General features: G+C 38.6%; 1 protein-coding gene across 1 annotated transcript; it reads right to left on the reverse strand.

The window, feature by feature from the left end:
* Positions 1–18,061: 18,061 nt before the first annotated feature.
* Positions 18,062–98,146, reverse strand: VEGFC (vascular endothelial growth factor C). Its single transcript, XM_060001378.1, has 7 exons — positions 97,571–98,146; positions 49,317–49,530; positions 47,693–47,883; positions 37,799–37,950; positions 22,374–22,480; positions 21,737–22,070; positions 18,062–18,524 (listed from the first exon to the last, which is right to left on the reverse strand). The coding sequence occupies exons 1-7, from the start codon at positions 97,721–97,723 to the stop codon at positions 18,410–18,412; spliced, it is 1,266 nt and encodes a 421-aa protein (XP_059857361.1). The 5' UTR covers positions 97,724–98,146; the 3' UTR covers positions 18,062–18,409.
* Between the last annotated feature and the right edge of the window lie 46,033 nt (positions 98,147–144,179).

The following is a 144,179-nucleotide window of genomic DNA, read 5'->3' on the forward strand; positions in this document are numbered from 1 at the left end:
TATCAATCAGGTGGGCAGGAACGAGGCGGCTCTCCCCAAACAGGAAAGGTAGTGGTGGGAAGAGTGAAGGGTCCAGTCCGAAGTTATCAAAATCTGGATAGTAGGGGGAAAATCCTCTGGGGGTTTTTGTGGCGCACTCTGAATGCTAAGGAAAGGATTCTGCTTCTGATTAGTAAGGCAGTATTGTAAATTCTTAGGCAGGTAATAGATTCAGAGTGGTGTTTCAGGAATATTAGTGTATTTGTGGTGCTTAATTTGAAATACAGTGAAAAATGGGGGAGAGGAGACTGGATAAAATAATGCTAAGTTATTTGTCCTTTACTCATAAGGATAAAAGAAATATTTAATTATGTACACAAACTAATTTGAGAGTCAAACCGGCTTTACTGAGGGTAAGGAAGAAAAATAATACAATATGTAACGTCTGATCATACTGTATTTTTCCTGAATTAAAAACCTACCTGTTTCTCTGTAGATCTTGTGAAACAGCCTTACTTACAAAAGAGTTTCTACATTCTAGGTTTTCCTTACTAAAGTCTTTGTTATAATAGTCTTTGCTAGTTCATAAGAACTAGTAAAACTTCCATCTTAACTTTTTAATTGACAAAGTATTTCTGTGACTGGTACTTTGGATTACTAGTGATTTGGCAATTGAAATACAGCTCTCAGCCCAGCAGGAGTCTTATGTAGCTTGAGTTATTTTGTTGGAAGCACACCGGCCAAATGGAAAGGAACGAGCAAAGAATCAAAGAGAATTTAGACAAATTATCCAAATAGGAAAACAATTTGCATTTACCTCTTGAAAGCTAATTTAAAATTTTATCTTAATATGTGTGACTCCTCAATCATTTATTTATTAATAATCATAACTCTAATTTTTGAATTCACCTACATTTCCAAAAGTTAGAAAATTTCCAAAAATTTAAAAAACTTTAATGGGGAAATAAAATTTTAGAGTTCTCCCCAGTAATCCATTTCCAAAATCCTTTTAGCTTTTTTTTTTTTTCCTTTTGCAACTCCAATGATAGAAACCAGCTCTGTGCTTCCAGATTTCTGGAATAGTTGCAGATGAGTCACTATAAATGCCAGCCTTCCGCTCTGGTCTAGTATGATGATTTTGGTGGTAGTTTTTCATAGTTGGTGCTTTTGAATTCATTTACAGGAGAATTGCAGCTCTTTTCACTTTTGTCTTCTGGAGAAAATTACACTCAAGCAAGACATGTTTTTCTAAGCCTTTTTTTTTTTTTTTTCAGTATTGGTGAAAAAAAAACAACCAGAAACATCTGTTTTCCTTCACATCTCTGTGACTTTCCATGTCCATACCTCAGTTATTACCAACAACTGATTGTAAAGTGGATGATTTTTCTATAATGCTCTGTACAGAAAAATAGGAATAAATAGACTTACGAAGGTAATATTTCTGAACCCATAAGATATGCACTTTGGATTGGCAAGCAGTTCTCAGTTCTTCAACCAAACTGTGAACCTGGGTTAACTTGTTATTTGAATTTGGTTTGTTTTCATCTCATTTCAGCAAGCTGCCTCCATGAAGTTGAGGGTAGAAACCTTTGGAAGGGGTGAGAATGACGCTGAAGGTAGCATTATGGCGCATGGGTGTGTGTAAGACCTGGGGCTTGCTCTGCAGTAAGAGATGACTGTCCAGATCCCGCCATTAACTTATTCAATGATCCTGGAGGAGCTACTCAAATCTCGATTTTCATCCGCAACATGGAAGTAAGTACACTGACCTACATCATTGGAATTTTCTGAACAATGACAAATATAGGTATTAGTAACTTACTTTATAAATTAATAGAGAAAGATATGATTAATATAGGATCTACTCTCAAAAAAATAAGCTTGTTCTGAAATTAATAGAACATTTCCAGGGCTTATTGGCATCATCCTGAAATCAAATTTACCAGATGTTTATTAGTTTTTCATTTTACACTTGTCAAATGCTCCCACTAAATATACATTGATAGTAACTGGTGTAGCCCAACTCCATAAATAACTGGAATTATATTTAAATTTATTTTAATATTTAAAATTAAGTTTAAATATTCATTTGCCGGTGATTTACTGCTCTGCCTTCATTTGAGTGTTACACGCAGCAAAAGATGGACACATGATGGACGCTCATAAAAGAATACTGATAAAAGATGCTGAATACCTGAGGTGATGGGGGTGGACAGTATATTTATAGCTCACCTGTAAGGGCAGACAGAGCTTGGGGATTTCTTCTGAGTTCTCTCACCAGGTATCAATAAAAAGCTAAGGACGAGATACATTTTACACTTATTAGCTCACTTAATTCTCACACGAACCCGGTGGAATGTGTAGTGTTTCCTCCTTTTTTCCCCCAAATGCAGTGTGATAAAGGTATATATCTGACATGACAGAGTTGGTCAGAGTCAGAAGGGGAACTCAAAGTATGCTTTGTGACTCTGAAACTCAGACCCCGTTGACAGGCCACAGTGCTGAAGAGCTGCAACTGGCCATCTATACAGGGAGGGCTGAAAGTAAATTAGAGGATTTCTTTTTCCTCTTTTCAACAATGTGGTTCCACTGATGTTAGGATGACGAACCAGTTCACCTTAAAACAGGGAGGTGGTGAAGGTGGGCCTAATCTAGTCACACGAGCCTTTTGAAACCTTCTCCAGCTGGTTGCAGACTGAGTCAGAGCGAGTCTAAGCATGAGAGGGTCCTATGTGAGGCAGGGAGCCCTTGGAGGGACTGGCCTCTGCCAGCAGCGTGAGTGGGCTTAGAAGCAGGTCCTTCCCCTGGCCCGCACGGGGGTCCAGCCCAGCCCAGCATCGGGCATCCAGCCTTGTGAGATTCGGAGCAGAGGGCTCAGCGCCTCTGGACTTCCGGTCTGTGGAACGTAAGTTCATAAATGGGTCGTTTGAAGCTGCTCAGGCTCTGGTCACTTGCCCTGCGAAGACAGAGACCCACTGCGTTGAGCGAACGGTCCAGTTCCCATTGTTTACACTTGGTGATGCCTGCCCGTATTCCTCTTGACACAGTTCTCAACCATGAACCTGTTGCCTCCTTGGATAATTGCATCCATTTGTGATTGTTTAGGGTAAAGAGACTTGCTCGCCTGGAAGTCTTGTTCTCCCTTATTTGAGCAGGTTGTCGTGTGCCAAATCAGGATAATACATGGATTCTGTCACCTTTGAAAACGTTGTTTATGGGCTTCCCTGGTGGCGCAGTGGTTAAGAATCTGCCTGCCGATGCAGGGGACACGGGTTCGAGCCCTGTTCCGGGAAGACCCCACATGCCGCGGAGCAACTAAGCCCGTGCGCCACAACTACTGAGACTGCGTCCTGCAACTACTGAAGCTCAGGTGCCTAGAGCCCGTGCTCCACAACAAGAGAAGCCACCGCAATGAGAAGCCCGCGCACCGCAACGAAGAGTAGCCCCCGCGCGCAGCAACGAAGAGTAGTCCCCGCTCTCGCAGCAACGAAGACCCAATGCAGCCAAATATAAATAAAAACAAAAGAAAGAAAAAAACACGTTGTTTATAAAGAGGATATAATTTGATCTAAAACCGAGTATTTCTCATATGCACGAATACTGAGCCACGTTTTCAACAAAGGATGCAAAGACCTACCCGGTGATAGCATGCTGCCTGCAAAAGGCATCCGTGTGTTTGTGAAGGAAGCAAGATATCACAGAAGAAGCGTCTGTGTGCTGTTAAGAATTAAGAATGCTTTGAATCCACTGGAATATCTGGCAACTTTGCTATAAAGTCTTGTTTTCATTAAAATGGTTTGGGCTGAAACTTTCTTTGATAATTTAAAATTCCTTTCCACTCTCCCTCCTCCCACCTCCAACCCCCTTGCTTAAAACATCACTGGTATTTTGGCAAATCAGGCAGACTTGAAAACAAACGACTTGCTTAACATTTTGTCAAGCATCTCTCTAATAACGACACAAAAACGTATTGATGGGCATGCTTCCCCCGTGCCGCTCTTGTGCATGTATTTGATTTTCCCGTATTAATCATGAGCTGTGTGTGGTGCACGGAGCACTAATGGCCCCATTATCCACGTCCAGGGCCTTTATATCCCACGAAAAGCCCAGCTGCTGACCTTGTTCAGCACGTAAACGAGATCAGTTGTAGTATTAATGTTTGTTTACCTCTCCAGAGTTTCCTTAGTGACTTCTTCTTTTAATTGGTACACTTTGATCATCCTTGTTTTGGTTACTATGTAACAAACTATCCATATTAATTACCGTAAAACTGCGTAATTGCATTACGTTCACTGATTCTACTGGTCAGGAATTCAGATAGGGCCCAACAGGGATGACTTGGGACTGCCAGAGAACTTCTGGGGCCTCTGCTGAGGCATTTTCAGATATCTGAGGGCTGGAGTCATCTGGAGAGTTCTTCACTCACATGTCTGGTATCTGGCCTGGGGTAACTCAAAGGCTGGACTCAGCTGGGACTGTTGTCGGGGACTTCTAACCATGGCCCCTCCATGTGGGTTAGGAGACCCATGGCACAGTGAGGAGTTTCTGTGGGAGAACACCCCAGAGGCAGTGTCCAAAGAATGAGAGTCTCAAATGACTGGGACCACAGAAGCAGCACGGGATTACTGACCCAGCCTAGAGGTCATACACCAGCACCTGCACTGTACGCAATTGACTGAACCTGCACAAGCTCACCCAGATTGAAGGGAAGAAGAATAGACTGCATTTCTTGATGGGAGAGTCGCAAAGCACGTTTCAGAAAAGTATTCTGTGTGGGATGCATTTGGTGGCCACCTTCAGGAAACAGAGTATGCCAAATTCACCCTTGGGCCACAAGAGTTCAAATCTCACAGGCTGCAAAATACAGTCACTCTCTTTTGAGATTCTAGAAGTCTCATTCTATTTTGGTTTCCAACTCAGGCTCAAGGTCCAGACTCTTGTCATCTAAATCAGGAGACATGTAGATAAGACACTTTGGATGCAATTCCTCAAGTATGGTTTCTTTCAATCGGATCTGAGAACAAAAGAGCCAGGTTATCTGTCCCCAAAATAGCAAATATGTGATGGTCAGACTTAGGATAACCAAAATAGACTCTCCTATTCAAAAACAGAATCACTGTTCCATAGCAGTTCTGAAATCCAGCAGGACCATGTTACTGGTTCCCTGATGAAGGCTTAGACCTACAACCTGAGAGATGCTCTCTGAGGCTTTTGGATCCATCCTGGGCTCTTCGTTCCTCTCCCAAAGACATTCTTCTTTTTCATAAGCTGTAGCTTATGTTTACAGCCGAGCAGATTTTTGTTTGTTTCTTTCTTTATTTTTGTTTTTATCCTGTATTTTGCCTACAGAAGTTCAGGGATTCAAAGACTCTTCATTTTGTACTATCTCTGTTCCTTTTAGTTTCAGTGAATACACTTCTTTAAGACATTTGTGGGTTTGTTATATTTCAACTTATGAACCTAATGCTTTAGAGGAAATCCATACTCACAAATCTCTTAGCGATAAGCCCATTTCTACATTGGCCACTTGTGCAACTTCTTTGGAATAACATCATTAAGATTTTTAAAACTCCTAATTTTTTCTTAGCAGAGGTAGACCCTGAAGAGCCTTAGAAAGCTGTTTGTCCATCTAAATGTGTCTGCAGGTCATGAATGTAAATCTCTCTGAGGTCTTCATGGTCAGACATAAGGTTTCATCTTTACTGTGACGATGTTTTCCTGCTAGCACTCTGGGTTCAATATTTGAACCAAAGATCCTTTCTTATTTAAGATTTTTCTGTCTTGAATTGCTTTCCTAAGCCCTCTGTAGTTTTTCCTGAAAACAGAATGTAGTTTGTTTTCCAGTTCATCTGTCTGCTCTAACCTTCTACCATAACCAGTTAGAGAAGCCACACGTACCCAGCTCCTCTCCTGAAACCCCCTTACCCAGCTTATTGAGTTCATTGGTGTTTTTTCTGATTTTCCCCAGGACTGAGGGCTTCCTTTCCTCTACTTTCCAATAACAATCTCCTTAGTCTCTCTCAGCCTTCATGGACTGTCTTTCTGTGGGCTACTGCTTTCCTAGGACTGCTAACGAATTACCACAAGCTGAGTGGTTTAAAACAACAGAGATTCATCTCTCACGGTTCTGGAGAACCAGTCTAAAATTAGTTTTACTGGACAAAATCAAGGTGTCGGTAGGGCAGAGTTCCCTCTGAAAACTCCAGTGGAGAATCCATTCTTTGCCTCTTCTAGCTTCTGTGGCTTGTGGCTGCATCACTCCAATCTCTGCCTCTGTTTTCACATGACCTTCTTCTCTATCTGTGTGTCACACCTCCCTCTGCCTCTCTCTAATAAGACACTGTGATGGCATTTAAGGCCCACCTGGATAAGTTATAATTGCCCCATCACAAGATCTTTCATCAAGTCTGCAAAGAACTTTAAATAAGGTTATATTCACAGGTTCCAGGAATGAGGATGTGGGTGTCTTTCAGTGGCAATATTTCACTTTACCACAGGCTTTTCAGACTTCTACATCACACATAGTCTAAAGACAAATTCTGCCTGGTTTAGGGTTTGTTTTGGCAGTTCTTCATTTCATGGCATCCAGTTCTATTTAATTTACTATTATTGCCTAAACATAGCACCTAGGACTTGGCACAAAAGAAATCTCAGGGCTTCCCTGGTGGCGCAATGGTTGAGAGTCCGCCTGCCGATGCAGGGGACACGGGTTCGTGCCCCGGTCCGGGAAGATCCCACATACCGCGGAGCGGCTGGGCCCGTGAGCCATGGCCGCTGAGCCTGCGCATCCGGAGCCTGTGCTCCGCAACGGGAGAGGCCACAACGGTGAGAGGCCCGCATACCGCAAAAAAAAAAAAAAAAAAAGATCATCATTCATAACACCAGGTGAAGAAAAACATGTGGAAGGCTGCCAGGTATAATGTTTTAAATTTACTGTTAAATACACTTGACTTCTGTTTGGAAAAGGGAAATGCATTGTAACTGGAAAAACCACTTCATGGTTCAAAGAGGTCAGAGGTTACATTCCTGTTCCTTTATTATTTTTTATCCCGAGTAGCATAAGCTTTTCACACACATCACTCAGCTTGTAAGCAGACACATTATTTTGAAGTCTCCTAGGTCTGATAAGCTTCGAGCTGCCACTTAGGGGTTGATGTAAGAGAGTGCAGGTGCAAGAAATAGAAGACTTGGGAATTAAAAGTTTCAGAGAAAGTAAGCACGTTCATCTAGAGCATGCCCTGGGCACTACTAAAATCACTGGAAAGATACAAAATGAGAAAATACAGAAAGACCACTAGCACTTTCAAATTTAAAATGTTAGTTTTAGATTCTCTATTTGCAAGTGTTTGGCTCGATGTTTTTGTTTTTATTTACTTAGGGGCAATCTTCTTTAAAAGTGAAAAAGTAATTATTTGAAACATCACAGTCCATAGTTTGAAATCTTTCAATCATACAAGTGTCTATCTTAGTTACAAAAAGAATGGCTTTTCTCAAGTTTATGGAATTATGTGATCCAAACTTGGTCATCTCTACATTGTAACTTATGCCATGAAATGAATGAATGCGTATTTATTCAATGTTTCCAATTGAAAATAACCATAATATAGAGAAAAATTGATACAAACTCTAAGAAAACTGAATGCTTTGGAAAGGCTCAGTCAAGGAGAGTCAGTAAAAAAAAGAAAAAAAAAATGTGTCCAATTAGGTCTGGGAAAGCCAACTATCAATGTTTAGGGCAAATGTAACATAAGAATTTTTTTCAGATTGCTTTGCAAGTGACTTTAATTTCTCAATCCCTTTTAATGAAATAAGAACTGCTAAACAAACAAAGCATTGCAGTATTTGTATATAAAGTGAATATCCAACTCCAAAGACAAGGTCTTGTTTCTACAGCAAAGCCTAGTGAATCAGTATACATGCATATAAAAAATAAAATTATACTTAAATCATGATTATATTATACTTAATGATCCTTTTTAGATTAGATCCAACTTTTTAGATTAACCAACCACCAACTATGAGTTAAGGTTATCTATGGTAAGACACTTCCATTCCAATAGATTTCAATCTTGAGGCACAAATTATACCACAAGCAGAGTCTAAAGACCCTTATTACTTTAATGTCTTTAATCTGAACAATAAAAACTATGCACCTCATGCGTTCCATACCTACTGCCAAAGTTAACGCCGAAGAGTGTGTATAATTTGACAAAAACATTTCCGTTGAGGTTCTGTTAACATTTTCATTCAGAGGGTGTCATTTCCCCCATTCCGTCTAACTTTCCTCCCACCCAAATTATTTTTTACTTTAACGGAGAGGTTTTATATTTATGTCTAAAGGCCAATAACCCAAAATGCCATTAGAGAGGAAGAAGTAGTCTTATATATTTCTTAGGAGAAAAGGTGTTCACAAGGTTTCCTTGAGCTTTACCTGGTGGGTGGTGACAAGCTCTGGTATCAGTCCTGTAACCACCTGCGAGCGTCCCTCCCGTACAGAAGCGGTTAAGGCCGTCTCCAAGTTCAGGCATGCTCATCCTCGGCATGTCAAGAAGACACATTGTAAGATGTGACTTCTTCCAATAATTGTGTTCCATGAACATTAAGGTCTTAAGAGGCAGTGGGACTCGGGGATAAAATACCACCTGCCCTCTAGGAGTTCATCATTCCCCTCAACTTTGTAATAAAATTCTTATGAAGACCCTAAAGAATGACACATGATAGGTAGTGTCTGGGAAGAATTTACCCAAACTAGAGGGTTGAATAGTTAGATATTTTTTTAAAAAAAGCTGTCTTTTGCCTTCTGAAATAATGCAGTCAGGTGGAACTGAATAAAATAGAAAGTCATGCTGTAATTATCCCATAGTGTGACAGTTGGTTTGAGAGATCACCAAGGCCCTAGGCAGCTCTCCTCTTACGTCTTGATGGTAATTTCGAGGTGACTAGGCTAATATCCTCCCCTTTCTCCATCTTTATACATCTTTCTGAGATTATAATTTCCAGAATACTAGTCAGGGAAGTTGTGGGGTGATTGATAGTATGTCTTAGGAGATAGAATCCCTGTCATTTTCAGGAGCTAAGAAAATTAGGCAAAGGAAGAGAAAGGAGAGACACCTGTTGTATCTAAACTCTCAGAGCACTGATGAAAGAATCAAAAACAGGTGGATAAAAAAAGTCAGTGGCCTTAGAAGCAACCAAGAGTGCATAAGAAAAGAATATATAACAGATACATAGAATAAGAACACACATGCACACACACACACACACACACACACTTACTCACTCACTCCTCCCGAGGAAATAATTATTCAAAAATATCAGTAGGGCAATTGACTAAATAATTGGGGCAAAAGTTAAATTAAGCCACACACTAAAATAAGTTTCTGACGGTTTAAAAAGTTAACTTTTGTAAATGCTACCATTAAGGAACCATTTAGTTTTTTATAATAAGATTTTTTTCTAAGATGAAATAATTAACATTTATGTCATAGATTCTCTGCAATCTTACTTGTAAGTTTGTTTCCTCCTCTAGATAGTTTTACTTCCTTCTACCAGGTATTCTACTACCCTAGGAATTTTATATCCTAGGAACAAAGAATGTCCAGTGACATTAGCACTGAAGTTACAATTCTAAGGAGCATCTGAACGCGCTGACCAGGACAATCAAATGCCATTCTTGTAGAACCTCGGAAAGAAAAGAGGCTTGAAATCAGACTTGTCTGTAGTGAATTTCCTCTCTGAGAAGAAGCACAGATTTAGCTCCTATCCCAGCTCGTCTTATGGTGCCTTGTAGATATTCCTCTGTGTGACTAACAATACCATTTTCTCCATCATTTTCATAATCCTGAAATATCTTCTGACAACAGCAAAGGGAAGGAGGCTTAACATAAATGAAATGAAAAGAGCAGATAGAAAAAAATGGTTTGACTCCATAAAATTTTTGTACAGAGAGACAACATAAACTACATGACCAGGCCAACAGCAAACAAGGAAAAAAAAAAAATGTGAACAAGCAGAAAAGTCAAAATTTAAATAGGGGACTTCCCTGGTGGTCCAGTGGTAAAGAATCCGCCTTCCAATGCAGTGGACGCAGGTTCGATCCCTGGTTGGGGAAATAAGATCCCACATGCCGCGGGGTAACTAAGCCTGTGAGCCACAACTACTGAGCTCGCATGCCTCAATGAGAGAGCCCGCTTGCCACAAACTACAGAGCCCCCGTGCTCTGGAGCCCATGTGCCACAACTACAGAGCCCATGTGCCACAACTAGAGAGAGAAAGCACGCACGCCACCAATAGAGAGAAGGCCTTGCACGGCAATGACGACCTGACGCAGCCAAAAAAATAAAGAAAATTTAAAAAAAATTTAAATAGTATTACTGTTTTAAAAGTTCATACAATTTGATGAGTAGAGCAACCTGATACAAACTGACAAAGACTGAAGAGGACAGTCTTCACTGTCCTTCACTGTCACAGAGAAATGATTTGTTAACATAGGGAAGTATATTCTACCTCGCTATTGATCAAAAGAATTACAAATTAAAATAAGTTATCCTTTTAACCTAAAAATGAGCTGAGATTCTTTTAAAGATAATACTAGTTGAGTTGTGATGGAAATTTATTAAAGCTCTCAAAATGGTAGCGAGAGTTCCTAAGGCAATTTCCAGAAGGCAATATTGGGACTATGTATCAAGATCCCTAAAAGATTAATGCCTTTGACCCATAGGTTCTACAAATAGGAGGCAGCCTAAGGAAATAGAGCTATGACAAAAAATGCATAAAGAATTGCAGATAATGATTGTAATGGTAAGAATGAAAATTATAAGGAAATTAATGTTCAAATGTAATAGAATCATGAAAGAAATTTTTGTTCAGCTGTGCTGTTATGCAGTCATACAAATTTGAAATATTGTAAAAGAAAAAAGTATACACAAAAATTAAGCACTAAATCCATGAAACAAATGTTTAAATCTTATGATCCCAGTTTTGTATATTCATGAAAATAGTCCTAAAAATATACACAGTGTACCATAATAATTATGTTTGGACAGTATAACAGGCCACCTAAATTGTGTTATAGATAGACATAATAGCTTATAATAGATATTTTTACGTGAATTTTTATTTCATATTATCTGTAGTCTTGTGTCTTCCATCCTGCAACATAAAATTTGCTCCTCAAAATCCAGAATTGTGATTTTTTTTCTCTGATCCTTCCTCACCCACCTTGCACCTACCTAAAGCAAGCGCAGATTCTAAAAGGAAAGATCTTGTGGAATCTGACTAATGGAATTGACCTTTCTGCAAAGGAGTAAACAAATATTGGGAAAATGAAGTAGATTATCACCTTATGATATGCCTAACTCCAAAACATATACACACACAATGAATGATATTGAATAAATGTTTACTGAGCACACGTTATATGCAAAATCTATGGTCTTCACATACACTGTTGCATTGAATCTGAACAGCAACACTGATATCAATGTGGATTAAGGAACTGCGGCTTAGTGAGGTCAAGTGGTCTTACAGCTTTTGAGGACAGTAAAGATGCAAACTACTAGACCAAATGAACTTCCATTAGGATGGTTGATTTTGATCAATCTATTATTTTTTGTATTTTATGTTGATAAAATGAGATATGTACAACTTTACTTGGTAATTACTTAAATATAGTTTTGAAATACTGTTATCCCTACATGTAGGAATTTTTCCAAAATGATAAGATTTCTTAGAATTTTGGGTATCCAGCCACTTCGAACTTGGAAATATAATCTGCAAGGTTTTGTGGCTGCCGGATTGAAATTCACATGGATGAGTGTTTTATTTCAGGACCAGCTGAGTTCCCTGATGTGTGCAGAGTGAGTCATTAGAGAAGAGCTTCATATGGCTACAGTAAAATAAAAGTATCACCTGAAAGTTGAATCTTCTTTCTTTAAACGGCTTTATTGGAGTATAATTGCTTTACAAAGGTGTGTTAGTTTCAGCTTTATAACAAAGTGAATCAGCTATACGTATACCTATATCCCCATATCTCCTCCCTCTTGCATCTCCCTCCCACCCTCCCTATCCCAACCCTCTAGGTGGTCACAAAGCACCGAGCTGATCCCCCGCTGCTATGCGTCTGCTTCCCACTAGCTATCTGTTTTACATTTGGTAGTGTATATACGTCCATGCCACTCTCTCACTTCGTCCCAGCTTACCCTTCCTCCTCCCCATATCCTCAAGTCCATTCTCTACATCTGTGTCTTTATTCCTGTCCTGCCTCTAGGTTCTTCAGAACCATTTTTTAACATTCCATATATATCTGTTAGCATACGGTGTTTGTTTTTCTCTTTCTGACTTACTTTACTCTGTATGACAGACTCTAGGTCCATCCACCTCACTACAAATAACTCAATTTCGTTTCTTTTTTTCTCAGCTTTATTGAGATATAATTGACATATAACTTTGTGTAAGTTTCAGATGTACAACATTTGATTTGATATCCTTATGTATTTTTTTGAACATCTTTATTGGAATTTAATTGCTTTACAATGGTATGTTAGTTTCTGTTTTAAAACAAAGTGAACAATCTATACATATACATACATCCCCATATCTCCTCCCTCTTGTGTCTCCCTCCCACCCTCCCTATCCCACTCTTCTAGGTGGTCACAAAGCACCGAGCTGATCTCCCTGTGCTATGTGGCTGCTTCCCACTAGCTATCTATTTTACATTTGGTAGTGTATATATGTCCATGCCACTCTCTCACTTTGTCCCAGCTTACCCTTCCCGCTCCCCGTGTCCTCAAGTGCATTCTCTATATCTATGTCTTTATTCCTGTCCTGCCCAAAGGTTCTTCAGAACCTTTTTTTTTTTTTTTAGATACCATATATATGCGTTAGCATACAGTACTTATTTTTCTCTTTCTGACTTACTTAACTCTGTATGACAGTCTCTAGATCCATCCATTTCACTACAAATAACTCAATTTCTTTTTATGGCTGAGTAATATTCCATTGTATATATGTGCCACATCTTCTTTATCCATTCATCTGTCAATGGACACTTAGGTTGCTGCCATGTCCTGGCTATTGTAAATAGAGCTGCAGTGAACATTGTGGTACATGACTCTTTTTGAATGATGGTTTTCTCTGGGTATATGCCCAGTAGTGGGATTGCTGGGTCGTATGGTAGTTCTATTTGTAGTTTTTTAAGGAACCTGCATCCTGTCCTCCATAGTGGCTGTATCAATTTACATTCCCACCAACAGTGCAAGAGGGTTCCCTTTTCTCCACACCCTCTCCAGCATTTATTGTTTATAGATTTTTTGATGATGGCCATTTTGACTGGTGTGAGGTGATACCTCATTGCAGTTTTGATTTGCATTTCTCTAATGATTAGTGATGTTGAGCATCCTTTCATGTGTTTGTTGGCAATCTGTATGTCTTCTTTGGAGAAATGTCTATTTAGTTCTTATGCTCATTTTTGGATTGGGTTGTTTGTTTTGTTGATATTGAGCTGCATAAGCTGCTTGTAAATTTTGGAGGTTAATCCTTTGTCAGTTGCTTTGTTTGCAAATATTTTCTCCCATTCTGAGGGCTGTCTTTTCGTCTTGTTGATGGTTCCTTTGCTGTGCAAAAGCGTTTAAGTTTCATTAGGTCCCATTTGTTTATTTTTGTTTTTATTTCCATTTCTTTAGGAGGCGGGTCAAAAAGGATCTTTCTGTGATTTATGTCATAGAGTGTTATGCTTATGTTTTCCTCTAAGAGTTTTATAGTTTCTGGCCTTACATTTAGGTCTTTAATCCATTTTGAGTTTTTTTTTGTGTATGGTGTTATGGAGTGTTCTAATTTCATTCTTTGACATGTAGCTGACCAGTTTTCCCAGCACCACTTATTGAAGGGCTGTCTTTTCTCCATTGTATACTCTTGCCTCCTTTATCAAAGATAAGGTGACCATATGTGTGTGGGTTTATCTCTGGGTTTTCTATCCTGTTCCATTGATCTGTATTTCTGGTTTTGTGTCAGTACCATACCGTCGTGATTACTGTAGCTTTGTAGTATAGTCTGAAGTCCAGGAGCCTGATTCCTCCAATTCCGTGTTTCTTTCTCAAGACTGCTTTGACTAATCAGGGTCTTTTGTGTTTCCATACAAATTGTGCAGTTTTTTGTTACAGTTCTGTGAAAAATGCCATTGGTAGTTTGATAGGGATTGCATTGAATCTATAGATTGCTTTGGGTAGTATAGTCATTTTTACAATGCTGATTCTTGCAATCCAAGAACATGGTATATCTCTCCATCTGTTTGTATCATCTTTAATTTCTTTCATCAGTGTCTTATGGTTTCTGCATAAGGGCTTTTGTCTCCTTAAGTAGGTTTATTCCTAGGTATTTTATTCTTTTTTTTTTTTCCTTGTGGTATGCGGGCCTCTCACTGTAGTGGCCTCTCCCATTGCGGAGCACAGGCTCTGGACGTGCATGCTAGCGGCTGTGGCTCACGGGCCCAGCCGCTCCGCAGCATGTGGGATCTTCCCGGAACAGGGCACGAACCCGTGTCCCCTGCATCAGCAGGCGGACTCTCAACCACTGCGCCACCAGGGAAGCCCTATGAAACACTTTTAAAAGATTAGTATTTCCTCTTAATGGGGTCACTAATCACAGGAGTGGGGCTTCCCTGAAGTTCTCGAAAACGTTCTTTTTTTTTCTTTGCCCCACTCTGTATGTAGTTTAGTACAAAGTTTGTAACTTCAGAGTTGGACATCCTGCACAATTTAATTCAACTCCTTCTTTTCACAGATTAAGAAGCTGAGACTCAGACGATTTTGGTGACTTGCTCAAGGACAAAGCAGAAAAGTCAGGATTAAAAACCTGGGTTTCGGTTCCCAGTCCAGTGATCCTTTTCTTACAGAATGCTTTTTTTTTTAAAGCAATTACTTGTTGGCTAAGGAATGAAGATAAAAGAGCATGTGAAACTTTGGTTTAAATTTTTTTTTCAAACCATCAAACCCCATTTACACTTCAACAAGTTAACAGATAGCTATTCTCCACTTAAAAAAATAGCCAATATATTAAAAATTCAAACACGAACATATAAACCAGTACTTACTTTATAATGTATGTGTCATGGACTTCCTTAGACAGTTCTCTGGGTGGACTCTATGCTTCTTTAGGATACAATCATTGGATTTATTCAGAACTTTCTACAATTCCTCTAGATAAAAAATCAGACACGTCAACACACTCTCTTCTGTTGCAGTGGTGGGCAATACTATTTTTTATGTTATTCTCATTTTCAGTTCAAAAGGTAAAGTCCCTAAAAAGCATCCTTTGAAAACTCTGCTATTGGGAGCTCATATCTTGGGAAACGGTGTAGAAATGTAGACAAAGTGGATTCATAGGACCTTGGTTCAGCTCTTTGCCACAGCACTTCCTGGGGAGGTTAATATAGAAACTTGAGCACATAAGGAGGTGCATAAACTTTGGCAAAATGCCAAAACAAGGGCTTCAATGTGATCTCTGTCACCTGTTGGGTCTGTTTCTCTCTCACACTCATTGAATAAAATTCCCACAGAGCAGGGTACCCCTGGAGGAAGCCTGGACTGTGTGGAGGTAAGTGAGTGACCTTTATCCCTCCTCTTAAAGAAGTGTACCCGGGGTATGCCACTGGTGGTCACCCCTCAGATTTCTGCTTTGAGCAGTATGGGTACGGAGGACAAAATTTATTTTTAGAAATTCTAATAATGGAGTCTGTTTCACTCAAGCAGTTAGCAAATGTCAAAACCCACTTCCAAAAAAGAAAGAAAGGAAAAAAGATATGGAAGCTAAATCTTATAACCGCTTACCAAAATATTTTGTTCTGTGAGTCTTTTAAACAGAGTATACAGTGTTAGGTTTCTAGACATAAAATTCTATTTATAAACTTTTCAAGATCTGGATATAGTAACTGTTGCTGCAAGCTTCCAGTGTTTTCTCATCTTTATCCTTGAGATTTGACCAGTTTGTAGTTGGAGACTCTTGCAGAGTTTATGAAAATGCTGTCTATTTTAGCTTCTTGCTGAATCCTATTTGCTAATATTTTAAATCACCGTTTAGCTTGATCTCTAGTCCACTTTCTTAACCAGTACCACAGAATTTCAATTATTATAATGTAGTGAAGTGAGATTTTTATGGTCCATATAAAATTGTTTGCAAGATTCTCTGGCAAAGTATTGTCTTTGTTGATGTTACTTTCGCCTTTCATCAAAATTATTACATCTCCAGGGACAAATTAAATGTTATTTTTTCTGGTATGCCTCACGCTTTATATTTTGGTCTAGTGATTTCTTTGGCTTACCCATGTATTCTGAGAAACAAATTGTCAACACATAGTTTAGATTTTTTTAAGCTGATAACTTGTAACGGTCATTATATCAGATCCTAATATTCTCTACATGGCCTCAGGGGGCTCACTGGAAACTTAGAATAGACTTTTTCTGCATTATCTAAAAAAAATTAATATATTTAAAATGTATCAAGACTAAAAATGATTGATGCTAGATCAGCATAACAGATTATATAATGTTTGTTTGCTTACATTCTTGGCTGAAATGTGGTGAAAATTTATTAAATTGGATCTCAGTTGAATTGTATAGCTGGTGACCATTTTATGCACCAAGGGACTGTGCCTCCCCAGCAGGTGGAGAGATATTGTTTATGATGATTCCATTCTTCCTTTTGTAATGACTCCCTAATTTGTTCTGTTGGGGAGATTTTGATAAAACTATAGCTGTTGTCAAATATACTTCTTTTGCTTTTGTTTCATTATTATTGTTGTTGCTACTGCTGTTGTGTTTTTGTGTTCGTTTGTTTGTTTTTGCTGTTCTCAAGTTTGAAAATTACCCAGACCGTAGCTGGTTCATAGATTGTACAATGCATATTTTCATATATTTTCTGCCTACAGGCTTCAGGTTCATCTTTACTTAAAAAATACAAAGATGGTCCATAAATGTATAATGAGAGAATTTCAAAAGACTACTTCGTTTTCCCAGTACGTAAAAAAAAATCTGACTTTATGAACGAGATGTTAAAGTTGTGCAGAGTACGTACCTGTAATTCAGTAAACCTTGCATGTAACACTGTTTTAAAAGTCAGCATTGAAAATAGTGTTTCAACATTTTTAGGGCATCGACCTTCTAATCAAATATTATAAAAAATAAATTATTTTGTAGCAAAACATATAGATACTAATATTTTGTACTGTACTGAGTAGTCACCTATACCATTTAAAATGTTTTTGTTATATTAAATTTGCAAGTTTTAAAAGCCATTTTTACATAACTTTATAGATTCTTTTTTTTCCTTTCAGGACTACTTATTTTCATGTATTTGCTAGTAGCTATGTATTTTTATTTGCTAGTAGCCATGTCCTACGAGCAAATAATCAATGCTCTGTCAACCAGCCAACCACTTATGTGGTTGCATTTATGTAGGCAAAATATTTGTTCCCAGAAAAAGAAATTTTAGTGTGCTGCCTTTTTAAAAAAAACAAAACAAGTGCTTTAATTGTGTGACTGAAAGGTTTCCTTTTTTGCACATATGAGCATTTAAATGTCATTTCCAATTTATTTTATATGTACTGGGTAGGAGCGCTTCAGCTTATAAAAAGTATTTAGCTGGTCAGAAGAAATTAAATATATGGAAAGATTCTTTTTAAGATTAAAATTCTTTTTAAGAAAAATATTTTAAATGTTTGATGAGAGCTATTATATCAGGTTAAGAGTCTGAATGCTCCAAGGGCACTGAATAACTTTCAACTGCATAACCATGCTAAGCAGACTATCTTAGAAGATGATATGTTTTCTATTGATTCATTTGGCTATAAATTCAAAAGTGTCATGGGCTAAAACATTTCTACTCATTAAATATATTAAGAGATGAATTTAAATAAAATTAATAGCAACCGCTGTCCCTCTGAAACTTTCTTTTACAGGATCATACAGCAATCAAAATCTGACATCCAATTAGAGAAAAGGGGAAAGGGCAGGGGGAGATGACAGTTTTCATAATATCGAGTTTTGCTGATGGCGTAAGATGGTAATGGACTCAACTTACCAGCTTATAATACAATTTTCATTTTATTTTAAACATATTTTGCATGATATAAAAATATTGATCACAGTGAGCTTTACCAATTGTTATTGCTATAAAAATGGATGCAGAAACAATATTTTTAGTGGAAATAAATTATATAGTCATTATTCTTTTTTAAAATCACAAGAGAAAAACCTCAGCTGTTTGGTCATTGGCAGAAAACCAGTCTTTTAAAGAGGTCTTTTGCAGATGCGCTCCAGTCCATTTCTGTAACATTATCCACATGGTTCAGTCCCACAAAGTCTCTGTGCTCATAGTCCTAACATGGCAACACCATTTTCCCATGATAGAAAAATGACGAACTAGAAAAGATACAATCTTAGTTCATATGTGGTCTTTTCCAATATGAAGGGACACAGCGACATACTTCTTCACTAAATGAAAGTCCCTGCTCACAATGCTTCACTCGATTTGTACACGGTCGTCTGTAACAACTAGGGGAACAAAGAAGGACAGACTTTCGTTAAAGACCAAGGAGATGAATTTGTTAAGCTACAAATGCACTTTTGTGTTTTTTTAAGTTCCAAACTAGTACAGAGTTACTCATTTTATCATAAAATTGTTCTCCAGTTTATACATTGCTAAAGTTTGTGCCTGGCGTTACCAAATTTAAGAGGAATGGAAAAACCTAAAAAAAAAAAGAAAGAGTCTTGCTTGCAGAAATAACGAATGGAAGAATGAGGTATTGTGAGCATTAGTTCTTTTGAGGTGCTCTGTGCTTCGTAGATGAAAGTAACATAAAACAGAAATTTTGGAAGTGAATATCTAAGGTCTGCCGATTCAGTGTGATCACGTAAGCATGGTAGCATTCACAAGACTCTGGGACTCGTTTGGAACCCAGACTTTGGAGTTTGGAGCGATTAAACCCAGCCATTCTGGCAGGACCGTGGTCCACGGTGAGGGCCCCATCCTCACTCTTGACTTGACTAGACTGGCAGCTGGCTGGCTGCACGAGAGTGGCTCAGCCTCCCTCCTCCACCTGGGCTCCATGTGAAAACAGTGCGGTCTGGGGGAAGGCACTGGGAGGGACAGTATTCACTGTGAGGGTCCCTTTCCTCCTACCCCAGATGTCCAGTTTCTAGTAGTGGCAAAAGGACAAACGACCCAGCAGCCAGTCACATCAGCAGCCCTGTTGCTCCAGTGAATGGGAGCTATCTTTGAAGGATTTTTCTGGAGGATGAGTATACGTAACATGTGGCAGTGGGGATGGATATAATGCAAGAAAAATGCAAGGTGACCTGGAGATCAAACATGCACCACAGAAATACTACAGATGTGATTTTGAAACAGCATTTCTTTTACTCCAGAAAAGAAAGCATGTCTAGTTAGAATGTTATTTATTTATTTTCAGTTCTAAATACAATGACATTATTATAAGGCCACTGGTATTCCTTTACTAAAGAGATACAATTCTCAATGATCAATGTAAGTTGCTGACTAAGGCAGTGAACCACAGAATATATACTCTGCCTGCCACAATTTTGGAATAAATATGAAGAGAAAATGAGTATATATATGTTCAAAATATTAAACTATCTTTTTTTTCGCTTCAGTATATGCATAAAACCTGGAATTATACACTTAGAAAAATGAACATGGGGAGAGAGTTAGTAAATAGAAAGCCATTAAGGAACAGTGTATGCGATGAGGAGAAACACAATGACAGAAATCTTTTCTACTAAGTTAATATAAGAATTCTGTAGACAAGTATGGATGGTTAGTTTTTTTGCTTTTTTTTTTTGCGGTACGCAGGCCTCTCACTGTTGTGGCCTCTCCCGTTGCGCAGCACAGGCTCCGGACGTGCAGGCTCAGCGGCCATGGCTCACGGGCCCAGCCGCTCCGCGGCATGTGGGATCTTCCCGGACTGGGGCACGAACCCATGTCCCCTGCATTGGCAGGCGGACTCTCAACAACTGTGCCACCAGGGAAGCCCAGCTGGTTAGTTTTATGTAAACAAAAATTTCAGGTTTTTCAATGTATACTGGGTTCACTCAGATTCAATATGAAAAAATGGTTTCATGATCTTTAATAAAATTTAGTATCTATATTCTGCATTTTTGAAATATCCTTTTGGTGATTAGAGTAGGATATGCAAGTAAAATTGGAATATCATTGCCCAGAATATTCTAAAGAGGAAAAACAAGGATTCCTATCAGGTCTTCTGAAATGACAAAGGAAGAAAATAAAAGTCATTAATGAGATACCTAGATTCATGGAAGTCTCCTCATGCACTAGCTAACATGTTAGTGTGGACAAATCATCAGAAAGATAAACTGAAGTGGGAATACAAACTCTTGAGAATCAAAAAGAAGGATACTTTATTTACTGAAGATAAAGGTAATGATGAACATTCATGCAGATACTAAACTGTAGATAAATGGAAGTATTCATGCAGATACTAAATTGTAAATAAATGTAAATAAATTGTAGTTATTTACAATTATAAATAATTGTAAATAAATAAATGTAAATAAAGTTTTAAGTTGTGTGAATAATCATCTGTTGAAAGGGTGTTATCACCATCTGTAAAGAGTGGGTGGAAAAAGAGAACCCAGTGAGAACTCCAGTGATGGACAGCAAGTGGTCAGAAAACCTAAAGGACAACCAGGAAAGAGCAATGTTGTCTCACTCAAAACAGAGGAGAGCCTAAAGAGAAACTACGGAAAGGACAGTTTTACAGAAAGACCAAATTGTCCATCGGATTTGACAATGCAGGGTCTACTGAACTTGATCGTGGAATATTAGGGCATAAACCAGGTTCCAGTTGGTTGAATAAATGAGAGATGAAAGAGGTGAACAGACAAATGCCAAATGCCTGGTCTTGGTGCAACTCAGAAGACAAGGACAGAGCTTGGTTGCTACAGAATGCTCAAAATCGCAGTGAGATGCCAATAAAATAGAAAAAATGGAGGGGGATGAACACTAGAGTTGAGGACATTGAAGGTACGGAAGGGAGAGGGCGTGACTGGTGGAGCGAGATGCTGAAGGAGAGTGGGAGCAAATGTCAAAAGCACAGGTCTGGCTTATTCTCAGATCAAAGAGGAAGAGGTTCAGGGCTTAACACTGAAAGTGTTTGAGTCCAAGAGACTCATTTTTTTCTGGTGAAGAAGGGAGCAGAATCAGGTTTAAGGAATGTCTTGAGTAACCTTGAACAACGTATTAATTTATTTCTCTGATTCCATTAAATATTATACTTATATTTTCATTTCTAGATACAATTCCACAGTAAACGGTATCATCCTATCCTTTGTAAAGCTTGCACATTTTCTGCACTTAGAACAGCTGTACAAAATTACATCTGATGGCATCATCATTTTGTTGGGGGCAGGTGAAAATGCTCCACAAGTGACTGTCCTTTGCATCTGTTCTCTAACTCACGTGGAGAGCTACTACCTTAGTCTCTGGAACAAGGATTTAGTGCATTCTGAGCTTGGATCTGGTTTTGGTTCCCAGGACTCCCACCTTATTTTTGGGGGGCAAAGTCTCACAAAAATTTAGCATTGGTTACAAATATCAGAATTCATCTTCCAGAACTTAACTAGTTCCATTCTAACAAAGAACCAATATCTTGGTTGAGAAAACTGCTTTGCATTGAGAAAACTATTTCCAGTAAGAGAAATGAATACTGTTTATGAAGATTTCTTACCTGCATGTTTGATGCTGAAACTTCTTTCCTTTCAAGAAGCATTTCTGTGGAGTTTCTGTACATTCACAGGCACATTTTCCAGGGTTTAGGGGTTGATTTCTTGGGCAGGTTCTTTTACATACGCACTGGCATGTGTTTTCGTCAAATTCTCTGTTGGCCGCACACGAGTTGGGGAAGAGTTTGTTTTTACAGACACACTGGCATGAGTTTCTGTCCAGTTCCTTGTGGGGTCCACAGCTGGAAGGCCAAAGCCCCCCTCTGCAGACGCACTGACAGGTCTCTTCATCCAGCTCCTTGTTGGGCCCACAGATGTCATGGAATCCGTCTGCAGAGTCTAGATAAACACAGTCAGGACATCTTTACTATCCCTTACTTGGTGCTGGGTGCGGTGGGAAACAATAAAAAGCCTTTAAAAGTGTTTTCATTTCCATGTTGTTCATTAAAGGGTTGTGCACACACACAGGTAGGTTCCTTCACAAAGAATTTCAAAATAATACCAATACAAAGCAGAAAGTGTCCTATTTTGTAGTGAGTGATTTCAAAGCATGAAAATGAATATTGTACATGTGATTTTAATATTACAATATTTGTTCATCAAAACAGAGACATTTAGTCTTTAATACAGCATTCGGCTTACCGTCTCCAGCATTAGAGGAAAAAATGAAATCTTGCTGAGCCAGGCATCTGCAGATGTGATTATTCCATATGTAATCTGTGGGGCAGGTCTTGTTTGCAGCCTGGCATCTGTGGGAGAGATGGGTTAAGCAAGAGAATAATTGTTACATGGAAGGGATCATCTCTTTTCTTACCTACGTGTTACAAAATCAACAATGCTTGTAAAAAAAGCACCAAGATGACGTAAGAATATATAAAATGAAATGCAAACATTCCCTCTCAAACTGCTCCCACCCACAGGTGCTGTCAAATTCTAATCCCAGAGGTGACCACTGTTAGTGGAATGGTCTTATATCATTCATTCCAGATTTCTATCTTTTTAAGGCAAATGCATTTATTTGTATAATCACATACTGTTTTACTTCATGAAAAAATGGGATAAAGCCTTTTATACTATTCTGAAATTTCCTTTTTCCATTAAACGATATATTATGGACCTCTTTATATGTCACTTTATGAAGTTTGCTACATCGTTTTTACTGGCTGCATCGTAGTCCATAAATGGATGTACTATTATTTATTTTATTAATCTCCTATTGGTAGTCATTGGAGTTTCTTCCAATTTACGGCTTTTTCAAACAGTTCTACAGGAAACATCCTTATACATGCACCTTTACGGCCTTATTTCTGAAGCACAGATGCCCATAGCTGTAAAGCGTCCATTAATACAGATTTCCCACTCCTCGCTCCACAGAAAGGAATCAAAGACCATGTTCTTTGTTGTTATTCTAGTTTTTCCTTCCCTTCCTCCTTCTGTCTTCCTTATTTATTTAACTAAAAATCTGAACATATGGGCTTCAAATGCTCCTTTGATGTGCCAATTGTCTCACTGTTGCCTAACTGGGACCCCTTCGTGTTGGTGCCTGTATGGCATGACCCCTTTATTTTTCCAGCTTCTCTGCTTTCTGGGATGAACAGATGCCATACACTCATGTTGCCCGATTTCTCCCCCATGCCTGGATCAGCCATCCCTTCAGGGAGCCCTAATTCTCTTTTTTGGAGAAGAGCATTATTATATTTGGGGGAATAGATTATTGATCTTAAGCAAGAAATACCTGTACATATTTTTAGGGAAAAAAGTTCATAGTGCTATTTCCAAATCCAGTTGAACATTACTGGGGTTTTAAATTTAGTCCTTTGACTTCAACTAATAACTTCCATTAAAATCTTGGTTTCTAACCATCTTTGCTTAAATATAAGTATATATTGAGATATTTGCTTTATCCAGCAAATACTATATGTTTTTTCTTTTCAACTCATTATTTTGAAAGTGGAAAACATTTATGTGATCATCAGAGTTAAAATTATGAGAAAAAGTATATTCAGAGGTCTTTTGGATTCATATCTCCAGCATGCTGTTTTCGTAGCTTTTGGTTTATATCATCAGTGTTTCTTTTTGCAAAGAAAAGATGTAAGTCTATATGTATGTATTTTTTTCTTATTTTTTTACACAGAAGATAGCATCCCTTATACACTGTTCCAGACCTTGCTTTTTCACTGAATAATATTTCCTAGAGAACATTATACTTTCCTAATAATTTGAGGTATCCCTGAGAGCAAATCTCTACTCATTACATATTTTTGTCATTATTTTCTTGGGAAGTCATGAACATGTTTCTGTTCCACATAAAATCTAGACAGTATTTATCAGTTTGCCAAAATAGTATCGTGTTTTTAAATTTACATCCTACCCAAAACTTTAGCAGCCTTCCATCAAATAAGAAGCAGTTATATGTAAGTATATAACAGCAATGCAATTAATCCTGGCTCACGAAACTCAAGTCACTCTTCTATCAATGATGATGAAACCATTCTGGCTACGCTGTCCCAACATTGACGTATATGTCGTTTAAGTAATACATTCCTGATACATGTTGGTATCAGGTGGGTACAGTGCTGTTGTGGTCGCAGTAGAAAAGCATCTTTAATTTTGCCAATATGTGATTTATACTGCCGTTACTTAAGCCAGTGTTTTTCCAGCTGTTAGCAGCAACCCATTAGTGGATCTTGAGCTCAATTATATGGGCTGGGAAATGCATTTTTAAAATATAAAAGAATAGCATATAATAAAATATGAACTACTGGAGTGCACGTGGTAAAGAATGTTTTCTGCAACTTTATTTCAATTATATATATATATGCATATAAATATTTTTGAAATGTATGTAATGTGCATGGACAGATACGTGTGTATAAATATGCATATACAACCCCCCACACACAACCTCCCTGTCTCCCACATGTGTGGTGTATGTGTGTTTGTGTATAGATGGTTGCAATGCCAGATGTATTTGTTTTAGTTACAGTCATTAAAGTAGACAAAACACATCTAAGCTATTTAAATGGGAAGTGTCAAGAATAATCTCCATCACTAGCCTAAGGGAGGTTGGTGAAAGATAAAATCTTCAACTGCAGGAGTATGTGTTAATGTGTCTGTGCTTAAGTATAAATATGTACGCAAAATTGCTTATCCCAAACAGGTATGAAGCAAAAACAATTTCCTCTCTCTTATGTAGTGAGGAAAAATATAGTTTTCTCTCTAATATTTCGCATCTTCAGAAGTATGAATTCAAAAGTATGGACTGTGTGTAGAAATGAATGTAGGAAATGACATTTCTGGAAGTGTCATAAAAAACAAGAAGGTGCCTTGCCTAGTTTTATAGAATTAAATAGTGATTTCATAGTTCTTTTGCTTTTGAATGTTCATGATAAAAATACGGCCTTCAGAATAACACTTGCAATTATGTTATACCTGAAATGTTTTGCCAACATAAACTTTTATTGCCAACTAATTATGGTTTGCTCAAAGTGAATTAAATATTTTAATTTCTAATATTCTTAAAACTTAAATTTCTAGAAAACTATAGCTTCAGAAGCTTTGCCAAGAATAAAAAAAACTTCTACTCATCAGTGTTAACACACAATTCAGTGCTGAAATTTGGAATCCTGGTAAGATACGACTTAATTAAAGAAACATATATTTGACTATACTTCAATAAAAAAAGCATATTTGGATAGAATATATTTTTATAATTACTTCAAGTTCCCTGCTCTAAAAGTGAATAGCATCTTCTAAGTGTTTAAAGCTTCTCATGTGAAAAGATGGGAGACACAATTTCCAAAATATTGTTATGTTAGAATGAAAGGAAATGTTTTCATGGTGGATAGAAGATTTAGTACAATTTACTTACCTTCTACACATCTTAATTTCCAAAGCATTTTTATCCTACTGAAATTTCTCTTTGAGTTCTGAATATTAATGTGTGTAAACATATTTTAAAATTTTATAAATCAGTTATCTTATATACTGTATTTATAAAACCTATTGATTCAAAGGCACATTTTGTTTGCATAGAAAAGCAGAACATTGTGCAATTATTTGTGAAGTAATTTATGTTGAGAATCATATGTAAATAGGTTAACTTTCCTACTTTTCCTTTCCCATCCCTACACACACTAACACATCCACAATCCTGCTTATCATTTGTACGGAGGATAAAGATGCTTTTCTAAGAATTATTTCATTAATTGTTTCAAAACTTCACTTGGCTGGTTTGGTAGCTATTGCTTTTTGCTAATGAAAACCGAGGAACAGGGCTTCCCTGGTGGTGCAGTGGTTGAGAATCTGCCTGCCAATGCAGGGGACACGGGTTCGAGCCCTGGTCTGGGAAGATCTCACATGCTGCGGAGCAACTAGGCCCGTGAGCCACAACTACTAAGCCTGCGCGTCTGGAGCCTGTGCTCCACAACAAGAGAGGCAGCGATAGTGAGAGGCCCGCGCACCGCGATGAAGAGTGGCCCCCGCTCGCCGCAACTAGAGAAAGCCCGCACGCAGCAACGATGATTCAACACAGCCAAAAAATAAATAAATAATTAAATAAATAAATAGCGTTACCAAAAAAAAAAAAAAACCAAAAAACAAAAAACCGGGGAACAAAAATTTAACGGTTTGTGTGTTAGAGAACAACAAATTTAATGATCAAATCAATCTTATTTTGCCATTGACCTTCCTTTGAAAATGCTAAAAGATTAATCTGCTCCAACATGTGTTAAGTTCTACACATTGGGTAATAATTACTAGCTCTTGTGCACTGAACATTGTAGTAGGCTACTTCGTGCATCCTATGTTTTGGACTCTCATCTCTACTTTTCGTCACTCGGGTTTTTATATACTTGAAATTCCCTGACTCTCCAAATCAATATTTAAGGAATGAAGACATACTACCACCTTTATTTGGCATTAGTTAGAGCTGAGCTGAAATGTTATTCTTTTTCAAATAACTATCATCTTGGTAATATATTTCTAAGAGGAAAAAATGAACTGCATCTTGATTTATATTAAAATGCTTATTGATATAATTTACTAAGTATCTCTTTAAAAATATTTCATAGGTTGCTCAAAATGAATGTTGACATTAATTGAATACTAATTCAACTTGTAGCACTCAATGACTTCTTTAAAAAGCAAATTCTTTCTATGGAGATGAACTGTGCTGTTAATCGATTAATCTCATTGGAAGCCCTTTTAATAAGGTATCTTTACAACATCCCAGCAGATTAAAATTCTGCTGATCATGTGGCATCTATAGTCCACAGGTGTGTTCTTCAAATAGCTATTCTTTGCTAAATCTTGTTAAAAGTGGTGTATGATCCAGTAATATTAGTTTGAAAGCATGTACTACGAGCTCCAAGGAGCTTTACGTCATTCAGTTGGACATTCAATAAGATGTTCTTGTACTCCATTGCGAAAACCGTAAGGGAACTCTGACTACATAATTAATTTTGAAAAAAATCAAAATAGGGTTTTGATTTCCTAATGGCCAACTGCTGATGTCGTTTGAACTTCGCCCACTATGATTAACATCACTCAGACCTGTAATACATTACGGCTTAATATCAATCTAGACCCTTTTTGCTCAAGATTGCTCTCAGCATAGGAGGTGGGGGGGCAAATATATTCTTTCATTATCAGAGCCACAGAGCCCTGAGTAAAACCAGCGCCCTGGTTTCAACAATTTTATTCCAAAAGTCTTTGAATTGTTGTGTTCATCTTGAGTTCATCATGCGTGGCCCTTGAATACACTCAGCAATCTACACAGATGTTGATTTGCTTATATTTTTGCAAGAGTGGTAAATATCAAATGAAAAGTGGTTAAGTAAAAATGGCCTTGATAGTGAATGTTATTAAGTAGCTTCTTCAGTACTATGGGTAGAAATCAGAATTATATTCATTTTAAAGGCTCTATATAAATTGTCTTAAAAAAGGAACATGTTTAACAGAAATATATCTAAATAAAACGCATATATTTATCATACCTGGTATTGATTTTTATTGATTTCATGCTCATTTGTGCTTACGTCTGCTTATGTTACTATTTTGCTTGTGACTGGAAGAACAGTGGATGGAGTTGGGTTTGTTAAGATATAAAAAAATTAGTAATTATGTCTGATTAATGAAAATCCATAGTTTTACTAATTTTTCTAGACTTAGTAAGTGAAAGGCTAATACAATTGTTGCATTAGTATAAAAAGTGGGCTTAGAAATCTAATCTTTCACTTTTTATGCGAATATAAATGATTGTTTTAAAGCAGTAACCTGCTATATACAACAACCCAGCTACCATCTAAGACTTGGGTATAAAGCATGGCTTATGCCATGTAGTCATTGCTTGGCTAGCTGCGTACAGGAGTGCTTGTTTTTGAGTTGGATGGTCACTAGAACTAGAGCACAGCAGCACAGGATGCTAGGATAAGTCTAGAAGCTTAGGTGGTTTCCTTTTTTAAATTTTTAAACTTTTTGGATTTGGTTGGATATACAAGGTTGAGAGAGGTATGGTAGGTTGAAACAATGGAAATCTAGCAGTTACTCTATTGGTCAGTTTGTCAGTTTTTATTGCTATATTTAACTCAAACTAACAGAATCAGAACAGAGAAATGATAAAATAGTAACCAGGAATTCAGTAAAAATGTCCTTCAATAGCCACTGGTCTCATTATCTCATCACAGTCACATCTCAACAAAAAAGCAAAACGAAAACAATGACAACATGTGTTGAGGGCATGAGAGGGTCGCTACGACATCAAAATGACTGGTTGAGGGCAGTGTTTCGGGGAAGGGAAGTAGGGCTGAACAGGGGTTATGAGGGCAGTGAAACATTCTGTAAGACAATATAATGGTGGATACCTGTCATTATGCATTTGTCAAAATCCATATAATGTGCAACAAAAAGATACTAAAGTAAACTATGGATTTTAGCTGATAATGTATCAGTATTGGCTCATCAATGGTATCAGATTTACCACACTAATTATACTCCAATAAAGACCTATTTTTTTTAAAAAAAGATGCTAATAATAGGAGAACTAGTTGGGGGAGAGCAATGGCTTCCTGCTCAGTGTTTCTAAAAACCTAAAATTTCTAAAAAAGTCTATAGATTTTTTAGAAGATGATTGGTAGATGTGGTCTAATAATATGGACATTTATTAAAAATAATCATCAATGTGATCTGGGTAAACTTGACATTAAATGTCACAAAATCTTTGATCTAATAGCCCCTACCTATGGGTAACATTACAGAAACAGCCTAGCGCAGAGGATGTACTGATGAAATCTTCTCGGTCATATACATTTTGCTGTCATTTCTACCAGTCAATCAGCAAGCCACAGGGATGCTGTGCTCTCCATTATTAACTTTTAGAAAGCAGAAACAGACAGCCCAAAGACAGGCACACTCTACAGCATGGTTGGCTTCCTTTTGGAAAAAAATACGCTTCAGGGTCTGGAATCTCTTACCTGAGTTCATATCATAGGTGCTCATTTGAAGGTGTTTGACAATATTTAGATGATGAGCTTTGTAGGAAAGAGGATGAATAGACATGAATTAAGATTTCAAAAATAATTGCATATGAACCTAGGGCTTGACCTGCAAAGAGGATATTTTCAGGGAAGAATAAAAATTCATGTTTTAAAATGCTGAAAAAAAGGGTGGTTTCTGATCAACTGGTGCTAGACTATGTCACAGTTTAATTGGCAGGTAAATTATCTTCACATTTCTGCTCTGAAATAGTTTATTAAAATCAACATGCTATTCTGTTTATCTCTATCTTGTGTAAAGCGACAATGTACAATCTTGAAATCAAAAGGGAAATAATGAAAAATTAAAAGGGGAAAAAGAAAAACTCATGGATATTCAAGTTTCTAAGCATTAGGACTAAGGATCCATTGTAATAGATGAACAGTCCAAAGACACTCAGATTCTAAATCAAAGGTTTTCGTGGCTGTAAATCTACTCTGTTTGTTGAACAGATGAACTGTCACAAGAATGAAGTTTCCCTAATAAACCTGAATAACTGTAACTTCTTAGAAGCAGGTATGCTTTACTGGGTATCTTAGTAAACATTGTTAACACTTTTGTAAAAGAAATAAAGGCAGTAAACAAACTCACAAATTAGCCTTCAGGCTAGATTTGTCAATTTTTGCACCTTTCTTCACCCTTCCTTTTTGTCTTTCTCACCATAACATGACTCTCCCCCATGATACAGCCTCTTTATCAGGCTGAAATAATACATATCCTCTATCTTTATTAACCATTAAAACAACTCAAGGTACCTTGGCCATGGTGAGCAATGTCTTGTCATTTCTCTACTCACAGAACTCCCTATGCTTCCCCAATACCTGTACAGAGGCAAAACACCGCAGGCTGTGCTCAAAGGTCCAGAAGCATAGTCTCAGCATTGCCTTTGTAATTTATCTCTACTGCTTTTACAGATTTAAATCCAGTTAAATTATTCGATTCTATTCATTGGTCCCAGAACGTGTTATTTTCTTTAGGATAACTTTAGGAACATTGTTAATGATAACCAATTGACTAACCAATACATTTACCAGTGGGTAAAATTAACTGCAAGGCACTTGTCTCTCAAATGTGACATCTCTCTCCTTTGATTTTATTCTTTTCCTAATGCTTGAATATTGCCTTCCCTATAGTATAATGTCATAGAATAATCATGAAAAAACTATCTATCTATCTATCTATCTGTATCTATCTACCTATCTATTCATCCAATGGAATACTATGCAGCTGTTTAATGAACACACCAGGCCTATAGAAATCAATGATTACATCTATAAAACATACTGTTGAGACTAAAACTAATGGCCCAATTTTAACACAAAAATTTAAACACACCAAGGTGTACCCTATAATCTCTCGTGGTATGTTAATACATCCACCTGCTATAAAAATAGCAAAGCACGAATGAGAATAGTACAATTTCTGCGTAGTGGTTACTTCTGGGAATCAAGGATGAAGAACGGTGACTGGGGCTTTGGGTTGTATCTTAAGTGAATATGACAAAATGTTTGTTAAGTTTTGAATTGGGGTAGAAAGATGTCATTTTTTGTCCTTTACTGTATGCTTGAAGTTATTGTTTTTAATTTCAAGAAGTTAAAAATGCAGTAATGACTGCACCCCCAAAGGGAGGAACTGGCTCCTAATTTAGTTGGAATCTCTGCTTTCCTACATTTTTAGTTGTGTGACATTGGGGAAAGTTACTTGATCCCTCTGATTCAGCTTCTCATGCGTAATTGAGACTTTCTCTCACTCTCTTGCTTACCCTCTTTCTTTCTCACCCTCTCTCTCTGCGCCTAGCACATAGTAGGTCATTAATAAATGCATATGTTATCTCTGTATCACGTCCTTCAGGTGATGGAGTCAGTCCTAACCATTCTTAAGCTTTTTCTGATATTTGATCCTCTCACCACTTCTTTCCTTCAACTCTTGTTGGCTTTTGCAATACCTTTTGGATTTGGTAATATATTTCTCGCCCAGTTTTTATGCCTAAATTTTCTGATTGGTCTCTCTCAGTCTCGTGCTAGTCTACGATTTCTCCGAGTTTCCGAAACATTCATATTCCCCATGGTGTCATCTGCTGCCCCTCTTCCCTGCTTATGTCCCATATTTTCCTTGGCTGGTTTAATTTCTTCCAATTGCTCTAAGTGCCAGTTACCTATTGGCAGCTACCCAATGGGCATGCCTCCCCACCCCAGTGTCTCCCCAGCCCCAGATCCACTCTCTGCTGAACATTCCACTCTGATTTCTCAGAGATGCTGCAAAAACTCAAAGTGCACACGTAAATACTAAATTCTCCTTCACAAACCCGTTCTTCCCGTGAACAGGTGTTCCCCGTCTTTTTGAATATCATACATGCAGTTTCATCTTCAATTTCTCCCTCTTTGTCGTCCCACACACGCAGTTGCCAAGTCATACACTTTCTTATATTTCAAATGTCTTTCCATCCCCGCTTCCACTGCCTCAGTACCCACTCTTATTATTTCTCTCTTGGATTATTTCAGAAGTGTCCTCTCCACATTTTCCAACTCCTGTTTGGCTTCTCTAATTCACGTACTACACTGCCACCAGGCTGTTCATTCTATCATATAAGATGTAAATATCACGTCCCTACATGTGTCTTTTAGTGGTTCCTGAGCGACTGGAAGGGAAAGAGAGAAGAAGTCCATCCCTGGAATGGCGTTTGCACTTCTGCTGACCTCTCTGGACTTCTGCAGACCCTCTCCATCACACACTCTGCTGCAGTCATGCAACCACCGTCACCTCCTCTCCTACACCAATTCCAGTCCTAAGGTTACATGTCTGACTCACTTATCGGATTTCTTCTGGAATAGCAATCCTATCTATCTCTATAGCCTAGCACAACAGTAGTACCTAGAGGGCACATAATAACTGTCTGCTGAATGGCTGAATGAAGCAGAGCACAGTGTACTGTACACTTATTATATTAGATACATTTGTGTATGTTTGTCCTCTGGTACATAAGTTGCTTTAGTTAAGAAATTACATAATCCATTTATAAAAATCCTATGTTTCCTAGCACAGTGCTATGCACATAGAACACTCAACATAAATACTCATGAACGAATAAACACCAAGTAGAAAGATCTTGGGCATCGCTTCTTAATCATAAACGGCTCCCTCCATAAAAAGAGTCTCCATCATTAACGGGGCCATAGAAATTCATGGAATTTAATCTGAAGGAAAACATAAGAGGAAATAATTGGAAAAAAGAGAGTAATCTATGAGAACATCCATATGAACATGATAACTGACCCTTTCTGTTAGATACTGTCCTCCACCTCTGAATTTATGGTATTTTTTGTTGCTGCTGCTATTGAGACTTGAATTTTGTTTTGAAAATACTAGAAATGCTCTATGCTATTGGGGGAGAGCTTAAGAAAAAGGAAAACTTGACTTTTTATCTCCTTCTGACACTTTTTTTCTTTAGTTTTTAGCTTTGTATAGGCTAATTACATTTCTAAGACTCAATTTTCTCATTTGTAAAATGTCAGTAAAAATAGCAGCCAATGTTTATTGAACGGTTACTGTGTGTCAGGCACTGGGCTAATATTTCACATGAATACTGACAATAAACATCATTACACCCTCGTGGGTTAGATGTTATCATCATCATCATTGTTGCTCTATTATGGTATTATAATCTTAGATTAATATGTAATATAGTGTCATGTTATTGAATAGATTGTGAGGACTACAGGTTATAAATCTTATACTGTATTGTGTTATATGTAACATTTTATTGTTTTGTTTTAAAGATGAAAAAGTGTCACAAAAAGTTTATAGAACTTAGCAGAACTCAAAAGGGCTAGTGAGCAGAGGAGGAATTTTCAAACCAAGAAGCCATGTACAGCGAGCACACTCTGCTCTGTGGTGTGTGTCATCAAGGCCACCACCTGGCAGCACTAGTTACGAGCATGAGTGGCTTGGTGCACAGTCATATTTAGGAAAATAAATAATAACAATAATAATATCAACATAACACACATTGTCCCTTGACTCTGAATGCACAGAGGTTAGGGGCAACCAAGCCCATCTCTGTCCTCTCGCACAGAACCTAGAAACATTCTTTGTCCTTTTTAGAGACTCAAGAATTATTTTATGAATGGCTCATTTTGTGAATGATTCCCTCAATTACTTAGTTATATCTGTTCTTAAATAACGTAAAACGAATGATATGCTACTTATTTAATCTCGTAATAATGTAAACATAACACCAAGAGTCTGGAAAAGACATGACTCATCTTCCTCCTGGCAGCACTGAGCGGGATTTCATCTCCACAGGAAGGAGTGCTGGGAAGCCCCCCCGCCGAAGGAATCATTATAATCTTGACTTAAAGTGTCACCATAAAGATGTTAAGACATCTACCATTTTGAACCTCAACTAATTTCAAAATTATAGTTAATGAAAGGGGTCTTTTTCTCTTGGCATTTCAAAAATCAATTTTACTGAGGAATAATTTGCATATAAGAAAATGCTCCTTTTTTTTTTAATTTGTTTCATAAAAAAATTTATTTATTTAGGCTGGTCTGGGTCTTAGTTGCGGCATGCAGACTTCTTAATTGCAGCATGCGGGATCTAGTTCCCTGACCAGGGATCGAACCCAGGACCCCTGCATTGGGAGTGCAGTGGACCACCAGGGAAGTCCCAAAATGCTCCTATTTTAAATTCACTGCCTTTTTACAAATTTGTGCACCTGTGTAACGCTCACCACCATCAAAATACAGAACATTTCCATCACCCACAAAAAGTTCCCTTTGCTCAATCCCAGTCAATCCCCACCCCCTGCATCTTTGGGCAACTATTGACTGCTTTCTCTGAGTCTAGATTATCTTTGTCTTTTCTAGGGTTTCATGTGAATTGAATCATACAGTATGCATTCTTTTTAGTCCAGCTTCTTTCACTCAGCTTAACATTTCTGAGATCCATTCATGTTGTCGTGTGTATTAACAGTTCATTCTTTTTAGACTGCGCAGTAATATTCCACTGTATGGATAGACTGCAATTTGTTTATTCATTCATCTTTGATGGACGTTGGTTTGTTCCCAGTTACAGGCTAAAGAGCTTATATGAACGTCTGTCTACAAGTTATGGTGTGGAAATACGTTTATATTTCTCTTGGATAAATACCTAGGTGGGAAGTTATTGATCATATTGTGTGTATTTAAGCTCAAATAATGTTTGAGCTTAAATGTTAATCAAAACATTAGTATGTCATATGCCGAGAAGAAAAATTGTTGATACCCTCTAAATGAATATGTAGTAGTTATATAGGTTAAACATTGTTTTCTCATATGAAGCCGAAGTTAAAGTTAATTTCTCTTAAAAATTTTTTAGTTATTTTTTTAAATGATTTTACTTTTGCTGGAACATGATTATTTTGAATGTTTTAAAAATTATTATATTTGTATTGTTAGTTTATATAAATTGCTAATTTCCATATGTAATTTGACATATTACCATTTTTATAAGTAAATAAATTACTTTAAAAATTTCTCAGCAAATAGTTATGTTACGTTCAATATTGATAGCTTTTACATTTTTATTTAACTTTTCACTATAACATTTTTATTTTGTCCTTTTTAATCCTATGCTGAATAAAAAAGTAAGCTTTCTACTTCCTTTTAAATGTATGAAGCCCAGATATACTTAAGGTATATAAAGAGATATAAATGTGTCTGTGGTATTCAGATTTCATGGGGAGAGGTGATTAGGAAAAAATGCCTATAAAAGGATCCTTAGGGGGTGATAATGGAAAAAAAAATGGTTGACTAGCACTACTCTAAAGGAAATATTTTAAAATAATACTTTGTTTTATTTTTATAGCTATATATGGGTATATAACTACATGTAAAGTTATATATAGTCATCTACTTTAAAATTATATATATATTATAAATATTACACACATACATAGGTGGATATTACATATACACATAGTTATGTGCCCACTGGCTTGGAATATAAAATACATTTCTTATTGTACACAGTGAAACACACTGAAAAACACAAGAGACAAGGAAATGAATCCAACATGAATCTTAACGATAATAATAAATCTGCCCTTTAATGACTATCTCTTAGATGCTGGACACTATAGTCAGCACTGCGGAAGCATTCAGTATTTCCTTCAATCCTCTTTACATCTTTACATTTTACACATAAGCAAACTGAGGTTCAGAGACGTGAAATACCCGATGTTAAAACGCTAATTAATGGCAGACCTAACTCAGCTCTGCTTACTAAGATCCAAGCTCTCTTTGCTCAAACATTTGTCTCTTCTTGACCTCCAACAGCATACAGTATAGTAGTTAGAAGAATAAGTAATGATGAAAGTATGAGTAAAATACACAAATGCTATGAGATATATACAGATAAATAAGTTATTTATTTAAGAAGCATTTGTTGATGAGTGCAGTATACTTGTTTAGCTCCCAAATTTGGAGCGTGATTACCAGTTCAACTGTAAAATAAGGCTAAGTACCACCAACTTCACAGATGCTTTTGTCAGTGTTAAATGAGACAATGTGTGTTAGGGCCTGAAAGTAGTTAACAGCTCAATTATTTTTAAGTGTTATTAGCTGGACATTACAGAAGACATAAGCCTACCTGAAATACTCTCGTGATCCAGGTTCACATGCAACAGTTACAGACCCCTAAACAACCCATGCAAGGATAAAGTAAGTATAGTAATTGCTATGGGAATTCACGAAGCGAAGGTGACTGTGGTATTTGGACACGACAAAGGCAGCAGAAAGACCTTTACCTGAACTCTGAGAAATAGATACAGCTTTGGAAAGGCAGAAAAGAAAGTAAATTTATTTTAAGCCAGGTCAGAATAGAAACAGTTACAGAGCAGGAAATAAGCGTGGTATTTAGGGAACCAGACTTTGTGAAACACAGACTTGGTGAAGAATGAGAAGCAAAACAAGAAAGGAAGGCTGACACCAGAAGACAGAGGTGGAAAATCGGTGCCCAATTCTTTGAGAAGTTGAAAGTCACTGACAGTTTCTGGTCAGATGAATGAAATGATGCCTTTGAAAGCTTACTTGTGACATTATACAGGAGTTGGAGACACATTTGACACAAGAAAGCTAGTACTGAAACCACTGCATTAAATCAGAAATCCATGCAGAATGAAGTGGATCAGGGTGACAGTGTTGGAAATGAAATAATAAGTTTACGTTGGAGCAGATATCTCCCCCAAAATAATCAATAGCTTTTGGGTGTGATATAAGGGAAAGAAGGAATTAATGACAACTGCATGATTTCAAGGCCTCAAAGAATATGAAAGGCCATTACTGTGAATAATGTAGAGGTAAATACACGGACTTAATAAATCTTTGACTTTGTACCTATTACGTCTAATATAATAATAAACACAGCTATATAAAAGGGACTTAAAATATTATAAGTCATCAATATGGTCAGATCTTGAACTGTAATTCTGGAAACCATCAATACAGAGATAACAACTGAAGTGCTTAGAATGGATGAGTTGCCAAGGGACACAGGTGAATAGAGCTCCCAGGGCTGCGGAAATGAAATCGCACCTACTACTTCAGGGGGCCGTTGTCTCCACTTGCATTAGTATGAATTTATTCGCAGATGCTTGTAAGATTTTTTCTTTCTGTCAGTCAAATCAGGCTACCCTTGAGTTTTTCCTACGGTGTCCCTGGAAAGGTAACGCCTCCTATCTGTCACACTAAGTAAAGCAGCACAAAGAGCTCCAACAGGGAAAACTGCTATTAGCCCATCACTTTTATTGTCAAGCCCACGAAAATGAAAGGTTTCTAAAAAGGTTTTTGGTAAATGTATATGTTTACCCATCAATTTATTTATACTTTTGTTACAAATGTTGGAATTATCTAAGGTTTATTTACACGCCCATTCCATATTCCCTGGCTATACTAAAGAACAAAGAGCTGCATCCTAATCTGGGGGCAAAAAGTTCCTAGATCTCAGATGGCAGTGCATAATGATTCATTATAGACTGTTCATAGAGTCAATACGTGATGCTCTATCCAGGCCCTTTATAAGATCTAATGAAGCATATGTTGCCATATACCAAACTAAAAAATAGGATGCGAAAAAAATTTGAATAACAAATGTTACTTTGATTGTTAATTTGAAGTAATATTAAGAAAAATTATTTCAAGTATTAATCAAAATTTCAGTATTCAATCCTTGCTGAAATAAAAAATATGAATCGATATATAGAGAAAAACTAATTGAGATTGAAGAGAGGCAACTGAATGCTAATAGATGGAAAATAATGTATTTATATTTACTTTTTGTTTTGGACCAAAAATCTTAGGCTCAAATATTTTTAGTTTTAGCATCATCTATGAATTTGCACAGTTGATTTCATGAATGTTGAATGTCTTCTTTTTATTTGATGCAGAAGTATATTACCGCAAATTTCACAAAAATTCTTTCCATCAACTGTGTTTACTTGGAAATAATTTTATATTAGTAGAGGATGAAGAAAAAAATAGATTTAATTCATACTCACTGTGGTAGTGTTGCTGGCAGGGAACGTCTAATAATTGAATGGACTTGTCTGTAAACATCCAGCTTAGACATGCATCGGCAGGAAGTGTGATTGGCAAAACTGATTGTTACTGGTTTGGGGCCTTGAGAGAGAGGCACTGTAATTTCAAACAACTACAAAGAAGGGACAAAAGAAGAAAAATTATATAGATGCTATAAAGCATTTTTATGGTACATGTTGGAGTCCAAAAAGAGTGATATTAACTCTTCATGATTAGGTAGTGCTGCCTAATGTATTCAGGATGCTAAAGTTTTTATGATTACAATCTAAAAACTGTTTTGCGTCTAGTAAGTATCCTTTATCAGAATAGTAAACAGTCTATATGCTTATCTCATGTCACTATTATAAAGCATAGTAGAATTCTGATAACCAACTAATGACTACAGAGCAGAGATGTGACAAACCAACATGTTCAAGGAAAAAAGGATTGTTTCAGAGTCCTAGATTATTCCAGGGGTTTAAAAAAATGGCACTGATATAAATATCTTTGTGATGTAAGAGCAAATCTATTGGTCACACAACCTTGAAATGTTTGGTTAAGTCCTATTTTATGTAAATTGAATACACAGACATAAAATACATAGATGTAAAACTGACTCTCATTCCAAATTAAACTTCAACCTCAAAGTAGTTTTACAGTTATCTGAGATATCTTATGAATTTATTACGTTTAAAAGAAAAATAAATACATTCATTAGTAAAGGATCGTTTCTGCTATTCTGACGAAGGCATTATGAGAATATAAGTGTAAAACAGGGTAGGACATTATACATGACGGTGGATTAGAGTCTTAACATTTCGTTTAAAACCTCATTCTGAATGCCTCATTAGTGGAGAACTTCAGCTTTTCCTCTTCCTTCCACAAAAACAATGTTTTAAGTTGAATATACAAATAAATTAGTGATTAAGTAAAACTAAGAGGATTTAAATGCCAAAGATTCTTAAAATCTAAATTATGATCAGTAATAATGGTGAAAGTGAAATCCTGACCATTACCTGCTTGATAAGATCAGTTCATAGTAATTTAATTGTAGTTAAACCACGTGTTGTTTGCTACCTTTACAGACATTTGTGTAGTGCTAAAAAAGACAACACACCCCAGAGCCTTGTGGTTCCACCCTTTGCTGTAATTTCATGCCAACAGTTGAAGATCACTGCAGATATTTAGGGAATAGAATTAGGTGCCCATTCTGTCCATGCCTACAGGGAGATTCACTGAAATGAATTTTGAAGAATGAAATATAGAAATATCTCAATTATAAATGCACATTTTCTTCACTTGAAATGTATTTCTTATATATTCGCGTAATACTTCAGCTACTTTCTTAGCCTAAGTGCCTTAGGAGGAATGGGCACAAGACAGGGCACCTTTATTGGCAACCCCACTTGTAAGTTATGTGAACTTGGAAAGGTCATTCAACTTCTCGAAGCTGTATATTTCTTTAACAACCAGTAAATTCAGGGTAACATTTGACCCATTAATTCATGGGACTGTTTTAAAAATTGTGTAAGCTAACGTATACGATTGTGATATGTATTTTGATTGCTGTGTAGATGTGAGTTATTATTATTTGCATATATTCTCAGGATTCTAGATGTGTTCCAGAATACTTCCTACTCTATGTAGATAATCTCAACGTATGGCCTCAATGTATCCCAGTATTACCATTTTGACCAGTTTCTTCTCTAAAAAGACATTTGTTTATGCAGTTTGGATGAAAGCCTTTTATTAGGTAAAATGTCACACTGGCAGAAATCTTTTGCACAATGTATAACTATTTTAAGAGAGACAATTCTGTACTACCTATATGTACTACAGTTTTTCTACTTCTTATGACATCTCTCGACCCTACATTAAGAACCAGCATTATAGAAGAAATATAAAGTGGTTTAGAATTGCTTATTTCATTTTCATATTTATAAATTACTTAATTAAACTCTGTCATAGTGGAAATGATAGAAAGATGTACAGGTCAGCTCAGAAAAACCTAAGAATTTATGTTTAACTGGCAATTAGATATATGTACTTAGAGCTTAGGAGAGCCCCTTAAAGGCCAGTGGTATTAAAGTTGGAATTAAATTCTTGGGCATTGATGAGAATACTTGGTGAGCTCATTCTGAATGAACACAGAACACGCCTAATAATAGAAACCTGGGCAACAGGAACGTATAAGGGGTGAAAACAGGCACGTGAATCAGTGAATATGTTTGGGAAGAAGTCTGACCCTCCATGGAGAACCAGGAGGGGAACTGTTAAGCCAAGGGAAGCAGAAGAAAGAGAGGAGGGCTTCCCTGGTGGCGCAGTGGTTGAGAGTCCGCCTGCCGATGCAGGGGACGCGGGTTCGTGCCCCAGTCTGGGAAGATCCCACATGCCGCGGAGCGGCTGGGCCCGTGAGCCATGGCCGCTGAGCCTGCGCGTCCGGAGTCTGTGCTCCGCAACGGGAGAGACCACAACAGTGAGAGGTCCGCGAACCGCAAAAACAAACAAACAAAAAACAAAGAGAGAAGAGCTTCAAGAAGGTGGGTGTGGTCACAGGGTCAAAGGTCTTCAAGCGCGCTAAGGACTGAGTGGAGATAACTGGGTACCAGAGTGAGTCTGAGGGCTGGAGCAGGTGGGAATGAAGAAACAAGAAGGGTGGCCTCATGCGATTGGAAAGAAAGGGATGAGACGGGTCAGGCCACGAGGGCACTTCTGCTTACAGAACGCGTGTAATAACCACTGCAAGATCTGGCATCGTCTCAAGTGACTCAAGGCAGAACAGGGCCTGATAGCGAGGGATAAGGCACTATGAGATAACAGCTATTGTAGAAGAGTGAGTGATGCTTTCCCACCCCCAGACCTCAGCGGCATCCTTCCTTTCAATGACTGCTGCCGTTCCAGGTTCCACCCTGGCATGGTTTCCAAAGGGGAAAGAGACCACAGTGAGTGTTATCAGTGATCGTGGACAGATTTCGGCCATTCCTGGGTGGACAGTGTCCCCATTCAGGACCTGCCCCAAAGCACCAGGTGTGTATTCAGGAACTAGGGCTTCGAAGAATGTTCTAGTGAGATGGAGATCAGTCAAATGCATATTAAGAGGCATCTTCCTGGTAAAATAAGCCTGGCGCTATACTTTCAAAGGGTGAAAGGGATTTGTGTTGGTGAATACGCTGACTAAAAGGATAAAGGGACAGGTAAAGAGGCACTGAAAAAAACAAATCACTGTTCAGAGAACTTTTTTTCCTGTAAGTTGAAGATTTTTCATAGGCATTAAAACTGTGGTGCAGTTTGAGAGAAAAATTATTTCTAATTAAGGAAAATAAATATTTAATTATTGATGTCATAGAAATGTCTCTTGTTTGTGTCCAAGTAGGCAATTTGACAGCTCAATTCAGTTAATTTGATCAAAAGGAAGAAACAGGCTGAAGATTAAAGTGAAAACCCTTTTCTTCTCTTTGAAACACACCTTCCACCTCCAAATTTTGACCTGAGATTTTCAGGCAGTTTCCTTAACTTTCTAATTGACTGTGTCAGTGTGGAAAAAATTTAAGGGTCCAGAGAAAGATGCTTTTGACCAATATTAAAGGGAAAAAGATTTTTGATAATTGAGTTTTATTCATCTGCTGACTTCAGAAGAATTAGAAACATCTACTGAGATGTGCTGTATGTGTGGACAGTAAGACGTAATTGTGCCAATGCCGGCTGCTGTCACACATTAAAGGAGCCGCTCTCATTTCCCACCTCCTTTCTGCACTAGCTTTAAATGTGAGTATTGATTGACTTTTTTTTTTCATTTAAAATGATTAAATACAGTTTCTACTCCTTTTTAATAAGTATAATAAATTCCACTTTCTTTTTTACAGACCAATTTGTGAATTTTACATTGCTATATTTAATCCCTATGTTACTAAGAATGTCTATAGCCCTTTTTCCTAATTAGATAGTATGCTCAGAAAATGTCAACTTTTTTTGAGCTGAAAAATATTAATAATTAGAATCACATTATAAACTCACATGTTTCCCTAAATAAATAAACTTTTCAAATAACTGGCAACTTCCCTTTTCTACTAGAGATATAAGAATAACCAAGATCTTAGTCTTAAAAAGAGACAGACATTAATTAGAGTCCTGCATCTGTGCTACTTCTGTGATTTGGAAAAATTACCTAACTTCTCTTAGCTGCTGTTTCATGATTTATGAAATAGGGATAATAATGGTGGTGATTTCATGGCAGTGTTGTTTGGATGATTCTTCTTCCTCTTCTTTAAAACTGAGTTGAGTCTTTGTTAGAGGAATTACAATTTTTTAACTTATTTAAAATCTTTCTTTGTTCAGTTTTCAATAACTATTTATTGAGAACGTATAGGTCATCAGTCATCTCAAGCCAACAGTCATCTCAAGATAACAGTCATCAATCAATGACTCTTGTCCCTAGTTTTAGTTAAGCAAAACTAACAATGAGAGCGAATTAGGGAAAAAAAAATCTCTGTGTATGTATGATGATACTAGGTTAGAATTTTAAACACAGCAAATAGTTTACCACAAATGCTCTTGGTAAGCAAGAACCTGCAGTTTAACTCCCTTATGAAATCTGTGCTTGTCATTTATATAAAGACTGAAACCAACACAGTGACTATAATTTTCTCTCAGAAGAGTTAAGGTCTATCCAAACACATCAGTCTTTGAAACAATAAATAGATTCTTTATATTTTAATGCAGTAAAAATCCTTATACTCTTGTCAGATTGTTTTGTTCTTTAATGTGTGCACAATTGTACTCTCTATTTTAAATTTAAACTCATAGAGTGCAAAATTTATGTACTATGTTCAGCTTTAGCTAATAATTCTATGTATATACGTGCACCTAGTAAATACTAATAGATGTATTTAGTATCGTCATCCATCATTAATGGATGATAAATATAACTTGATATTTTGAACATCATGGTTTTCCTAAAATAGTTTTATACCATAAAGTGAATTGTTGTTGAACAACAGATGGTATTAGCTTGTATATAATTAAGCATCTAAATAATAATAAAATTCACTATGGAAACTGATGCTATACTATCAGCATATGCCTATTAAAAGAGTTGCTGGTTTTGGAGAAGGTCAAAAGAATTTACATAAAGATGGCATTTAAACAAAGATGGAAATTGAAAAAATTTTTTGATTGTGTATTCAGTAAAAACTGTAATAAACAAGAGGAAATGACAAACATTTCCAACAGACAGGTCCCCATTTGTTATCTACTGGAATTCTTTAATAAGAATATTTAACAGTCCATTCCCACCAACAAGAATGGACTTCAAATAAAGCCACATTTTGAAACAATAGGTCGTTTACACCAGCATAGCAACAGTTGTAAAACAACAATTCCTATTTCTACTTCTCTTGCAGGCTATGCAAGAAGAAGGTGTAGAACTTCCTTTCTGAGAAGATCCTGGATTACGGTTTAGTACCAAATTCAAGAGAATGTTTGAGTGGATAAAAATATGACACAAAAAGTGCCTTCCTTTACAACTTTTTGTCTCAAAATATGACCAGTTTCTCTCCAGAGAATAATATTTCACTACCATGTGTAATTTAAATATTCCAACCCTGAGTCCGTTAATTAAGTGTAGACACATCTGTAGCCCCTGGACAGCATGGCTAATAACTGCAAAGTCAGACAGAAAAACTGCACAACATTTAAAGAAATAATCCCTAAACATGTGAAAAGATGAAAATTGAGGGTTTATTTTAACCTTTTAACTGAGTATATTAACCACATGGCCAGCTATCAAGGGTCTATGGAACTTAAATTGGGTCTGGGAAGACAGCAGGTCCTAACAGATTTACATCTGGTATTGAATTCATTTTACATGTTTTTATAAATAAAATGTACATACAGTGCTACAATTAAAATAAAAACCCCAATTCAGGAGTTTTAGAAATACTGAATGAAACTTGTGGACATGATCAGTACATTAAGTTGGAAAAAAATGGTATGTTTAACAGATGCATTAACTTCTGATAACTGGTATTGGTATAGAGTTCTTTTCCCACATCTGGATAAAACCTGATTTCCAACAACCATGCTTGCCAAATATTACTTAGCTAAAGATTCAGAACAAATCGCATTCCACTTGTTAAATACATATCAATGTAATAAAGTAATCCTTCAGACTGCTGGTGTTCTGTTTAATTAATGGAAGAACTATCCCTGTCGGCAGTGCAAAATAATACTTCTAAGTTTCATTCCAGAGTTGTAAATTTTACTTAGGTTTAAGTGAATCTTGCAGTAAAAGACAATTTTAGGAAACACTTGAACTCCAATATGATCTGGCATGCTTTTGCTAGTCTATATGCTCATATGATTTCTTTATAAGATAACACAAACATAGAACAGCTACTTCTAAGACAGCAACACAGAATTTTAAATAATGTGGTTCATGTACGTCAGAATGAGGAAAGGAGGTTTAGGGCCCAGACTGAGCTGCTCCTTCAGTTGCTACTAATGAACACATACAGTTTCTCCAGTTCTAACTCCAAGATGTCCAAGGAAAGCCCATAGATTTAGCAGTTATCTTTTCATTCCTATCTTCAGTGACACTATTCAACAACAATACCAACATTTAAATAACTTTTTGTCCATATGTTTGGCTCAAAAACAGATGACTTTCTTCTGCTTCTACTTTGGCCATCAAATAATTTACGTTCTGCAAAATCCACTTTCTACTTTTTGGTGATGTGTCTTAAACGTACAATTTCTCATGAGAAAATACACTTAAAGCATATGTTTAGGAAAGAGGTCAAGAAGACATCCGATCTGGGTAACTTTTCAAAGTCACTTAGGTATTAGTTGGGAAGGACTTCGGAGTGGTTGTTATGGATTAGCTCACTCTGGAATGCTCAGTGCATGTGGTTTTACTTTTCAACTCACGGCTGGCTTCCTCACACACGCTGATAACCTGTCCTTCATGGAACCCCATAAAATTTTTCTATGAAGTTTCTACTAAAAACTTGGGTTTTACATTACTTAAGGTACATTGTTATGTGGTTCTAACTGGTGACTTGCTGCCAAAAGATGTGTCTGGAATTTCTGGAACAAAACACTTTTCTTTCCCCTTCAGAAAATATCGGTAAGAAACTTCCTTTTATGTTTGAAAGCAATCTTCACATGCTCCCATTTATACTTTATGGAAAATATAAAAAAACAGATAAACTCAGGAAAGAGTGTTACCTGAGTGCAAGCTTTTACAAGCTGCAAAATCAGTAAAAAGGTCAAAGGCAAATGAAAACAGTGCCATCAGGAATTTCGTGTCTTGTTCTCCTTGGTTTGTAAACCTCCTTGATAAACACTACTTAGTAGGTGCTTCACCACATTTGCTTAATTGAATTTAAATTCAAATGATCGCTTTTACCTTAAAAAATAAATCTGAGTGGGAGAAGGGCATGATATTACAAAATCAAAGGGAGAAATGGGCGGGATATCAAAGACTGAATATTGGCTTTCCCTGGGTATTAGCTTCCGATCTCTCTCCTGAGACAAGAATTCTCTCAGCAGTAGCAACCACGTAACGGCTTCAAACCACATTCATCAACACGAGGTTTCCTCCCAAATCTATAGCTGGAGATCCAATCACTGCTGTAGAATTCTAGAACTATATGCCCAGTCTTCCTCTGGCATCTCCACCTAAATACCACTCAGATGCTTCAAAACCAGCCTATTCGAAACTCTGCCTTTGACTCCAAATCTGTTCCCTTTTATTTAAGTATTTAATTAGCGCCCAGCGTTCACTACGTGCCAACTACCGTGCTATTATGGCCCACGGTAATAACCAAACACAGCCTTTGCTTTCACGGGGTTTAGAGCCTGGGGAATAAAATAATCTGACAGACAGATAAGGTAATGATGCTCTATTGTATGGGTAATAAAGGGTGCTATCGGAGCACAGGACAGGATGCTGTGAAGGCGACGTTTATGTCTAGGCCTAAGGATGTGTAGAAATCAGCTTGATAAGTGGGGACGTGGTGGTGATGTGTAAGGAGGTGTTTCAAACCCAGGATGCAGTACTGGAATGACTTTGAGGTAAGAGATTTTGACATAATTTAAAGAGTAAAGGAATTGGGGTATTTGTGGAAAGCAGTTTTTGCGGGAAAGAGCAGAGACGATTGAAGCTGCAGATTTAAGTAGCAGCCAGATCATGGAGGGCCCAGGAAACCATGTTAAAGGATTTACACTAAAGAAGACACCTGAAGAGGAGCGTCATTCAAAACATTTCACAACTTAGAAGGTTGGTATCAACCGATCGGAAGAGATGCTAGCCTGAGCAGTCCAATCAGAGAAGGCCAGCTTATCAATACCCTCGCGGTACGCTGGCTCCGTCGCAACGGGCAGTGTTACAGGAGAGTTTTGAGCAGCATCTGATTTCTCATTTAGAAGAGAAAAAACTCACTGCTTATAATGTGGCAAAGGGATTGGAGGGAAGTAGGGAGGAGGTATGACCTCAGTTAGTGGGCTGGTCCATGCGTCATGCCCCAGGTGATTGACGCATGCAGCCCAGATCAGAGTGGAGTCAGCAGAATGAAGACACAGACAGGTTCTAGAGACGTTTGGAAGGTAGAGTTAACAGGAATTATTGACCGGGCTTCTGGTGAAAGCAAGAATAATCAGACCGACCAACTAAAAGAACGGCATCATCTACTAAGAGAACGCTGGAAAAAGAAAAAGATTCATTGACTTTTTTGTTTATTTGTGAGGGTGGGTGGAGGTGGGAGACAGGCCGTAACTCCAGCGTGACACAGGCTGACTCTGACCCGTCTGGGGAAAGCTGAGTCACGAGGCTGAGTTGGTTGTGCGGAAACCACGAGAGAGGTCTGAGCTGGAGATAAAGATTTGGGAGTAATCACCAGGAAGGGCAGGAAGAGAAGGTGAGGAAAGAGGGTGTGTAGAGTCAGAGGCGGGTGTCCAGAGCGGAACTCGGAAGACTAAGTACTTCCTTCCCAACTGACTTCAAACTTTTAACTCCAAAATTCTGCACATCTTTAAAAACTTGAAATGCTAAAATGAAAACTACTCCGTTGTTACACATTGTAAAGCCACTGCTATGCAGATCAGAATTTATAAGAATTGTGATTATCGCAAGTATCAAGTCTATCGAAAAAATCCAAACAAAATGTGAAAACATAAACCAACAAGAAACCAGACAGACTTCAAAAATGGCATAGGCAAATCCCGATTTTTTTTTTCATATGAGCAGGTAATTGGGAGGAAGCAGGTAAAATGAATCATAGCAACATCATAAATGTATTATAAAAGTAATCCTAAATTCTGTGAAGCATGGAGGTGAAAGAAGATTAAATACAGCTCAAATACCATAATAATAAACAGTATTGTCTAGGACACATGTCATACTGCTGAACTGAATTATTTTAAAATATACACAATTAAAGGTATTCAAAAAAATTTATTTTAATTCCAAAATCCCTCATGTTTATTTTCTCTAACTTTGAAAAAGATAGCGTTTTCTTTTCAAGAGACTCAGAAGGCCGCCATGCCTTTGATAGAGTTTGGCTTGAATATAAAAACAGCATCATGTTTTTAAATCTTAATATCTTTTTAAAATGAATATTACTTTCTGCAGAATACGCTACTGGCATAAGCATTTCTATTTGACCTTTAAAACGTGGCTTGGATGCCACTCTGCAAAGAGAGTTCACGAAGCATCAATTACTCTTTCGGTGATGGTCTACCATGGAAAGCACCAACTACTGGGACGTTAACTTCGTTCCCCAGAGACAAGACAAGCAAGTGTGAGCGGGACTAAGGCCCTCTGAAGGCCGCAGGGATGAAGGCGCCCGGGTGCAGGGCTCACGCAGAGCCCGGCCTACCGCCTTGCTGAGGTAGCTGGTGCTGGTGTTCGTGCACCGCTGGCCCTCGCTGTTGCAGCAGCCGCCGCATCTGTAGACGGACACGCACGGAGGCTTGAAGAAGGTGTTTGTCGCTGCTCCGAACTCCTTCCCCACATCCACGCACACTTCCCGCGGCACGCACTGGGTCTTCCTCCACTCAGTATCGATACCTGTCGGGTCACAGGGAAGGCCGTGAGTCGCACGGAAGCCGCCAAGGCGGAGACACCCACAGCAGCTGGAAGCCACTCACATTTGATTTCAGAGTGAAGAGTTAAGTACAATGCATAACTTTAGAGGAAGAGTTGATGGGATCCTATATCGCCCCGTGAACTGGAATAGGATATAATCTTTAACAGAGCAGCTAAAGGTATTCTCTAAAAGAAAAAACAGCTAACATCCAGACGCTTTCTCAAAATGAGAATAGAATATTGATTCTACGGCCCTTATGTTTGGTTTTCTTTACTTAAGAAAACGAACATTTAACATACAGATGTTTATAAAACCCACAGAGATTCGTGCTCATTTACTATCATACGTAGCAATTTTGACGTCTCAGAGCAAACATAAAAGTGTTTAATTTTTCTTTTTTAAACTGAGATGTAAATGAGAGGACGGCTTTGGTTTTGGGTTCAATTCAAAACTCATTTTCAGGCAGGCGATCTGGCAACCTCGGTAGTGTCCTGGTGATAGGTACTTGAAGTGAGAGGGTATTTTCCAGCAACTGGGACATGCATCCTGTACTTAAGCTTTTTCAGGAAAGTCAAAATCTAGTCCTTTCATGATCTCTCTTAGAATTCTGTTCCCAATGAGTCAGTGCTTTACCTATAACACTGCTGACTCTTTAAAGACTGCATTAAAAATGATGTACTTCTTAAATGTTCTAGTTTCTTTTCCCCCTATTTCCCCTCAAATAAAGTTTTGGGGAAAAAAAAGATATAAACTACTGCTATTCAACCATAAAACCATTTTGCTTGTTTGCTTTTGTTCGCAAAATAATTTGCAATCTCAAACCTTTACAGCAGTTAACATCCAACAACAGGAAGGAGTTAACGTTTTAAAAGTGTCCACCTATTTATGCTGTGGCATTTTGAGCAACATCATAATTTTTTGTGGCTGTAGCTTTACCAAAGTCCTGCTCTCAAGCAAGTTCCCGAAGCAACACAGAAGCAAGTAGCAGTTGATAAGGTGATTTTGGATGATTTAGAAATTAAACGTTTCTATATCCAAAGCTAAAGAAAATTTATGCGCAATTATTTTTATGATGCAGAATGTTTAAGTGATTAAACTGGTATAGTGTGTAAAATTGATCTGTATGTTTTAAAATTTTTTCCGATGGGACATCACCTCAATTAAAAACAAAATTACAGTGTGTTGATATGCACGCACCTCCCTGTCTTTATTTTTCAAGAAATCATCTTAACCACTCACAGTGAAATCATAAAATTCTGTAGTTTGAAAATAATTCTTTATTTTGTTGTTTTATTTACTTTCGACCCTAAAGGTATTCAGTGGTATCACAAATGCTGAAATTAAAGGACCAGAGTGACAGCTCTCCCTGGGTTGACATGTGAAGCTTACTATATATTTTCTTTCCCATACTTACTTTTTAAGATCTCTGCGTTGTAGTGTGCTGCGGCAAACTTTAGAGTCCCTTCTGTCCTCGCATTGGCGTTGGCCTGCTCTTTACTGTGTTGCCAGCCACCTTTCCTTAACTGACACTTGTACATTTTCCAGGATTCAGGGTAGAGCAGAGTCATGAGCTCGTCTACACTGGACGCCGACCGCAGCTGCTCCTCCAGCTCTCTGCCTGCATAAGCCTGTCAAAGTGGTGCAAGATCGGTTACCTGTCAGAGTAGGCATGTGGGACAGATGCACCAGAAAACCTTTAGCCTTGCTTTATATCTGTCTATCTACCTATACAAATAAATAAAAAAATATATATATACATAATATATGCATTAGAAAACCTTTAGGCTTGTTATATATGTATAAATATATATGTATATATAGTTATATATGCTAAATTTCTATTAAAATATTAATTTTCCCCAAATTAACTATTCTTGGTAAAATTACATTCATCTTTTAATTTGAATCAATACAATTAAAATGAAATTAAATACCACAATTAAAATGTAAAATACATACTTAGTTTTTTGTTTGTTTGTTTTTTGTTTTTTTGCGGTACGCGGGCCTCTCACTGTTGTGGCCTCTCCCGTTGCGGAGCACAGGCTCCGGACGCGCAGGCTCAGCGGCCATGGCTCACGGGCCCAGCCGCTCTGCGGCATGTGGGATCTTCCTGGACCGGGGCACGAACCCATGTCCCCTGCATCGGCAGACGGACTCCCAACCACTGCGCCACCAGGGAAGCCCCCTACTTGTCTTTTGATGGACAAAGTATGCATTTGGGGGACTTCATAGCTAGAAACAGAATTGACAGTTCAGGAGGTATGTATTTATAAATACGGCCAAACCATTTTCCAAAGTGATTGCACCAACTGACAATTTATACTTCCGAGGGCTGTTCCCTGGCTCCATGCCCTTGCCCACAACTAGCAGTTTTTAAACTTTAGTCACTCTCCTAAGTATGGGATACTAACTCATTGTGGTTTTAATGAGTAATGCCTGGAGGACTGATGACATTGAACACTTTCATTTTATTTGGACACGGGGTTACCCTCTCTTAAGATGTGCCAATTAAAAGGTTTTGATCCATTTCTGTTGGCTGTTTTATTTGTTGTTGATTTATAAGAGTAAGATGTATTCTGGATACAGGTTCTTTGTCAAATATGTGTATTGCAAACATCTTCCACTACGAAACTTGTAATTTTACTCTCTCAATGATGTTTTTTGATGAAGTAAAATTCTTAATATTAATGATGTTTGAACTTTTCTTTACGGTCAGTGCTTTTGGTGTATTAAAAAAAAATCTTTACCGCAAAGTCATGAAAATATTATCTTATGTTGTCTTCTAGAATCTTTATTATTTTACTTTTCAAACGTGGACCTACGATTAACTTAGACTTGATGTTTTAGTATAGTGTGAGGTTGAGGTCCTGATTCTCTTTTTTCCCACATCTAATTTTAATGAAAAGCCCACACTTTTGCCATAGCAGTGCACTAGTTCCTTTGCTGTGAATCATGTGACTATTTACATTGGCTCTGCTTTGGAACTTTCGTTCCACTGGTCCTTTTTCTTTTTTTAAAATTTATTTATTTATTATTTATTTATTTGTTTTTGGCTGCGTTGGGTCTTCGTTGCTGCGCGCGGGCTTTCTCTAGTTGCAGCGAGCGGGGGCTACTCTTCATTGCGGTGCGCGGGCTTCTCATTGCAGTGGCTTCTCTTTGTTGCAGAGCACGGGCTCTAGAGCGCAGGCTCAGTAGTTGTGGCGTACAGGCTTAGCTGCTGCACGGCATGTGGGATCTTCCCGGACCAGGGCTCGAACCCGTGTCCCCTGCATTGGTTTACATTAGGCACTCAAGGATAGCAATAGCTTAGTAATAGTAGTAGTGGTGGTAATAGCAGTAAACATGTGGGCAATAATTATATTAAGGGATATTCATTAAACTCCATAAAAGGTTCAGTTCTTAAAGCATACTTTAACATTAATTCCTATTCACTTAAAACCTGTGTTCCTTGTGAAATCTCGTTTTCTCCCACCACGTCTACACAGTACTTAAAATCACATAATGCATACACAGAGATACGTTTCTAACAAAATATCTAACTGAATTCTGATTTTTCTAGGACAGATCATGTTTTGGAGAACCACACATACCTCATATAGAATAACACTAAGAACATGTGTTTGGGGCACAGATATACCTGCGTTTGAATCTCACCTTCACTTACTATGAGTGTGACCTTTGAGGCTCATTTTCCCCTGTGAAATGTGACGACTGCTGTAAAAATGAGCTACTTTGAAATAAAGTATGTAAATAGCCCAGTGCTTATTTATAGTAGGTTTTTCATAAGTGTAGAAAATGCTGATATTAATAATACCCCAAGCCTCTGGTTTCCCATTTATAAATGTAGATATTAAAATGTATTGTGCAAAGCTTCTGTGTATGTAAATAAGACAGTATTTGGAAAGGTAAAGCTCATAGGAAGAAGGCTGGTACACTAAGCAGTCACTTGTCCCTAATAAGATGTTTAAAATAAATACCAAAGGGAAAATTTTATGCTTTTGCAACTTTTTACTGAATGACTACTCTGTGCCAAAGACTGTTCTAGGCATGCTAGTTATAACCAAGATTTCATTGAGTTTACCTGCTAGAAATGATATATAATTTTTTGAGGGCTGAGAATATTAATTATAAGATCCTCAAACTTGTTTTTTTCCCAAAGAATTTGCTAATTTTAAGGCATACCTGTTTTGTATATTGCAATTACTTCCAGATTAAATTTTTTGTTCCTTATGTGCTTCTATGTCTAAAAGGTTCCAGATTATTTACCAAAGTGTCGGCGGGGGTGGGGGGAATTTGTTGCTATGAAACAATGTTGAGTAAAGCAAAGTTGACTTATTTAACCAGAAGTACTGTGTCTGAAAACACAAAAATTTCATTTTGCATTTTTACTAACCTTTGAGCTCTTAAATTTCTCTTTATAATTAAAACCCATTCGAGGATTTTTTTTCAAAATAGCAAAAGCATAAATTCTAAGCATGCTTTTATTTATAAATTCATTTACTCAACTACTTATTTTTCTTTGGTACTGATTTTGGACCACAGTTGCACTCTTGCTCTGAAAGGGGCGTGCGTGTGTGTGAGTGTGTGTGTGAGTCTGTGTGACAGTGTGTGTGTGTAGTGGGGTATGCTGAGCATACACACTCAGTAGGTAACCGAGCTAGAAGAATGATGAGAGCCTGCTGCCACGTGGAGTTCAGCGTTCCGGATCTGGAATGTTTTCTGGGGGCAGGACCTCTCAGTTTTGGGGGAACCACAGCCATTCCCTTATCAAGCCAGGTACTCCTAGATCCCCAGCTGCTTACTTCAGAAACAACTCTGCTCAACCCTGATGCAGTTCTCAGTAGTCTTCCTTAGGGTGTTAGCCAGTGTCAGAATAAGTCTTCCTTTAACAGTGCTCACCACCAGTTCATTTATCCCATGCTGGTTTATTCCCATGCTAATTTCAAACCATCTCCACTTACTTCCATTCCCTCACTCCTGCATTCAGTGGACAAACCTACCTCACACTTCGTAAAGGAAACAGATATTAAAGAGCAACTCAGACACAAAGCGAGTAAAATGTTTCTCCTCATCCTGTCCAAAGCTAGCAACCCGGGCTTCCCTGGTGGCGCAGTGGTTGAGAGTCCGCCTGCCGATGCAGGGGACACGGGTTCGTGCCCCGGTATGGGAAGATCCCACATGCCGCGGAGCGGCTGGGCCCGTGAGCCATGGCCGCTGAGCCTGCGCGTCCGGAGCCTGTACTCCGCAACGGGAGAGGCCACAACAGTGAGAGGCCCGCATACCGCAAAAAAAACCAAACCAAACCAAACCAAACCAAAAAGCTAGCAACCCTACAGGTGCTTGGAACCATCCTGTTCTAGCAACACTACTCCTCTTGTTCAGCCTTTCTCTCGCTCTTTCTCTACTGTACTGTTCCTATTAGCATAGGAAACTGTGGTTCTCCCAGATTTTAAAAAATAAACACAAACAAAAGCATCAACAAGCAGAAGAAAACCCTGTGTAAGCCCACATCCCTACTGAGCTATTGTCATTGTTCTGTTCTCCTTCACAGCTTCCATTCTGGAATGTTCTGTCTGTATCTGTGCTTTTCCTACCTCCTAATCACTTGTCAAGGCTCCCACAATTAACCCACTGGAACTGGCTTCCCACAGCTTCTGTGCGAACCCTCTGTACCCCACCATACTTCACACCTCCGTCCTGCGGATCACCTGCTCTTATTCCAAAACCATGAGTTCTGTTTCTCCCTGAGTCACACTTTTCTGCTATTCCTTCTCCTTTAGTGGCTGTTATTATCAATAACCTTTGCTGACTTCTCTGATACATAATCCTGAATGTTTGCGTTCTCAGGGCTCAGAAATAGTTCCCTTACATCCTCCTTACACTCCTTTCTGAGTATCGTCATCCATTCCCAACCCTGAAAAAATGATTAGGTTTCTTAAGGTCTCATTCTTAACACATCTAAAACGGAATTGATGAATTTCCTCTCCAAATGCATTTCCTCCCGGGTTTTTCCCAGTTCATTAAAACTTACTAACCTATTGCTCATTCAAGAGTCTGGGAATTAACACTTACCTCTCTTTCCCTTACTCCTAAATATAATGTATCAGCCAGTACTAATAATCTTACCTCTAAAATATAGCAATTTTTCTCCATGTCCTTTGCTGACCTCCTAGTTTCCGCCACCAATATCTCTCGCCTGATTTATTGCATTACCTTCGTAACTGATCTTCTCAGCTGCCCTGTTTACCCCTCCAATGGACTCTCCACCCACAAATCACAAGAATCCTTGAAAAACACTCATTGATGGAATGATGCCACTCATCCAGGTTTCGGTGGCTTAGACATCAGATAAAATCCAGTCTAAGGCCCTGAGCATCTGACTCCCATCAATGCTCCAATCTCATCTCATACCATTCCCACCCTCAGTCACAGAACATTGGTATCTCCAAAATGCCAAGCTTTTTTCAAATTTAAAACCTCAGAAAAATTTGTTCCATTCCTAAAATTGTATGTCGAGGCACTACACACGGGTGGTGCTTTCTCTTCGTTGAGGCTTCAACTGTAAGGTCACATAATTACTGCAGCTTTCCATCCACTGTAACTAAATAACCTAATTGACATAAACTATTTCAGCACCTTTTTGTTTCCTCCATATTATTTCAGACATTGCAAACACTAGCTTATTTACTCTTATTTACTCCCTTGCATGCCTATCTTATTGCCTACTGTCTACTACCTTTGTAGGCTGGCATATGGAATTTAGTCAAAGAATAAATGAAAGAGTAGGATAGGTTAAAATCAGTTTCCTGTCATTTTTCATGACACGGAAGAACTCTATAAATAATGCTTTCCTAAACCCAAAGAGAAACGTTAGAAAAATATTTAAATGTAATTTAACTCAAATCTTATTAAAATGGCCCCAAAGTAATTATTGATAATGATGTATTTTTTTTCTTAAGATGACAAAGGTATCATTTAGGAAAGAGTTTCCTGTTTAAACTGAATCAAGGAATAAGAAAATAAACACAATTTTCTTTTTAAAAATAATATTGAAAAATAGTACAAGATTTTTATTTTAACTATTTCAACATTTAATATTTAAACTCTTTGACAAGGTTAAGTCAATGGTAGATAGTAAACACAGGAAATTCACAACACTTTAATCTGAATATTTTTCTCTATCTTATTTTCACACTCAAAAATCAAGTGTGGATAGGAAAAAATTTTTAAATCCAGGAATACAAGAAAGACAGAAAGAAGGAAAAAAGTAAAGTCTGATCCACACAGACTTCATAAAAAGTCACAAAACAAGTGTTTATCCATGAAAAGATAGATAAATAAATATTGGATTAAGGAAGACCCTATTCATATTATATTTTAAGTGGAAGTTTTTTAAGCACTTAATTGCATTTTCCCCCTTGAGGTAATGCAAAGTGAATTAAAGCACATGGCCTCAGAAATACATTCTGAAGTCAGTAGTTTGGGGCATGAACAGGAAACATAGAATTATGTTGTAACTGAAACATTACACTTTTAGCTCCTTTTTGCCTCTCATCATAAAGGTTATCAAAAGCATTGCAGAGCTCTATAAGGCTGCCATTCATTTTATTCCTCAAACTCAGGGATCTAAAGTCCAGGACCCTGGAGAATGATCTTCCTTTCACCACCTCTGTATCTCTAGTACACAGAGCCTTACTGGACTGTCACGTACCCTGTCTGGCCCTAACCTCTTATTGGCTAGAAAAAGTAATAGAAGTTTACAACTATCCCCATTTCATCAGAATAGAAGTCCTGCAACCCAGAAAACAAAGGTGAAAGGGACATAAGGACAGAGGTGCTTGCCAAAGACCCAAAGCAAAAGGGTACCAAACGAAAAACCAAAATCAACAACCACAAAGTCCACAGAAAATTTAGGGGTAAGGACCATGAGTTCAGTATCAGTGAGAATTAAATATTTAATTTATATAGCCTTCCCCTTGCGATGGTAAAATATCATTAGACATAACATTTCTAATGTGTCGATTCTTGTATCAGTCAATGAGCATAAGCAGTCATGGGTCATGACAAATGTATGATGAAGTAACATCAAAACCTGTCATCTAGTTGGTTTCAGTTTTTCCGATAGAGCTGATGCTTCTACACACATTTTTTAAAGTTTACTAACGATATTTATTGGCATCAGAGCTAAAACCAAGTCGGTCATGAATGAAAAATTTATCTTTCAACTTCCAGTTAAATTTGGCAAATTCAAAGCAATCGTACAGCTCTGCTTTCCTCCCCAGAGCTTCACCCTAAAGTAGGGGTAATGTATTATGAGCACAGAGGTAAAAAGAACAGGATAGGAGAGCATGGTAGATGAAAGATACTGATGTTTATTTTAAGATAAATACATAGAAGGGTTATCAGAGGAGACAGAGCTGAAAACCATGTGCCTGGAGCTGGGAAGAAGCAAGTCATTTTATGCCTCAGATCCACAAATGTATTTACTCATAGGTACTTGGCTAAACGGAGGTGAAGAAACAGGTGAACACGGGGAGACTGGTTGAAGTTAATGTAAAGCCCAAACTGAGCCCTCAGATACTCCATTTATCCCCTCCACCCAGTCAAGGAGATAAGTCTCTGAAATCCTAGCTGATCCTAGAGGCTCATTCCAGGGAGAAACTGAAAGAGACAGCTCCAGACCCAGGGTCACTAGGAGAGGGAAAAGCAGGACAAGACTCACTGAAAAGAAGAGAGAACTAAGGAAAAGCCTACGCAGAAAACAGTACATTTTCAAGCTCCTTACTTTGCTTGGTCCCCATCTTGGCTGGCAGCCGGACTCACACAACCTCAGTAGCCGTCCACCACCGTGCACACCTACCCCCGCCCACCGAAGTCATAGAATGTTTTTTCTCTGGAGAGTCTCTGTGGCCACAGGGAAAAGATATATAGTTGCTTACAGAGATGTCTCCCCCAGTGAGGAAAAAAAACCCCAGATGTCTACCCACTCGCTCTATATTAAATCCTATCAGTTGACTAGCTCCACACCCAGAGGGAACTTCTGCTGATTTTTTTCAGTGATTCAGCCTTAAATATAAACAATAACAACAGCAAAGGAAGGTAAGAAATTTGAGGGAAATCTCCAATGTAACAAAAAGAGAAATAAAACAAACAAATGGAATCTAACAAAAACAGAAAATACAGGAAGTAGAATAACCCTTAAAGAAAAACCCTATAATATTTTCAGATATTATTAGAGAAGACATTATGAAACATCAACAGCAGAAGAAATAATACCTAACTTACACAAACACTTTGAAAAAATAAAGTAGGAAGAATACACGTACCATCTTATTCGATGAAGCCGTTATTACTGACACCAAAGTGAGATAAACACATACAGGCAAAACAATTTCTTAGAGGCGTATTTTTTCTTCAGGTATTTAAGCAATATTTTTAAATTCGTCTCTTGGCTCCTGATTATGCACTTTTTTAACATGTGGCAATTGCAGTTATCACTATTCAACAAGTACTTAAGTTATTGTGTATGCGAGACTATTCTCTTTGTGGACATGGAGTCTGGTAATTGGAGAGCTATTGGGCATTGAAACCTGGACTACTTCGTTTATATTTGCACAGTGAGGGAGACGGGAAAATGTCCATGTGAAAACCCAGTTTCTAGAGTGTGCGACAAAGGATGAAAAGAGAAGACTATGGGAGGACCCATTTTGAGGGCAAATACCGATTCCAGTCAGAATGGCCACCGTCAAAAAATCTACAAACAATAAATGCTGGACAGGGTGTGGAGAAAAGGGAACCCCTCTTGCACTGTTGGTGGGAATGTAAACTGATACAGCCACTATGGAGAACAGTATGGAGGTTCCTTAAAAAACTAAAAATAGAACTACCATATGACCCAGCAATCCCGCTACTGGGCATATACCCTGAGAAAACCATCATTCAAAAAGAGTCATGTGGGCTTCCCTGGTGGCGCAGTGGTTGAGAGTCCACCTGCCAATGCAGGGGACACGGGTTCGTGCCCCGGTCCGGGAAGATCCCACATGCCGCGGAGCGGCTAGGCCTGTGAGCCATGGCCACTGAGCCTACGCGTCCGGAGCCTGTGCTCTGTGACGGGAGAGGCCACAACAGTGAAAGGCCCGTGTACCGCAAACAAACAAACAAACAAACAAAAGAGTCATGTACCACAATGTTCATTGCAGCTCTATTTACAATAGCCAGGGCATGGAAGCAACCTAAGTGTCCATCGACAGATGAATGGATAAAGAAGATGTGGTACATATATACAATGGAATATTACTCAGCCATAAAAAGAAATGAAATTGTGCCCTTTGCAGAGACGTGGATGGACCTAGAGACTGTCATACAGAGTGAAGTAAGTCAGAAAGAGAAAAACAAATCTCATATAATATCGCTTTTATGTGGAATCTAGAAAAATGGTACAGATGAACTTACTCGCAAAGCAGAAATACAGACACAGATGTAGAGAATAAATGTACGGACACCAAGGTGGGGGAGGGTGGGATAAATTGGGAGACTGGGATTGACATATATAAATTACTAGGCATAAAATAGACAACTAATGACAACCTACTGTATAGCACAGGGAACTCTACTCAGTGATCTGTGGTGACCTAAATGGGAAGGAAATCTAAAAAAGAGGGGATATGTGTATACATATAGCTGATTCACTTTGCTGTACAGCAGAAAGTAACATAACACTGTAAAGCGACTATACTCCAATACAAGTTAATAATAAAAGAGAAACAAAAAAAAAAGATTCATTTTAGACATGCTAGTTGGGAAGCATTTAAGACATCCATGTGGAAATGAGGTGGCAGTAGGATATATGGTTCTATTGATCAGGAGAAGCCTATCCTGTAAATTTAAATATGACAGCTGTCTATGTGTCTGGTTGGAAAATGAAGCCATGTGTGCGGTTAAGAAGGTACAGAGTGAGCAGAGAGCTGCACAGAACATAGGCTGGGGAGCTACAACCTGACATTCAGAATCCAGAGGATGAACCAGTGAAATAGCCAAAGGAGAGGCAGAAAGAGGTATGGTCATGGAATCGAAAGATAAGAGAGTGTTTCTGGAGGGAGGGAATAGTTTAAAATGGAAGTCTAGGGCTTCCCTGGTGGCGCAGTGGTTGAGAATCTGCCTGCCAATGCAGGGACACGGGTTCGGGCCCTGGTCTGGGAAGATCCCACATGCCGTGGAGCAACTAGGCCCATGAGCCACAACTACTGAGCTTGCGCGTCTGGAGCCTGTGCTCCACAAAAAGAAAAGCCGTGATAGTGAGAGGCCAGAGCACCGTGGTGAAGAGTGGCCCCCACTCGCCGCAACTAGAGAAAGCCCTCGCACAGAAATGAACACCCAACACAGCCAAAAATAAATAAATAAATAAATAAATAACAATTTAAAAAGCTAAAAAAAAAAAAAGGAAGTCTAATTCTTCTGCACAGTTTGTAAGATGACAACCGAAAAGCTGCGTCACTGGGCACTTGAGCGAGGGTGGTGACTGGTCTAGCAGCGTGCAGGGCAGAGAACAGGTGGATGAGACAGAGAGGTGGTGAGTCATTGGTTGATGTCTAACCCAAGAGATTGAGAATTTTCCTAACCAGTTCTTTCTAATTTGTTAAAAGAATGAACTTGGGTTTGGGGGTCTCTGAGATACAGATTTGAGGAACCCTGACAAGAAAGAGACTACTAAAAACGCACCTACAGGAGGTTTTCAAGGGAGCCAAATAATAATAACAATCACAAAATCCAAGATCCAAGATTCTCCAGTTTTTGAGAACAGACTTTGAAACCGCCTCACCTTCTAGTGGAATCCATGAAAGTGGCTGAAAAAGGCATGAATACATGACTTAAACATATCTGATAAAGCTCATTCCAAAATATAAAAATTTCCATTCAAATTCAATGGTAAGAAAACAACAACAAAAATGGGCAAAAGATCTGATCAAACACCTAACCAAAGAAGATTACCAGACAGCAAATAATTGCATGAAAAAATGCTCAACGTCATTGATTATCAGGGAAATGGTCCTTATAACCTCCACAGGATGCCACTTCACATCCATTAGAATGGATACAATTTAAAAAAATACAATACTAAGTGCTAACAAGTATGTGGAGAGACTGGAATCTCATATCGCAGATGGAAATGTAACATTGTACAGCCACTTTGTAAAAACCGTTTGGTGGTTTCCTATAAAGTTAAACATATGCTTAGCAGCCATACTACTCCAAGATACTTATTTAATTGAGACGCAAATTTAAGTTCACATAAAAATTTGTACACATGCATTTACAGAGAGTTTATTCATAATCATGAAAACTGAAAACAATGCAAATGTCCTTTAAGAGAGTAGATGGATACAACTATGATACACCCATACAATGGAATATTATTTCAGCAATAAAAAGGAACTACTGATATTTGCAACAATACAGAGAAATCTCAACTGAATTATAATGAGTAAAAGAAGCCAGACTCAAAAGGCTCCTTGCTGTATGATTCTCTTTATATAACATCCTGAAATAGGCAAACCTACAGGGAGCGGATCTGAGCAGTGGTTGCTAAAGGCTGGAGGTGGAGAAAAAGGTTGACTCCAAAGTGGTCCAAGGCAACAATTTTTGGAGAGGGCGCTGACTGAACTACTCTACATCTTGACTGTGTCAATGGTTAACACATGTATATAATTTATCAAAACTCACTATAAAGGGTGAATTTCTCTATATGCAATTATATCTTAATTAAAAAGAATGGAACCTAAACCTAACTAAAATTTAAATATATGTAAACTGAAGGCTAAAGTAAAATTTTAAACATCCTCAAAGTACTTACACCAATAGAAACTAACAGGTCAGTTTAAAGCGGAAACACAACCTTAACATTACTGTTTTTTCTTTAAAAAGTTAAATATATAATTTAGCTTTTTCCTAGAAAAAACTGTTTGGTACATACAGGACTTCATGAGATTCCTCTTCTTTTTTCATTTCAAATAGTACGATTTTTACCTTCTGAGTTGAGAGCAATATTGTACTATCTTGCAGGACTTGAGAAAAGTGGTAAACTGCGGTCAAATTTGGGCTTTGTTACTAGCTAAGCAACTTTGGAAGAGTTACTAAAATTCTCTGGGTTTGTTTTCCCATTAAAAAGATACTGATTTTAATACTTGTATACAAAGTTGTTCTATTGATTTGTTTTTATAGACACATGCAAAGTACGATTAAGTAAAAGATTGAATAAGAAAGTCAAGTCTACTTCGGGTTTAGGTGAAAACTACATGGTGGTCTGCTACATTATCATCTGTAATTTTAGCAAATATTTTATAATTTAAAAACATTTAATAGTTACAATAAATGAGTTATATTGTGCTCAATACAAGCACTCAATAAACAGAAGGAACTATCACATTCTTATGTTAGAAAACCCATCTTTAGACTGGTAACAAAAAATGCACAACAATTTCATGATGGTTATATTTTTAAATAAAAACAACTACTTTTACAAAACCTAATTTGTAGTCAGCATTGACTAATTACTTTTAGGAAAAGTGAGTGAAAGGAATTTGTAGACTATAAGAAACGGGTAAAAACTGCAAAAGTAGGAGAAACCTAAAGGAGTATAAAATTATTTGAAAAGAAAATGTTTAAAATAAATATAATATGTTGTCTGTATGTATACGTATATAAACATATTCATTATAAATCATATACTCACATGCAAAGTTTAGGATGTCATTAATAAAATGGTTGTGGAGAAATGTTTACCCAACTTCTAAGTATGTGGACTTATAATAATAATTTTAAGAAAATATTAAAGACAATGATCATTTTATGACTGTACAAAGGCAGAAGTTTCTTCCTTTTCCTTTAAACTACTGGCAAGGCAACTATTTCTGATTTTGCTAAAGATGTCATCTATAGCTGTTGAAGGGGCCATTCCTTGCTTGGAAAGAGTTTCCAGTGGATTCCTCTGTAATGGAATTTTGCTGTTTATTTTTCAATCTACAGGGAACCTTTTTTCTGGCAATATTCAGTTCTCTCTTCTCTTGGAGCTTCTTCCTACAACACATACTAACTCTAAATAGATTCAAACACACCTTTCAATTCCCCAACTTCTATTAACAGTTCTCAAAACTAGTCTTTCGGGTACAATGAAAATCTGTCTTTCATTCTTTATTTTTCTTCACATATTTTTCAAACATCATTCTCTCTTATCCAACACTTTTATCCACACTTTCAGGATCAAAAATAAGATTGCTTTGTAATCTTTCTACTTCACCTCGGTAAAAGTGGTGACTGCATGTGTTTTTACTTTAACAATTTAAATTTCAACAGTATAAAATAACTTGCATTATTCAGAACAGTGAAAATCTTTTGCATGTAAAAAGATAGAATTCTGACTCATAGGTTTTTGACCCAGTTCTATTCTTTATATATTATAAGACAGAAAAGAAAAAGAAACAAAATATTAGCAGATATACACCACCACTACCTTTTCTTTTTCTTCAGCACTGGATGCTTTGGACAGAGGCTCTTAAAGGAAATCTTCCCAGAAACTAAATTCTTATCTTTGCCTATTTTGGTGCACAGGAATTCAGTGGAGTAAGAGATTGTGAAACATATAAGAGCTTGCAACTGAACGCTTATGAATGCTGACACTTTGAATAGAATACCGTGAGGTTTAATCTTGGGGGACCTAATACTGACCTACAAGTGTGAAGGGACATTGGGCCAAGTAGCATCACACCTACTGCTTCAGGAGGTGCTTGCCATTTGGCTCAGTTCCAAAATTACTATTTGAAAAGACTATTGTTTCCGTGAGGTATGTAAAATTCTTTCTCATAGTCTTTTGAAATCTATCTTACGTAAACTGGCACATTTTAATAGCTCTCTGTAATATGGAAAATAGCAAAGGCTTTGGAAATTAATTGGTCTTAATTGAAAAAGGGGTACCTGTTTATTCAAAAATGGATTTACTTCCATTCTTTCCTGCTAGAGCAAAGGCACCATCTCCCCTTTTGAGGATCATCTCCTCCAGGGAGATTTATGCCTTAATTTTTGTAAGCAGAGAATTCTGTAAGGGCTCCAGCTCTGGAAATTTTTTCTTGAATGAGAAGAAAAATATTGGAATAATTTGCACCTAAATCACTAATACAAAAATAAAAGACTGCATGCTTTTAGACAATAGATAGCTTTGAATTTCATTATTTGTTAAAGTTCACCCACATTTCAAGTGAGGTTTTCATAATAAAGTGACCGTATTTTCTTTAATTAGCCTATAGATAGATTTTGTGGTGTTTTCTCTCGAATTGTAACTTTAAATAACTATTAGTCTGTCTATGCACTCAATATATAAGTTAAAAGCCTAGATTTTAGATCTAGCCTTAGAGGTAAAACTCAGCTGCATATACATTATTTAGTCTCTTTGTGCCTCAATTAATTCTACTCTAAAAAGGATATAATAAACGCAGCTGCCTCACGACTTGTGATGATTAAAAGAGAGGATGTGCATTAGAATTCAGTGTAATTCTTGGTATACATAATAAACACTGTATAAGTATGAAACTATTTTCTCTGAGGCTGTGAGAGAAGTATTTATTTTAAAGTTAAACTTACACACATATAAGGAATGAAAGATTATCTTGGATATAAAAATTCATTTCAATGAGAATATCTTTTGTTGTGATTTTTAAAATGCTGCTTCTTTTACAAAATTGTTAAGTATTTTGTAATTGCTTCAACATTTTTCATATTCCTAAATGGGGTACTGTTAACCAAATTAAAAACAATTCTTAGCTAAACACACAGACATAGAAGAAACACAAAGAAGAAAACTATAGACTAAATATTTATTAGTAAGCTACACAGTGAATCATAACTCATTTTATTTTTAAGGATGCATTTTAAAATAATGATTCTACTAGTTCAACAAATGATAATTGTTTTTAAAAAAAAACTCTTCTTAAAAAAATATCTAATGTATCAGTGTACAAATTCTAAATGGTTATACAAAACGTATTATTTATAAACCTGAGTGGTAGTATTAATTAAAAGACCACACAGTTTGTTACATTAACTAATAAACACCCTGACATGTAAACCAACATTGAAAAAGAAATGTAAATGAATATAAAAATTTACTAAAGGGGAGGGAATTATTATAAAATAAGTTTGAAAGTATTCTGTAATTGTTAATTTAACGTAAAATGTTAAATGTGAGATGTTTTTCAGATCAATAAGATCTAGATTAATCCAGAATTTATTGTGTTTCTAAAAAAAGAATTCATCTTATAGTATCCATGTAATACTCATAATTAAAAATTATTTGAAAAGGAGAAATACCTTCCTTCATCTGATAAAAAAAAAGGCCACAAATAACAATGTAGTGTTCTGAACAGAATAATCATAAAGATAGTCTAGTTATAAAACTTTTATATGATAGCTTTGCTTTTTTTCCCAAAAAAAACACTCCCTGGGAAATCACATTAATTCCTTATAATTTATTTTTCACATTTTATTCCTTAGTGGCTATTTAAAAGTAATCCATGAGTTCCATTATATGTAATTACATTATATTACTAAATTTAGTTCAGAACATATTTCTGTATCTTTATAAGCTGCAGATGCGGAAAGCAGAAAATGAGCAGAATGTTTAGCAAACTTTGAGAGATATTGTTAAACATTCTGTGGCTGCCGAATTAAGTTTATTGATTTTGAGGATGATAAATTGAACAGAAGTCTCTATAATGTCCACTTGACAGAGTAAGACGCTCAACTCAGGCAAAAGGTGGGAGTACACCTCAGCTTGAGAAGAAGGTTTTAAAATATTTTAAGAAAAGACCAATAAAACTAAAAGCTGGTTCTTTGAGAAGATAAACAAAACTGATAAACCATTAGCCAGACTCATGAAGAAAAAAGGGGAAAAGACTCAAATCAACAGAATTAGAAATGAAAAGAGAAGTAACAACTGACACTGCAGAAATACAAAGGATCATGAGAGATTACTACAAGCAACTATATGCCAATAAAATGGACAACCTGAAAGAAATGGACAAATCCTTAGAAAAGCACAACATTCCGAGACTGAACCAGGAAGAAATAGAAAATATAAACAGACCAATCACAAGCACTGAAATTGAAACCGTGATTAAAAATCGTCCAGGGCTTCCCTGGTGGCGCAGTGGTTGAGAGTCTGCCTGCTGATGCAGGGGACACGGGTTCATGCCATGGTCCAGGAAGATCCCACATGCCGCAGAGCAGCTGGGCCCGTGAGCCATGGCCGCTGAGCCTGCGCGTCCAGAGCCTGTGCTCCACAATGGGAGAGGCCACAAGAGTGAGAGGCCCACATACCGAAAAAAAAAAAAATTAATTAATTAAAAATCGTCCAAAAAACAAAAGCCCAGGACCAGATAGTTTCACGGGCGAATTCTATCAAACATTTAGAGACGAGCTAACACCTATCCTTTTCAAACTCTTCCAAAATATAGCAGAGGGAGGAACTCTCCCAAACTCATTCTACAAGGCCATCACCACCCTGATACCAAAACCAGAAAAAGATGTCACAAAAAAGAGAACTACAGGCCAATATCACTGATGAACACAGATGCAAAAATCCTCAACAAAATAATAGCAATCAGAATCCAACAGCACATTAAAAGGATCACACACCATGATCAAGTGGGGTTTATCCCAGGAATGCAAGCATTCTTCAATATATGCAAATCAATCAATGTGATAAACCATATTAACAAAGAGAATAATAAAAACCATATGATCATCTCAATAGATGCAGCAAAAGCTTCTGACAAAATTCAACACCCATTTGTGATAAAAACCCTCCAGAAAGTAGGCATAGAGGGAACTTACCTCAACATAATAAAGGCCATATATGACAAACCCACAGCCAACATTGTTCTCAATGGTGAAAAACTGAAACCATTTCCTCTAAGATCAGGAACAAGACAAGGTTGCCCACTCTCACCACTATTATTCAACATAGTTTTGGAAGTTTTGGCCACAGCAATCAGAGAAGAAAAAGAAATAAAGGGAATCCAAATTGGAAAAGAAGAAGTAAAACTGTCACCATTTGCAGATGACATGATACTATACATAGAGAATCCTAAATATGCTACCAGAAAACTACTAGAGCTAATCAATGAATCTGGTAAAGTAGCAGGATACAAAATTAATGCACAGAAATCTCTTGCATTCCTACACACTAATGATGAAAAATCTGAAAGAGAAATTAAGGAAACACTCCCATTTACCATTGCAACAAAAAGAATAAAATACCTAGGAGACAAAAGACCTGGATGCAGAAAACTATAAGACACTGATGAAGAAAATAAAGATGATACAAACAGATGGAGAGATATACCATGTTCTTGGATTGGAGGAATTAACATTGTGAAAATGACTATACTACCCAAAGCAATCTACAGATTGAATGCAATCCCTATCAAACTGTCAATGACATTTTTCACCGAACTAGAACAAAAAATTACACAATTTGTATGGAAACACAAAAGACCCCAAATAGCCAAAGCAATCTTGAGAAAGAAAACTGGAGCTGGAGGAATCAGGCTCCCTGACTTCAGACTATACTACAAAGTTACAGTAATCAAGACAGTATGGTAGTGACACAAAAACAGAAATATACATCAATGGAACAGGATAGAAGGCCCAGAGATAAACCCACGCAAATATGGTCACCTTATTTTTGATAAAGGAGGCAAGAATATACAATGGAGAAAAGACAGCCACTTCAATAAGTGGTGTTGGGAACACTGGACTGATTTACATCAGTCCATGTAAAAGAAAGAAATTAGAACACTCCCTAACATCATACACAAAAATAAACTCAAAATGGATTAAAGGCCTAAATGTAAGGCCAGACACTATAAAACTCTTAGAGGAAAACATAGGCAGAACACTCTATGACATACATCACTGCAAGATCTTTTTTGACCCACCTCCTAGAGAAATCGAAATAAAAACAAAAATAAACAAATGGGACCTAATGAAACTTAAAAGCTTTTGCACAGCAAAGGAAACCATAAACAAGACGAAAAGACAACCCTCAGAATGGGAGAAACTATTTGCAAATGAAGCAACTGACAAAGGATTAATATCCAAAATTTACAAGCAGCTCATGCAGCTCAAAATCAAAAAAACAAACAACCCAACCTAAAAATGGGCAGAAGACCTAAACAGACATTTCTCCAAAGAACATATACAGATTGTCAACAAACATATGAAAGGATGCTGAACATCACTAATCATTAGAGAAAAGCAAATCAAAACTGCAATGAGGTATCACCTCACACCAGTTAGAATGGCCATCATCAAAAACTCTACAAACAATAAGTGCTGGAGAGGGTGTGGAGAAAAGGGAACCCTCTTGCACTGTCGGTGGGAATGTAAATTGGTACAGCTACTATGGAGGACAGTATGGAGGTCCCTTAAAAAACTACAAATAGAACTACCATACGACCCAGCAATCCCACTAATGGGCATATACCCTGAGAAAACCATCATTCAAAAAGAGTCATGTACCACAATGTTCACTGCAGCTCTATTTACAATAGCCAGGACACGGAACCAACCTAAGTGTCCATCAACAGATGAATGGATAAAGAAGATGTGGCACATATATACAATGGAATATTACTCAGCCATAAAAAGAAACGAAATTGAGTTATTTGTATTGAGGTGGATGGACCTAGAGTCTGTCATACAGAGTGAAGTAAGTCAGAAAGAGAAAGACAAATACCGTATACTAACAGATCTGTATGGAATGTAAAAAAAAAAAAAAAGGTTCTAAAGAACCTAGGGACAGGACAGGAATAAAGACGCAGATGTAAAGAATGGACTTGAGGACACAGGGAGAGGGAAGGGTAAGCTGGGACGAAGTGAGAGAGTGGCATGGACATACATACACTACCAAATGTAAAATAGCTAGCTAGTGGGAAGCAGGCACATAGCACAGGGAGATCAGCTCGGTGCTTTGTGACCACCTAGAGTGGTGGGATAAGGAGGGTTGGAGGGAGACGCAAGAGGGAGGAGATATGGGGATACATGTATATGTATAACTGATTCACACTGTTATGAAGCAGAAAGTAACACACCATTGTAAAGCAATTATACTCCAATAAAGATGTGAAAAAAATATTTTAAGAAATAAAACAGAACAGGATAAGTAATGGGTTGAAACTTCTGATTCTAGATGGCAGGCTAATATGTGGTTATGCTTTGTAATTTTAATAACTTTGATGGACAAGTGACTGAGAAGATATTTTGCACAAAGTTGGCTCTGGGCCAAAGTGCCTCTGCTGTAGCTGAAACCAGATTTTCAAGAATTTAAAGTCACTTTGCGGATCACCTTCTCAAAACAAATCAGAGGCAGGAGTTTTCATAAATGCCACATTTAAATTACATGGTGACTTGCTAGTTTCCACACTGATTTATGGCACCAACCATCTGTTTATAGCTTGATGATGGTTAGACTGGTCCTCAAAGAAATCAACCCCAAGATCCCTTAGTCTTGTGCAAGAAAATGTAAGGAGGCCTAAGCTAGGATCAGCTTCCTCCTCTTATAAGCTGTCTGGAGGATTTGTCCTCAGAGGCTGTGAAAAGGGCTAGGAACAAGCCACAACCAACGGTTTGAAATGGTTTTCAGAATACAAAGGAAAAAATCATCTCATCATTTTATAGTTATATAGACACTTTGATCAAAACCAGCCTTCCATAATAATTGGAACACTTACACTATTACCAGACTTGGCTCCAAATGATTTGGCTGCTATTATATTTGGCATCATTTAGATTATTCAAAAGAAAAAAAAAACCTCTATAGCTCATGGAGACATTTTCCAAAGTAAATATTCCAAAAATGTCTTTAAGCAAAAGAAAACTTCTCATTTGTCCCAACTGCAGGTAATTTTTTTCATTGCACCATAACCAGTTCTTTATGTATAAGTAGGACCTCAATTAATACTTATTGATTTAAATGAATAACTCAGTGATCAAGGAATAAACAGCAAGTTCTCAACAAATGTTTGTTGTATAGTTATTAATCCATTAATTAATGAGTTAATGAGAACTCCCTGAATTTGAGATAACCAAAAAATGAAAAAAGAAGCTAATGAATATTTAGCTTTACATTCTTAGTTTATCGATGTCACTATCCAATATCTATTATAAATTGGATCTTGTTTTTGCCACATAGAAAAGTCTAAGTACTCATTTTTAAACCCAAAGCTCCATTTGATGTACTGTCCATATAAAATCATCCTCTTAGATTCCATATTTATGTGTTAACATACAGTATTTGTTTTTTTCTTTCTGACTTACTTCACTCTGTATGACAGACTCTAGGTCCATCCACCTCACTACAAATAACTCAATTTCGTTTCTTTTTATGGCTGAGTAATATTCCATTGTATATATGTGCCACATCTTCTTTATCCATTCATCTGTTGATGGACACTTAGAAAAATGGTCAAGAAGAACCTAGGTGCAAGACGGGAATAAAGACACAGACCTACTAGAGAATGGACTTGATACGGGGAGGGGGAAGGGTAAGCTGGGACAAAGTGAGAGAGTGGCATGGACATATATACACTACCAAATGTAAAAGAGATAGCTAGTGGGAAGCAGCCGCATAGCACAGGGAGATCAGCTCGGTGCTTTGTGACCCCCTAGAGGGGTGGGATAGGGAGGGTGGGAGGGAGGGAGACGCAAGAGGGAAGAGATATGGGGATATACGTATGTGTATAACTGATTCACTTTGTTATAAAGCAGAAACTAACACACCATTGTAAAGCAATTATACTCCAATAAAGATGTTAAAAAAGAAATCCTCTAACAGTAAATTGGAAAGCTATAGAACACAGGGAAGGTTCCGTTCATTTGACTTCAATCCTAACACTGTAGCACAAAAACATCCTTAATATAAGAAACAGAAAACAAAACAATTCTTATGCTAATTCCAGCTGATTTAATTGTTGGAATAATGACTTAGTTTAAGTAAATCTCTTTAGTGCCCAGGGCTGTACCAGCTGAACAATCAACACTGATGAAGACTGTGTTTGGACACTCTGTAGGCATATTAAAACGTGAGAAATCCAGGCCAGGGTCTACTTTGGGGCTTGATTTATCTGCCACGGTTATCTTTAGTAGCACCGAAATTGGGAAACTGCCAGATTGCTACTGAATGCCTTAGACCTCTAGCTCCTAATTGTAAACTAATAAGAATGTGCAGTGTCCCATACATCCTAAAACACACCGTGCTGTGAAGAATAAAAAAGATGAAGTGTAACCTTTACTTGAAAAGTCATTTAATGTGTATTTTAAATTGAAGTGTTTGGTGCAACTGTTACTGATCATGCTGTTCATTAGAAGAAGAAAACTCTGGACTGTACCCAAGACCTACATAATGGAAAGTAAAGGTGAACTGGAGTGATCCTCATGCTTTTCCTTGGCACGAAACCACCTAATTTAGGAAGAAAAGCTATAAATGATGTAGTATTAATTAATTCTCTTATTTAGTTAAGTGTTCCTTCTGTTTTCTTCTTCTCTTCCTTCATTATCTTTAAGTGCATGGTTTAAGGGAAGATCATGAATTTGGGATCACATATATCTCCAAATTGTTATTAATAATCATCCTCAGTTACAGTTTTATTAGGTTTAAATGTTCCCTAATAACTATCGTCAGGGTTACTCTGAAGATTAAACGTTCAGTGTATTCCATAATTGCATGTCATCATCCTCATGCATTTTGTTGGCACTAATTATTAAGTTGTAAAATTCTAAAAACAACTTTACTCTTCGTCAATTCTATTCAAATTTTTCCACAATTGGTGGTGTAAGTCTTGCTTATAATGACGTGAAGGGCCAAACATTCAATTTATTCCAACAAGTATTTATTTGGCAAGAACAGGGCCAGGTGCTAGAGATGGCAGGTGGACAGTGTCTCCTAATCTGAGACAGCAGTGTTGCTGGCATCAAAGCAACCAATGCTCCACCCGTAAGTTCCCCCTTCTGGGAATTCCAAACTTATAAAGAAAATGCAGAGGAGGACAGTCTTTGGAACCGAACAATCTGAACATAAATATGTCAGAGAAAGAGATGAAGTTCTATTGCTGAAAAGCAGAAGCAGCCAGGAACCTTCCAGACTCTTGACTAGGCAGTTTTTACTTGGTTCTTTGCAGTTTACCAGTAACAGGTTTTTTAAGGGGAAAAATTCCCTTTTAACTAAGTTTAAGTTAGCAGTTACTAAGATTCAGTGTGTGTTACTTGCTGAATAATGTACTTCTGAAAATCTCCCACTTCCCATAATCATTCTTATATTTTGACTTGTTTTCTCTCTTGGTGCTCATATTTTGGAAAGTTGCGCAAGCTAGAGTATCTGTGTTAAAACAGAAGGCTACACAGACTTTGGTTGGAAGATGCTGTGATTTTCAGTGTGAGTAAAGCAACCAAGAGGATGTTGGTTACAATATCAAAATTCACAACAGCACACTGACACTATTAAACCACTGCCGAAATTCCAAGCAACCCCCCAAATTATCAAAGGTCACCAGGCATCGGTTATTCACATAAAGCTAGTAAAGTAAGGCAGATGCCAGACGTTGATAAACTCCTGTTTGCTTAATTGATTAACCGGATGTAGACATTTACTTACTGCTTGAGCGGTTCGCTTCCAGGGAGACATGCACTTTAAGAATATGTAAATAGGGGGATACACAGCATCATTTCACTGCTGCATGGCACCGCACACTGAATAAGGCATACGCTTCTGCTTCATGGTTCCCATTTCATAATTCAAAGCTTTGACATCATGAAAATGTATCATGGGATTGTATCCCGTGACGTCATGTGTGAAATTTAACAGCATGGGTATATATGCTTTGAAAGTGGAAGCACAGGGAAATAAGATGCATTTTTTAAAATTACTTTTTAAAAACTAATCAAGACGGATACAAATTGAAGTTATGAACTGAATATGATCTTCTTCACTAGGGCGCTGCGTTAAAATAGACTGATTTGGCCTTCCCTGGTGGTGCAGCGGTGGAGACTCCGCCTGCCGATGCAGGGGACGTGGGTTCGTGCCCGGTCCGGGAAGATCCCACATGCCGCGGAGCGGCTGGGCCCGTGAGCCATGGCCGCTGAGCCTGCGCGTCCGGAGCCTGTGTTCCGCAACGGGAGAGGCCACAACAGTGAGAGGCCCGCGTACCACCAAAAAAAAAAAAAAAAAAAAAAAGACTAATTTGAATGATTTACACAAGAATGGTGATGCCAATCTTATTTTGCGTAATTAGTAACAGTAAAAATAAAAGCAGAGATAAATTAGATAAAAACAAATCCACCATTTTTTAAAGAAATATTACAATCAGTCTTCTTTCAAAAACCATAAAGAATGTGACTGCAAACTCTGGGTCAGAAGCAAAGATGGGACTTGTTAAGTACACCATGCAAATAACGATCAAGTTCTGTTTCATTAAGCAGCTTATAAGGAGAGCAGATGAAACGATGGTCAGGAGGGAGGGAGAAGCCAGCTTAGACCAAACAATATTTACTTTGCCTAGATACACCTTGGGTTTAGCCTAATATTTCTCAAAATATTAAAACAATTCCTTTGGGGTTGGCAAAGGCTTTTTATGTATGTATCGAGACATTAAAATGTGAACAAAACATCCTGGAAATTTTAGACTATACTAACACTGCACTAGATTAGTTTTGTATAGACCTCAAATGGGTCACGTTATCATGTGATGACATATGTAAAATCTGTTGTAAAATAAGATTTTTTGTGTTTTAAAAACAGTTCTTAGGTAACTGTTGAAGTAATGAATAATTACCTTGCTATAAAATAACAAATCAAACCGACATTGTAGATAGAGCATGGTTCTGCAATAAACAAAGACCTAAATCCAAATTCGAGCTTTACAAGGTTATGCTACAAAATATTTGGGGCTGTTACCGAACATCATTCTCAGTTTCTTTAACTACAGCTATAAACTGAGAACAATAATATCATATATTTAGATGGTCTGTGAATTAAATACAGAAGAGCAATTAGTAAAGTGGATATTTAGGTACTAGATAAATAGCATTAGATCGAAAGCTATAAAGAAAAGAGAGAGAGAGGAGGAAGAGAGGGGAGAGAAAGAGAATAAGATGAACTGATTTCACATTTCATGTTACATCTGTCTGCTTTGGTTTCCTCATCTGTAAAATCTGACCAACAAGAAAAGCCCAATTTAACTTGCATTCTGTAAAGTGTGATACAAAATTACTGCTAAATATAATAATTTTTCTTTAAATTTCCATTAAGTTGCATTAAAACTTTTGAAATGGATCTTTCCTGGGCTGGATACTTCAGTCTCCTCAATATTAAAGTGGAGACCTCCACACATTTAATCAAGAAGTTCTTAGAAATTTTAATACACTAAACAAACAGAAAACATCAGACTGTCCAGGATCCTGTAAATGCCAGGAAAAAGCAGGACAAAATTTATATGGAAAATAGAGGCCTGAAGAGTAAGTCCTCTCCTATTGGTGGTGTGGCTTAGACATAGCTCATACTGGCATTTGTAATGGTCTCCTGACTTTCCATAATCTGCATGTAATACAGACAAGATCTTCTAGCTCTAAAGATACAAATGGCACTGCCAACAAAAACCTGTCTTCTCCTTCACTCTGATATCTTTTGACAGAGCAAAGTCACTTAGATGTAAAGGGATGAAAAATGCAAAGAGAATCATTCATTCTACTCACTATTAAAATGGAAATTTCTTGAGTCTTTTGTTAGTTCAACAGTCTTGCAAAGATGAGGACATCCTCTAAAAAAAGTTTTCCATGTAAGATATAAATGTGCACATTTTATATAGCCAAAAAGGGTGTCCCTCACACATAAGTAAGAAACATGACTTTCTCACAGAAGAATCGAAGCTTGGCTAATAAAAAGAGAGGTGGTATTCTGAAAGAGCTAAGATATCCAAGTCCATCAGCTCTGTCGCTTACAAGCTAGATTCGTGACTTAGAAGTCTCAGTTTCCTCATTTGTAAAATGAGAACAGTAATACCTATGGTCGGATGTTATTTTTAAGGACCAAAAACTACAGTGCAAGGCATACAGCGTTCAGTGAATGGGTTAGTTACAATTTATTGATGAAGGGCAGGAACTAAACACATAGAAACAGGTCCAAAACAGCTCACTGATAGTGACCGCAATGAACTCAAATCTATAAGAAGGAAAAATTTTGACACACCCTGGCCTTCCCTGCCCCTTTCTTTTGCCTCCAGCCTGATCCTGCTGAAATACCAAGTGACAGGTTGCAGCTGTGGCATTCTTAAGGGCTGTATGATGGTAGTGCTGTCTAAAAATCAAACAGCAAATTGTTTATTATTGTTTTGTTTGGGGCTTCTTTTAGGTAGGGGTGGGAAATGGCAGGGGATGTCAAAGAATGAAGCATGGCCTACAGGATAAAAAACCTGAGCACCAATGCGTTATGGCTAGGGCTTAAGAAGAGAGAAGCCAGCAATCACACCTTCTGGAATTCATTAGTGTGTGGATTCCTCACCCCTGAATCCTTGTCTGTCTGGAGTATTGCCACAAAGCTTCTCAGCAGGCACCGCTTTTGGTCACTGGCAGCTAGGATGACCCTTTCATCAAAGACGGTTTGTTCTTCGCTGAGCCCCCAAAGAAAGTTTGCTAATATTAACACAGATGCAAAGGAAGACTCAGAATCCGATTTTGCCAAAGTTTTAGAAAATCTAGAATCAGAACACAGTCTTATAACCCCTCCAGAGTAGATGATGCAGAGTTCAATGTCTGATAGACCACGGAAATGTTTTTATTCCCACATAAATGAATTGGTTTAAAACATTTCTAATGAAGGGATAGAAAACAATGCAATTTTGAAATGTATGATAGAAAAATAACAATGAGATTTTTCACTCTCAGGAAACAGTCAATCTTTTAACAGTTACGGCTTGTTCAATATAAATATAACATATACTTGCCATATTTATTCAGAAACACTACAAAATCTGTAAATTGACTAAAATTATGTGGCTTAACATATCTTTTGCATTTTTGATTTCTGAGATTAACTCTTTGGCACTACCATTTGCTAACAAAGCCAATTAAGACTGCCTGTACTGATAAACCCACGCACATAAGGTCACCTTATTTTTGATAAAGGAGGCAAGAGTATACAATAGAAAAAAGACAGCCTCTTCAATAAGTGATCGTGGAAAAACTGGACAGGTACATGTAAAAGAATGAAATTAGAACACTCCCTAACACCATACACAAAAGTAAACTCAAAATGGATTGAAGACCTAAATGTAAGGCCAGACACTATCAAACTCTTAGAGGAAAACATAGGCAGAACACCCTATGACATACATCACTGCAAGATCCTTTTTGACCCACCTCCTAGAGAAATGGAAATAAAAACAAAAATAAACAAATGGGACCTAATGAAACTTCAAAGCTTTTGCACAGCAAAGGAAACCATAAACAAGACGAAAAGACAACCCTCAGAATGGGAGAAACTACTTGCAAATGACACAACTGACAAAGGATTAATCTCCAAAATTTACAAGCAGCTCATGCAGCTCAATATCAAAAAACAAACAGCCCAATCCAAAAATGGGAAGAAGACCTAAATAGACATTTCTACAAAGAAGATATACAGATTGCCAACAAACACATGAAAGGATGCTCAACATCACTAATCATTAGAAAAATGCAAATCAAAACCACAATGAGGTATCACCTCACACCAGTCAGAATAGCCATCATCAAAAAATCTACAAACAATAAATGCTGGAGAATGTGTGGAGAAAACGGAACCCTCTTGCACTGTTGGTGGGAATGTAAATTGATATAGCTACTATGGAGAACAGTATGGAGGTCCCTTAAAAAACTAAAAATAGAACTACCATATGACCCAGCAATCCCACTACTGGGCATATACCCTGAGAAAACCATAATTCAAAAAGAGTCATGTACCAAAATGTTCATTGCAGCTCTATTTACAATAGCCAGGACATGGAACCAACCTAAGTGTCCATCAACAGATGAATGGATAAAGAAGATGTGGCACATATATACAATGGAATATTACTCAGCCATAAAAAGAAACGAAATCTGAGTTATTTGTAGTGAGGTGGATGGACCTAGAGTCTGTCATACAGAGTGAAGTAAGTCAGAAAGAGAAAAACAAATACCGTATGCTAACACATATATATGGAATCTAAAAAACAGTGGTTATGAAGAACCTAGGGGCAGGACAGGAATAAAGACGCAGATGTAGAGAATGGACTTGAGGACGCGGGGAGGGGGAAGGGTAAGCTGGGACGAAGTGAGAGAGTGGCATGGACATATATACACTACCAAATGTAAAACAGATAGCTAGTGGGAAGCGGCCGCATAGCACGGGAGATCAGCTCGGTGCTTTGTGACCACCTAGAGGGGTGGGATAGGGAGAGTGGGAGGGAGACGCAGGAGGGAGAAGATATGGGGGTATACGTATATTTATAGCTGATTCACTTTGTTATAAAGCAGCAACTAACACACCATTGTAAAGCAATTATACTCCAATAAAGATGTTTAAAAAAAAAAGACTGGGCTTCTCTGGCGGCGCAGTGGTTGAGAGTCCGCCTGCCGATGCAGGGGACACGGGTTCGCGCCCCGGTCCAGGAAGATCCCACATGCCGCGGAGCGGCTGGGCCCGTGAGCCATGGCCGCTGAGCCTGCGCGTCCGGAGCCTGTGCTCCGCGACGGGAGAGGCCACAACAGTGAGAGGCCCGCGTACCGCAAAAAAAAAAAAAAGACTGCATGTACTATTTTGTAGTCTAGAATGTACTTTCATGTCAATTGCCTAAATTGATTCTTACAACAAACTCCTGAGAGAGGCAAGAATATTATTATTGTCACTAGTTTCCAGATGATGAACTTAAAGCGAAGAGAAATTAAATGTTAACTGAGATCAAATAGAGAGTAATTAGGCAGAATTCCAAACCAGTTCTGTTTTCTCAAATTCCAAATTCTTTACAATGTTCAAAACACAGCATTTATCACCACATATATATTTGGAAATCGATATGATTTTTAAAATGCTGGTCAACGTTTTCTTTACTCGAAGTGACAGAAGCAGCTATGTGTTTGATTAGGTAGCCCATGATTTTCCCATTGCTGCTGGAGTAGATCACCACACACTGAGGTGCTGGTTCTATGCTGATTCCCAGAGTTCCGCAGTGGAATTAAACTCCAGATACTCACAGTGGTAGCTTCCTCGATTATGGGCCATTTACTGGGTCCTCTCCTATCCCGTCTTTTCTTATCATTTCCTTATCAGTGTACCCTGGGATCATCTCCCAAATAAACTCCTTGCCTCAAATCCCCATCTTAAAATCTACTTCTATGGAAGCCCAAATTAAGACACTCAGAAGTAACACGATGCCACTGATACACACATATTCATAGTTATATAAGAAAACTCCATACAAGTGAAAGCATAGTTTTCCAGGACATTGCCTGTATTTCATAAATCTGCAACTATGTATCATATGTCTTGGCACTATCCCATGGCCATCCCTAGAAGAGACCCTGGTTCTTCCATGTATTAGTCTTGACTGGCGTTTTCTGAGTGCTACCCCAGCCTTTGTAAGCTCATCCCACTGTCATCCAAACCCAGGGATAGCAGAGCCAAGGTAACTCATCTTCAGGTCCATTGTTACTGAATTGTATTTTAAATGCACTAGAAGAGTTTCCTGTTGATACGATTAGGGGACTTTCCAAAACACTAAGAAACTCCCACTGGAAGGACAATTTTCAGTGTTATGAAAATTATCTACCTTCGTGAAAGGGAGAACCAGTAAAAAGTCACAACTGAATTGTAAAAATTCATAAACACAGAAAAAGCTAAAATAATGTCTCATCAAAGTAAAAACTCAGTAACTATACTGTTCATTGAAATTTAGAATTGTCAGGATAAATATTCCTCAATTTATATTTAGAAATTAAATTTAATATGCCTCCTTTTGGAAAGACTTCTTACACCTGGTATTTGGGGGCTGAACCAATTCATTTAAGAGAGCGGGGGAAATAAAAGACACTTGTAGAAAAATCTAACCATTAGGATACTTTGAACATTATTTTAAAATGAGTGAAGCATATTGAAACAGTTCATACATGAAGATATCTGGGTTTGTTTGCTTTATTTTCACTTTACAATCTAAATGGTGACTTGAGTGCATATTTCTAACCCCATTCCTCCAAGATTCTCATTGAATGTAAGTATAGAGAGAGGGAGTTTTAATTGCATAAAAAAAGGGACAGAAGCTGAAAGAATTCAAAACTCTTACAGCTACATTTTTGGACCTAAAATATTCTATTTAACAGGAACTCATATATCCTCTAACAAAACCCTCCTCAACTTCTACTATGCGGTAATTTTCATTCATTTATAAGGCCGGAGATCAGAGAAAAATGATCAGCTGTGAAAGTATAAAACAGCTTCAAAAAATTCACCTTGAAAATTAGAATAAATGACTTTTTATAAAACTGTATAACATAGGAGATTATTTCAAAATATCACACTGTGTCCACAAAAAAGGGCCCCAAAAACCCTTTAAATGAGGAAAGCTGAAATTAAGATAAGCATCAAACTACTTAATTCAAAATTGCTAAAGGGGCACTCTGTGACAAAAAAATCAGTGAATTAAGAGATAATCCTTGCAGATTCTTTCAGAATTCAGAGGAAAGTGGTAAAATTATAAAAACAAGAAAAATTATAAAATTTCAAAACAATTCCAGGAGAATCAATACAGGAAATTGGAATTCCATACAAAAGAAGAGCTAGAGAAGAAGCATCATCTGAGGGACTAATATTAAAGAAAATAATGGTATCATCAACAATAGCTCCAAGTGCACGAGAGCTGTGGCAGAACGCTCACTTATTACCAGTCTGAGCGCCAGTCACAATTTGTGAGAACTGAATAATATGCAGACACATCCCAATGAAATATTTAAACTCTAAGGATAAGAAAAGCTTTCTGTAATATGTAAACAAATAAAAATAAATAAAAAGAATCCCCCCAAACCTGGAAATAGAATAATGACACAGGCAAAATTCTATTGATATCTTATATTTCTCTTCCATAACATAAATGCCAAAGAGCAATTAAAGAACGTTTATAGAGTTTGTTCTTGTAGTTGGGGGTAGGGGGGTGGATGAAGTAGGGGATACTGTGTGCTATGAATTCTACTGCCTAGGATTTTGCCATTAATGTGTGAATAAAGCAGAACGAAATGATATCCTCATATGTATAAGGAATACAATCCACAGACTCCCACACTTTTTCCTGGCATTTGTTGAAAAGACATCATTCAGCTGACTCAAAACTAAATCAAAATAAAGCACTTACATTATAAAATAACTGATAGTGAGCTTGGAAATCATTTCACAGGGATCTGGGTTTACATACATCTCAAGGTAGTTGTAAATACATGTACAATATGGTTGTAAAAAGCACCGACATGTAAATTACATGTGAATGTAAATTATATGGGGTTGCATGTCTGTAAATTACATGTGCATGAAATACATGTGCAATGTGGTTGTAAACACTTATTCAATTTTTCATGAAGAAGAGATAAATGTAAAATATAATAAGATATTAAAATAATATGTCTTGATTCTCCAATTACATCACCAAAACTAGACATGCTTTTTGGAGAGGATGGATGCAGCAAATGTTTTAGATCTCTTTGCCAGAGAAATAAATTTTACTACTGGTATTGTCAGAGTAAAACAGATTACGGTATTTTTTAAAACTTAAAAGGTAAACAGGAATATCACTGAAGAAGGCATACCTCTCCAATTACTAAAGAAAATATGTAAAGAAATAACTGTATTTACAGAGAAAAATGAAAATAGTTAACAGCAAGGAGGATACAAAACATAAGCAGAAATGCAGTCATTAAAATTCTTAAGGAATAGTTCAGGATATGAATAATAGTGAATATTATACTTTAAAAGTGGGCTATAAAATAATATTTTAAGCATGACTTTATTTTCTCTGAATATAGTTTGAGAATATATAGAGCAAAGCATGGCAGGCTCTGATGGTAATGTTACAGATAATTATTATTATTATTTTATTTATTTATTTTTTTTTTTTATGGTACGCGGGCCTCTCACCGCTGCGGCCTTTTCCCGTTGCGGAGCACAGGCTCCGGTCGCGCAGGCTCAACGGCCATGGCTCACGGGCCCAGCCGCTCCGCGGCACGCGGGATCCTCCCAGACCGGGGCACGAACCCGCATCCCCTGCATCGGCAGGCGGACTCTCAACCACTGCGCCACCAGGGGAGCCCCTACAGATAATTATTTTAATATATTTCTGCTTTAAAAAAATTACCTATAAAGACCCTTATATTTTTTCTATATTTAGGAAAATAATTTAAAATAAAAGCTATTTTTAACTGAATTGTATGCAGACATTTCAATTAGGTTACTAAGCAATGGGCTTTTCTCTAACAGTTACTGCCAAAGAATAAAAAATGTCTCCAGGCAAAACCATCTTTCAGTGCTTCGCAGGATTAATCTGACTTAATTATGTCTAGCTAAAATGTCTTCTGATGTTTTTAGGCTATACTGTCTATACATTTTTAATAAACATTTATAAGCCAACATACTAAAGGGTCCCCAGAGTAGCAGGTACCAAGGAGATGTAACAAGAATTCCACTTTGTAACAAACTTTTACTGTTTCCTTTTCTTGTCCAACACTTCACAAGTTTATTCCAGAAGTTTTCTCATACAACCTAAAGCTTCTGTGTGAAACACGGAATGGAAGAAAGAGCCCTTTCTCTGGCCATTTTTTCCCCCATGCATAGGCTTTCAAAAAGTCCTATTTATTCCCCAGAAACATGCCATTCATTAATAATCTGCTGATTCCAAACCAAAGAATTATATTTTAAAGAATTGAACACACACCACATTGAGGCAGCTCCAAGCAGCATCAATGTTGTTTAAGATGTCATTTAAGCTTATTATTACTCACAGTACCAGCACCAGCGGTTTGCACATGGTAAAATCACTCAAGGTCAGTGTAAAGAAGTCTGGAACCCTGCAAGCCCAGCCCAGAGAGCAAGGTCAGGGATCCTAGGAATTTAATGTGATTTGTTCCCTAAGGTGAAAATATTCTGTAGATTCCTGCCATTGATCTAATAAAAGCAAATGACAATCCAAAACAAACTAAAAAGTGTTATGATTACTGATCTTCTATGGAATTGTCCTAAATTTGCTAGAAAATTAAACAATACAATTGATAAGCAAATATATTTACCTCTTCTTGCTAAACCTTTTCCCTCAAATATCAGTGGGCATTCTAATATAAGTATCTTTAACCTAATATCCGTGCATATAAGAACAGCTGATATAAACTCTTTAGTGACATGTGCACATGTGAGTTTTCAGGAGAACAAATATACAGTTTTTGTAGGTGCTAACTAAAAAACAAATAAATCCCCCCAAAACTGTCACAGATTTATGAAGACTGTAGGATTTCTACTGTTGAATATTGCTTCAAGGACAACAATGAATTACTCTGTGTGTGTGTGTGTGTGTGTGTACACTCTTTGCCTTGGTCAATCTACTCCCCCGTGCACATTATATACAGCCCATGTAACACTAGAAAAATAAACATATACTTAGCACTTATGTTACTTGTATCTTATGGGACACAAAAATAAGACAAAGTGCATATAGGCTCCTCATAGGCAGTCGGAGAGATGCAAGGGGAGAAAGAAGGACATGGGAATATAAAATGAGATGACAGAGAGTACTAGAACTCATTCTGAATTGGAAGAAATCATTGTCTGAGAAGAAAATCTGGTCAGAGACAGAGAAAGTTTAGAAAGTGACAGGCAGTAGACCCAGCTGTCTCTGACCTGTTTATTAGCCTTATGTAGCATAAATTTATTCACTATGACTAAGCAATTTGCCATGCCTTTGGGCCAGCCACGCTCAGAGAGGAGTGAAAATCTTCTATTTCACCCTGTATCTATGATTAAATTGCTCATGGCTGTGCGGTTGGCATCTGCACACTACAGCTGAGGTGAGAGGCAGACTCAGAACATGAGTCCTCGAGTCAGCAGGTCTTAAGGACAATCCTAAAATCTCTTATAAATTAGTTACTTACGTTTCTGACAGTTTGGTAGAACAGATTCTTTCTGATAAAGTGCATCCATCCATTTATCTTTCCATCTACTTATCTACACACACACATATATATATACACGTGTGTGCGTGTGTGTGTGTGTCTCCATATATAGTGAAGATCTAATAAGAAAGTAAGCATTTTTAGGAAGCCAAAAATGAAGTGAAAGAGAAAAATGAGAGATTACATAAGCACTCAAGTTGTACTCACCCTGGGCAACAAATTCTTTATGTGCATTTTTTCCCATTAATCCTCACAAAAATCTTATGAAAAAAGTCTGATTTTCTGATTACAGATAAAACTGAACTTCCAGTGGGTAAGCATCTCAAACACAGTAAGTGGAATTTAAACCATGAGCCTATCCAAAAGCTTTGTTCCCTCAGTCACTAAGCCATGCTAACCTCACGATCATGACTCAGATGTGGCTTATTTAGTGAATTCCACTTCTAACCATGATGGAGCACCTTGTGACAAAACAATGCTCCTGCTGAGAATTAGAAAACAGGAGATAAAATTAAAAACAGCCAACACCTACTTGAAGACAAAACTGTAGAGGCATCCCAGGCTTCAGTGGCCGAGATCCTGGGTAGGAAAAAAAAAAACTCAAAGAAGTGAACTGACATTTTGAGGGCTACTTTTTCCCTCGGGTAATACGCCAGGCCATGGATGGGAAAGAGGCTGAGAGTCCAGGAAAAGGTCAAAGAGGTAAAAGAAAAAGGTGAGACTTCTGGCATTCTATCTGTCTGGCACACTTTCTACTCTGGATGGACAGGTAAAACACTAAAGTTTGAGGCTGCAGTAGTCAGGATTTGAGGGGCTCAGATCCTGGAGAGAAGGTAACACAAGAGACACAAGTCTGACACTTATGGTTTTCCTCTTGAGGCACTTGGCTTAATGTCTGAAGCGCCCAGGGCAAGAAGCAAAGTAACCACACAAAAATCTGAAAAGCACAAGGACGTTTTCAACAGTATCATGGTGCTGAGAAAACCAAAATCGGAGTTCAGGACCTGCCAAGGAAGAAGGACTGCATAAACCCATAAGCTCTCAAATGGTTCTTCTGAATGACAACTCCCTAGCAATGTGGGTAAACCAGAGCAGAATGACCTTCACAAAGACTGGAGACAAGCCTCTGACTTGTGACTGACTTCAGTCACACTCTGACTGAATTGGAGTGATCTGTCCCCAATTTACCTGACTACCAGAGGATACCGGAAACCCTCTCTGGAAAAACAAACAAACAAAAAACCCAAACAGCATAATTCTGACAGTTATAATTTTTCATATACAATGTGAGACACTCAATAAAAAATTTCAACCATACTTACAAATAAGACTAAGAGGAAAAAAAAACCTAGAAAAAATAGACAATACAAATAAAACCACAGATGAGCCAGATATTGAAACAGGTATTGTAAAACATGGTGACTAGTATGTTTAAGAAAATGGAAGGCAAGATGAAGAATGTTTGCAAAGAAACTGAATTTATTAAAAAAATTGAAATTTGAGAACTGCAAAATATAATAACTAAAAATAGATCTCAGCAGATTGGACTGATAGTATTAGGGCAAAAGAGAGGACTAGTGAACTGGAATGTAAATCGGTAGAAAACATTCAGAGAAAACTAGAGAAAAAGCATAACAGACATAGACAACACAGAAAAGTGACACAGAGACACAGAGGGGACAGTGGAGAGTGCTAACATACATTCAATTGAAGGATAGAGACTGCAGGGCAGAAGAAATATTTGAAAAAATAATAGTCTAGAATTTTTCAAAGTAATAAAAAAAACCGAAGCTATAAATTCAAGAACTGCTATGAACTCCGAGCAGATTAAATACAAAGGAAGCTACACCTAAACGTGTAACAGAACTACTTAAATCCAAGACAGAAAAACCTTAAAAGCCAACAATGAAAATCATTTCTTGTTCAAAGAAGTGATAATAAGATTGGTCAGAAGATGATGCAAAAAATCTTTAGAGTATGGAAAGAAAATAAATGCCGACCTAGAATACTTGACCCAGAAAAACAGACAATAAAATACAAAAAAAAAAATCCCTTTCCAATAGCTTCAGAAATGTCAAATACCTAGGTACCAACAAGGAAGATGTGCAAGGCCTCTATGCAAAAGGAAAACTTAAAGTGTTTTAATATTATTTGAGAGAAATTTTAAAAGACCTAAAAGGCGGCTCAATATTGCTAACATGCCAGTTTTCCCCAAATCAATCTTTAGATTCAATGCAATAATCCCACCATATACTGTCAAGGCGATATTAAAGGACAAATCAGAAGTATTTGTGCCATGCATCAAGTTTTTCTATGAAACTACAGAATTTAGGACAGTGTGATACTGATGCAAGACAAGCAGAGTGAAATATAAAACAGGGAGTCCAGAAAAAAACTGTATACGTATAGAGAGATCACTGATGGCAAGAATAACACTGCAGAGCAGTGGGAAAGACACTGAGATACTTAGACATCTAAGTGGAAACAATCCTGATTCATACTCTCCTCCCTATACAAATATCAATTCCAGGTTGATTATAAATCTAAACATGAAAGGTAAAGCAATAAAGCTTCTATAAGACTATCATCATGACACTGAATAGACAAAGATTTCTTAAACAAGATATGAAAAGCCATAAAGGAAAAAGAAGAAACACCACTCTACATTAAGGAAAAAGAGGGAACCACTCACTCTACATTAAAATTTAAAAGTTCCAGTCATTAAAAAAAGAAAAAAACAAAAACGAAAAAATAAAAACAAGGCCAGTAGGAGATGGAAGAAGATATGTGTAATGTATGTATCTTACAAAAATCTGGGGTCCAAATCATGTAAAGAAATTCTAAAAAATCTATTTAAAAAAGATATATAGCCAAAGAGAAAAACGAGCAAAATACTTAAACAGGCATTTGAGAAAAGAGAATATTCCAACGGGCAAAAAACTTATAAGCAGATCTCCAGCCTCATTAGTCACTCTGGAAAGGCAAAACAAAACCACAATGAAAAATCATTATGGAACCACCAGAATCGCTAAAATGGAAAAGGCTAACAAAACCGAGTGTTTGACTAGGACGTGAACAAAAAATAGGTTGGGATATACATTCCCCTCACTTCCTGCCTGCCTCGCCGTAGACACGAAAGTGTGTGCATTCCACGGTTCCAGAGCCTGTTGGGCAGCCCCTCGGCCATGGTGCCCCGCAATTTCCAGGGTTGGTAACACCATTCCCTTCATCCTGGCCCTGCAAGAATAGGATGGTTAGGACTTCCCGCCACTGCTGGTCTCTGGGGGCTTCATAAAAACCTACAGTTCTATAAAACAGACCACTCATTAAGTTCTTTTCAACTAAAACATTCGCAGGACCCTGACTGCTATTCCTTTGCAGAGATTTTGCCTTTTAGTTTGTGTAAAATAGGGAGCTATTCTAAGGCCTTAAATAAGAGACGGATGTAACATGACTTACAGTGCAAAAGCGTTAGTGCGTCTGCTCTGTTGAGAATACTCCACGAGGTGGCTGAGGGTAGACCCAGTGGGACTAGTGGGCAGACCATGCTGTGATCCCCTGAGAGACAATGGCGGCTCAGGTGAGAGAAGTGGCAGAAGCCACGTGTAGAAGTGGTTCGATTATTCTTTGAAGGCTTAGCCACCAGGACTGGATTCCCTGATGAATTTGGATACGAGGTAGGAAAGAAGTAAGCCAAGGATGACTCCACGGATTGTGACTTGACCAATTAAGGAAATTTGTCACCCTGACTGAGTTAGGGCAGGCTGTGGAAAGAGCAAATTTCACCAGGGGTGGAGGAGATCAGAAGTGTGGAAATGCCAAACAGAAAGTGGAAGAGTGAATTGGTTATATCTTCTAAACTTCAGAAGAGAGATCTGGACTGAAGACCCAATTTGGGGGCTATTTACTACCATGGGACTGGGTTACACCACCAAGGGAGTGAGTGGTTGTCAGTAAGAACAGAGGACACGGCGGAGAATCCCTGGGCACTTCAATATTAAAAATTCTAGAAGAAAAACAACCAGCAGTGGAGGTCAAGAAAGAGAACCACTGAGTCAAAGAAAACCAAGAGAGACAGCGTATCAAGAAAAGGAAAGATCAACTATTGCGAATGTTGCCAAGTCAAGTAGTAGGACACACTGTATACATTTAAAATTTTCTGCATATTCTGATGTTTTGACAACTCAAAATTTAAACACCTTTCTGGTTGGGGAAAGACTGCCGCTCTGAGGCTGGCCAGTTCTTAGAAGCGCTCAGCTGGGAGCATGCCTTTGATAGACAAACTAACCCATCCAGAGCCTGGCCTTCTCTTCTGGCCCAAACACTCCAGGAAGCAATGTTCCTCTGCCTTAACCATCCCAGGGCCAGGTACCAGGCAACGACGGACCGCCCCTCTAGCTTAGTGCCACTGAAATTATTCAAACTCCCCAATTCCTAACTGTCCAAGCTGCCCTGCCTCGCCTTTCCCTGGGAAACCCCAAGGAAGGCTGTATGTAGTCTCAGCTTTCCCCCTCGCTCTTGCTTTCTGCCTCTTCACCAAAACCTCCCCTGGCGACCCGTTCCTCCGGGTATGATAGACTTTGCTTTCTTGAGCCTCTCTTGTGGCCACACCTGACTGACCACTGCATAAAAGAGCACAGAACAAGGAGTTCTAACCGTCGTACACGGGCTTTGGCAATGGGGAGGTCACAGCTATGCTGAAAAGAGCAATGTGTTATTCAGATGTTATTAAAATGTATTGAGCTAGCAGATATTACATTAATAAATGGATATTTAGGTGAACTTTATTCCATCTGTGGACCTTGAATCAAAAAACCTCAGGTTAGGGACTCTGAAGACAAGAGTGGGGATCCCACTGATGCATTGAATGACTTTGACAGGCCCTCGACGGAGAACTAATGTTCTACCAGTAGCTAACGCGAGACAGCGTTTCACGTGAGTTTACAATGCTGTAAGGTACACACTCTTTCCCCCAGTTTAGAGTTGAGAAACTGACTCCGAAGTGTTAAGATCATACACCTCCCAAGTGCAGTGCTAAATTCAAATACAGTTCCCACCCCAAAGTCCATGCTGTTTCCACTATCCTATGCACTCTAAAAATAAAATAAAATGGAATATTTAAAGAAGGCATACTTGAATTATCTGGGAATCAAACCTGGGCCCCTGCATTCCCTGAAAATCCTACTTCCTGGTAACCCTACACACTGAAACTTCCAATTGTAGATGGAAAATATTTAGAAACGTTAAACGAACAAAAACCAAGTTACATTCTCTTCCCAGCTACCTAATGATTTCAATCAGTATGACTGCTTAAAATGAAGAGGCTATGTTAAACAGAACTTTATATTAGTAAAAGTCTTTCTAAATATACTTAGCAAGTATATTCGGCTGCTCATAAAGTCTCTCTGAAGACTTGACAAGTCATTTCCAACGCAAAAGGGTAAATCCTAACATTACCAACGTTGTTATTGTGGAAACACTTTAAGATATTAGTCACTAGAATGATTTTCTAAATATATTTAGCAGGTTTAGTTGGCTACATATGAAGTCTCTTATCAAACCTGACATGTTATTTCCAGCGACCTGAATAGGCTATTTCCCTGAGGAAGCAGAGTGGAATAAATTCTCAATGCAGACTTGCCAAACAGAGAATAAAAATAGTATCTAACATATACTCAACTTTGAAATTATGTATTTCTATTATCGTGTCCTCTGGACCACTGCCCCTGAAAAACTAACTGAGCTCCTATTTGAGCAACAAATACCCTGCCAAGCTGGTCTGAAGTGATCAGGATAAAGAGTTCAATAACCGTTACGAGAATTCCACGGCAGCTGTCACGCACGAAGGTCTGGCTTTTCTGAATGACGAGCACCTTCTCCTCTGCCTCCCCTCCACCTTCAGAGTAGCCGATTGTGACGTGACCTCTAGGTACATACCGATTCCTTCTCTCCCTCTGCCCTAACACACTCTCATCGTTCATTCACATGAAAGTGCAAATCACCAATGAACGTGCAAAACTTAACTTTTCTCAAGAAAATGCACTTAAAAAACAAAAGAATCAGCGCTGGGCATCCAATAATTAAATTCTAATGGAGACTACTTTGAAACATCAGCACGTATGAAAATTGCCCCTAAGGCAGATTAGGAAGAATAATTCAAACCATTAAGGATAAATAATCCAGTTGCAGGGGGAAAAGTTTAAGATAACATAAACTGGTCCAATCTTATTAGTGTATCAGATGATGATCTATGGAAATTAAACAAGGTAAGTACTTGAACTTTAAACACTCATAATAGTCATTTCCTTCTCTGTTCGAAATGTCTTTTCATGTCAAATTCCCATTACATTTGATACACGGTCTGCGTACTGGAAAAAAAAATGTGTTTAACACATAGGTTTACAAATTTGAATAACAAAATCAATATGGCAAAATATTAAAGGTAATGAAGAAATAACAGAGAACTGTGCCCAAGGGCTCCATGAGCATCAGACATGCACTGAGTACATGCTTATGAGCTTCCGTTTCCCATTTTCCTTCTCAGTAAATGTATAAGACACGTGAAGAGGTGCAGGCAGAAACCACAGAACACACGTGAAGATTCTTCTATCTGGTAGTAAGACCGTGGACACTCCACCTGGGAGAAGTAACCCCTGCTTTTCCTTTGTGAGGACAACCCAGCTGAATCTGTACCTGGTGTTTTATTGGTAGTGTGAAGAAATTTTAATCATCCATCTCCCTCTTATGCGTACTTTTTTTGCCATTCTCACAAGCTGGTGATCTGAAAATCAACACAGTAAGGTCAGGATTATCTGTTATCAGAGTAGCCTGTGATCTGACAATAGTTGTCCCTCACTTTGCACACAGACACTGGAAGTCTCCACAAACACCAAATTCGTCTCACAAAAGTTACAGCTCAGTGACAGGAAAAAGTGAGCATGTTGGCTGAAGAAAGTCCTATTCCAGTTAAGCATTAAGCAAGGGAGATGAATCCATTAGAAAGAAGTCAAGTAAAATTAGAAAATTTTCTCTTTCCAACCTCACACAAAATACAGAGTAAAAGGAAAACCAACACCAATATTAAAAAATTTAAATTAAAAATGTTATATTTGCTTGATTTGGTATTGATTTTTCTTACACAGAAATCTACATAACTTGAATATTTTTCGAGGGTACTAGCTTTCCCAAGTTTTCCCCTTCTGTTACTACACCTACTTTTGACACAACAAAATTAGTAAGTTTAAATTCTCATGTTCTACAGATGTTTCAGGTAAGAACTCTCTCTCCAAACTAAACTTGAAATCTTTTGAACAGTCAAAAGGTCTTACATAATAACATTCATATAACTTAAAATTTAATCCTTCAATAACATTAATCTTTCACATGAGTATACAAGGAAGGCACTAAGTTTGCAAGCATGAGAAAAAAGTGAGAAATCTGTGGGAGAAAGAAAACAAAATTAGAAACCATATTGATACAATGTTACAAACCAAACACAGGCTACTCAAAATCCATTCTCCTTTTCTTCCACATAAAGGGAGTTCCAATCTTGTTCGAAGTTGCCTGTGCTTTATTTCTCAGCTTCTCTTGCAGCTAGGGATGGCCAAAAGACAGTTTTGTCCAATAAGAATAAGTGCAAATCTACTACAGATTTCAAGATAGCCTTTGCTTTCCTGTTAAGGCACCAGATTCCTGTCTCCTAATTCCTCCTTCCTTGAAATCAGACATAATGCTGGAGAGGAATTAGTCTTGTTGCAACTTTGGGGGAGAATGTGTGGGAGAGTCTGGGACATTGATAGCCAAAGAGAGCTTCACATGGCACCAGCCCTTAACTCCACTGGCACGAAAAATAAACTCAAATTTGCTTAAGACACTGAAGTTAGATTCTTGTTACATACAACCAAATCCCATTTCAAATGCTATTCTTGAAGTAGTTGGTGAGATCACCAGAGGCTGAAATAAAATTCTTTAATGGTGGGGTCACAGCTATAAAAAACAAAAACACCTCCCAAGCATCAAAGAACAGAAGTAAAGGAGAAGCCTTGGGGGAAAGGAGGCAAAAGAGAGAAGAAAACATAAATTTTTAAAACGTGCAGAAGTGACTGCACATAGCAGAGGTGGTAAATAATGGTCGCAGAAAGGGCAATGGAAGAATGCAGTAATTCTTGTTTTCATTATAGCTGAGTCATTAAAATGAAGTTATGTATAGTATACTTTAATCAACGTGATAAATTTGAGTTTTTATACTTAAAACTGCTAACTTTTCGGGAGTCCAGAAAATTCACTTATGAAGATAACCTTATTTCTTTAGAACATTGAATAAATGGCAAATGCCTTTAAAAATAAAATCAGTAATACATAATATTCCCTTCTGTTTCCCGCGAAGCTCTGGGCTCTCCAGCCAAAGGGGTCTGCTCCCAGTTGCCCAAAAACCCCCTGACCGCAGTGGCATTACTAGCCTCTGTACTCTGCTCTCACACTCCAATATCTGAAATACCCCTCCCTCCCTCCCTTCTGTAACCGGCATCTACCCGTTTTTCACAGCTGACTCAACATCACCCCACCTTTCCCATGACTGCCCATGCATACCCCAGAAGCCTAGCCAACGACTTGTGGTAAAGCAGGAGACTCTTACCAAAAAAATCCCTTATACTGTCTGCGTTTATAGTTGAACTCATTTCTGGTATTTTTAATGAGTAAGTTTCTTGATTCCTGTCATAGACAGGAATCACTCACTCTACATTTTTTTGTATCACTCACTGCATTGTAATTTCCTGCTTAGAACTGAAGCTGCCGCTAGTGAGACTTAATTAAAATGCCCCTGAATCGAAGTAGATTTAACTATGAGAATCTGGAGTGAAAAGTACATAAATCTTGTTCTAATGGGTAAAATGGAGGTAAGGGTGTCCACAGGGCCTCCTTCTTGAGTCCTTCAATTTCCCTTCCAGGCTGTCACTGAGGCAACAGGTGACTGAGGAAGGAAGCCCTTTGGAAAAGAACAGCTCTCCAGTCCAATCCCTTACCATAAGCCCTGGGGATTGCATGAACTTCAGATCCCAGAATTTTCAAGAAACCCAGTCCATATACATTTAAATTCTCTCCCAACCCCCAGCAAGGTCTATGGCAGCATCTCATAAATACATCACTATTTCTTCAGTGAAGTTCAGATATATCCAAACTTAAGAGGATAAATAAAGACTATAAATAGCTTTATGTCAGATCAGATCAAGGTATAGCACCAAATAATTTACGAAAATGAGGTTTGGGGTTTCAGAATTGCAGAAAAGGAATCATCAGGAATCCCTTCTAACATCTGATAGCTACTAGGGTGCTATCAGTACCAGGAAAGGGTAAGAATCCACCGGCAAAAGGTATTTTAATTTAAGGCGCCTATTTGATTCTATCATGGATGCGCAATAAAGAGAATTAAATCAACACAACTTCTTCTCTCTCCAACAGTTAAACTAGGAACTCTGAAAAAACAGTAAATCAGTTGAGGGCTGGAAGCACCTGAGTAATCTGCCTGAGTAAATTTCAGAAGAAACGATTACACTGACAAATCTAAAATATTTACAGTAAATTTTAGCGTCACATTATAAATCAAATGAACTATTACCTCTTATTGTTTAAAGTTCTCTGCTACACTAGTATTTCTAATGTGAAAAATTAATGATACCTTAATTCACAACTTGTACAAATCTGAAGTGACAAATACGTGTTTTGCAACAAAAAGTAGGCCTGTGTAGTACTTAAGAGAATGCTTTTATGCGCCAGGAATGATGTAACAGGTGAAAGGGGGGACAAGGTAATGTTTAGACGTTGGAGGAAGTATCATGCCTCTGCAACTAAAGTCTGTTCTTTCCAAATCCAATTAATCCTGAGAGGTCACTTGACAGAGTAAGATCACAATGCTTCACGGAAGTTATATTACTGCAACTTAGAAAAACTGTTCAATTATCGTCAGGAGGCCTGGTTAGGCCTCCAGCTCTGCAGCCATTCTTGCAACAGTACCATGGATTAGGCCAGTTATGATCCATCTTTAATCAGAGGGCACCATATGGTGAACCCTGGAAGAAAGTCCAGGTTTCTTTCAGATTGTTCCATTGTGGGGAATGTGGCCGAAATAAAAGTAATGAGGGGGTCCTCGCTGTACAGCAATACTTCTCTCTGCCCCCTTGCACACTGCTACAGCTTACAGGAGGAAGGGAGTATGGACAGTGGGTCTCTTTAGCAAAGCCCAAAGGCTCAAACCCATTACCACGCTTTTCTAAAATACATGCTGCAAAAGTTTTTCAAAAAGAAAAAAGCTCTGTTCTTGCTCCTGGTTGAGTCACTTGAGTCTTAGATGCGTCATCTTTAATACAATATAATAACATCCATCTCTGGGGGATGTAGCGAAAAACAAAATGAAATTAACTTACAGATACTCAGGACATTACAGTTATAACCTAATTATGTCAGACTCAGAGCCTCTAACATGAATTGATGCAGAGTGAGGTAAAGAGAGGGAGAGGGTTCAAAGGTTTCCACTTTCACAAACATTTCACATGTCCCTAATACTGAACTTCTTTTCTAAAGATTGATGGTTGGTTACTGTGAAAAAGTATGGGTATCTGAAGTACATCAGAGAAATATCATGAAGCAAGAAGCAGCACAGAGCAGGCTGCAAGTAAATGATTAAGAATTACAGCCACATTTATGGCCTATTTTATTTGAATAAAATTTACCTTCTCATTTCTAATGCAGGGTAATAGGATATGCACACCGGTAATTTTCCTTTCAGGATTGTAATAATACTTGTCAAGAGCTCAAACGGTTCCTGAAAGTTTAAGTCCTACTGATGCTAGACAGTTATTTTCCTTTTATGGGATGTAAATTTGTAAAGCTTATTTTACTTCTCCAAAGAGTCTTAAGTCTAGTAAAATCTTAAGTGACTTACGGAATAATGCCTTTAGCTTCCAGCATACATCAATGGAAACCAGTCTCTTCTATTCTCTGTAGTGTCGTAGTCCTACAAGTAGGACCAACATTTTCCTATGGTTAAAATACTGATGCCAAGGTTAATTTCTCCCACTCCCTCACTTTTCATATTAATCAGTCACCAGATCTATGGGTTCTTCCTCTGTAACATCTCTTTCTTCTGTCTCCACTGTCCTCACTCTGCTCTATTTGTCACTTCCCTTCTAGACTATTACTGCTGCCTCTCAACTAGATCAGGCCCCCAGCAGAAGTCTGTCGGACCTCTAATCAATCCCATAAATGATTTCCGATAGCCTTACTACCTATGTCTTTCAGGTGCTTAAATCATGAATAACCCTCCAAGACTCACAGCAAGACTCAGAGTATTCAAATTCCTTAAACTGATTCAGGCCATATACACTGTGATCTCCATCCACCTTGAAAGCTTATTCTTATTTAAGAGTCTTCACTGTTACTCTATATAACCCCTCGGCTGCCATCAAACACTTCTACTTGCCCTCTCACTTCCTCACTCCATCCAAGACCTGAAAGGGATGTTTGATGTAGTCATCTGCTGGAAATTCCTATCCAAGTTACAGCTCAAGTTCTGCCCTAAGTCAAGGCACCCAGACCAACTAGGCCACATGGATGACTCTCTTGCCCAAACCTGAGGACACAGGCAATGCTCTGGTACTCTTCTTCCAATAATTCACAGTATTTTTGTGCTTCAGGCTTTATTTTTCCTACCTGAGTTGCAAGCTCCTTGAAGAGAGGAAAATGGCTTCTGTCTTTTAAGATGCCCCATCCCTAACAGATTACCCTGCAAACACAAAAACTATGTAATGAATATGATAAAACCAATGAAATTAGTCATCGTTACACACCAGAGATACTGAGTGTAAGACTGTCACTGCGCATGAGAATGACTTAGGATGCTAGTTAAAAATGTATGTTCCTAGACCCAAGTCCAGAGACTGCTTGTTCTCAGGTAAGGAAAAAATAAAAAATTAAAGACCTGTAGGGAGTTCAGATGCAGTTAGCACAAAGATGGTATTTTGAGAAACACTGCCACTGATTACTTTGAAACAGTAAATAAAAAAATAAAACAAATACAAAAGTGTGCAGAATTACAAATGATGAGAAAGAAAATAAGGCATGTTACAAAATAGTTGCCATCATTAGGAAGTTTTTTTTGTGATAGTCACCATAAACCATATGCACTCTTACTATGTTAATTGAAAATAGCTATTCTCATTAAAGCAACTAGTGTTAATACTAAGCTAATTAGTTTTTTGCATTTAAACTATAAATTTAGGGATATTTAAAGTTATTTATGTAATACAGAAAATTAGGTAAGTTACATTTGTCTATGTAATAATATTTGATCTTTTTTTTTTTTTTCCTTGCGGTACACGGGCCTCCCACTGTTGCGGCCTCTCCCGTTGCGCAGCACAGGCTCCGGACGCGCAGGCTCAGCGGCCTTGGCTCGCGGGCCCAGCCGCTCCTCAGCCTGTGGGATCTTCCCAGACCGGGGCACGAACCCGTGTCCCCTGCATCGGCAGGCGGACTCTCAACCACTGCGCCACCAGGGAAGCCCTGATCTTTTTGATCATTCACTTAATTGACACAAGATTGTAAATCTTTAAGCTTTCTTTTGTTGAGTTCAATCTTTATTAACAAAGGCATTTGCAATGTAAGATATGCTCTCCTTGCATTTATTACTCTAACAACCTGTAAGGATCTAGGTATTTAAACTCCCAGTCCAACCCACCTTTTGGAATAAAAGCATATTTCATGATATGAAGTAATGAAGTAACTCCTCCTTTTGTTAATCATAAACCAACCTTTCTCTTAAAACCACACTCAACTCCAACCAACCACAGTGAACTGGTTGTTCTCAGGTAAGGAAAAAAAAAAAAAAACTCTACCTAATCTCACGTTGGCAAATGATTGTAGTTAGTAATCCAGTGCTTTTTCTAGGTTTTGCAGGTTTCTTTAGTTTGATGATAATTTTAAATATTTCCTCTTTTATCCCCATCATGTGTGGTTAATTTTAATTATATAATTAGGCAATACTTTGCTTGCCTTACTTTTCTGATGTTGACTTGCTTGCACTAACATCCTTGGGAAAAACACTTCAGAAGTTTTTAGTAAGTCTACAACCATGAATAATTAGAAAGAGGAACCTAATAACAGTAAATATAGGTCTAGAAACAAGGAGATCTGGCTTCCATTTGTGATTTTACCTCCAATTTTCTGTATGGCTTTGGGGATGAGGTGAAGAAGGGTATGGCTAACATTGGTTCACAGCCTGTGAGCTGTTTTCTATTTTATTTTAATATTAAAAAACACTTCTGAAGCGTAAATTACCAAAAATCTGCATTTATTGGGGATTATGTATATCTAGCATCTTCTATTAACCTTCCTCTAATCTCTTCTTGGGGTTTATGTAAAGCACAGAAAATTAACAATCAGCGCCCGTCCAGGGCTTACGTCCAAATGAGGGACTAGTCTTGTCCACTAGGGAGAGACATGGAGTCTTTGGACCACGTGTCTTGGACTTTTCCCGGCAAGGACACAGCAGTTCGCCACAGGCATTAATGACACATGCCCTCTCAGGCTGCTACTCAACCACTGGGGAACACTTCGGTGCGGGAGTCACACTGCCTTGTGGTCTGTGGAACTCAGAGCCTTAGAACGAAGTGCTGTCACGTGTGGAAAAGTGTCCATACCGCATACAGAGCTATCAACCCATACTCACCATACAGAATATATAAGAGACAGTCAAATATGAAAAGCCAACAAGAATGCACAAAGATTCTCATGGCAAAGGGAAACTCTCATTACATCTCCAATGAAGACAATTTTGAAAACTAAAAACACATTAACTTTTATCCTCTAGCCACACAGACGTAAACACAGGCACACACGGGCCCATCCATCCATTCAGGATCCACCCAGCAGGCAGCGACTCTCACACAGGCTCTAGGCTTATCAGGACAGGCTGCTCATTTCACCTCCTATTTCACGCTTTCTTGCCGTAAACCAAAGTGAGTTAACATAGGCAATAGGGAGGAGTTGCCTTCCTAAGTCATACTTTGAATAAGTCGTTGGAGGAAACAAAGTGAATGGATACCATGAAATCCAAGGCATTTAAATTACAGGAAGTGTTAGTGGGTCTAAGGTTACATTTTTGTGGCATTTGAGGATAGGAAGACTTTCTCAGGGCAATAACTACACCAATGTAAATATCTGTGTTGAAAATTATTTCACAATGCACACAGAGCGCTCTTTTCTGAACTTTCATGTATATGTTTCTACTTCATAGTTTTTTTTTCCCCCCTTGATCCCACAATTGAAATTCCAATATTTCAATTTTTTCCCAAAACTTAAACACAAAGGTATTTTGGTTCTTCAAAACTCAGTCTTCTCAGTCTTACAGCGTATTTCAAAATAAAACCGGGAAGGCAATTTAATTTGCACACATTCGATAAATGCTAATCAATAAAGTCCACTCAACGGTGGCAACTGCACACCCCTTGCCCTTCACTTGCCGTCAGGTGAAATAAAGTGCTGCAATCTAGTTCCAGCCAGGGGTACTGCCAGTGTGTGAACCGACACTTCCAGTCTTCTGTGGAATATAAAACTTCTTCAGGAATTTAAGAACTCTTCTAAGCATACTCTCCATCCTTAGGTCAGTTCTGAACTCTTAAGGTAAATAGATACTCTTTCAGGAGATCAAGGGAGAAGCGAGCACCAATACGATACGACACTTGAAAATCCCAATGTCTCAACAGTCTCCTGGCAACATTTTTTAGGCAAAGAGTTAAACATCGCATTTAAAAAACCAACAAGGAAATCCACCTTACTTTTCAGTACCTGACGACCAAATTTCAGAAACGCAGCGTTTACTAAGTTGAAAAGCCATGCGTGATGGTGATGGGAGATCCTGTTGCATCTCCAGCTCGACCAACTGCTCCGAGTGAATCTGCAGTCTGAGGCCCTCAAGCCCGGTTACTAAATGCCATATCGGAGGAATTCTCCAGGAAAGCAAGCCTCGGAGGGCTGCTCACCCAAGCCCGGGAGCCGCTGGAGTCCCGCTAACCTGCCAGGTTAGAGCAGAGCCCTCCCGACGGCTTGAACTCGGGCTCTCCCCGCGCCGGGTTCCAGGCGCGATCGGCGCACCGGCGGGGGCCGCCCTCCGGCGGCTGCATGATCGCTGTCACCAGCCACCTTCCGGACCCTTCGCTCGCCTAACTTGCTGTCCTATTTTCCGTGAAAACCTTCCTCCCAGAAACCCTACCCTCAGCGCTGTAACTGTGGAGCCCAGGCACACAAGGTGAAACACGAACCCGCCCTCTGAGCCCGTTCCGGGTCCTCAGCGACCCGAAGCCCCCGCGGCTCGACCCCAAAGCCCCCGCGGCTCGACCCCGCAGCGCGCGGGCGCGCACCCACCTTGGCTTCGCCCGCGTCCGGCTCCGCGTCCGAGAAGCCGAGTCCCGACTCGAAGGCGGCGGCGGCGGCGGCGGCGGGCGCCCGGCGCGGACCCTGGAGCAGCGCGGCGGCGAACAGGGAACACGCCAGAGAGAAGAAGCCCAGCAAGTGCATGGTGGACGGGCCGCGAGCGCGCGGGGCCGGGCGCCCCGGCGAGGCTGCCTCGCGGCTCGGCCCTGTCCGCGAGGGCCGCCCGGGGACCCCGCGGAGCCGCGGCGGCGGGAGCGGGTCCGGGCTCGGCGCTCCCGACGCTGCGAGCCGCTCTCCCGGCCAGCGCCCGCGAAGCGACGGGGTCAGGGCAGAGCCTCACAGGAAACCGGACATCCGAGCGCCCGAGGCCGCGGCCCGCGAGGCGAGGCGAGTTGAGGCGAGGGCGCGGGAGGACGGCGCCCCGCTCGGCGGCTCGGCGCGCGCCTCGGGGAGCGAGGGGGGCAGACCGAGACGCCCCGCGAGGCTCGGGCCCTGCGGCGCCCCCGGAGCCCGCGTGCCCCCGCCCTCCCCTTCCCCGCGGCGGGGCGAGCCGGGCGGCCGGGCGGCGGGAGCGGCGGCGAGGCCGGGGAGCGCGGGGCGCGGGGCTGCGCGGCGGCGGGCGCAGGGGCAGGGCATGGCTGACGCGCCCTCTGCCTGCGCTTATGTGAGAGAAAGCGGCCGAGGGAGGGAGCGTGCCGAGCCCGGCCGCCCTCCCCTCGCCCTTTCCTCGGAAGCGGCTCCCCGCGCTCCGGGTCGCGCCGCCCCCCGCCCCTCCCCCGCCCCTCCCCCCTCCCGCTCGCGGAAAGCGGCCCGGGGCGCTGGCGGCTCGGGGGCTCGGGGGCGGTGGCCCCGCGCCGGGCACGGTGGGCGCGGTAGCCGGGAGGTGGCTCGGGAGGACCGAGCCCGCCCTTTGTCCTCGGCAGCCAGGGGCTCCGGTCCGAGTCCCGGCAGCCCGGCCCTGGCAGTCCCGCTCGAGGGGTGGAAGGAGCCCCGGATTCCAGAAGGGGCGAGAGAAAGTCAACCCCGGGGGGAGACCCCGCCGGGGCCCGGGAACCCCCGCCCGTTGGGCCACGCGGGGGCCCGGGGCAGCCGAATGAGGGCAGGCCGTGTGGGGAAGGCCCGGGAGCGCAGACTCGGGGCAGATGCGGAAGGAGCAACTGGCTCCTCACGGAGAAGCTTAGGGGCGGCGTTGGCTTTCAGTGAGAAAGGGGGTGACGGAGAGACACGTGTTAAGCACGCTGTCGTCGGAAGCGACATTTGCCGAAGGCGACAGCATCTCCTGGTTGGCAAGGCACCCCGGGGCCGGTTGCCCGGGGTGGAGAGACTTTCCCATCTGAGGTAACGCGCTGCAGGTTCTGAAACTCCCCTCCCCCCGGTTTACTTGAAGCCTCGGTACCGCCTGGGACGGGAGCCCCCGCTCTGCGCGCCTGTCCATTGCCCGTTTGACGGTCAGCATCGCTGCGAAGTGCTTCCTCCCATCTGTCCGTTGCTCTGACTTCTGGACTTTACACCGCAAAGCGACTCTAACTTCCATATGTGAGTTCTTCACATACTTTGAAAGTATCTGTCGTGTTCTCCCTACGCTCTATTCCTCCCCCCCGCCCCTTTTTAAAGACAGCTCCAAGTTCCCTCATCCACCATGATCTAGTTCTCCATGTTCTTCAGACAGTATATGCCCCAGAACGTGACTCAGTACTGAAAGGGTTCCTGCAAGCCTGCAGAAAGGGTCTTCCTTGTCCAGACATCATACATTTGCTGATGCCGCCTTGGATGGAGTTTATTTTCTGGCAGCCAAATCAGTGTTGACTCACACTACGTTGAAAGTCAGCTGAATTCCTCAAAAATGTTTCACCTGTACTACTGTTTAGTCACGTCCACATTACCCTACATCTGTGAAGTTGGTTTACTGTGCTCAAGCTCTGAGCTTCGTTGTTTCTCTTGGTCAGGTGCTGTCCATCATCATAGCTTGTTGAGGTGTTCGAGGATGCTGGCGCTCTCAGGGTAGCAGTGTTCCCGCTGTCTTCCTGCTATCTGCCTGTTTGATTAATTTGCCGTATTTGTCTTCAGAGACCGATAAAGCCCTGCAAAGGGAAGAGCTAAGGACAGATCTGGGTGGGATTCAAGTAGACGCTGGAGCTTCCTTTTAACCATTCCCTATTCCAGTGGTTCTCAGCTTTGCGCCTGGAATACCAAAAGGAGACTTCACAAACACGCATGCCTGAGTGCCCCGTAAGAGATTCTGCTTGATTGGCCTGGGGTAAGATGTGAGCTTCAGGATCCTGACAGGCAACCAAGCTGAGAATCTCAGGTGTTTCCACCACTCCTGGAGTCTAGCATAGGGTGAGGACTGTGAAATCAGCAGAATCAGAATGTGTCATATTGAGTATATTATTTGTTTTCTTTGAAATACAGCAGTAAGCACATACAGACTTTTTCTTTTCCTCTCAAAAATGTTATCTTCCTACTACAGTTATTATTTTAAGTAAAGGAAATCCTGCAAAAAGTGTACCTGAGTGGGGAGAAAGAAAAAATCCCAGGAAACAGTCCTGCGTTAGTTGTTTCAGGGCTTGTTTCTTTGTTTGTTTGTATGTTTTGGTGTTGCCTGCTTACCCCCCAGAAAATGTTTCCTACCACCAGCACACTCTGATGCATAAGAAGGGCCTTTTTCCTGGTTTGTGAGTCCAGCACTAGCTTCATACAGGACCTATTTAATAACCGGGCTTCTAAAACGATGATTTTCCAAAGAGTGTTCCTCAGAGGAAGGAAATTGAGGAAGGGGACTTAGGGAGCAGGGCTCCTCTTGTCCTCTCCCCAGACCCCAGCCAGAGGGACACCTCTTGTCTGTCTTATGTATTGGGTTTCTGTTTTATTTGAAGGCACATAATGATAATACTGTATTCGTTCTGTGTCCTCCAGTATCCATTCGGACCATCTTCTTTAGTTCATTTATTTCTGATTTCAGTTATTCTGCCCTCTTGCTTCTTTAATTTTACTTTGTTGCTGTATTTCAAACTTCTTTAGTTGAATTCTTAGACTGGTTTTCTTTTGTCTTTCTATTTTCTGATGAACATATTTTAAAAATATGTTTCCATCTAAATTCTGCTTTACCTGTATATTTGCCACTTTGGCCTGTTGTGCTTTCCTTGCTGAACAGTTGTAAATTTATCTTAATTTCCTTATGATTTTTTTCTTTACCTGAAAAGTTATTTTATTTTCTTTTTCTAGTTTACAGACTGATGGAATTTTTGTTATTAATTTTAAATTTTATTATATTTAGTTGTATTATAGATTATGTTGATTTTAGAAATGCATTGAGGCTTTCTTTGTGACTTTGTACATGGTCAGTTACTGGAACTCATTCTCTGTGCGCTCTCTTTGTTGGATATTGAGTTTGAGCTTATTAATTATAGTATTCAAATCTTGTTTGGAAGTGACTTGTTAAAATCTCCAGTTATAATTATTGACTTTATTTTCTGGTTCTAACTCTAATTCTTTCAGTTATTTCTTTATATAATTTGATTCTATATTGCTAAGTCCAGGAGGTTCATGATGACTGTATCTTTTTGATATAATTTTCCTTTTACTAGTGTATAATGTCCATTTTTGTAACTTCTGATGATTTTATTTGAAATTCTACTTTCTGTAATATTAAAATCTTAGTCTTTGAGAATTGAGACCATCTGTGATCACGACTTAGATAAAATGATGCAGACTTAAAGTCAATGTGATTTAGTTGTTCCTTCTAGGAAGCTTTAGCCTGGGAAAGATAAGATTGTAAACTAATAATTAAGTCCACTGTTTGCTTCAGGAAATGCCCACAAATCTGTATATTGAAGATAGTAATCTCACTGTGACAAACAACCTGCTTGTCAATGACATTTTGTCCATCAAGACCCTCACTCCCCTGTGTCAGCCAGTCTTAAACTACTACATCATGAGCTTTGCCCAGTCCTACACAGTTCTCCACTGTTGCAGACCCACTTTAACCTACTCAAGTCCAGACCCCAGAGTCCTAAAATTATTCTACTTCTAACTTAACTCTCTTAAAACACGGCTTAGACTCTGTCAAAACAGTATTCTCTCGTACTGCAGTAAGTTATGCTAACTGTGACTTTTGTTTGTTCAAAGGTTTGCTGGTGATATTTTGGGAAGTTCAACAACCTGGACGTCCTACCAAGATCCTATTGCCACTTCCCTTGCTGCTGAAGCCTAAGACCTTCAATTCAGAAACATGGGAAACCACTGAGGCCTACAGTGAGGGGGTAAGTCTCACAGTGGATCTCGGTTCCAATTTCTGTTCATCAGGCTACCAAACGCTAAGCGTATTGTGTCCCCTAAGAATCCCTTTCAGGAATGCTTTGATTCTTTGATCAGTTTTGAAAACAGTGTATCCTTGGTCGAAAGCTGCCTCATTACTACAACGTTGCTTTTTGTCACTACTCTTCATTATTTTCTGTTGGTAGTTGATAGCAGGAAGTTCATGTCCAAACCTTCCAAGAGCTTAAGACTTGTCAGGTTTGCCTTTGGAGATTGCCTAGCCACTAGGTTGGAGAGCCCAGGACATAAGGTGAGCAAACCACTGATTGGACCGACTGTTGCCGGACTGTCATGGGTTTGTCTCAGACTAAACCCAAGTTCCTGTCTCCTACAGGCCAGGTTCCTGCCCTGTACATATAGGTACATTCTAATACATGTGAGCCTCTTTCTAATTGGCATAATTTTCCCAACAGTTATATAGCATTTCAGTGGCCATTCGGGGAAACTTCTCATGAGAACAGAATGGTTCCTTTGAGCAGTGCCTTAGAGTGGACATGGAGTAGATCTCCAAACATTCAGTGACCTGTATTTTTTTTAAATTGTTTAAGGAAGCTTGCAAGAGAAATTCAGATTCCACAGTTGCCTCTCTAACTATTCTGTGGAAGAGACAAATGAAAAATGCAAAAGGCTATCTCTCTTTTAGATCCACCCAAATCATAACTTGAATCTGTTATAAAAACTTTAATTTTACTACCCCTCTTCTTCCATGCCGTGGCCCTCTCTTATCCCTTGCCCCTACACTCTTTCTGACTAGCTTCCCTTTCCTTGTGGCCAGCCAGAAACTCTAAAAGCTGAATTGGCTCTGAAAGTTACCCAGATCAGAACAAGCCCCTTATGGTGGAATTTAAGCTCTGGTCATGGTCTGACCTGAAAGTGGTTTTCAAAGACTTTCCAAAAGCCTAGCCGGCTCGGCAGAAATTTAGAGAGCAATTTGCAATAGTTCTAGGAACATGTAATTCCAGGCTCCCAGATCTACATCAAGTCATTTATATGTTATTAGGAACCACATGTGCAATAAAACTGAAGGGAAAAGGCACTGTGAATACCCTGAGTGTGACTTTAGAATCCTCAAATTCCATAATAAAACCAGAGGAATTTAGAAAACTATAAATTATTAGACAGCGTTTTCGGAGGACATGCTCCAAAACAAGCAAACAAAAAGATGAATACGTTGGAGACTTTCAGGATAGGCTCTTTAACGCATTCAGAAAACATTCAGGTGTAGATCTTGGAGATGATGTGACCACAGCTCTTTCCCCATTTTCTCTGAGTGGCCTTAAGTCAGAAATAGGGGATTTAATAGACAAGCGAAAGCTGGAATGGAAAATAGTCCTATTGCCAGACCTCCAAAACTTTGATGAGCAAAACAAAAGGGGAAAAAAGGGAAATCAATGGAAACTCCTCCAGTGTAGTACGAAGCACTCAAATTTCCCATTTACCCTTCAAATCCCAAAGACTAACTGAAGAGTGTTCTTTGCGACACAACCTGTTTTGGAGGATGAAAAGAGTTATCGAGAAACATCACATGAGGATAATCTCTGTCACCTCCAGAGTGACTGCTTGGTGTCACCAGAAGCCTTCAGCTGGAATGTTGCAAGAGTTTTATGCCAAACCCCAAGGAGGACACATTGATCACTGTACTTTCTCAGTGTCGTTGAGAAAATTGCATTAAGATTGCTGAAGCTATCGCTGTTTGCATGTCTCACCTGCACCAGATTAACCCCGGCAAAACTGTAAAGATGGGACATGGATGAGAACTCAAGTCTCAGGATACCTTTGAACACCTACAAATGGGTTCTACAATTACACCTTGTTATGGAGTTTGAACGTCCTACTCAATATGTGCTAATTTTCAAGGTGGAACAAAACTTTTTTTTGCTGGAAAGGTGTGGTTCGGATGGTAGCAAAAATGTTAACTTGACTTTGTTAAGTCAAGTTTGTTAACTGGAGAATTCCAACCTATCTCTCCACCATTAGAGGCACTCATTTTACTGGGATACTTACTGGAGAACTTTGCAAATCCTTGCTGTTTACCCAGAAATCGTATTGTCCCTATCACTTCCGATCCTCATGAAAAGCAGAGAAAGTCAGTGGTATTTTTAAGCTCAAATGTGTACTCATTGACTCGCGTCATAAAAACACATCACAGGTCTTCCTTTAAGGCTGTGTATTTCTCCCCCAAGTTTGGGGGTCTACCTTGCAGATGTGGCAAAACACTGTAAGGGATTCCTGCAAGCAATAAAACCAGTCTTATCACGAGGAAGTATGAGTTGCATTTCCTTCACATTCTCCCAAGTGGCCTCTACATGCCCTAAAAAACAGAGACTTTGTCATCTGGAAAAGACACCATTAAAAAAAAAAAAAAAAAAAGGCCTAGGACCCACAATGGAAAGGAACTGTAGGGTAATTTTGACCACTAGAACGCAGTTAGACTTCAGAAAGTGAAAACCTGTATTCATGTGTCCTAGCTAAAAAAGACACAGGGTTTAACCCACTGACAACAGAATTGACATCCCTTTAGGACATTTAAAATTAGGGATTCTTAAGAATTTTTTAGAAGCAGATGGTCTTCAGATGGAAAGAGCTTGCACCACAGGGCTTTGTGTCAAGGTGGTGGTTGTAGGACATGACCAGCTTCCACTCCAGACCTACAGAACTAGATTTAGATGACTGTGACTATGCTTGCATCTGCATGCTTTTTTTTAAAGCTGTTTTTCCTTAGCTATTTTCTTACATGATTGTAGCCTTGAGGTTCTGGGTAGTTAACCAACCACTGTTATTTCTTAACCAGTGAAAAGTCAAGGTCTCTAACTTTAATATTATTTCCTCTCTCTGTAGTCATTTCTTGCTATAACTCACATACTGGGAGAAATGTGTGCATGTTTTGTCCAAAACAAACAAACAAACAAACAGTAAAGTTCTCTGTTTTGCACACATTTCCCCGTGAGGACCAACCAGCTAGTGGCAATCCTTTGTTAGGAAGTATTTGGTTTTATCCATAATTGGACTCAACGACAGATTGGCTCTTTTTGTGGAAGAGAACACAACAGGACAGGTAACCAAAATGAAAAACTCCTTAGAAACAGAGTTTCTGCAACCACTGAAACCATACTCAAGGAGCATTTCTCAGAGATAACGTCTATAAACAAACTTTCATGGAGGAAAGACTCAGAATGGGAACAAGGAACAGATGGTTTGTATTTAAGACCTGTCTCACATTTACAGATCTTACAAAGAAGGCTTACTACGGCGGTAACTTGATTGCCTATCAGATTTACCCTGCGTGACCCTTGGTGAACCTCTCTTCTCCACGTGGGGCTTATGCGAATAGTATATTAGTTCATATATATAAACAATTTAAAATAATACTTGGCATTTAACAGTCCCTCAATAAACTTTGGATAGAGCATGAATAATAGTTACAAATTCGTAGATAATTGTAAGTTATTAATGTCGTGTCTGATATATTTATCTTGATTCCTTTCTTATTTTTTTTCACCCTTGTATTTAAATGATTATTCAAATAGATATAAAATTCTAACATGGACTATCTTTTCTTAAGCACCTTTCAAATGCTATCCTGTGGTATTCCTCCATCAAATAATGCTACCAAGAAATCTGAGAAAAATAATCATTTATAGCCATGTAGTGACTACTAATGTATTTTTACGGGTTTCACATATTCTAATGTATTTAGTACTTCCAACAATCTTATGACATAGAAATCATTATTATCTTTATTATATAAATGAGGAAACTGAGCTATGGGGAAGTTAGATGTCTTGTTTAATTTTAGAGCTAGAGCTAGCGTTTGCCAGATTCTGAGTACTCGACGCAGCATCTAGGAGATCAAGCACTGCCCCCTACTGCCTCCTGAAGAATGTTGATATGGTGCTTTTCCTGGTTTCATGATCTGCCATTTCTTATTGGGAACTTTTAGCATGCTCCCTTTGTCTTTGATATTAAGTTTTACTGTAGTATGTCCAGAGTGATTTATTTATCACCTCTGGCACGCTTCGGGATCTTTCAGTCTGAGTTTATGTTTGTTTATGGGGGTTTGTGATATATCTGTGAAATTATGGATCACATGTCTTCAGATAACTTACGCAAACTTTTACATTTTCCCCTTATATTTTTCTAGGATTTATTGTATACAGGTACTGACATTTAACCTTTATTTTCATGTGTGTTGGCTTTTCTTGTGTTTATTCCATCTATTCATCCTTTCCTCAGGCATTCTAGAATTTTTCATCTGATTTTGAACTTACCTTCCATGGTTTGTGTCAATGATTCTTCTCTTTCTATGTATATATACATATGTAACTTTCCTGCCATAATACACCTGTTTTATAAATCACTTTTTTGACACTTTCCTGTGATTATTAAAGGATTATTGAAATTCCACCACTCCCCAATTGTGATCGTACATCCTACCCTCACACTCAAGAAGGAATAGTGGAAAACCAGTTCATGAGTGTGATGTTATGAGAGTGAAAATTTTGAGTGACTTTTTAAAAGCATATAATTTACAAACATGAGTCGTATAATCATTATAATTAACAAACTACTTGTGGCCCATCTCATAACTGATTGGAACAATAGGTGGTCATGCTACTGCTTTTCAGTGTCCGTGTGCTTATAGAATTGGTTCCAAACTGCCTCCTATGGGATGCAGTTTCTTTCACAATATCATCACAGCCCCGCCTTTTAGCTTAGTTTCCCATTACTTTCCTTTTATGTGTCCTGTTTGCCAGCACTGCTTGAAGAATTCTCATTCTCCAATCACACCAGATAAACTGTCTCACGTCTGGGAATTTTTTAGCTATTTCCATAGGAGGAACGATTCTTTCCTTTTTTTTTTTTTTTTTTTTTTTTTTTTGCCGTACGCAGGCCTCTCACTGTTGTGGCCTCTCCCGTTGCGGAGCACAGGCTCCGGACGCGCAGGCTCGGCGGCCATGGCTCACGGGCCCAGCCACTCCGCGGCACGTGGGATCTTCCCGGACCGGGGCACAAACCCGTGTCCCCTGCATCGGCAGGTGGATTCTCAACCACTGCGCCACCAGGGAAGCCCCCAGATTCTTTCCAGTTTTGAGATTCATTGAAATACTTTTTTTTAAAGTCACGGTCAAATATTTCTTCCTAATCCATCAGAGTGAATTCTTTTCTCCTTTTGTCTCTAGAGCACTCTAATATAAATCTTCATCTTTGGTGTGTATTCCATGATCTACATGTACGTTTCTCTCCTCGGATGCTTACTTCTTAAAGGTATTTTCTCAATGATGGGCATAGTGCCTGGAAAATTATAAACATTTAGTAAAAGCTTGAACGGTGAGTGAGTCTCTTGTTTCTCTGATTGACCAAAGCACCGTTGCTTCTTCTTTTTCGACTCTTTCTCTTTCTTCTTTCCTTCTTCTCCTCCTTCCCGTCCTCCCTCTCCACCCCTTTCTCTAAATCACAGTCTGATAAAATTATATTTGCCTCTGCCTTAGCCCTTGCATTTAACTGTAACCAGCTTGAATGTAGGGACTGGATCTCACTCATCATGGTCTTCCTTGTAACGTTAGCGCAGTGGTTTGTTGAATGTAATTAAAAGTGAGCAAGGAATTTGAAACAAAAACTTATTTATTTATTTATCCATCTATCCATTTATTGATTGATTGATTCATTATTTTAACAGCTTTCTTCTGAGATATAAGTGACATACCATAAACAACATATCTAAACTGTGGAATTTGATACATTTTGACATATGCGCACACCCATGAAATAATCACCACGATCAAGATTGTGGACCTATTCATCACCTTCAAAGGTTTCTGTGTGTCACTGCCTTCTGCTTTCTCATCTCCAGGCAACCATTGATCTGTTTTCTATCAGATAGATAAGCGTGCGTTTTCTAGAATTGCATGTAAATGAAACCACACAGTATGTACTCTTTTGGGTCTGACCTCTCTTCTTTTCAGCATGATTATTTTGAGATTCATCCATGTTGCTGCGGACATGTGAAGTTCATTCCTTTTATTGCTGATCAGTATTCCATAGTATGGACAGAGATACCATATTGTGTTTATCCATTCACCTGTTGATAAACATTTGCATTCCTGTTTTTGGCTATTACAAACAAAGTTTATATGAACATTCATATACAGATCTTTGTATGACAAAAAGATAAACGTTTTCATGAGATGGGCTTCCCTGGTGGCGCAGTGGTTGAGAGTCCGCCTGCCGATGCAGGGGACACGGGTTCGTGCCCCGGTCCGGGAGGATCCCACATGTCGCGGAGCGGCTGGGCCCGTGAGCCATGGCGGCTGAACCTGCGCGTCCGGAGCCTGTGCTCCGCAACGGGAGAGGCCACAACAGTGAGAGGCCCGCGTATCGCAAAAACAAAAACAAAAACAAACAAACAAAAAAGCTTTCATGAGATGATCAGATGGTTTTTCTTTTTTAGTTGCTCAGTATGGTGAGTTACATTGATTGGTTTTTGAGTGTTAAACTAACCTTCTGTTGCTGGAATAACCCCCAGAGTTTGTATAGAATTGGTATTCTTTCTTTCTTAAATGTTTGGTAGAATTCACAATTGAAGCCATCTGGACCTCAAGTGTTCTTTGTAGTAAAATTTTTAACTGTAAATTCAGTTTCTTTAGTGGATGCAGTTCTCTTCAGCTTAATGATTTCTTCTTGAATGAGTTTTGGTAGTTTTTACCTTTCAAGGATTTCTTTCATTTCATTTAAGTTGTCACACATTCATTGGCATAACAGTTTTCATATTACCTTCTTCCTTTTTAATAAATCTGTATGGTCCATCATGACGGGGCTCATTCCTGAGATATTAATAGCTTGCGCCTTCCCTCTCTCTTTCCTGATCAGTCTGGCTAGAGGCTAATCAGTTTCATTGATCATCTCAGAGAACCAACTTTATTTCTTTGATTTCTCTCAATTTTTAAGTTCTCTTCCATTGATACTACTCTTCATTATTTTCTTCTGTCTAGGTTGGGTTTAGTGTATTTTTTAAAAATTTCCTAAACTAAAAGATGTCATTGATTTGAGACCTTTTGTCTTTCATAATATAAAGTTTTAGTTCTATAAATTTCTAAGTACTGCTTTAGCAACTTACCACACATTTTGATATGTTGTGCTTTTATTTTCATGCGGTGAAAAGGACCTTCTAATTTGCCTTTTGATTTCTTCTTTGACAAATAGGTTACTTATAATTGTGTTTCGTAAGTTCCAAATATTTTCCGACGTTCTAGAGTTCTTTCTGTTACGTCTAATTTACATTGTGAACAGAAAACATGGTATGGCTTGAATCTTTTTAAATTTATTAAGCCTTATTTTCTGGCTCAGAATGTGATCAACTTTGGTAAATGTTCAATATGCACTTGAAAAGAATGCATATATATTCTTCCATGGTAGGGTGGAGTTTTCTATAAATGTCAATTCAGTCAAGTTGACTGATAGTGTTATTCAGTTCTGTATCCCTTCTGATTTTGGGTCTACATGTTCTATCAATTATTGAGAGAGGAGCATTGATACCTCCAGCTGGGTTCGTCCATATCTCTTTCGCAGTTGCATCAATTTTTGTTTCATGTATCTTTAATCTCTCTCTTGTGTGCTATATTTTATCCAAAAAATGTTTGAGGGTAAAAAGGGGCTCTGATAATAATTACACTGTAACAATAGACATAAACCTCAGTTGTCCTGGGAATACTGGTACATATATTCAATCTGCTTAAAAAGTGACAGAGATCTATTCTTCCCTTATGTAATATGAGTCCGTAGGTGGGAAGTACAGGGTTGATGTGTGGCGGCTGCACTTTCACCAGGGTCAGAGCCACTCTGTCTTTCTGCTTTTTGCTGTCTGTCTCAAGGCTTCTATCTCAAGGTTGTCCTATTGCTCACAAGATAGGAGCTAGAGCTTCAGGCTTCATGCCCTCAGCCCTTGATTTCTCATTCTCACTGGTCATTAGATTACAGAGTTCTGCATATTTTACTTGCTCAGACTGGTGCATTGAACAAGAAAGATTCACAGTGTATAGTTAGAAATCCCTATTTTTTCCACGGGTACGTGCTTACACTTACACCTGCCCGTTGCATGAGAATTAAGGCGGGCTCAAAGAGTTTTCGGCTCATTTTTAGATAATAAAAAGGCTTCCAGTTCCTTCTAGACATAGAAACAGTCTGAATTTTGTAGTTTATTGCTGTAATTCAGTTTCTTAATAATATCTATAAAAGGAGTTCCTGGGCTTCGCTGGTGGCGCAGTGGTTGAGAGTCCGCCTGCTGATGCAGGGGACGCGGGTTCGTGCCCTGGTCTGGGAAGATACCACCTGCCGTGGAGCGGCTGGGCCCGTGAGCCATGGCCGCTGAGCCTGCACGTCCGGAGCCTGTGCTCCGCAACGGGAGAGGCCGCAATAGTGAGAGGCCCGCGTACCACAAAAAAAAAAAAAAAAAAAAAAAAAAAAGAGTTCCTATCTTTGTTAAACTTGCAGCCTTCTTCCACTACTGGTCCTGTTGCCGCCTCACTACCAATGGCAGGAAGGGGGTGGTTACGGTTGCTACTCCTCAGCCTCCTTGCTAGCTGAAGGTTTTGATGCTTTGATGTCAAGGGAAGGGAAGGGAAAGGAAAAAAGGAGAGAGGTATGGGGATAGAAGGAAGAAAAGTATCTCCTGACTTTTACTTGCCTGATAGTCTACCTTCAGTATACTCTGAGTTTGGCATATGTTAGGAGCTAACTCTCTTTGTCTACTGCTGTTCTTTTGAAACCCCTTGTACCAATAGGAGTGTTACACCTGCAGTTTGCTTGAATTGCATGGACTCATTAACTTTCCAGCTGACAGCTGATGACTTAGTTCTCAGCCAGACCCCATAATGTCCTGGAGGAATTCATGATGATGTAGTGATATCATTAGACTTCTACTTTTAAATTAATACCCTTACTACAGTGCTGAAAATGGAATGGAAGAGTTAATGAGCAAATAAGAGTCAGGATACAATAATGAGAGTTTGGTCAAGAAAGGACATAAGTCTAACTAGGATAGTGCATAGAAATGGAAGTAGCTGGACTGATTCAAGAGAGGTAAAGTTTACAATACTTTGGTTTTATTGGACAGAAGAATGAGCAACAAGAAAGTTTTAGAGCTAAACCTCAGGTTCTGGCTCTTACCACTGGATTGGTGATGATGCCACGCAGCAAGATCTAAAAGCTGATGAGGACCAGGTGTACGCAGGAAGATTTTAAGTTCCACGTCGGATACATGGAGTTTCAGTCACCAGTGATTCATCCACGTGGAAATGTTGAATACTTAGCCAATATACAAGACTAGATCCCAGAAGAGAAGCCTGGGGCTCAAAATATACATTTCTGAGTAATCAATGTTTGATAATTAGAGCTGTCAGGGTAAAAAGTGATTCCTTCCAGAGAAAGTATTAGGTGAGAATGGAAAACTCTGAGACCAAGCCTCGGTGGACACGATCGTAAAAAGTCAAGAAGAAGATGAGCCTGCAAAGGAGCTCGAGGAGTGACCTGTGAATTAGAAGGAAAGCTAGGAGACGGGGTTGTCACAGAGGCCAAGAAAAGAGAGTGTATTAACATAGAGGTATCCACCAGCAGTGTCAAATCCTGCCAAGAGAGTAAGTAAGATGGGCTCTCAAGAGCACGCACTAGAACACTGCTGACCTGATGGACACATTTTGGTATAATGTTGGAAGCATAAGGCTTATTTCAGTGGGTTGAAAAGACAAAGGGAAACAAGGAGATAGAGACAGTGAGTATAGAAAATGTTCTGGAAAATGTGTGGAGGAAAGAGAAGAGAGAGTTCAGGGGTAGCCGGAGGGGGAACTGAGGTCAAATTTTGCTACCTTCATCTCTAATTAAATATTATGTATGCATTAAAATTGTGTTTTCAAGAAATATGGAATTTCATGGACAAACATTCAGGATAAAATAGAAGTACAGTAGGATCACTCATATATACACTCGTACACCTCACGATCAGTGGCTTGTTGAATCTGAGAATGAGGAACCTCAGATACGGAGGAACCTCAGACAGGGAGGAACCTCAGATAGGGAGGGCTGACCATAAAGTTATGGGGCTGCTCTGAGGGTCAGTGCCCCAACCTCTGCTGTTCAAGGGTCGACCCTATAAGCAATGTAGAGATACATTCAATGGAATATTACTGAGCCATAGGAAAAAAAAATAATGCCATTTGCGGCAACATGGATGGCCCTAGAGATTCTCATACTGAATGAAGTCAGACAGAGAAAGTCAAATACCATGTGATATTGCTTATATGTGGAATCTAAAAAAAGGCTACAAATGAACTTATCTGTAAAACCGAAACAGAGTTACAGATGTAGAAAATAAACTTACGGTTACCAGGGGTTAAGGGGAGGAGGGATAAATTGGGAGATTAGGATTGACACATACACACTACTATATATACAATAGATAACTAATAAGGACCCTGTACTGTATAGCACAGGGAACTCTACTCAATACTCTGTAATGGCCTATCAGGGAAAAGAATCTAAAAAAGACTGGGTATACGTATTTGTATAACAGATTCACTTTGCTGTACACCTGAAACTAACACAACATTGTAAATCAATTATACCCCAATAAAAACTTAAAAAAAAAAGCTAAGTTTAGGGAAGAAGATGATATGGGAATGCAAATGTCTAAAAGTGTTTGGAATTAAAATCTAACTTTACTAAAAAAATAAAGTATATGCGAAGGTGTACATAGGGTATGTGCAAATACTAAGCTATTTTATCTAAGGGACTTGAGCCTCCATGGATTTTGCTATCCACGGGCGTCCTGGAATCAATCTCCCTTGGATACTGAGGGACAACTGTAATGTTTTAAATGGCATTTCTTGAATCCAATCCAAAGACTTTATTACCCAAAATTATTAATAGAAATTCCTTCTTTCCTTCCATCCTTCCTCTTCCCTCCCTCCCTCCTTCCTATCTTCCCTCTTTCCTTCTCTCTTCTGTAACTCATCATCTCTTATCTGTCTCTGTATGGCCATCCATCTGGATAGACATCCATCTATCCATCTATTATCTATTTTTCTCACTTTTTTCCTGCAGAATTTATGTCAGTTTGTAATACTTAAACAGTATATAAATTAAAAACAATTAACAGGATAATAAGCTTAGGAAAATATAATGAAGAAGGACTAAAGAGGAAATAAAAAGTATGTGAAATAAATGTCACATAGAGCCGAGTGAATTACTTTATCAATGATCATTATTCATAGTCAGCCAAATGGCTCTTTGTGTTTAAATACAACCTTAAGTTCATGACAGAATATATTTAACCATCCGTTTTTTCACAGGTTATTTTTGAGGTTTTGGTTTTAAAGAAAACAAGATATTTATAGGAATTTCATTATAACAAAATGGCATGCACATAAATATATAGTTGTTTTAGAAGTGGAATGATTTCATCCATAGTTATTACATTTTAGGATACAGATAAGCTGCAAAAGAAATAACAGGAAATGCCTCTTTTCTGAAAGAACACTGTAAAGTGCTATAGATAACATCACTTGCTATTTGCATTGAATAGGTCCTTTAGAGTTGACAGCATACATGAATACTTTTTTCTACAGTAATCTATTGTTTAGTAAAATAACATTTATTCTGAGAGAAATTCACCTAACGTTGTCATGTTTAAAAATGATGATCATATCTAAGAAGGCGTTAATAGTTCTGAATGTCTGTAAACTAGTTAAAGCAAAAGTCAAGGTGGCAAAAGAAAATTCCTTTAAAATTATTGATTGGCAGAAAAATACGGCATGAGTTTCATAATTTTGAATTAATTTTTTTAGCTTGTGCCTTCTCACTTCTTTATATAATCTGAGCTCCTAAATTCATGTAGATAGAATGAAAGAACAAGCAGTGGACAAAAGTACAGGTGGAAACTGCAGATGTCACATGCACGGATTCTGGGAAAAATCTATATTCAAATCATTCTAGAATTGAGATACATAAATACTCTGCCTCAGAAGCAACTTTGGTAAACTTTTTTTCATCACCACCCTTGGGAAGAATGATTTCTTACATTTGTCTAAATCGTTCATCTGCATCTTAAAGTAAATTTCACCTTGAATTGCCCTCGTAGAAGATAAGATCACCAAGTAACACTTTTTTGTTGTTGTTTGTTTTTTTATTTAATTTTTATTGGAGTATCGTTGCTTTCCAATGTTATGTTAGTTTGTACTGTAGAGCAAAGCAAATCAGAAACAAATATCGTATATTAATGCATATATGTGGAATCTAGAAAGATGTTAGGTATGATCTTATTTCCAAGTAACACTCTTTTAAAGAAAGTTTACTCAACTCACTCTTAATCGCCCGGATAGCTTACATTCAACTTCTTCTTAATTATGGTCTCTTGAATTTATTATTATTTAGCTGATCCTTCTGCATCTTTATTGGGCCTGTATTTTTTTTGTCCTTATGGCTTATATCGCTTAAACTTTTACAAGTGAATTCAAAACTGGTCAGACTATTGTCTTATCAGCCAAAACAATTTTTATTTCTAATAGTACAGCACCTATGTCATTATTTAATTTTAACTGTCTATTGGGACTTTTAAGTCTCTCTAGGACAGTGGATTTCAAAGTACAGCCCCCAGACCAACAGTGACAGTATCACCTGAAAACTTGTTAGAAGTGGAAACTCTCAGCCCTGCTCCAGAAGCCTGCTAGATCAGAAACTCAGGGAGCGGTGCCTAGCAATCTTTAACAAGTCTTACAGGTGAATCTGACGTACAGTAAAGTTTGAGAATCACTAATTTTAAAATCCCAATACCCATGCTGAACCCCAGGCCAGTTCCATCAGAGTCTCTGGGGGTGGGGACTGAATATCAGGTTCTTTAAAATACTCCCCTGAGGGACTTCCCTGGCAGTTCAGTGGTTAAGACTCTGTGCTTCCACTGCAGGGGGGTGCAGGTTCGATCCTTGGTCAGGGAACTAAGATCCCGCATGCCTCATGGCATGGTTAAAAAAATTAAATTAAAAAATTAAAAAACAATACTCCTTTGGCGTTTTTGTACAGCCTTGATTAAGAACCACTACTCTGGGAAATAATTCCTAAAGTCTGAGATACTGGGCTTCTGATCATATGGTATATCTGTGTCCCTGTTTGCTTAGTATCCTCTGCACCCAGCGGATGACGGGAGCTCTCGTTATAAATATCAGGGAGCATGTACTACGTGTTCAGACAGTTGTATCAGTAAAACTTAGAAAAACAAATACCCAGAACTTAATTTTTATGATCAGATTTGGGATCAGCACCCGTCATCAAATCACTTTTACTTACTCTCAGTAACCAACGAGTCCCCAGGTTCTACCTCCTGTCTCTGATTTTCCTCTTCTCCCACATGAATTCTATTCCAGCTTGTCTTTTTACCCACAGGTTTTACTCTATAAATTTCTTCATCCATACTGTTGGTCTTTCAAAAATTCATATCTGCTTATGTTTCTTTTTTGCTTAAATCCCGTCAACAGCTCCTTATCACCTACGAGCTAAAATGCATGCGTATTTGTGTAGCTGCTTTTCCATAGACTGCTCTCCAGCATGTCCTATCTTCTGAGATATTAAATCACTTGGAATTCCTGGAATAAGCTTTGCCCTTGTTAATGTATAGCACATTTTTAAGTTCTAATGAGTGTGTCTTTAATGAATGAACGGGACTACCATTTAGTGTGTTAAAATATAAACAGTGAGGGGTTTTAGCTTCTGGTAACGGTGGACTAAGCCAGCTACAGATAACAATGATAAAATCTGCCTCATTCCCTTCCTCCCCCAAAACTTCCGACTATTTGAAGTCAGTGAGAAAGTTGCCAAAATCAGACAGAAACTGGAGGAGTATCTACTCTCGAAAGGCAAAATGAAACAAACCTACACTGTAAGAAATGCTAATGGAAGCTTGTTAGGCTAGAAGGAAATTACACAACAGGTAGAACTTGGCTCTGTAGGAAGGAATGAAAATCACCAAAAGTGTAAATATGTAGTTAAATATTTTTTAAAAATTAAAAATCTGTAAATACACACCCATATTTTATTTTCTTAGGCAAAGCAATAACTGTAACATATTGAGGGATTTATAATGTGAATACATTATAAAGGGAGATGGAAATTTTCCATATCTTGATGGGTTTGGGTTGCATAGCTGTAACCATTTGTCAGAATTTTACTGCTGAGATTCCAAAGCCTTTTTGTATATCTAATACCCAAATTAGACCTATAATAATAATATGAATAGTCCTTATTCATATCCGTAAAGTAATTGTCATTATAATTATTATTGTTAATGTTATTGAGTGAGAAGTAGGAAGTCAATCAGGTATAGATGTAAGAAAGGACTTTTATAATTATTGAAGCTGAGTAATGGAAGGTGGCATTTCATTATACTGTTCTCTTTGTATGTGTATGATATTTTCTGTAATTAAAAAGTAAGAGAAAATGTAAATAGTGACTATCAGACTTTTCTAACACCATTCAGTAATTAGATCATGAGAAAGGTATTTCTGAAAAGGTATACCTTTTGAGAAAGCTATTCTCAAAATCAACACAAGGGAACATTAATGGTCCTTTTCCCCTAAATTTCTTCACTGGGCGTTTTTCTGTTTTGTTTCATGAAGCTGTTTCGTTACTAGTGATTTGAAATAAAAATCTCAATAATAACGATAAAAAATAAAATTAATAATCTAAGGATTAACTGTTCACAATTATTATGTTGAGATAGTCCAGAAGAGACCACATACATATTAAATACAAATCCATCTTTGCTTCACCCAATATTTCATAAAGCTAATCTGACCCTTGGGAAAGTTCTGGAGTAAACTTTTTATTATTTTTTTTTCCATTTTGTAGAGACTAGTATATGATACAGAAATATAACCATTGTGAATGGTTATGTCAAGAATTATGAAATTTATCACCATCACCCAAGCCCTCTGGGGGGTTTCATTCTATTATAAAAGTGAATTAGATTACACTGACTTTCTTGTTCCTCACAATTCATAATGATTGCTGCCCAGTGTCTAATTCTATTAAAGGTCATGTCAAATTGAATCTATAATTCCAGTTTGCAAAATTCGAGAGTATGTTGTATGGTTTTGATTTCTAATGCTTCAGCCACAATCACTATTTGATACTTTAGAATTTATAGACTAAATTGTAAAGTTACCTGCCAATGACCCACCTTAGACACAAGATGGAATCAAAAATAAATTGGCATATAACAGTACCAGAAAAAATTAATGGGTCCTCATTTCTGCAGCACATTGTGAGTCGTGATCATTATTTGTCACTTCCTCCTTTTCTCTGCATTTTATATTTGTTTTTCCCTCAGGTAGCACCCCAGCTGGTCAGGATTTGTTACCAGAGGGTATGACCTGAACTTTTATTCCCACAAATTCTGAGCCCTTTTTGGTTCTGCCTATGTGGGTTGCAGTAGTCTATAATCAACTTTTTCTTTTAAAAAATACTTTCTTTTTATAGCATTTTTAGGTACGTAATAAAATTGAGAGGAAGGTACAGAGATTCCCCGTATACATCCTGCCTCTACACATGCATAGTCTCCCCCATTAGTAACATCATTCATCAGAGTGGTGCATTTTTACTAAAGGTGAACCCAACGGACACATCATAATTACCCAGAGTCCATAGTTTACATTAGGGTTCACTTTCAACGTTGTATACTTTCTGGGTTTAGACGAATTTATAATGGCGTATGTCCATCATCGTAATGCCATACAGAGTATTTTCACTGACTTAAAAACCCTGTGCGCTCTGCCTATTCATCCTTCTCCTCTCCCTGCGCCTGGCGACCACTGAGCTTTTTACTATCTTCATAGCTTTGCTTTTCCAGAATGTCATCTAGCTGGAAGCATACAACATGTAGCCTTTTCAGGCTGCCTTCTTTCACTTAGTGGTACGTATTTAAGGTGCCTCCACATCTTCATGGCTTCAAAGCTTCAAAGCTGCTATGAAGATCTGTGTGCAGATTTTGTGTGGACATGTTTTCAACTCCTTTGGGTAAATACCAGGAAGTATGATTGATGGATCGTATCGTAAGAGTATGTTTCAATGAACTTCTTACTGCCAGATAAGGTATTACCAGGAGGTTCCCTAGAGCCTTGCTAGTCAAAGGGTGGTCTTCCAACCAAGAGCCTGAGCATCACCAAGGACCTTGTTAGAAATTTGAGGTCCAGTGCCCCACCCCAGACCCACTCGGTCTAAATCTGCATTTTAACCAGATTCCTTGGGTGAGTGATACCACGTTAGCTGTTTCTTAAATACTGCCGCTCGAGAATCCTCTGAGTTCTTGGCGTAGAGCTGCCCGGCTGTCCTGTGCAGCACCAACCCTATTTCCTCTCCGTCATCCTTATGTATCCTTACCAACATGATACCTCCTGGTGATCGTATTGACTTTATATTTCTGAGACACTTTTTGCCACATGGGAGTTAGGGGTGCTTCTAATCAGTGGCAGAGTAGCTGCTCTCTAGGTGGAGGGAATTGAGGGGTTCATAAGCCCCGAATGTCCCCACTACCGTTATAGGAATTTGGCATCCATTTTGTTGAAGGCAGTGGTGTTGAAACCGTGCCCTGTAGATGCTGGCATCCTGCTGCAGGTCCCCAGCAGCCACTGAAAGGTCAAAGGCATAGCTGAGGCAGGTAGCTCCAAGCTTCACCCTGGGCAGCTCCTGCTGTGCCCTCTGATATATTAGAGCTCCACTTACGCTTTCTTTGGGGGAAAAATACCATTTTCTGCTAAATAAAGGAAAGTTAAACATCTCTGGTGTAGCATGTAACCAAAAGCCATTAAATTACATACAGTTCTCAGGAGAGGTAACCTATTAACCTATTATCACTTATTGCTTCCAGGAAATACTCAGTTTTTCAGGTTTGTTACTTAGAGAGATCAGGGTGCTGAAAAATTAGCTTAGAAAGTTAACTTTTAATGGGAAAAGCCGTGGTAGGACTGGCCCGACTGTAGTACGTAATAGGGAAAACTGGACAATCAGAGAATTATCCGTGGAGCCAGGTAAGGGTAAGAAAAAGATTAAGGGGGACTCGTGTGTGTGTGTGTGTGTGTGTGTGTACACAAAAATATAGAGATTCCATTACAGATTTTTTTTTTTTTTTTTTTTTTTTGCGGTATGCGGGCCTCTCACCGTTGTGGCCTCTCCCTTTGTGGAGCACAGGCTCCGGATGCGCAGGCTCAGCGGCCATGGCTCACGGGCCCAGCCGCTCCGCGGCATGTGGGATCCTCCCGGACCGGGGCACGAACCCATGTCCCCTGCATCGGCAGCTGGACTCTCAACCACCGCGCCACCAGGGAAGCCCAATTACAGATTTTTTTAAAAACTAAATTTCCTCTTGGACTCAATAAACCATATCACATACTATGTTCCTTTTAGAGAACCACAGCCGGAATTTTTCCTCAGGCTCACTCCTGCAAAAAAGACATAGCTTGCCAAAGTAACTGGTTTATTCTTTTGGTCACTCTGAATATTTCATCAGATTACCTTTCTCCCTTTTGTCTGTCTGCTCTCAAGCTCATCGACAAATGTTTGGCCTGCCTCCTGCAGCGATGAAGTAAATTAGGTAGTATTGGCCCAGCTTTCCCTTAGCTGCATGTTATGTCACTATTACTGTTTTCTCTTTGGCCAGTGGTCCTCCTTGGCCTGCTCCCAAACTAATGCTATATGTCACTTTAGATTTTTACCGTGTCTTACTTTATCAATATTTATCTCTAAAGAGGAATTATGTCTAAAAGTAAAAAAAAAAAAAAAAAAGTGCTGCTTCTAAGAAAATATTCTATGAAATTATTATCTTTAGAAACTGTACTTTTGTTTTTAATATGGAAAAGGGCAGGTAAAGAAAAAACAAGTTTGTGTGATTAAAAAGGGAACACTTTCTATAATAGTTGTGGGAGTTGTTTTAAAAACACTGGTCGTATTGGAGGTTGCAACTTACAAATCAGCTCACATCTCAAATCAGACACAGGAATTCTATTGCATCGATTAACTGGGGGCTGTATACTTAGTAGTATATAGTATTGAAAAATTTAGGTTTTTAAATTTAAATCTCAATATTAAAATTATCTGTAACATGATGTATGACCTAGGTTGACGTCCTCTTCCCAGGTAAGGAAGAATCTAAGTAGGAACTTATTTGGGGCTGTAGAAGCAGGAACAGAAATCAGTAGAATAATGTTAATTGTAGTTTCACTATCTGATTTTATAATCCTACCCCAATCCAAACCCAGAATCTGGGAAGGAGTGGGCCTGAAATTTATCCCCAATATTCTGTTGTAGCCAGCCCTCATCTACTTTTAATAACTTTATATTTTCTTACTAAATCATAAGACTACATATCAAAACTTTGTAAATAAACTAGCCCTCGCTTTTTCATGTATCAGCAGTCAGTAATAAGAAGGGATAGAATGATTACCTGAAACCATTTAAATTTCTAGGTCAACCCTTGTCCTTAGAAATATAATGAAAGCCACAAAGGTAATTTTAGATTTTCACACAGCCATTTATTAAAAAAGTAAAAGAAGTAGGTGAAATTAATTTTAATAATATATTTTGACTCAACTCGTCCAAAATATTCTCACTTCAACCTGAAATCAATATAAAATGATTAATTGGATGCTTATTTTACAGCCTTTTTATTATACTAGGTCTTCAGCGTCTGGTGTGTAGTTTACAGTTACAGCATATCTCAACTAGGACTGGCTACATTTCAAGTATTCAGTAGCCATGTGAAGCTGGTGGCTCCCATAACCCAGTTCACAGTTTCTTCTCTTACTCTAACTCTGAAGTAGTTACAAGGTTTCAATGTTTATGTGGGTGAGCAACTGACATTCCAATTTTCAGTTGCTTGATCTCTTCAAATCAAACTCATTTCATCTCTCTTCCGCTTGCATCATTCTCCCTGAGGGCTACATTTTGGACTCTTCAGGGAAACTGTTACACCTCTGAAGTCGTGCACTTTGATAATGCTTCTCTCAGACCACAGCCTCCCATCTTGGCCAGTCGCTTGTCTTTGCTCTTTGGCCACGTTGAGAACACAGCCCCTCAAACCCTCCATTTCCTCCCTTTAGTCCCTGTCTTCTGCCTCATCGCATGTATTTACTGAGCATGGGTGGTCCAAGTTCAAAGACCCAGGTCTGAGGATGGTCTGAGGAAGAGATGTCTTGCAGGACTAAAAATTCCCTCTCATAATGTGGCATTCCCTCAGAATGGGTGCTTTGCCTGTGTTGTCTTGTTTCCTCTTTACTATCAGACCCCTAATAGACCTGTCCACACTGTTTTACTTCAAAGGTGCTCAGACATCTCTACATGCCAGGATTAGCTCAGCTTCCTCTCAAGCTGCCACATGCCTCTGTACACCCTTCCAGGGTGATTTCATCTGTACCAACGTTTTAAATATCACGTACCCTGCTAGCTCAAGTGTCAACATTTCCAGTCCTGTCTTATCTCTTTAGCTCACATAGTTCTGTCTCCTACTTGATTTCTCCAGTCGTTGTTGCCCCCTCATCTTGCATTTTCTCCCTGGTTTAATGTCTTTCCTATCAGGCTCCCCAAATAGAAAATTAGGAGTTATCCTTTGACAACTTTATCCCCTCACCCCTGGTCTTGTACCTCATGGCTAGTTTCAACTCCCTGTTTTTCAGTCTGGGATCTCCCATGAGGAAATCTGAGTCATCTTTCCTGCCTACTAATCTCTGTGGGGATTTCCTCTAAGCGAAGAGGAAATAGGGTCTTTTTTTTTTTCTATTTTTATTTTTCATTTTTATTTATTTATTTTGGATGACCACAACAAAAGCAACAATGATTGCAAGTACCAAACACGAAACACACTCATACTATGTCATAATGTTGACATACAGTCCAGGAGTCCTCCACGGTAACAGCTCCTTTACTTGCAGTGAAAATTGATTTGTATATTTTTTGCCTCTGAGTCCTTGTGGGATTGTTTTTTTCATTATTCAAACAGAAAGTCACAAAACTTATAATCATCCTCGTCAGTTCACTCAGTCCCATGTAATTAATTTTTTTTCATCTTGATCTTTTGTTAGCACTTTTATGAATTCATCAGTTTTCCATTCGAGTTCTGAAAATGCTTATTCATTCAGTTCAGCAGTATAGTCAGTTACCAGAAATCTGTACTTGTCAGAGTCTTTTCCATGAATTCCTTGAAGATGAAACCCTTTTATAGGAACATTTTTGCAAAAGCATCAGAGTACACCCAGAACTATTTCCCTCTGGAAATAGAGTCTTGATTGCTTCTTTCACAGGCAGTTCCTTGCTCTTTTGTGAAGTTTCCCAGCTCTTTCCCAGCAAATCTCGAGTTGTTCTGGGTACCAAGGAGTAGGGTAGCCAGGAACCTTTGCCAACACCAGAAGTTTGTTTTTGGGCTGATTAATTTCAGCTACAACAAAAACAATAAGATAACTTTTAAATGAAGTGACCAAATCAGTCACCAAATTCTGGTACTTCTACTTTAGAAATCTCTCTCGAATTTCTCCTGTGTTCTGCTCATCCGTAGTCAGTGTCTTGGTTCAGGTTCTGACCTGTAGACTATTACAAATAACATCGGTACTGGCTGTCGTGGGTGCAGATGGCAAACCACTTTCCAGGCTGCCGTGAACACACTCTTTGTAAATTAGAAAGCTGGTCCTGTTGTCCTCATGCTGGAAACATTTTACTATCTCTCCATTACCTGTATCAGGTTTTCACAGGCATTATTTTAAAGCAGAACAACTTTTAGAAACATTTTTAGAAATGAAATTAACAGTGATTCGCAATATACAAAGGAAAACAGATGTATCAGGGAGCCTCACAAGAGACTGAATTTGTGAGATTCTAGCCTTGCCCCATTTTTTCAGAAGGACCACGCCAGAAAATGTCCGTGATTCACTGAAAGCATCCCACTGATGCTTCAGAAAGAGGGAGAGACGGGGATCCTAGAAACAGTGAAGGAAGTTTCACTCAGAAGGATGAATGCAGGGCGATAGGACCTATTTTTCCTGGAAATAACATGTAATTTTAGGTCTTCTGTAATTTTTTGCTTTAAAAGGAAAATATGACTCCTAACTGGACTGCCAGGAGATAAGGGGGCTATGAATACTGGCCCTCTGAGAAGCAGATCCAGAAGCAATTCTGACCCCACCCTTAGGAGGCTACCCTGATGTTCTAGGAAAGGGTAAATATTTTATCTGTAATGATAAACTTAAAAATGTTTTTCATACTTATTTTTAGTAAACATTGAAATTACTGTATCTCCTCATAGTCTTTTATGTTTATTCTTTGAAAACATTTTGAGAAACATCTAAACTTACATGGAAAAGAAAAGTCTTAGATTCTTAAAAATTTAGTATGATTATGTCTGTCAGCACCATCTTTCAAATTGTTTTTTGCCTGAATGGTTTGATTTTGGTTTCATTGACTGAACTATCAAAATGGCCTCAGCAATGGTGAAAGGAGACAATATTAGAATTAGAAAGCTTTAAATTTGCAGAGTTATTTCCATTAAAAAGGAAATCTCCAAATAAGAAATCTTTTCTAATAAAAATTTAGAGTCTAGATACATACCCTGAAATAGATAAAATTTAAAGAAACTGTTTTCTATATAAGATTACAAATATTGAGCCAAAGTTATAGACATTTTGGGGGACTTCCCTGGTGATGCAGTGGTTAAGAATCCGCCTGTCAGTGCAGGGGACACAGGTTCGATCCCTGGTCCGGGAAGATCCCACATTCCGCGGAGCAACTAAGCCCGTGCGCCACAACTACTGAGCCTGCGCTCTAGAGCCCACGTGCCACAACTGCCGAAGCCTGCGCGCCTAGAACCTGTGCTCTGCAACGAGAGAAGCCACTGCAATGAGAAGCCCGCGTGCCACAATGAAGAGCAGCCCCCGCTCGCCGCAACTAGAGAAAGCCCCCACAGCAACGAAGACCCAATGCAGCCAAAAATAAATAAAAAACAAAAAAATGAAGTTACAGACATTTTCAAATTTTAAAGGTTGACATTTATGTTAGAAATTCATGTTAATTTTTAAATTGAGCTCATTGCTTCCCCCTGACAGTTTCAGTTATGGTTAAAGTGCTTATTTAAGGAAAACCAAAGAGTATGAATGTAGAATTAGTTAGGGAAGAGTTTCTTCTGAAATGTTCTTGGCAAAACACGGGTGATAAAAGAATAGGAGTAGATTTTCTGAAAGTCATATTTGGTTTTCAGCTGATATTTCATTGAAAAAATTTAATATAAAGTCACTTTATTTAAAAGGTATTTTATTATTGTTGTTATAGCTGTAATCAGTCAGTCCAAAGGAACAGACTTTGGGTGTTGACAGAGATTGCTGGCTGTTCCACTCCTTGGATTACAGAGCAACTCAAGATTTACTGGGAAAGAGCTGGGAAACTTTGCAAAAGAGCAAGGAACTGCCCGTGGAAAAAAGCAATCAAGATCCTATTTCCTTTCTTTTGAGGAAATCCCCACAGAGATTAGTAGGCAGGAAAGGACGCTATGATTTTTCTCATGGGAGATTCTAGCCTGATAGAGAGGGGTTGAACTTGGCAAATAGGCAAAAGGTCAAGACCTAGATTGTTGTAGGGAAGCACCAATTGTGTAATCAATATTCCTGAAGCCAGAAATCCCTCTGGGCCCAGTCTTAATCCACTTGCCTGACATTAAGAGCACTCTTTGTGTTTAACAGCCATGCACAAATGGTTTTCAAAAAATACAAAGGTAGGAGTCCAGATATCTAGAAGTATAGCGTGATCATAACTGAGTATAACTTTGGAAGGGGGCAGAGCAAGGAGACCTGCTTACCTCTCTTCTCCCAGGGTTACCTTCAAAAGGTCTTGCTAGATTAGCAGTGAGATGACCGTAATTGCACAGCACTGAGGGGGAGCCACACGCAATACTCGATACATGCAATGGTGACTCTTCCTACAGATCTTTCTCCTGAGGAATGTGGAACCAGTACTTCCCTGTGCACCAGGTTTCCATGGCAATGCCAGGATGGCTCTCTGAGGCTTCCCTGCTGTGAGTAGTAGTACCTAAAGCTGGACTTGGCTAATGACCATCTTTGGATCTTTAGCGTGGCGGTACCTGTTCCAGAGTCACCAACCAGCATCTGATGGTTCCATAATGTCCTTCCGCATCAAGGTGGTGTTCCTGAATTCTAATAACGCTTCTAATTCAGGAGGAACAATGTCTGAATTATATGAGGAACACGCCCAAGTTAGTGGGATTATCTTAGAAAGTGCAATCACATTATTTTCGTTAGTGAAAGAAATGTGATTGTTTTGGTCTTCCATGTCATGAAGCAGGACATAAGTGTCGTGCACATGTTCTCATAAGATGGGTTTTATCCTTGTGTGGGACTGTGATGTTTATTATGAGTTTATGCAAGAAGAGCGAACATACTTGACCCAATTGGACGTGCTAAAGAAAAAGACCAGATGTACTTTCTCACTTACATAGACAAAATGAATTCAAACTTGAGCTGACAAATGTAATTAATAATAAAGTCTATATCAGGTTTAAGGATAAATTTTATTAATGATTAGGGAATGATATAGAAAATTTGTTTACCTACTAATGTTCTTTTACCTGCAATATATTAAAAAAATTTTGTTGACAGTCTGTGCTTGGAAACTGTGCACAATATAGTACACACTTTATAGTCCATATGTGGGCATGACTCTTCTATTCAAAAAGATTGAGTATTAAGTTTGACATTTGGTTTTTCTTATTGATTTTAAATAAATATTCTGAAGTAAGAAATGGGACTTTACCTCAAAGAAAATGAATTTAAACAAAAGCATCTACTACACCTTGTCTTTAAAAGCAACCACTGGACTGCTAAAGCGGTAATAGTTTTAATGTTGGCCCCTAAATGTTGCCATAAGTGTTTGGAAGCATTGTACCTGCCATCAGTACCCATGCCATGGGATAATTCAAAGAGCAAAATATGTGAATGTGTTGTGCCTGCCTTCTAAATGACTGTTGTATTTTACTTTTCACACTTAACGTACACTGAAGGAATGGATAAAATGTCACCTGAGGTCAGTCATAAGGGCGCATTTTATCTGATGGCTCCAGGATAGAATTTAGGACATTCCCCCCGAACCACGATCAAGGTTAGGGGTGCTGGATTTACCTGTTATATTCACATTAGGTCACTTCCCACATGAGTAGAAAAACAGTGGAACCATAAGACAAAAAAAGAGCAGAAATCCCAGTGGTCTTTGCTCCTAGAGTTTGTAAAGGCAAAGAAAAAGTGGAATTCTCTAAAACTGTCAGCACTGAAACATCTCAGCTCAATTCTTTAACCAAAGGTTAAGTGAGGAAGGCTAGTCTTGTTTTCTAGACACTTAGCTCTCTTTTTCCTAAGCATCTTTACTTCCCATTTTGCCTGAGAGTCTCTTAAAAAGAAAATCATATTTTAAAGTGACTCTTTAGTGATACAAATACAACAGTCCTGAATATATCAGTGTCGCAGTAATTGTGTTCAGAAGTTAAAGCATGCACCGAATGCCTTCCTCCCAGGTGGCAGAAGGCACACAATTTTAGTGACAAACTCACTGATATTTTATCTATAGGAACTGTCACGAGACAGCCATGTTAAATGGGAATACGGAAAGATGTTTCCAGAATAAAAATAGGAAAGGCAGTCTTTTCTTAAACAGTTAGGGGCATTAGAGATGTTCCATTGAAATTTAGGTTCGACTCACTTTTGCTTATAGTTAAATATCCGATCAAGAGATAAGCAAGCGTCTCCTTACTGACTGGTGGCCATAGACTGGGGGCTCCTGGTTCCCCAGCTGCCAGGTACGTGCCGGGAGGCTTCTGAAAGAGTCAGCCAGCCAGCCTGGAGCTCACACTGCACTGAGCTGCGTGTTTCCCTGAATCCTGTGTCTGTCTACACAGTGTGGATGAAGAACATTTTCAATGCGACTGAAGGTACAAACTCCATCTTTCCCTTAAAGCTGAATGATCACACGGAGTGAGCAATCGATTTAAGAGAACATTAAGACCTCTTTCATCAGCGATCAGACGCTTTGGATTAAACATCCCTGAACTTGAATCAGAGCTCTGCCTGTCCCTGGTGCTGTGAATTTAAGGATGTTATTTGTTTTCTCTCTTGAGAAAGTGGAGGGAAAACATTACCCTTTGAGGCCAGTTTAAATGACCACTGGTGTGGACTGAATGTGTGTATGCCCTCAAAAGACATATGTTGGGATTCTATTCCCCACGGAGATGGTATTGGGAGGCGGGGCCTTTGGGAGGTGATTAGGTCATGAGGATGGAGCCCTCATGGATGGGATGAGTGTTCTTACGAAAGAGACCCCATGTAGATCTCTGGCCTCTTCCTCCACGTGAGAACATGGAGAGGAGAAGCCAGTTGTGAACCAGGAAGGTGTCCCTCACCAGACGGTGTGTCTGCACCTTGATCTTGGACTTCCCAACCTACAGAACTTGTTCATAAGCCACTCACTCAGGCAGGGGCATTTTGTGATAGCAGCCCAAAAGGTCTAAGAGAACCACCTATAAACTTTCTTCACATTGTAGCCAAGGTGCTTTTAAAAAGGAAAATGAGATTGGTATTGGCTTGTTTAAAATACTCCATGACACTTAGAAAAAGTTTAACCCCTTCCCTGATCCCCAGAGCCCTCTGATCTGACCCAGTACCTTCCAGACTCCTTGCCCACCACTCTCCCTCCCAGTGACCAGGCCCCGGACTCCTGAACTCGTTCCGCCACTCATGAGCTGCACGAGGCCCACGCCTGCCTTGGCTGGTTGTAGAGCTCTCTTCGTAGGGTTCCTGCGTGTCTGGTGCCTTCTCCTGTTGTACTTCTCTAGTCCTCCTGGTGGCCTTCTAGGGCCACGTCGGCTAAACCAAAGCTGGATCTCATGGTGACACCACCTGCACTGCCTAGCTGCAAATTCAGTTTCAATTATAGGATTAACACAAAGATCACTAACTGCCCCTCGCCACTAAAATGTAAGCTGCGTGAGAGCAGGGATTTTTTTAAATCAAATGGCATATACTCGGTGCCTAATGGTACCAGATGCAAGGTTGGTCCTTGATAAAGGTAGCTTCTTGCCTCTCACGTCATTGATTAAGTATCTACTGTGAACAAAATGCAGTGTTGGTTTGGGAAAAGGGAAGCTCTACAATAAAGTCTCTGACGTCAGAAATTTGCAATATAATGCAGACGTCAACAACAATAGTGACAAAAATATAAAAACTTAAATGACAAATTAAATTTCAAAATAGAGTTTTGGTACCTCCCTTAAAATCAAAGTAAATGGACAGAACATAATGTTATAGGAGGACATACACTGAAGGCTGAGGTAATCATAAAAAAGGTTTTATGGGGCAAGATTTAACTTTTAAGCCTAGGTATTGATATTATTCTTGCAGTGATAATAGAATGAGTGAGAAGTTTTAAGGGACCAAAAAAGTAAGGTGAGCTTCAGAAACAGTGATACATTTATACATAGGTTATATTTCAGTATAGGAATATACATGTAATGTAAAAATAAGAAAAAAATGTGGTTTTAAGAACTCAGTTATAGTTCTATGATTTCTTACCAAATAAATCCCATAAGAAAAAAAAATCTTCTTATTCCTTCAAAGGTACAGACTCAGACACCAAACTGTTGATCAGTAATCATGTGGAATGCTAGTGTGCTGCTATGTTTTCAACATGAAAATATTTAATAATGCTCTATCAAGTAAAACATCATTTTACTTGGCATAATAATGATATAGTTTATAAAACTGTAAAACTATTGTGTAAAAATATCTTGTATAAGTGTAAAGATTGTCAAAGGGTATACAAAGTATGTTACTCTTACCAAAATAACTAATAGACCCCAATGCTTTGCCTTAAAAAAGTCCTATCTATTAAAGTCTAGGATGATTACACAGCAGAACAAAGCATTTGGAAATCTGGGGCTTGGAAGCTTGGGTTTGAATTCCTATGCTGCCATTTGCCGGCTGGGTCACATTCAACAAGTATTTAACCATTTTTATGCCCCTGTTGTCTCATCTGTAAATTGGGAATGATTATTGTGAAACTAAATCTAATGCTGTTATTAATTAACTGTAAATCACTTATTATAGTGCCTGACACATAGTAGGAGCTTTATAAGTGTTAGTAAAAACCAGATAAAAACATTCAACTTCAGGATGTCTAGAAGTCATCCAAGTGGTACACTTGAATCTTACTGATTCTGTTTTAGCCCTAACTCTGGCTGAGGTGATGTGATTGTGATCAGAACAGAGTTTAGAGTGGGTTAACCCAAAATTCTGAGTGTAGTATAGAGAGTGGTAGGGTCAGCTTTGGGGACAGATGAGCTGATGAGTGAGAAATTTAGGATCAGGAAAGATGCGGAGTGGCACCATCTGAAACCCAGGAAGGGAGAGAGTGTATGAATTCCACCAGGTGGTTTTGAGGACTCTGGGTACCACTGACCATCCTCTGAGCCTGCGATAATGGAGCAGTTGGAAAACCCCATCGTAGTTCTTGAGCTGCTGCCTTTGGTCTGACTTGGTCTGCAGCTCAGACCTCACACCCTGCTGCTTGCTCCCTAGATTGCCTGTTAGGTTTAAAGGGCCCCTTGCCTACGAATCGGACCCCACCCACACGATCAAGTTTCCTGGCATGGACCCATGGTGTGAGGTAAAATTTAAGAAGACTCCCAGTTTCTTGGATTTTAGGGAGTTGTGACTCCGTAATAACCGATAGATGAAGACATGCACATGGTGCAGGGGCAGCTGGGCAGAGTGGGGCTGAGGACAGGAAGGGTTCAAGCCCAGAGCAAAACCCCTGCTTCCCAAAGGCTGACAGAGACAGTTCGGCTTCTGTCTTTGCAGTGACTTCTGACACCAGCTACCTGGAGCTGAGCCGTACTTCACAGGTTAAGGACCCAGTCATCTCTACAAAGCTGCTCTCACTTCAGACACCAGCAGCTACCAGGCCATCTTCACTTGTGACAAGATGGCAACCAATTTGGAGGTTTCCACTACCTTGTACATTTGAAGATTCGCTAGAATGACTCACAGAACTTAGGGAAGTGCTGTACTTACCATTATAGTTTTATTAGAGCAAAAGGATACAAACCAGAACCAGCCAAAGGGAGAGAATCACAGGGTGAGATCTGGGGGCTGAGGAGTAGGTAGACATGAAGCCGCCTCATCATCTCTCTGTGGAGTCCCGGGGGGCATTACCTCCTGTCAGTTGGTGACAGTACTCGAGAGGATGCCAACCAGGGAAGCTCACCTAAGCTTACTGCCCACAGTTCTTACTGGGGCTTCATTACATAGGCATGAGTGATGGAATTGGCCAAATAAGAGTTTCCAGCCTTCCTCCCCTCCCCTATTAGGTTGATATCACAGCTGTGATGGCCCAACCTTCTAACCACAGGGTTGATCTTTCCGGCTCTCCCTTCATGAGTCATCTCATTAGCCTGAACTATCTAGGCGTCTGTCTTGAGTCATCTTGTTAGCCTCAACTATCAAGTATGGCCTTAGGGTATGGGTTGAGAGACCCAGCATGAATAACAAAGACACTCCACTCACTTGGAAAATTCCAAGAGTTTAAGGCATCCTCCTAGGAATTGGGGACAAAGGTCAGTTAAATTCTTTATTATGGTACTATAGAATTAAAAGTCTCTGAGTTTCTGAAGAAATGGGTTCGATATTTTACTTGTCTTTTCTTATTTCTGTTAATAATCGCCTCTCTTTCTGACTTCTACTTTTTTTCTAGGTTTCTTAGTAGTGAATTCTAGCTTGTTTCCTAACTCCTGCATTCTGAAACTAAGGAGGGAACTAGGTAATACAAAAGTATTACACTTATTGAAAAGTAGGTGCCGCTCTAAGTGTTCCACATGTGTCTATCTGTTAGTCATCACAACAGTCCTGCGATAGAAGTATGTTACCACCCCTGTATCAGGGTCGTGTTTGCGGTATATATCGGAAAATTAAAACAAAACTAATAACAACAACAACTGCAACAAGGATGACCTAAACATGTAACAGTTTATTTTTTCATGTAGAAAATGTGCAGAGGTAGTGAAACAGGAGGGGAGGGGGCGGGGCACAACCTTTAAAAGAATGACATAGCCATAGGATATGACAAAAGACTGGTTAGAACCAACTGGGTCCAAGATGGCAGAAGATCCGACTTCCAGTAGACCTTGAGCCTCATTACACACTCATTTTAATACATTAGCATGCTAAATGACACACCAGCGCCATGACAGTTCTGAGGCTAACCCTAAAAGGCCAAAAAGTGGGCAATGGTCCAATTCCTGGAAATCTCCACCCCTTCCCCGAAATAATTGGAATAATCCTCCCACTCATTAGCGTATGAAATTACCCAGCCCACAAAAACTAACCACGCCATGTTTCGGGGCTCTTTCCCCTTCTCAAATGGCCCACACTCTGTGGAGTGTGTTTCTCTCTAAATAAATCTACTTCTTACCTATCACTTTGTCTCTCACTGAATTCTTTCTGCGATGAGACATCAAGAACCTCACGTTCACCGGGAACCGTAAGTGGTCCAGAACTGGGAGAGTGAGTAACTATAGTGTAGAGAACACGTTCTTTCCACTGTGCTTCACCATACAGACCACGATGGCTGTTCCAGTTTCAGACATCACAGCTGCATTCTAGGCATCAGGTCAGAAGATGCAGTGACTTCTCCATTTAAAGACAATTCTCCAAAGGGCCATACAGCACTTATGAGTGCCTCTGATTTACAAAAGAGTAGTTACAGCACCACAGCTGGTCACAAGGGAGTGAGAATCAAATCTACTCACACACTCAGCTTGGACAATGGCAATGGAAATCACACTTTGCTGACTATGTGAATTCAGTTCTTCAGTGGAAAGCATCAAGAGACAAATTGCCCGTTAAGATTCTTTGGATCCTTCTCCTTAAAAACCCTAGTCTTATTGTTTTCACCAATCCTGGACTGTTGCGTCTTGATTCGTACCCAATCGTAATCAAACCCCTGCTTTGAAAGATCTGCCTTGAATCAAACTTTCACTTCTCCCTGCCAAAGCTTACTGAGGTGGTATTCTCCCTTACCATGTAAGCAGTGGACTCAACACTGCTCTATCTATCTATCCTTGATTTTTATGTTAGTGATGTTTGAGAAGCCAGTTGTTGCCAGGAGGCTTGGAACAGTGGTCTGTATTTGGGTGCATGACTAATCCAAATAAAACTGTTTTTCTGTTACTGAGAAGCAAGGGGATACAAGTGCTGGGCTAGATAATGAACATTCTCTGCCACCGCACCACCCCATTTTGCAGATGATTAGCCTGAGACATAGAAAGCTAAGTAACTTATCTACAGCATTCCATGTAATAAGTAGAACACCTGTAGAATATGTCTTTTTTTGGTAGGCATTAGATTTGTCAATGTCATCTATGGGTATCCTGTGTACAGTATCGTATGTTGATTCAGCTAAAGATAATTACTGTCTTGTAAAGGCTACAACTAGAGGGAAAGTCTATTGGAGAGTAACTGCCTTGAACTTTTAGGAACAGCTTAATCTCAGAGAAATAATATCTTTCAGAATTAGGTGTACTTTGTTCAATATAAATTAACCAAAATAATAGAAGGTAAAATATACCCTTATACAAAGGAGGAAACATAATCTAGGGGCTTAGATTTATGGCATATAGATAGATTAGAGGTCTAGAGTGGGAATCAAACATAGGGTTATCGCCTGAGTGAGAAAATGACTTTACAGGATTTTCTTCATTCTGTGATGCCACCCTACATCCTTCCTCTTTCTAAAGGATGTGTGGTGGAAGTGCCGTGGTGTGTGAGTGCTCATTATTGAATGTGAATGTCTGTTGGGAGAGAGCAATATTCCTGTTTCTTTCCCAGTAATAAAAAACAAAGTAGAGTTCATAACGTTCAGAGAATATATTAAGTAAGTGCTTCCACTCCCAATTGCTTGTAGTATCTGTTAAGGCCCCAAGATGTTCTCTCCTTTTAGGCATAAGCAGATTACAAATTAAACTTACAGTCAAGAAGGTATTCCCAGATTAAGTGTGTGGAGCCCAAATTCTGGTAAAACTATGGTATAGTAGCTTAGTCTGAAAAGAAACAAGAAGAGAAGAAGGCCAATTTCTGTGTAATTAAGGAATTTCCAGACTTCAAACAAGATGTCAAAGGCACATGGGTATTTGTTAGAGCTCTAGAAAGCAGGCCCAGGACTTGGAGAAAATGCCAAATTCTGCCTGTTCTGCAGGCACAAAATAAGCCAGGAGGGTGATGCTTTTCAGGGATACCCTCTGCCAAAGGCAACAACACATGCGTCTTGATGCATATGATGCATAGAATATGTTTTCTATTATAAAAATTATATATATACAAATTATATGTATATAATTGTAGTGTGATATTTAGCCAGGAGAATATCAAGAGAAAGAGAAATTTCAGGTCCTATTACAATCTCTAGACCAAGTCGTATCTAGCTACGGGTATGAGACATAGTTAATTTAAGTTGACTGTTCCCCTTCAGGCTCCCAGAAAAAAAAGTAACTCTTACCAGAAAGTGTAAACATTTTCCTTCATGATTATAGAAGATCATAGAAGATAATAGATCATTATTATTGGGTCAATAGACACTTCTACAAACTACAGTGCACCAAGTGCGTAGTGCAAACACAATGAAATAGTTGTTTCAGCCATTAGGAAAGTCACTTAGTGTATGTTCTTCTGATTTTAGTGTTTTTAATTTTGTCAGATCCTTTACCAAAATGTATGTAAACCTTTGCCAAAAATGCTTTTAATCAAAGATGTGAACCAAAAACACAAAGGCAGAGAGCCACTTATGGAAGTATCACGCACAATTTTGAAAAAATGAAGAAAAAGAATACCTATAATACTGGGTCTGATCATAGTTTTAACTTCTTCATTATTAACAGTTTTATAGCATACTATATAACGAGATAATGGAAAAACAGGAACTGAATTACTGGAATTCTAAAATTGGCTTGAAAATCACTTTTATATTTTCATACCAACATGTTACATTTATTTTCTATCCATAAAAGATTGTTCACAATGAACTACTGTAGTCCGCAATCTGGTTGGGAATATAATTGGGCCAGTTATCTCTGGCGTGTTTTTGAGACAAGAGTCTATTGCATACCTTACATACATTCATGCTAGAATTATTTACTTTGTCATATATTTTTAATTTTCAGAATATGTCGGTGACTGATTTTAGAAAAAAGAGGTCAATTGCCCTACACATTGCTATTTTCTGTAAAGTGTTCTATAAAATTATTTCAACATCCTCACTTGACTTAAAAAACAAGTAAATGAAATAATATGTTATCCAAAAAAAAAAAGAAAGAAAAAAAAAGAACCTTAACTAGCTCACAGAAATCTTTAATTTGTTCAGAAATGTGTAGGGAATTTGCTTAGAGTATGTCAGAGAAAATAGTGCAGTAGGGAATTCAGAAGTCCATCCCTCCATAAAAGTAACAAAATCCTGGCAAAAACTGTCAAGATCAGCATTCTCAGAAATCTGGAATCTAACCAAGAGCAGCAACCAGTGAAATGCTTAATAATAATAATAATAAAAACAAAAAAAACAAAACTGAATCTCAGTAAGAACACAGAGCATTGTGTTTTAATTCAGTCAGGTCCCATTTCCTACTCACCACCTTGGCAGTGGCCTTGAGGATAACAACCCACATTCCCTGTACAGATGCCAGTTCTGGAGGGAGGAGAATGGATCTCATTTGCAAAGGATTGTTTTTGTTTGTTGTGATTTGTATGGTGCCTGGCTAAAAGGGCAATGTTTGTCAAAATCATTTACAATCAATGTATTAGTTGCTGCTGCCTGGGGCAGTGGATGAAAGTTGGGGCAAGAAAGAGCTTAGGAGCAAAGTCTGGGGAATGAGATATTTGGGGGAATAAGAACTTTAAAAATCTTTGACATATTCCTGGGGATCTACAAGGTCATGTGTGTGCCTAGGGCTGTGCACTTACTCAGGGGAGACCTGAGGAGGTCCTAAGCTCTCACCTCAGGCTGACCTTCAAGTTCTGCACAAGCAGGAAGTGAAGACTAAGGCAGAGTTCAGACTAGCTGAGCATTAAAGTCATGTCCCAAACACAGAGTGGGTCTACAAGCACCATCCAATCACTAGCTGACACTAAGCTAACAGAAGAGAGACTTCCGTGGCTAAATATGACAAAGAATACAGATTTTACAAAATAAGTTCAGAAAAATAACCGAATGAACAAACAAATAGTAAGTAGTAGAAAACAAACCCTGGGAAAGGGAGAAAATAGATTTTCAGAGTTGTCATTTCATAATGTTTTAAATATCCGGTTTTCAAAAAACATTATGAGGCATACAGAGAAACAAGAAAGTGTAACCAATACACAGCAATTAATAGAAACTGTCTCTGTGGAAGCCCACATTTTGAACTTAATACATAAAGACTTTAAATCCCCTATTTTGAATTTGCTCATAGATAAAGGACACCATGGCCAAAGAACTAAAGAAGATCATGAGAATTAGGTTTCACCACATAGAGAATATCAATGAAGAGATAAAAATTTTTATAAAAAGGAACCAAATAGAAACCCTGGAGTTGAAAATACAATCATTGAAATGAAAAACTCACCAGAAGGGTTCAACAGCAGCAGTGAGCATGCAGAGGAAAGAATCAGTGAGCCTGACAATAGGTCAGTTGAGATTGTCTAGTTTGAGTAACAGTAATATAAAAAGAATGAAGAAAAATTAATAGAGTCTAAAAAACTTGTGAGATACCATCAAGCCTATTGACATAGGTATAATGGGAGTCCCAGAAGAGGAGAGAAGGGGGGCAGAATGAATATTTGAAGAGGTAATGATGAAAAACAAAGACACATCATACTCAAACTGTCAAAAACCAAAGACAGAATCCTGAAAACAGCAAAGAGAAGCAACCTATCACATGAAGGGGAGAAATCCTCAATAAGAGAATAACATCTGATGTTGCCTCGGAAACCATGAGGTCAGAAGGCAATGGAATGACATATTCAAAGTACTGAAAGAAAAAACTGTCAACAAAGAATTCTCTATCTGGTAAAATTATCCTTTTAAATTGAAGGAGAAGTTAAGACTTTTTCAGAAACATGAAACATCCAGAATGGGCAAATGCAGAGATAGGGAAGTCCAGAGACAAAAGTAGTTGCGCGGGGCCGGAGAGAAGAGGGGATGGGGAATGGCAGCCTAATGGATACGTGGTTTCTTTTTCGGGTGACGGAAGTTATCCGGAATTGGATAGTGGTGATGGCTGCACAACATTTTGAATATACTACAAGCTACTGAAATGGTACATGTTAAAATGGTGAATTTAAGTTATGTGAATTTTAACTCAAATTAAAGAGAAAGAAAAACCTACAGTATTCTGCTCGGAAGAAAAACCTTGGCTTCAGGCGTTCCGTCTTCTTTCTAGGTCCAAGGTGCCCACAGTCTCCTCCTCACTATTTGACATTTTCCTACAAATAACTTTCGAAAAACAAACTGCTTTTCCAAATATCATTCTGCTAAAATTCAAGGAAGTGAGAGTTTCCTGTTGTGCTTTGAATCAGTTTGAGGTATATTGTGAAAAAGAAGTAGGTTTAAGTAATTCTGAATAAATTATTGTAAAATAATGACCTTATTGTTGGTTAAGTGCAGGGAAAATTGTGAATGACTGAAGTTGGATCCATTTAATTTGCTCTTTGTGGTAGTTGCCAGACTAGCCAGTTCTGTACCATAACTTCCTCAAAGTTTCTTTTAGCAAAAAATTTCTTTCCAACTTCTGAACAAAGGACTCTGTTTGACAAACATTCACAAAATGCGTGTGTCTGTGCCTTCTCCAAAACACCTTCCTCTGCAGTGTTGATCGGACTTTGTCATCTTCTAGTGGCTCTGCTCAAAAGCTACATTCCAAATGGGTGGTCACTTGAGTTTTAGCCAGTAGACACTGTCCTGCATCTTCACCACAGTACTCTGAGCAATTTATGCTGGGTGACTTCCAGATGATCATATCTCAAGTTCATTGCGCTGACTGTGTTTTAGCTCCATTCTAATGGAACAGATTACTCTGTTTATCTTTCCTTTCTCACTTGTATTTCTCTAGTCTCTTTACACCCTCTTGAGAATATGTCATAATATTTTGCAGAATTTTTTTTCTATCTTGAGACACAATTGCCGCTGTTTGAAGTAGAAATTTATTAATAGTGTAGATCCATAATATATTTTTCTCAATAGTTAAAAGAAGTAAGGATTATAATAATTAGTATAAAATATTTTAGTCACCAGATAAGCCTTTCTCTTCACACCAAACAGCCACAACAATTTTTTTTTTTTTTTTACCACACATTCGGTCCTCTCTAAAAGCATGTGTATTTTGTATCCCACAAAGGAACTTATGGACACATCAAGAAGCAGGTTATAGTTTATAAGATTTTGGATTTGGATTTACTTTTTCTTACCAAGAAAAGAAATACTAGTAAATTCCTTTAAAAAAATAATTTTATGAAGACAAATAGCTGTTTGATTTGAAATTTAATTTATACTGTAGTAATGAGAATAACAAAGTTAAATGTCATATGACTATCTAGGGATAGCCTGTAGTCTTAAGTAATTAACGAGCTGTTTTGGAGATAAATGATGTTCTTAAACTGAATATTCTCTTTTCGTACTAGTTCAATACCATCTTTTAGTAACTGAAGCAGAAGTGTCCCAGAATATTGATGAAAACATCTGGGGCTAGAGTTTTTTGCTTAGTATTAAACACAGTCAATAATAAAGTGACATTTAAAAAAAATCCCCTGTATATGTTTTTTATTTAAAGGAACTGCATTACATACTTATTTCTAATATTCTATACTTACTACTGCTGTTGTAGGAGTATTACGTTAAATAGTTACATGTAAACCCAGAGAGAGCAAAATCTATGTATGCAATTCTGAATAATATTCTACTGGCTCTTTATCAAATACAACATTCACAATTACTTATGTGTAAATTATCTACGTTATCTTTTGTCTAAATGTCTCACTCTCACTGCACTGATGGGTCTTGGTAGAATGGGACCACCATGATAGTGAAACTACCTTCCGGATGGGAAGATAGGTCAGAAAATACAGTGTGATTGTGTAAGTGTGAGTGGGTTTGCTCTTGCTTTTGATTATGGATTTTGCTAGCCAAGACATTTGAGAAGTAGTTTACAGTGGTAAACATATGTGCAGATACTCTCTTTCATCAACGTATTTGCAAATATTTTCAATGACATCTTTTGATACTGTTATTGACTTCCATGGGAAAATCCCTATTATTTGTAATTGACTTAACTAACATTTTTTTCTAAGCAAGCCCATGGTATTAAAGAGTGATTTCTAAGGGTTTTATTCATACAGTTAAGTTAGATTAGTTACTAGACTGTAAACTATTTAAGAAGGTCTCACTCATCTTCCTATTCTCCCTGTTGCCCACAGTGGGCCGTCACTATTTGCTGAGCACAAGTGAAATATTTTATAATCACTACATATCATGTCTGTTTGGCATAAATAGATTTTTATATGTTAGAACTGCTTAAAATTGTGTTCGAAACAGAACTCTATTTTTATGTCACAGAGCTACGCAATTTGCTTTCTAAAGACCATTTCAATGAACCAATATTCTATTTTACGTCACAGCTGAGCACTGAAGTTCACTCCTTTAGGTGATAGCACTGCTAATTCCCTGACCAGCTTCCCCAGGAAAGGAGAATTCTTTTAAGTCTGGTGCTGTGCTGTAAACACACTCCTGTTTATTCCAGCTAATGAGAAACAGGCTGTCTGGAAATGTGTCTCTGAGGAAAATACTGAGCAAATCTTTAGAAAATGAAGCTCTCGAGATTGACTGAAAAGATAACATTTGATGACGTGTTGCAAGCAAACCATAATAGCAAGCTGGAAAGTAGGCAAATCAGAGATGAAATTTACTTGGATGTGGCATCTTGGGCTGTGGATGGAGCAGGTAAAGGGATTGAGAGAGATGTTTGCATATATGGAGTCTTCCCTTTCCTCCTCCCCTGCAGCCTTAACACTGCCTCCCCCTCTTCCCCCCAATTCTGCTGCCTTGCTGGGAATCCTTCCCTGGTCTTCTTATCTCTCCCTGGGATCCTTCAGGCTGCCTCTTCCTCTTGATCTTCTGTTATAAGGTGTCTAATAGTTTATAGCCTTTTTAATTTTCTGGTGCTTCCTGTAGACAGTTTCAAATAGCTTCTGTAGCTGCTTTAGATCCTTTAATTTGAAAAGCCACTAACTTTTGAATAATAGTCTTCATTATTGGAAAGTTTTACAAGGCTGTGCCTTACTGAGCATTGATTTTGTGCTTGGAGAATACTTTTATCCAAAATATAAATTATTTTACTTAGGGTAGAATGTATAATAAAAAATAAGGCTTGTTTATTTTTCTGTGGCTTCTCATCAAACTCCAGATCTCCCGAATCTCTCTTCTTTATGTTCTTCAACTCCTTGAAAGTGCATGAACTACTTACGGGTCATTAACTTATGTGTAAATGCAAGTGGAACTCCCGTTTCAAGTAGATTCGTTCATTCATTCTAATCCGTCCTCTAAATTTATTTCTTGCATCTATTCCTTTGCATCCTTTGCCATCACCGAATGTTGGGTGGTTTTCCTGACGCTACCAAAAGGGCAACATCAGTGGTGACTCCACATCGTCAGGTGATCTTTCCTCTAGAAAACATTAATGGGTTTTATTTTTCTATAAGAAGGTGAGCAAGTCTATATCAAACTTCATTTAACCAATATTACTGTGTGATTTCCCCTAGTAAAAAATATCATGTAGTATGATAGAAATTTTTCACTAATTTAAGAATTTGTTTTCCATTTGATAGCTGAAGAACACATGAATTTTCGGGTGTTCACATATGCCATGCAGGGTGTAGGTCCTAAACAGGACTGGAGTGTAGAAAAATAACGTGGTCACCTCCCTGGAAGGTTGCTCCTACTGCCACTACTACTAGTGTAATTTCACATTTTCACGGCAGTTTCTCCTTCCATAGCTTCTATTGCTTCCATTGTGGTAATGAAAAAGAACCAGACTTTTCCCTGTGAACTTTTTAATGCTTGATCCCGTTTGTACTTCACAATTGCTTAATGATAGAGGTACAGCAGGTAATATCAGTGATATTTCAGTGGAGTCTCTAAGAGGTTAAATGAATTACCTGATCAAGTTTACTAGGTTAGTAGCAGATATCTGCTGATTTTGGAATTTGTGATCTACCAATGGCTGGCAGATACAAATTTATGGGCCACGGACCTTCGGAGTTCTGTAGACATATTTCAAAGAGGTTCATATCCGCACATACATATCTTTAAATTAAATATTATAATGATATCTTTATGAGTATTTTTCAATATGATAAATAAAATACAAATTTATTTTAGGTACTATTGGCTTTAGAATAAATTTGCATTATTATGTATTTCTTAAGCAATAATTACTAAAGATAAAATCAGTGCCATAGTGTCTGGATCCTTTTTTGATGTTAAGGAATCTTCATATGAAAAAAATGTTGGGAACCACTGCACTAAATCCTGGTTGGGGTCTCTGGGCTGCAGAGAAATCTGAGGAGAAGGAAAGGACCTATCCTAATCATAACTGAAGAAAGCAAAGCTTCTTTTGCTCCCATTCACCTTTCTTCTAGCTTCTATTCTCATCTGTCACACCCCCGCTCCCTGTCTCTCTCTCTTCCTTCTCCCACCAGGAAAACAAACAAACTTTAGTTTTATTTTTTGACGGTTACCTAAATTTTCTACCAACAGTATTTATAGAATGTCTGTTGCAGACCTGGCCATGGGCTATACACCTTCTATACATCATTTCATTTTATTCTTGTATCGGCCATGTAAGGTGGATATAATTATTCACATGTTGCATGTGAAGAAACTGAGGTTCAGATAGATTAACTGCTACAAGATTAAAAAACTGGTGAATTATAAATTCATGATTTAAAATCAGATCTAACAAATCCCAATGCCTACATTCTCTCAAAGATAAATCTTTGGATTTATATAGTTTGAAGCTTAAGTATGAAGCACAGTAGCTAAGGTAGTACTAAGGTAGTACTAGAATATAGGATTTCATTTTGCTACTTCAAAATGAGCATCTGTTCTTTGAATTCAGGGATTGCGTCTCTTATGTTCATCCGTGTATCTCCAGCACAGTAGCAAAATGTCTGGCATGGACCAAATGCCCAGAGAAGCCTTTTTAACTTCTTTCTCATTCTTCCCACTTCATACATTCAGTTGATCAAATGATGCTTTTGATTCTATCTCAGAAATGTCTTTCAGATGTTATTTCCCTTTCTTCCCATCGCCACTTTATTTGTATAAAGTCCTCGTTATGAACTGAATTTTGTCCCCACAAAATCCGTATGTTGAAGCTCCACTTCCCAGTGTGACTGCATTTAGAGGTCAGATCTTTAAAGAGGTAACTAAGCCTAAATGAGATCATAAAACCATATTGGTCTAATCCAATACGATGGGTGTCCTTGTAAAAAGAGAAAGAGATCCAGGGAAGCACATACACAAAGAAAAGGCTATGTCAGGGTACGGTGAGAAGATAGCCATCTGCAAGCCAGGGAGAGAGGCCTCGGGAGAAACTGAACTTGCTGTCACCTTAATCTTGGACTTCCAACCTCCAGAACTATGAGAAAATACATTTCTGTTGTTTATGCCACCCAGTCTGTGGTATTCTGTTATGGCAGCCCTAGCAAACTAATACAGGGCTCATAATTTATCATCAAAGAAATTGAAATCATTTTCTACTTTTTCCACTCTCCTATTTTATTATTAGGAGCGAGCCTCTAATTCCCTGGTCTCATGTTTTGATGACTTCCCACTGTGGAGCACAGCTGGCTGCATGTTGTGTGATTAGCAGAGCTCCATCTCCTATGACCATTCCAAGGAGGGGCTCAGGTCATCAAGAAAAAGCTGACTGTGGGAGATGCCTGGAGTCCCTTAGATAGGTGTTCCGATCAAGCTCTGCCAGTGTTTTTTCTTACAGTATCTTTCATTGACACAGACATTATATATATATTTTTTAACATTTTTATTGGAGTAGAATTGCTTTAAAATGGTATGTTAGTTTCTGCTGTATAACAGAGTGAATCAGCTATACATATACATATATCCCCATAACTCCAACCTCTTGCAACTCCCTCCCACCCTCCTTATCCCACCCCTCTAGGTGGTCACAAAGCACCGAGCTGAGCTCCCTGTGCTATGCAGCTGATTCCCACTAGCTATTTTACATTTGGTAGTGTATATATGTCCATGCCACTCTCTCACTTCGTCCCAGCTTACCCTTCCCCCTCCCCGTGTCCTCATGTCCATTCTCTACGTCTGCGTCTTTATTCCTGTCCTGTGCCTACATTCTCCAGAACCATTTTTTTGTTTTTTCTTAGATTCCATATATATGTGTTGTATACGGTATTTGTTTTTCTCTTTCTGACTTACTTCACTCTGTATGGCAGTCTCTAGGTCCATCCACCTCACTACAAAGAACTCAGTTTCGTTTCTTTTCATAACTGAGTGGTATTGCATTGTATATATGTGCCACATCTTCTTTATCCATTCATCTGTCGATGAATGGTTGCTTCCATGTCCTGGCTATTGTAAATAGATCTGCAATGAACATTGTGGTACATGACTCTTTTTGAATTATGGTTTTCTCAGGGTATATGCCCAGTAGTCGGATTATTGGGTCATATGGTAGTTCTATTTTTAGTTTTTTAAGGAACCTCCATACTGTTCTCCATAGTGGCTGTATCAATTTACATTCCCACCAACAGTGCAAGAGGGTTCCCTTTTCTCCACACCCTCTCCAGCATTTATTGTTTATAGATATTTTGATAATGGCCATTCTGACTGGTGTGAGGTGATAACTCATTGCAGTTTTGATTTGCATTTCTTTAATGATTAGTGATGTTGAGCATCCTTTCATGTGTTTGTTGGCAATCTGTATGTCTTCTTTGGAGAAATGTCTATTTAGGTCTTCTGCCCATTTTTGGGTTGGGTTGTTTGTTTTTTTTGATATTGAGCTGCATGAGTTGCTTGTATGTTTTGGAGATTAATCCTTTATCAGTTGCTTCATTTGCAAATATTTTCTCCCATTCTGAGAGTTGTCTTTTTGTCTTGTTTATGGTTTCCTTTGCTGTGAAAAAGCTTTTAAGTTTCATTAGGTCCCATTTGTTTATTTTTGTTTTTATTTCCATTTCTCTAGAACATGGGTCAAAAAGGATCTTGCTTGATTTATGTCATAGAGTGTTCTGCCTATGTTTTCCTCTAAGACTTTTATAATGTCTGGCCTTACATTTAGGTCTTTAATCCATTTTGAGTTTATTTTTGTGTATGGGGTTACGGAGTATTCTAATTTCTTTCTTTTACATGTAGCTGTCCAGTTTTCCCAGCACCACTTATTGAAGAGGCTGTCTTTTCTCCATTGTATATTCTAGCCTCCTTTATCAAAAATAATGTGACCATATGTGTGTGGGTTTATCTCTGGGCTTTCTATCCTGTTCCATTGATCTACATTTCTGTTTTTGTGCCACTACCATACTGTCTTGATTACTGTAGCTTTGTAGTATAGGACACAGACATTATATTTTAGAAAGCATTTGTATACACTTGTCTCATGTGACTTGATTCTTAAATCTGTAACATACATAATATGTAACTATGCAATGCAAAGCTGACAAAAGAGACGTAGCGGCCAGGTCAGTTACTCAATGTCTGATGGACACTAATGGGCAGAAACAGCCTGGAAAGTCTCTTTTCGAAGCTCCCTGCTCTTTCCACGTGATCACATTTAAGAAACACACCAGATTATATTCATTTGCTGTGCACAGTGGAGTTGCAATAAACATATACTTAGTTTATTTGAATTAAACTGTGGGAGAAGGCCCAAGGTAGAAATCATTTAAATTAAGCACAGACTATTGTGTCAGATATCTTACTCAACAAGCATATGCCCCATTCAAGGGAGTCAACTAGGTGGGAAAGAGTAATTTGGGTTTGGTGAATCCTATGAACAAAGATGTTTGATTTCCAGGCGTTTCAGCCATTGATAAAGAAGTAAAATGTGTTGTCCAACCTTAAGTAAGTTAGAGAAATCAAATACATTAATTTAGGGCTCTAGGGTTATAGAGAC

The sequence above is a fragment of the Delphinus delphis genome, chromosome 21, assembly GCF_949987515.2.
Source record: "Delphinus delphis chromosome 21, mDelDel1.2, whole genome shotgun sequence".
Classification (NCBI taxonomy): Eukaryota; Metazoa; Chordata; class Mammalia; order Artiodactyla; family Delphinidae; genus Delphinus; species Delphinus delphis.

Bases quoted from the DNA above. Each gene is read 5' to 3' on its own strand.
- VEGFC (XM_060001378.1), bottom strand. From the start codon at position 97,723: ATGCACTTGCTGGGCTTCTTCTCTCTGGCGTGTTCCCTGTTCGCCGCC. The intron at 49,531-97,570 runs GTGGGTGCGCGC...CCACTTTGACAG, and splicing joins CGGACGCGGGCGAAGCCAAG to GCTTATGCAGGCAGAGAGCT. The intron at 22,481-37,798 runs GTGAGTATGAAT...TCTCTCCCACAG, and splicing joins CTGCCAGCAACACTACCACA to ATGCCAGGCTGCAAACAAGA.